The 142,107-nt window shown below is 51.4% G+C and overlaps 3 protein-coding genes and 1 long non-coding RNA gene across 6 annotated transcripts; 1 reads left to right on the forward strand and 3 right to left on the reverse strand.

Moving 5' to 3' along the window:
- Window positions 1-859: 859 nt before the first annotated feature.
- On the reverse strand, window positions 860-28,661 carry SLC6A3 (solute carrier family 6 member 3). The gene is made up of 14 exons (XM_008161812.3): window positions 28,376-28,661; window positions 26,717-26,848; window positions 22,635-22,866; window positions 18,478-18,616; window positions 17,171-17,305; window positions 15,483-15,586; window positions 13,760-13,884; window positions 11,210-11,322; window positions 9,935-10,063; window positions 8,895-8,994; window positions 7,510-7,610; window positions 5,756-5,923; window positions 5,070-5,141; window positions 860-883 (listed from the first exon to the last, which is right to left on the reverse strand). Exons 1-14 carry the CDS (start codon window positions 28,659-28,661, stop codon window positions 860-862), a joined length of 1,860 nt encoding a protein of 619 aa, XP_008160034.2.
- A 10,565-nt stretch (window positions 28,662-39,226) lies between these two features.
- Window positions 39,227-74,184, reverse strand: LPCAT1 (lysophosphatidylcholine acyltransferase 1). Its single transcript, XM_054715245.1, has 14 exons — window positions 73,947-74,184; window positions 58,316-58,458; window positions 56,114-56,328; window positions 54,045-54,157; window positions 52,794-52,854; window positions 52,192-52,250; window positions 49,853-49,887; window positions 48,706-48,760; window positions 47,023-47,105; window positions 44,754-44,879; window positions 43,982-44,135; window positions 42,215-42,313; window positions 41,802-41,943; window positions 39,227-40,393 (listed from the first exon to the last, which is right to left on the reverse strand). The coding sequence occupies exons 1-14, from the start codon at window positions 74,079-74,081 to the stop codon at window positions 40,209-40,211; spliced, it is 1,605 nt and encodes a 534-aa protein (XP_054571220.1). The 5' UTR covers window positions 74,082-74,184; the 3' UTR covers window positions 39,227-40,208.
- Window positions 74,185-74,449: 265 nt separating this feature from the next.
- LOC114230095 (uncharacterized) lies at window positions 74,450-78,772 on the forward strand. 3 transcript variants are annotated; one of them, XR_008555875.1, is made up of 5 exons: window positions 74,450-74,716; window positions 76,310-76,385; window positions 76,734-76,900; window positions 78,470-78,563; window positions 78,688-78,772. It is a non-coding gene; the product is annotated as an uncharacterized LOC114230095 (long non-coding RNA). The 3 variants fall into 3 exon arrangements; XR_003615941.2 differs by lacking the exons at window positions 76,310-76,385; window positions 76,734-76,900 and having other exon boundaries at window positions 74,454-74,716; XR_003615939.2 differs by lacking the exons at window positions 74,450-74,716; window positions 76,310-76,385 and having other exon boundaries at window positions 76,651-76,900.
- Window positions 78,773-109,074: 30,302 nt separating this feature from the next.
- LOC103305115 (peptidyl-prolyl cis-trans isomerase A-like) lies at window positions 109,075-109,783 on the reverse strand. Its single transcript, XM_054714309.1, has one exon. The coding sequence runs from the start codon at window positions 109,781-109,783 to the stop codon at window positions 109,289-109,291; it is 495 nt and encodes a 164-aa protein (XP_054570284.1). The 3' UTR covers window positions 109,075-109,288.
- Window positions 109,784-142,107: the final 32,324 nt, after the last annotated feature.

Below are 142,107 nucleotides of genomic sequence, written 5' to 3' on the forward strand. Positions count from 1 at the left end.
TTTTCAGAGACCCATCCTACATCCGAGAATTAGTTTTGATTCACAGGTAAATATGATTTTAAAAAGCTATTCCCTAATTTAAAAAGTGTTGTTATTGATGTGATGTGTGCCAGAGAGAAATAAAATCCTGGCAGGGTCCCAGGCTGCCTGCCTCCGGGGCTCTGCATGGTCGGGGCCCAGAGCTGGGGATCCACAGCAAGAGGAGCATGAGCTGACCAGGGCCCACATCAGACGGGAGTGGTGGCGGCCATACAGATTCCACAGGATTTGTTTTTCTCAGTTACAAGGACATAAATAGCCTTCCCATCATACACGGGACCCTCGCCCTCAGTGGCTCTGAACAGACCGACTGTGTAACGTGGAGATATGAGCATCCCCCTCCCCACTTGATCAACTTTTGCACTTCTCCCATTTCACCTTCTGCACAATTAGGCAAAATATGGTCTTTGTTTTTTAATATGAACAAAATAAATGACCGAGGGAGCTGCTGTGAGCACTGGGCTCTCACAGAGTGCACCTATAATTACTGTATTTCTTTTCGGCACACAGATGAGCGAGACCTGTGCTCTGGGTGGCGGCTGAGGGTGGGGAACGTGTTACATGGATAGAACACAATGTTTTCTACCTGCGGGAACGGGCACAGATCTATGGAGTTACACAGCGACACAGGACGGACGGCAGGCCCTCTCCTCGTGGCATAAGGGTGTAAACAGTCAGAAGAGAAAGCTCCCGTGTTTCCAGTGAAGCAGAAGTTAGATAGCGGAGCAGCCCTCCTTTCTGTCCAAGCTCAGCTTTTCCATCTTGGTTTGCGTCTCTCCCACAGGGACGGCTGCCCAGGGCCTCCCTTCTCCACTCCCTTCTACACCATGAGCCAGTGGCGCAGCTGTGAAGAAAACGGGTTTATTTAGAAGTGAATTGAGAAGCCTATGACTGACTGGTAGCTGTGAGGGGTCTCAGCAGAGAGGATGGTGAGGGTACAGCCGGAGACCTCATGGGGGCTGGGCCAGTTGCTGGCCAGACAAACACTGCACACCAGCAAACCTGGGGCTGGTCTCAGATGGTATCCCCACCGTCATGTGTGTCACCTGGGGTGCCCCCGGGCCCCTACAGCCACTATCCTGGGGCCTCTGGTCCGTCCCTGAAAGGCTTGCCCTGCAGTGCTATGACCCCAACAGGTGCAGGAGCAGGCCTCATTACCACTCAGGCCGGATGAGATCGACAGGACGGCTATTTAGTCTTCCTGCAAATGTCATCGCCTATTATGCAGCTGGGAGTTCAGCCTGTTTTTTTGAGCACAAGCCATTCGATCACACTAAATGGCAAGAACTACGCTTTTTAAACATTTCCAAAACAAGAGCATGCAGGGCTTCTTTCTGATGCAGCCACAGCGGAGACAGGGAGATGCTCAATCTGCCACTGGTCCGCCTGTAGGGCTCTTTCATCACCCACATGGGGTGGGGACGCCAGGGAGCCGGCAGCGACCGACAGGTGAGGCCAGTGCTGGCAGAGCCCGGATGCTCTGAGAAGGGAACTGGTGGGCAAGGGAGGCCATGCCTGGAACCCAGGGCTGAGCCACAACCCTCTGTCCTGGCCACGGCAGCAGCAGAAGGCGACCTTCTCTGGAGGAAGGTGTGCTGAGGGGGCATCTTAAAACTCCAATAGATTAAGATCAAGCCATGAGCTCATGAACAAGGAGACCAGGAACATGGCTGCAGCCCACCCTGAGTGGGGTCAGAAACTTCAGACCCCACAGACCAGAGAGGTTGCCATTGTCAGATCACGGGGCAGCTGTGTAAGACGTTTTAAAAGTGACATCTGCCCCTTACAATGACGGCGTATTTCACAAGAACGGGCGGACCAAATGCAGCTTCCAGGGATGAAGTGAAGTGTAGCTGTCAGTGAAGTGGGATACAGTCAGAGAGCCACGAGGCGGAGGGTGGGGGCCCTGTTGTGCCAGGTTTACGCAGTGAATGTCGTGCAGCAGGTGGAGGGAGTGGGCCACAGCCACACACAAGGGTAGTTCTGGTCAAGATGGAATAATAGGGACCGAATGTACTCTACTATCTGATGTTGTCCAAAATGAACAAAATATACATCATAATGGTTGTCAAGACATGGGACCCAGATGACAAGGGAAAATGATACTGAGAGAAACAAGCATGGGGGCTCTCAGACTGCCCGGCTGGAGAAATCTATAGGCTGCAGTGGGGACCCTGGTGCAGCCAGCGAACCCCCTGGTGCTGGGGACACCACGGCCGCTGGAGTTTTCAGAACAAAATAGCCTAGAGGAGACACCTGCACAGGGAGCCCTGGGTTCCGCTGAGAGACCACAGAGTCCCCCTGAGGGTTCAGCTGAAGACTCTGTGCACAGGAGGTCTGGGAAAGAGCCACCCAACAGGAGTAGAGGGAACAGCCTCTGAAATGCACCCTGGATGGGAACCGTGCCTGCTCCGCCAGCACAACTGGAAAATCCCAGGTGTGTGGGACACCGGGAACAGTACTCACGAAGGACTCGCTGCAGTAGTGGGAAATAGCCCTACACTGCTATTTCCTACACCGAATGCTGCTCTACTCCCACCTAACAAATCCTAAAAAGCAAGTCTCCCAAAGATCACACTGTCCCCAAGTAACTTGACAATGTCTCAGAACAAAGCTCAAGAACGTTTAAAGGGATGCAACAATACCCAGCACCTAGCAAGGTAAAACTCACAATATTTGGAATGGAATTAAATATCACCAGACATGCAAAGAAGCAGCAAAATTCACACCTAATGAGAAAAGTCTACCAACAGAAACTGACATAAATGTTCAAATCAGCAGAGAAGGACATTAAACCTGTGATTATAACTGCACTCTATATGCTCAAAGAGTTCAGCAGAGACGGAAAGCTGTGAAAAGACCCAAATTGAACTTCTAGAGAAGAAAACTACAATGTGTGAGATGATAAATTGCTGGATTATCAGCACATTAGATATTGCAGAGGAAACAAATAGTGAAGTAAAATACAACAGAAAGCATATGAAATAAAACAGAGTAAAAAGAAAATTAAAGTGGCCTAATACATGTAATTGGAGCCCTTGGAAGAGGTGGGGGCAGAAAAAATGCTGAAGAAATGATAGCCAAAATTTCCCAAATTTTCTGAAAACTATAAATGCAGAGTTCCAAGAGGCTCAATGAACTGTGGGTATAAGAAGCAAAAAGAGAGTTGCGGTAACTACACACATGGAAAAAAAAAAGCAAACCCCAAAGATTCAAAGCATAATGCCCAGGTGTCTCACACACCAGAGCCCCAAAGGGAAACAGAGAGGCAAGAGGCAAGATTTAAGTCTAGCTGCAAAATTCCCAGAACTGACAAAAAACATAGACCCACACATCCTGGTCACACAAGATATCCCGAGAGGGGGTCGATGGGGGAAGGAAGAGGGACATCTGTCATACTTTCAGCAATAAAGATAAATTTTCGAAAAGAGAAAGGCACACTACCAGGAAACTGCAACACCAAAAGCAAAGGAAACAGGAAAGGGTCCATAGCACATGGCAACCATGCCCTATAGGACTGCAAGTTTTTCAGTGTGACGACAGAGACAGCAAAGGAGAATTAATGTCTTCAAAATGCTGAAAGATAGTAACTGAAACAGGCAGTAATATAAAAGCAGACTTGAAGAAATCACAATATATATTAAAATAAGCTTAGAACTGAATGATGAGGAAAATACTGTTAAAGGTTGTAGAATGCAGCCAACAGGGTATTTTGAGGAAAATTCATAGCCTTGAAGGCTTATATCAGAAAACTGAAAGGTTGAAAATTAGTGATCCAAGGTCTAAATTAAGATGTTGACAAAAGTATAACAGAGTAAACCCAAAGAATAAAGAAATAATGAAGACAGGAGGGTAAATTAATGAGATAGAAAGCAAAGCAAGCATAGCAGTCTGCACCAAGTCATCTGTCCTTCAAACTGTGTAAGAGGAAGTTCTCTGTCTTAATACACCACCTCGCCCACCCCTGACTAAAATAGTGCCCCTTTGATGGTTTTTGAATCAATGTGGCATCCACGTCCTGGAAGAATTGGCCATCCAGCAGTCATAGCTGTCATTAGTGCCCTGACTCAGCCCTCACCTGATCTGGGGCCTTCTCACAAGGTAGTAGAAGCGGGAGTGCCTGCCAGGTCACCTCCCACTGACCAGCTATGTTATTGTGGGGTGTTTCTTAGTCTCTCTGTGCTTAGTCTCTCTTGGAAGAGAGAATGACAACTTACCTCATATAGGATGTGGGAGTTAAAATGTATTACGTTTTACTCTGTCTCTCAACAACGTTAGGGCCATTTCCACAGCTGCTCCATAGCATATGGTAAACATATATGGAAGCTCATGCATGCTCACATGGCTCCCAGTTGGAAGGTGAGGAGAAAGAATAAATCCTGCCACAGGCCTGATATGACCCACTACTCTCTCCCACCAGAGCCTCCCTTTGTCCCTGGAAGGGAGGCTCTGTATCCTTGCAGCCCCACCTTTGTATCCTTGCAGCCCCACCTCAATACAGCAGCTTGAGGAGCCTGTCCATGTCATCAGATCTGGGCTCCATCAGATCTTGGCGCCAGATCTTCTGGAGCCTTTCACCTCCTGCAGATGACCAGCAAGGTGGCCGGGGCTGCTTCAAGTTTTTCTCCCTCGCTAGTTCCCCTTGAGGCAGGTGGGTCCTTTGCTGATCCTACAATTTGCCATGCCCACCCCTCAGGGCCTTTCCCTGTGATGTGCCCCCCCCCCCCCCCCAAATGCAGGCCCTTCCCTTCACATAGATGTTTGCTCAGGTGCCACATCTTGGTGGACCTCAAGTCAGGTTTCACCCCTTTCTGCTTTCTCTTTCTCCCTGTGCTGTCTGCACCTGATACACTTTGTCTGCTGCCCGCCCTCCAGGTCAGGGGTTCTCAGAAGGTAGTGGCAGGGAGCATTCACTGAATGAGTAAACGAGCCTCCCAGCTTTCTGAGGGCTGTGGTTCAAGGACAGGCTTGCTCTCCAGATCTGTCTGCATCCAGCCGAGGAGACAGTGGGGACAGCAGCACTCACTCACCGTGAACTGGCGCACCTCCCCGCTGTCCACCAGCTCGCGCTCTTTCTCAGGGGTGATGGCGTGGGCCACTTTCTAGGAGAAATGGAGAGGCCGTGGGTGCCGGCACACACTCAGTAAGGCGACTAGACTCCCTGGCTGGCATGGGGTGGTCAGGTACGGGAGCTGACATCCGGGTCCCCTTAGGCCCTGGAGCAGAGTCCAGCACAAGTTAAAGAGGCAGATGCTGGAGAAGTTTTGTCTCCACATCAGCTCCCGGTGGGCTCCGAGGGGAGGTGAACAACACGCACCCCCACTGGCCCAAGTCCGGCCCCAGGGCACCTGAAGCTCACATGCCACGCAAGAGGAGCCTGCTTCCTGTCGCATTCAGCTCCAGGAAGCTGGTCTTCCTTCCACCTCCTGCCCCAGTGGCCCATGCCCCAGGGCTGGACAGAGTGGCTGTGCTCCTTGCTGGCCCTCCAGAGCCCATCTCTCAGCAGCTGCCACCTCTGACTCTCTGTGGCCAGGTTTCCTCTCCAGTGTCGCAGCCTCAGAGGACCCTCCCACAGCCTCACCTGTCTGAGGTACTGAGATTTGATGTGGTCTATGTTCAGAGTTTGGCTGGCGGGAGGTAAAAGTCCCCTTGATGTAGTTGGTGGCCTCATGATCAGGTGACCGGGATGGGTACGGGGCCCTGCTCACATACGCACCTCCCGCAGGGACCCGGGCAAGCTGCAGAACTTGTAGGCCGCGTAGATGGGCACCATGGACATGGAGGATGCTGCGATGGCCCAGCCCAGTGCGTTGGCCCACTCGGGGAAGACGTAGTCTCCATAGTGCGGGGGCCTGAAGGTCACGATGCTGACCACGACCACAAACTGAAACCAAGGGCAGAGGTCATGCGGCTGCACTCGGCCAGCAAGCGGCGGGTGCAGAGGTGGAATGGAGCCAGCGTGTCGGGGCCGGGGGTCTTCCAGCCACCACAGCTCTGGGGGCCCTGGCCCCGCAGACCAGGGAACCCAGGCAGTGGCCTGCTTCTCCCGCTGCTCCGAGTCTCTAGCTGCTGCCACAGGACGGTGTTCCTGAGGTGCATGTCCTCTCAGTTCTGAGTTTGACTAATGGGCATTCCCTCTGCTGTCCTTTGACAACTTCACGCCTTGTCCCATCGGGGGACCTGCGTGTGTAGAGCAGCACAATAACACCTCGTCTGTCTAGAGTTCACACACCCACAGCCTCCGCCCTCTGGAGTGCGGGGAGGTGGGCATATTGGAGACAGGCCTCTGGCTGCCAGGTGGGGGTGGCAAGCAGCTTCCAAAGGTTCGGGTGCGGCTCTGTGAGAAGCACCGCCGTATCCGGTGCTGCACCCTGACTCCTCCCTCTTTCTCTCACTAGCCTCTGGGCTGGCCCATGATGGGGTCAGCCTAAGCTGCCTGTCCATCCCAGGCCTGTCCGAGGTGCCCACTGGGCTGGCTGGGGTGAGGGGAGAGCCAGGGGTCAGGGGGTGCTGGTCTCTGTGCACAGTTCCCCAACTCTCCATCACCCCTGGACTTGACCTTGAACGGCCATCTGGAGTCACCTGTCCAGACCTGACGGGGTAGTTTAGGTGTCGAGAGCCACTGGGTCTCAGTCACAACCACTTAGCGCTGCTGCAGCGAGGAAACAGCCACGGGCAGCCTGTGAAACCCGGGTGGGGAACCTCTTTTCTGCCAAGGGCCATTTGGGTATTTATAACATCATTCATGGGCCATACAAAATTATCAACTTAAACATTAGCCTGCTGTATTTAATAAACTGACCCCTAATGCCTTGGCAGGGCCAGACCAAATGATTCTGCAGGACTTACATGGCCCGCAGGCTCGACGTTCTCCACCCCTGCTGTAAGTGAATGGCACAGCTATGTTTTAGTAAAACAGGCACATGCGGTTTTGGCCCAGACAATAAAAGCCAGGCAGCTGCTGGACAGTGAGTGGTGCCTGTGCCTGGGGAGGCCCCCGAGGGCAGAGCAGTGACAGAATCCACGTCACTCTGTCCTCTGGGCTGAGTACTTGTTGCCCCAGAAGGTTTAAATTCTACCTTGGTCCTCAAGGCAAAACGTCAATAACCTCACTCATCTCAGGCCTCCCCTCCAACGCAGAGGCATGGCCGAATGCAGACACACAAGGTCCTTTATGGAGGAGATCACCCTGGATCCCACGTGAGGTTTCTCAGTGGGCTTAGTGGGGGGTGGGCCATGCCTTCAGGAGGCTAGAGAGGATTTCAGGGACCAGCCAGCCCTCCTGGAGTCCTGCGTGACTGCCGACTCCACCTCAGAGACCCTGGTCTCCAGGCAGCATGGGATCCCCCTCCCCCAGCTTCAAGCATATTCACTTGCCCAGGTGAATGCTGCCTGCAGCCACCACTGACCCCTGGGGTAGACGTGAGAGCTGGGGCAGAGCAAGGACGCGCATGGCCTCCAGCCCCTTACCAGGAGGAAGCAGGGGCTGACGAACTTCCAGCACAGCCGCCAGTAGAGGCTGGGCCGCTGTCCGGTCATCTGCTTGATGTCATCGCTAAACTGCCGCACACCTGGGGAGCCGAGCAGGGAGGTCAGGACAGCACTTTCCCTGAAACCCAGGAAAAGACCTTGGTCCTTGCTGACCCCCGGGGCCGCCCCAGGGAACCTCAACCCCAGACTGCCTCCTGTAGGGACCAGCCCCACTCCAGACTGCCCGGTGGTCTTACTGACGGCGGGTCCCCACACATGTTCCCCATGGTGACACTGGGTGATGTTTGCTCCTCAGTCCTGATGAGGAAGACCGGTGGGGTCCCAGCCACTCTGCCTGACCCTCTCTACCCTCTGCTCACCTCAGGGGTCCTCCCGACGTCCCATAGCTGTCCTGCCCCCCACCCCCCAGCTGTCCTTGCCTCCCCTCTGCAATCATCATTTGTTTTTTCACTTCAAGAATTGTGGCAAGCCCTAGCTGGTTTGGCTCAACGGATAGAGCGTCCGCCTGCGGACTGAAGGGTCCTGAGTTCGATTCCTGGGTTGTGGGCTTGATCTCCAGTAGGGGGCATGCAGGAGGCAACCAATCAATGATTCTCTCTCATTGATGATGTTTCTATCTCTCTCTCCCTCTTCCTTCCTCTCTGAAATCAATAAAAATATATTTAAAAAAAAGAATTGTGGCAAAATATATATAACAAAAAATTTACCATCTTAACCATTTTTAAGTTCTGTGGCATTAAGTACGTTCATGCAGCCATCATCTCCATTGATCTCTAGGATTTCTCTATTTTCCCAAACGGAGACTCTGAACTCATTAAAGAATACCCTCCCCCCCCCCCAGTCTCTATGAGCTTGACAACACTAGGAACCTCCTAGGAGTGAACTCGCAGAGGATTTTTCCTTTTGGGACAGTTTATCTCAGCATAATGTCCTCAAGGTTCATCCATGTTGTAGCGTGTGTCAGGATTTCCTTCTTTTAAAGGATGAAAAGTATTCCATTGTATGTATATAATCACCATTTTTTAAAGGAAAGGATTTCTAGATGACCAGTATTTTCTCCAGGAGATCTTAAAAGGATTTCTCCTGCTCTGGATTTGCCCCAGGCTCTGGCACGGCCGAGGCAGGCTTGCTGAGGGTGTTGGGGTGCCACCCAGGCTGTCTTCAATGATCCAAGGGAATGATGCTGCCAAGCCTCTCATCTCTGTGATGCTGTGGTCACCACAATAAGCGTCCTAGAGCTAACGTTCTTCCCTTTTCAAGCCAGCGTCACCAGGAAGGCAGCGGCACAGCCACAAAGCAGCAGCACCGTGGCCAGGTCTCCCACCCGCCGAAGCACACCAGCCCAGGAAAGGTTTTGTCCTTACCGTAGAACCAGGCCACCCCAATGGCCTCAATGAGCACCCCAAAGAGGATGGATGTGCCGGCTGCAAAGTGGTCCAGCAGTGTGAAGACATAGATGCCACCCTGAAAGACAAGGGAGTAGCCACTAAACTCCGGTGTCCTGGTGTGGCAGGCCTTGACCACAAAAGTGCTTTTCTTTCTTTCTTTCTTTTTTAAACATATTTTTATTGATTTCAGAGAGGGAGAGAGGGAGAGAGAGAGAGATGAGAGATAGAAACATCAATGATGAGAATCATTGATTGGCTGCCTCCTGCACACCCACTATTGGGGATCAAGCCTGCAACCCAGGCATGTGCCCTAGACTGGAATGGAACCTGGGACCCTTCAGTCTCCAGGCTGACACTCTCTCTATCCACTGGGCCAAATGGGCTAGGGCGAAAGTGCTTTTCTTAAAACATAAACCTGGCCTGTGGGTTCAATTTATAGACGTATTCTGTTTTACTACTTCTTATAAAGTCTGATTTGAGCCACTAAAATTCAATCCACATGCAATTTCTTAGGGACACATGCATTACAAAAAAGAAAAAAAAAAAAAAAAGGCGAACTCTCCTTTCCTTTCTGAGGGCTCCTGGTGGCATTAGAAATGAAAGCAACCAAATGCCAAGCTTGGCAGAGCCCCTACTGGGAGAGGAGGTGACCTGGGTGCCCCATGGACTGGCCTCCCTCCAGCCCCATAAATCCACAGGTGGGTGGCTGAGCCAAGGGCACCTCCCAGGGAGCTGTCCAGGTACTGAAGTAACAGGTGCCATGGCTACTCCAAGTGTGACCACTGCTAGCCTGAATGTGCTCATGGCTACCTGTGAGTGACCACGGCTACTCCATGTGACCATGGCTACCCGAGTGTGACGACAGCTACCCAAGTATGATTATAAATCAAGGGTTGTTTCGGGGGGATGCAGCCTTAGAAGAGCTGTGGCTCTGTCTGGCCTGGCAGCACCAGCCTTTTGCTGCCCAGTGCTGAGTGCTAATGAGACATGGTCCGGTGAGCTGAGCCTGTACGTACATTGGTGACGCAGAAGAGGGAGAGGAGGAAGGTGACCAGGACGATGAAGAGGGTGAAGAGCTCCCGGTGCCTGTGCAGCAGCTGGAACTCATCAATGAGCCCGGTGATCACTGACTCCATCCCGCCCATCTGCAGCCAACACAGAGCAGGGGACACGCTGGGGGGCACTCGGGACCACACCCGGGTGCGATTTACATGTGATTCAGTGGATGTTCACCCAGAAAATGGACATGGGGTGGGAACTGCACGGTGTCCAGGGTGCAGAATGCCCTAAAGACAAGACAGCCCTCGTGAGGGCTTCTCTTGTGACATGGTTGTTGGAGAGAGAGGACTGGAGGTAGATGCTCCATTCACTGGTGGCAACTTTCCCAGCCACTGTGAAGTCCTGGGGGTGGGGTGGGGAGAAGTGCTACGTGACTAACATATGAAGCCTTCCTGACTCTGAGTGTGTGTCCTGGCTCAGTGGTGCCCAGGGGGCCCTGACTGCTTGGGGTCCCACTAGCCCCACTCTATCGAGACCACGGCCCCCAGGAAGTGCTGTCAGGACTGCATCCCCACCAGACCTGCCATCCAAGGGCATGGTTCACCCTGAGGGCTGGTGACCAGGCTAGCAGGAGAGGAGGTGGAGGGCTACGGAGTGTGACCAGCGTTCTCATGGGGAGGGACTCTGCACTTTCCAGGAAGCTCAGGGGAACAAGTCCAGTCACAAGGACCTTGAGGTCTCAGCTGTTGGTCAGGAGCAGGCAATGGGGAGGGAGGCTGAGGAAGTCCAGGAGGCCCAGGGCCACCCTGTAGTATGCCCTTGTACACACACACGAAGGGCCTCACATGAGACCCTCAATGGCAAGGCCTAGGCTGCGGCTAGAGACTCCTGTTGCCCTATCCTGCAGGTGCAGCTACCCCTCCTGTAAATGCAGCCACCCCTCCTAGGCTGAGGGGCTGGGAAAATGATTCATCATAAGGAACCTGCCTTGACTCTGTGTGGTCACGTCACCTGTTTTCCTGCACAGCCCTCTTGCTTCGTGTGCATTTAGGGCCCATGATGGCTCAGGCAGAGGGCGCAGCTGGCACCCCAAATGAAAAAAGAAGGGGTGAGTTGGTCTGAACACTGCATCCCAGGAAGGGTGTCAAGTCATCGTGGGCTCCCTCCCTGCCACCCATGTGGCGCTCTGTGTGAACACAAACTTTAGGGGACCCCAGGGAGCGTCTGTGGCTGCAGATGAGCCTGGCTGACGCGGGCGGGACCCAGGCACGGGAAACGCTGACGTCACTCACGGCGCTGTCGATCCCCAGGGTGAGCAGCATGATGAAGAAAACCACAGCCCAGGCAGAGGACAGCGGAAGCGTGGCCAGCGCCTCGGGGTAGATGATGAAAATTAGCCCTGGCCCTGAAAGCAGAACCTCAGGTTGCCACCGAGTATCACTTCACTTTTGCACCCTCTTCCCCACCCCCAAGAGGCCAACTCAGCCCCCACAAGTGCCTCCAGATTCAGTAGCACAAAATCTTTCCCATCACAGCCTCTCCTGTCCTCCCTCCTGTGAATTTCGCAGACACCTGGCTCTGGACTCTAGATAACGGAAACCCAGAAGCAGAACTAGACCGATTCACTTGTCCCATCCCCAGGGGCCACAGCTCTGCTCCAGATCTCTCCTGTCCATGGCTGTGAGGGCTCGGGGCCGGCGGGGGGGGGGGGGGGGGGGGGGGGGGGAGGGGAAGGCGGGGGGAGGGAGGACCTTTGGGGTCCTGCTTGTGTCTCTGAGCATTCAAAGGCCCTCTGGTTTGTTCTTCCTGAGCAGGTCGCTCACACACTTGCACTCACTATGGCTCATGAACAATATGTTGTAAATATTTTCTGTGCCCTGAAGTACTCTAAGGGTGATCTGTAAAACCACAGGCTGGATGCGCAGACCACATTCATGAGTGCTGTCTGGTGTGCTGCTGGGAACGGGAGTGCTCCTGGGCACACGCCAGTGCTCCTCAGATCAGCCCCTTTTACAGCTTTCTGGAACTGGTATTGCTGGGTCAGGACAGGCGCTGTGGGCAGCCACACCTGCTCCTCATCCCCAACAGGTGAGATCCAGGTGGAGGTGAAGGCCGTGAGCCTGGCCGGAGAGGGGACGGGGACAGCGGGACTCACCTAAGATGAGCTGCAGTTTGGCTTTCAGTGACCTTAAGGTAAAATATATTCCTACGGGAAAGTGGTAAATATTTCCACAGAAATTTTCATGGTCAATTAGAAGACGCTCATACTTAGCTGACGAGCACTGTCCACTGAGAGTCTGCTTTGGAGGTGCCTTATAGCTCTTCTGTTTCTCCCAGTCCTCAGCAGAACTGCTGGCACCAGCCAGAAACAGGGCGCTTATATGGGGTGTTTATATGGGGCGCTTATGGTCTTTCTAGAGGATGGGACAAAGGCCAGAGACCCCGGCCAACCCCCCAGAGGCTCGATGGCCCTGGGGTCGGGCTGGGCTCTCTGATGACTGAAATGCAAGGCCAGGGGTTAATTCTTTGAGATGCTGTAAATTCTAAATGCCATAAAGCCAGGAACCCAGAGAGATATTCATCAGCTCTGCTGAATTAATGTCAACACCCTTACCTTTCATTTCTGTATCCGAGTTAACATTTCACCCTGTTTTCCTGAGAATTAGAGCCATAAATGACATTTACTTTGCTTGTCATGCAAATGCATAGAAAACACCCAGCTTTACCTTCAAGGGTTAATAGAGGTCTTTGCAAGTTATTCCTATTTATCATAATAAAGGGCAAAAAAGACCAGTGAAAATGCATACATGCAGGTGAGTAAATTTCACTGCTCTGTACTTATTTGCGTTATGTTCCCATTCTCCCACCTTTATTAATTTTTTTTTTCCTGGAGGGAAGAAGATGGACTTGAGACCATGCGAAGGATTCATCCCAGCCCCCTGCTTTCTCTGCCATTCCAGAGGGGTCCTTTTGGGACTGGGAGCCTCTGTTTTCTACTTTCAAAGAGGGTTCTCAATGCTCAACTCTCGGGAAATAGATGGGATGATGAGGCTGCCGGCTGAGAGCTGAGGGCACAGGTGGGCTGGGTCCCTCCCTGAATGATTCCTGACCCAGGAAGATGAGTCAGGGAGCTGCAGCAATCAGAGTCCCCTCTCAGGACCCATATCTGTGCCCAGCCTCCCAGCTTCCCCTGCCTGGCCCACTCCCTGCTGGGGCCGAGCCCGCTCCTGTGTGGTCTGTGCCCGCACCCGCACCCGCACCCTCCACCCTCCAACTCCCAGGGCATGGACACCGTGTGCTGGAGAGTCCAGGTTTCCTCTGAATACTGTCCACATCCCACGTGAACACGTCATGGCCACTGGTGTTTGGAGGGAAAAGCTTTGGAACAGATTAGCTGCTCATGTCAAAAACAACCCAACTTTTTTTCGGCTGATCATGCGTGGAAGTCCAAAAGCCTTGTTGCTTGGGACAGCTCAGTGCTCCCAACCCCGCTCATCTCCCCTCAGGAAGTAAACAAAGTCGGGGGATCCAGACTGACAAGGGAACCAGACCCTCATCCTGCAGTCCAAGTGGCCTCTGTGAGGAGCATGTGGCTGAGGGGCCACTGTCACACTGTCCCGCAAAGGGTGGGAGTGGGAGGATGCGGGGACAGGGGTTGTCCTGCTTCCAGTTACTTGTCTTGGAATCGGCCCAGCACATGAACATGTATAATTCTTCAGATCAGCAACTCTTCTGGTACCAAGGCCTGTGTCTCCCCCTCATTTTGCAAGAAAACACCTTTTGAGAACTGGCCTAGAGCAGGCGGAGGTGTGGGGGCCCCAGCCTGCCCTCGGGGGACTCACCATCCTTGGCCACGTCCCCGATGGGCACACTGTGCTTCTGGGCCATGTACCCCAGGAAGGAGAAGACCACGAACCCCGAGGAGAAGCTCGTCAGGGAGTTGACCGAGGTGGTGATGATGGCGTCTCTGTGAGAACAAGACACCCAGGCCAGCGCTGGAGCAGCTGCAATTTCCAGTCATTATTCTCAATTTACTACATCTGCTTCCTGCCAAGCACGGCCAGTCCCTCCTGCAGCTGCACAGCCTGTCCTCTGGCTGCGCTGCCCGTTGGGACGGGACCTCCTAGCTGCAGGTTCTGGGATCTGGGCATGTCCTTATGGTGAGCAGCCGTCATGTTTGGCTGGGATGGCAAGGCTCCTGGGACACGTGACTCAGTGCTGAAGGTGAGATGGTCTGCACTAGCAACCTGGGGGCTCTGGGTGGACAAATCGATGGCCATGGGGGTCCCCACCCATGGTGAGGGGCTGTCAGGCATCAGGGACCTTGTTCAAATGCAGATTCGGACAGGGTGGGTTTGGTGGGCCCTAGATGTCATATTTTCCTGCTGCTTCTGGGGGAGCTGGTGCTGCTGGTCTGGAGACTCCACTCTGAGGGCTAGAGGGGAGGACGGGGGTGGGATCAGCCCTCCTGGGAGCCAAATGGAAGGACATCACGGAGTGCCCGGGCCTGTGAGCACAGGTGGGCTCAGGCAGGGCTGTGATGGAAACAGCCGTCCGGAGTTCACCCTCTGTGGGAGCCTGGCAGCAGTCTGTCTGGTCATTTTGCTATGCACACTCGCTGTCTTTGTATTTTTACCCCGTTTTATCCTCAGGATATGAAAGAATATAAACACGAGCCTGTAGTCCTAGCCAGTTTGGCTCAGTGGATAGGATAGAGCGTTGGCCTGTGGACTGAAGGGTCCCAGGTTCGATTCCGGTCAAGGGCACATGCCTGGGTTGCGTGCTCAATCCCCAGTGGGGGGCGTGCAGGAGGCAGCTAATCAATGATTCTCTCTCATCATTGATGTTTCTTTCTCTCTCTCCCTCTCCTTCCCTCTCTGAAATCAATAAGAATATATTTAAACATGAGCCTGTAAAGGTCAAAGAAAGCAGGTCCCAGGTAAATTCTGCTTCTGTTTTTAGAAGGATTTTGGGTCCAACATGTGGCAGTAGCTAAGTCAGGTCATTCTGGGCCAGGTGGCACGGCCAAGATGCCACCAGGCTGTGGGCACAGAGTGCGGCCACTTTCCTTCCTGTCCTGATGCTGCGTCATCTGGGTGCCTCTGCATAGGGTCTGGGATACCCTGCGGGACCCAGGCTCCCAGGTGCAGGCCAGGGGACTCGTTCAGTTGCTTCATGGTGGGGGTGTCTGGAGGAGGAGCCTGACCTGGGCTTTGGGAGGAGGAGGGAGGCAGGGGGAGAGGAGGAGCCAGGGGTGGAGCCTGGGGGGGGGGGCGGGGAACTGCTGCTCCTGGGATTTAGGAGGCTTCCTTGCAGGGAGGTGATGCACATCTTCATGTGTTTCAATACCTTCCTTAAAGCAACGACCAACATTTTGCCTGTAGCTTCCCCATTTCAGTTTTCACTTAAAAAGCCATTTGGCTCAGAGGTTTTGCACACAGAGCTTATTCCCCCACCCCCCGCCCTTTCTACTAGGTGTGATACCCCCACCCCCATATCAGTGATGCACATTGATTTTTGCAGACCATCTTATGAGAGGGAATGGGATGGGAGCTCAGAACCTACCTGTAGCAGTTGTTGGTGAATTTATTGTAACTGGAGAAGGCGATTAGCACCCCAAACCCAATGCCCAGTGAGAAGCATATCTGGGTGGCAGCGTCGATCCAAACCTGCAGCCAGAGGGGAATGAGCGGCTGTTAGAGATAACTGCGGAAGTGAGGGCCAGCTGCCACGAGGCAATTGTGCAAAGACCGAGGCCTCAGCTCCCTGTCCTCCCTGCAGGCGTCTCCTGCTGAGATGCCTCCAGTTCCATGGAACAGGGTGGAATTTAAACACAACGTCATTATCAAAAAGCACCTGGCATCAACAACATGATCAGAGTCAGAGGCGTCTCAGGGAATAAACCTTCCCGTGTCACTGGCCTGAAGGAGCGTGATGAAAAGGGACCACGTCTTTGTGCATTCTTTGCATTTGCCCACACGACCTCAGTTAATTTATTATGAATCAATGCTGGCATCTGTTTTGCTTCCTCGTGCATGTTGCCTGGAGCTGTGTCCGGCCCTCTGCTGCATTTCCTCTTTCTCCAGTCCTCCAGCTCCCTTTCCCTTCACCTCACCTCATCTTCCTCCCATGGCTCCTGCAGCCACTTCCCTTCCTGTGGCTTCCTGGGAGCTGAGCCACAACCACCCCACCCCCCCGCCCCGCCCATTCTTCCCATTTCTGCCTCAGGGCTGCTCCTTCAGGAGTCCCTAGTGAGCTCCACACCTGCCTCTCATTGCAACCTAGCAGCATAAGGCAGCCCCTTCCAAAGGGGCCCCTACCCTCAGCCTGGACCTTCCCCTCCTGGCCACATGCCCCTCCACACCTAGTTACTCCCCTGGTGGCTGCTGGAGTCCCACCATCTGCCCATCTAGTCCACTGAATTTGCACCCATTCCCTTTGGAAAGCTGCCGTTCCCATTACCCCTACACCCACCGGCCAGCGGTCACCGTCATTTCTGAGCTGTTTCCCTGCAATGCCTCCCCCTTCTCTCTCTTTCTCCGGAGACCCCTGTCCCATGGCCCGGCCAAGCCTCTGCTCTCCAGGAGGCTGCCTCCAGTACTTCTTTCTTTGCCGAAGAAACATGCAGCCTGACCCCAGAGTTAGTGTTTTAGATCATGCTCTTGTTCTGGGGGCACCCGGAGTGTTTCTCCATTGAGGTCTGGCTTCCCGAGGAGAAGTCCTGGCTCCTGCGATAGCTCAGCCTTGCTGGGCCCATGGACAGGGAGCTGGAGCTCAGGCTGCATTCCAGGCAAGTGGCAGAGCTCTCTGGCACAGACTGGGCAGCGCCTTATCCGGGAACCCAAGAGCGTTCCTCCAGGACATGGGATGGGACATGGGGAAGAGGTCAATAGGCAGGAGCCTTCATCCTATTGCCTTTCCCCCTAACTGCCTTCTTCTGGTCCATTGAGCTCTCCCGAATTGCCCATCTAGTCCACCTGAATTTGCACACACTGCCTTCTGTCCATCCCCCCCCCCCCCCACCCCTTCTCAACAAGACGGTGAACTCTATGGGTGGGATCAGGTTTGCACATTGCCCTGCAGAACCTCACACACAGCAGGGCAGCTAGCACCTGCTGGATTTATAGGGCGAGTGAGAAATTCCCGCCCAGATGCTGCCTTTGGGATCTCCTGCCCCAAAGCATGGGGACCCCCTGACACCGTGCCTGCCAGTCCACATGGACTGCAGGGTCGCAAGTGGTGGGCATACTCACAGACGCCTCACAGAGCCGATGGAAGTCAACGCTCAGGTATGCCCTGATGCCGTCCATGGCTCCGGGGAGAGTGATTCCTCGCAGGAGCAAGGCGAAGAGGACCACGTATGGCATGGTGGCCGTGATCCACACGACCTGGGGAGAGGACAGCGTCACCGGGTTGCACAGGCCACCTGCTGGCAGGGAGTGGGCACAACATCACCCTGATGGTTGGTGCTAGGAGAGAGGTGGCCTCTGATTGGGAAGCCCAACATCCCAAACATTCACAGGACGCCAGCTCAGCAAATGCTCACTGGGTGAGGCCATCATGCCTTCTACTCTGTGCATCTTTCCCAGGGATTAAAAGAGGACAAACCATTTGGCAAGGAAGGAGCATTCCTGCTCTGTATTTGGTCTGTCACAGCAGGAGCGGCTGGATTCCTGATGAGTGAGATGTGAGCAAATTTCACTTGATTGTGCAAATGTGCACCTGGATTACGTGTAAAGGATGGGTTCTGGGCTCCAGAGGGAGGAAAGGCACCCTCAGTATCAAAAGATTCCCATGTGTTGGCCCTTCACTACATGTATCATCACACCTGATGAACACATTCTGGTCAAAATTGCTTTGGGTGCCCGGATAACAGCCAAAATATTGTCATCAGCAAAAACCAATTTATGCTGTGCTTGTCTTAATGCCGAAAACACTCTGCTGTGCTTTTCCCTTGATGCCATTTCTCAACCACAGTCTTGCACTGACTCCTCAACTCAAACATAGACCCCCTGTCTACGCCCCAACCCACCACAGCCACCCCTCCACTTCACAACCATCTGTCCACATCCCAACCTGCCATGGCCTACCCTCCCATTATAAACCTCACGACAGCTCCCTGTCCACTCCCTCCCATGGCCTGTGTCCACTCCCCCCATGGGCATGTGTCCACTCCCCCCATGGCCTGTGTCCACTCCCCCCCCATGGCCATGTGTCCACTCCCCCCATGGCCTGTGTCCACTCCCCCATGGCCATGTGTCCACTCCCCCATGGCCTGTGTCCACTCCCCCCATGGCCATGTGTCCACTCCCCCCATGGCCATGTGTCCACTCCCCCCATGGCCATGTGTCCACTCCCCCCATGGCCTGTGTCCACTCCCCCATGGCCATGTGTCCACTCCCCCCATGGCCATGTGTCCACTCCCCCATGGCCTGTGTCCACTCCCCCATGGCCATGTGTCCACTCCCCCCATGGCCATGTGTCCACTCCCCCCATGGCCATGTGTCCACTCCCCCCATGGCCATGTGTCCACTTCCCAGTTGGCTAGGCTCAGCCTCACCTTCCCCGAAGTCTTCACTCCCTTCCACAGGCTGAAGTAGAGCAGGACGATGACCAGCACCAGGCAGGATGTGAGCTGCCAGCGGGGAGGGCCCAGGTCGCCGATGCCGCGGCTCTCATGGAGGTGCAGCACGCCGCGCCTAGAGAGGGAGAAAGGTGGGGGTCCTAGAAGAGCACTGCCTCCCCACCCAGAACTGTAACCAGACAGCTGAGCTCGCCCAGAGACTGTCCTCCCCAGCTCCACATGGCAGACAGGACCCAGCCTGGCAGGGCCAGAGACCTCCCCCGTCGCGTCCCCGCCCCCCCCCCCCCCCCCCCCGCCCCCGAGAAGGGCAAGGCCCAGCAGTCCTAGCAGAGATGTAGGCTATATCCTCCAGGTGAGGGAGAGGGTGAGAGGGTGGGTGTGGCATGCTGGGATCCCACAGAAGCCCAGCCCTGCCCCTCAGCACCCTGCGTTTGGAACTGGGGAGGGAATGGGTGCCTTGGGTCTTTGAAGAAAGAGTTCAGAAACCAGAGGGAAGGTGTCAGCAAGGTGGTGGCCGCTGCTGCACACAGAAGGTCCAGGCCCTTCGCAGGGCCGAGGCTGAGTGGACCCAAAGTAACAGGTGTCTTTGCTGCTCTCTGAGGGTGACAGTTGAGAGCTGTCCAGCTGTCGAGGAGGATTCTGCGGGTAACAGACTCAGGATGAGTCTGCGCCAGGTTAGCTCAAGAACTTCCTGGGAGAGGGATCTGCCACCATAAAGACAGAGCATAAGGCCACATGGGAAGGGGACAGAATGGCCAGTAGAGCCCTCCTTGTGGGCCAGGCAGGGGTCTGAGGCACTGTCCACACAGTATCTCATTAAATCCTGTGACAACCTGTGGGAAAGGTGCCATTGTGTCCACCGTGCACCTGCCGCCGCCCCTCCCAGGCGGGACTGTGAGTCAAAGCTCAGCCAAAGGCTGTGCTGCTGCCCAGACAGTGGAGGAGCCACACTGTGAAAAGGGCCATCTCCACCGGATTTGCGAGGTCCGAGGAGATCTTCCTGGCACCCGTGGGAGAATGCTGCAGACCGCAGCATCCCAGACCTTTCGCCAGCTGCAGGCACCTCGGGGTACGCTGGAGAAGTTCGGGTCTTCACACAGTATTGGGACAGGAGAGGCTGTGACAGGCAGGGAGAGCCCAGAGCAGCATTCCTGTTCCGTCCCAAACCCGGCATGGCCCAGGTTGGCCTGCAGTGTCCGAACTGTCATTACCATCTTTTCTTTACGGCACAAGATACACGCTGAAGTGAAAGGCATCTCCTCACACTGTCCAATAGCAGTGTGGGATCTGGGACAGGGAGCTGCTTGGTCAGGCAGAGGAGGGGGCCACTGGGACATCCTCAGCCTGCGGTGCCCTGCCTGCCCTCCTGGAACCTGCCCTCCTGGGACCTGCCTCACCTGGGACCTGCCTCACCTGGGACCTGCCATCCTGGGACCTGCCTCACCTGGGGCCTGCCCTCCTGGGACCTGCCTCACCTGGGACATGCCCTCCTGGGACCTGCCTCACCTGGGACATGCCCTCCTGGGACCTGCCTCACCTGGGACCTGCCCTCCTGGGACCTGCCTCACCTGGGACATGCCCTCCTGGAACCTGTCTCACCTGGGGCCTGCCTCACCTGGGACCCACCTCACCTGAGACCTGCCCTTCTGGGATCTGCCTCACCTGGGGCCTGCCCTCTTGGGACCTGCCCTTCCAGGGCTGGCTTTACCTGGGTCAGTAGAATTCCCCGTGTCTTTCTCTCCTCTTTCCCTCACCTCAGCCATGGCTCTGTGTCTGCTGCCCTTGCTCCTTCCTCACCTTGCCCTGGAGCCCCTGCCAGGTCTTATCACCTGGAACCTCTTTTCACCAAAGAGAGAAGTCTCCTTGGCACAAAACCAGTGAGGCCACACATTGTGTGGGGTCCAGACCAACCCCTACATACAATCCAGCTACGCCTTGCACACAGGGGCATGCGTTATGCACCTAACCTGGTGGCAGATGGCCACTTATTCTTTTGCTCGGGAAGGGAGCATGGTGGCCCACAGGGGTCACACCCTCCAAGGCCTGAGAGGGTGCGGCTGGGGAGAAAGCACGTGGCTCTCCTGATCATGAACTGCTTCTAGGACGCTGTGCACCCGGGTTTTACCTCAGATACTCCAGGCTGATTTGAGAATTAGCCCTTCGTCTGTGCTGGCCAAGTCCCTTCCCCAAGACTAAAAAGTCCTCTTGTTTCAAGTTGTGTGAAATCCCACAGCCACTCAGAGGGCAGGCCCTGCAGGTGCTGTCAGCCAGAGAGGAGCCGGCAGGCACCGCACTGCGTGGGACAGCCACGCCAGTCACGGCAGGATGCCGCCGGGCACAGGGAAGGGCACGTGCTTCCCAAGAGCAGGCGCACGGTAGGATGAGGACAGGACATCTGAATAAGATGGTTTGGGGCTGAAATGCAGACATTTCCAGAGTGTAAGTGGCCTGGAGGACCAAACAGGGATGGCCTGGGATGTCACCAGCCTCGGCAAAGATCTCCTGTGGCTTTCCTTCTCCAGGTGTGTTTATTGTTATGGTTCTTGGATCTGGATAAGGGAGCCTTTGAGGCATGCCAGGTATGCACTGGGCTGCACCTACACTGTCGCGTTGGATCCGCACTGCAGCTGTGTTGCCCCATTTAATCAAGGAACCCAGGAACCGAGAGGGTAAGAACACTATCCAACCTGGAGACAGCCAGCAGCAGAGCCAGGACCTGGACCCAGGCAGCCTAACTCTGAACCCGTGCTCTGCCTGGGGTGGGGGGTGGGGTGGGGTGGGGGAGGAATGGCTGCCATGGAAAGGAGGTGAGAGGCCTCCACTCTGGCCTGTCATCATACCAACTAGAAAGCTGGACAAAGTACACCAAATGAGTACTGCAGATGTGGGACTGGAGATGACAACGCCCCACCTGAGGCACCTCCCCCCCACCCCGCCCCCGAGCACAGCATGAGGTCTTGCTGGGTAGAGCTTAGGGAGTCTCAGGTGCTGAAAGGCTCTCCACAGGAGCCCACTGACTCAGCCACAGGGTGAGACTCTGCAGGTCTCCAAGCCCAGGCAGGGCTGAGGACCACTGATCTCCCACCAGCCACGGCAGGGGACTTGCCGATCACATGGAGAGCTCAGTAGACCCTGGAAGGGTCACTGCAGTAGAGGTGATAAACCATTCCTGAAGCAAAGGCTGCCCAGAAGCATTTCAACAACAAGTTTCAAAAGGAGAAAACTGTACCACAAGCAAATTAACTTCCTACCAGAGCAAATCCAACACTCATTACAGGAAGATTACAAAATTACTAGACAATAAGAAGCAAGAAAATGTGACCTATAGCCAGGAGAAAAATCAATCCATAGCTTCCTCATACCAAATACAAAAAGCCACTCAAATGGGTAAAAAACTAAATGTGAGAGCTGAAATTATGGAACTCTTGGAAGAAAACGCAGGCATAAATCTTCAAGACCTTAGGTTTGACAATGGACTTTTTATAAAAAAAATTCTATTTATTTAAACAAACAGAAAACCCCCAGTTCACCCATTTTTTTTCTACCCCCCACCCCTGACCTCTAGCAGCACCAATCAGCTCTCTGTACCTATGAACTTAGCTGGTTTTTGTTGAGTTTTGGCTATGAAGTTTTTGATAGGACACCAAAAGTACAAACAATAAAAGGAAAAAATAAATTACTGAATTTATCAAGATTAAAAACTTTAGTGCATCAAAGGACACTGTCAACTGCCAAAAATATCTTGTAAATCAAAGATAAATCACAAGGCAGATCAGGGAACACTTTGAACTGAATGAAAATGAAAATACAACATATGAAATGTTGCTAAAGCAGTTTCTTAGAGGCAAATTCGTAGCTTTAGATTTGTAGTTTTCTAATTTATATTAGAAATTAGGTGAAGGTCTTCCATCTGTGCCAAGGACTCATGCTACCTTTGTCCCACAAAAACCCCAAGGGAACAGAACACGGGCACATGACAAAGAAAGGGTCCTCTCACACCCCTGTGAGGAGGCAGGGGCAGGTGGCTGACCCCTGGGCTGCCATAGAGAGCTTTGCTCTACATCTTTCCCTTCCTGAGGCAGCCACAGCAAGTGAGGAGTCATCGCACCCTGAGGAGTGGACCTCCCACTTACTCAAAGTACTCGGCGGCAGGCGTGGTCCTGAAGCTGTCATTGAGGCCTGAGCCGTCACTGGTGTTGCCGAAGTAGGCGTCTGTGCAGTTGGGGCTGTTCCAGGTGTTGTTGCAGTGGGTCCAGGGCAGCTCCATGGTGAAAGAGGAGAAGAAGTAATGCAGCGCCCAGGCGATGATGACGTTGTAGAAGAAGCCAACGTAGAGCGAGATCAGGATGACTGTGAAGCCCACACCTAGGGTGGCGAGAGCACAGAGCCACCGTCAACAGAACGCCCCTTCCCACCTTCCCTTATAGGAGACACTGCCACCCTGTGCCAGCTGTTTGCCACCATTCTAATATCAGGCAACATCTTTAAATACACAAGGGAAGATAAGTGAAAGGGCAGATGCTGGACTTTATGCTGTGACCACAGTGAGGGGCTTCCCCCTTCCAAGACCATCTATGGCCATCTCTGTCCACTCAGAGACATTCAGAGTGTCTCTAAGGGACATTCAAGGTCTGAAAGGCCATCCAGGCTCAATGAAGGGTACCCAGAACCATGTAGTATGCCTAGGGACATGAAGAGTCATCCAGAAACATGTAGGATCATGTAAGGCCACCCTGGTAGAACGGGTCACACACAGACATACCGGGCAACTAAGGGCTACCCACAGCTATCCACTGCCACTCACAGCCACTCAAGATCAAACAGGATCATCCAGGTTCACTTAAGGTCATCTAGGGTGGCTCTGGGTCACCCTGAGCAATCCAAACCAGAATTATCCAGCACCACTAGGCCGTGCAAAACCATCCAAATTGTCCAATGCCACCCGTGGCCATCCATGGCCACTCAGGGTCATCTAGGGGCACCCAGAGATACAAAACACATTCAGGATCACCCAGAAACCTTCTGGGACACCCATGATAATAGGGTTATCAAAGGCCATCCAGGGGCACACAGGAATACTTAGTGATTTCCAGAACCATCCAGGGACAGCTAGAGCCACCCAGAGTTACCAGTAGTCACTAAGGGACAACTCGGTTCCTCCATGGCCATCCATAGCCACCCAGGCTCATCTAGGACCACCAAGACCATCCAGACCCACCAGGGCTCATCCAGGGCCACCCAGAGCCATCCAGGGCCATTCATGGCCACCCATAGCTATTCAAGATTACCCAGAGCAAACAAGGTCATATGGGTTCATTCATAGCTACCTAGGGCCACCCAAGGTCAACCAGGGCCATGCATGACCATTCTAAGTGCCTCTTCTCTAAACATGAAAGTCTAGTGTTCTTGGGCTGATTTGTTTATCTCCTCCATGAGCACAGCCCTGTGCTGGCTGCACAGATTCCCAGTCAATAGCTGACTTTCTGTGGTTTGCGATTCCCTCAATCCCAGGTTAGGAGACAGATGACCAGGATCCAACCGAGATTCCACCCACAGGGGCCACATGGCACATCCTCCAGTGGCCTCAGCTCAGCCCTCCACACGGATGAGTTTCCAAAACTGGACAAAAGCCAACATGAGCTGCTAGGGTGTGACAGTGAGGCTGGGACTCTGAGTGAGTTACCGAGGTGCACCATGTCTGCCGACTTCTCCGGGTTCTGATACTGCTGGGATGTGGCCAAATGCCCCCATCCGTGGTCTCAGCTTCTCTAGAATGGGGTGCTGACCGTCATACTTCCTGTATCGACCCCAATTCATTAGGGTTTAGTAGCACTTTGAAATCCTTGGAAACTATTTATTGACATTTTATAAGCTGCAATGTAACAAATCACTTCAGCAGCTTTCTTGGAGAAAACTTTTTTGTGGCAGGAAAAAGCTGGCCATCAGCTTCCACCTGCTGGCCCACTGCTCCACCCCCCACCCCCCGGGGAGCCACCATCCTTTTTCTCTTCTGCAGGCCCTCGCCCATGGGCGCTCCAGAAAGAGGCAGATTTACTTTGACTCAGTGCTAGACTCCCCGGAGGGAGATTGGGGGCACAGAGTTGTGTCCAGTAAGAAACTAAGACAGACTTCAGACCAGAAGGACATGCTTCTTGGAAACCCAGAGATATGAACTGGTCCCACCACAATCTGTGTCACAGCTGGAGGCATCCTTCCGCAGCACTTCCCCAGATGGTCACTTGAGGATAGACACGCTTAATTTCCGACTGGGCGCTTGAATGCTCTATAAATACTGACCACAGCGAAAGCTCATTGCCGTGCGTGGCCGCGTGACATGTCAGCACTGCCCAGCAGAGAACACGATTAACTCATTTGTATCTTGTCTGTTAGCTGGGGTTCATTGCCCTCGGTGGCGCCAACATTGGGCCAGTACACAGGCGTGGAAATGTCCAGGCTGACACCTGTAACTGTCAGTCATAGGTGTCCGGTGTCTTCAGGTACCTGCACATTTCTCCCCTGGGGAATCAGTGATGGTGCCGGAGGCGAGTCTCAGGCAACTCATTTGAGCTTTGACTTCTGTGTGCAAACTGCACAAGGGAACACCCAGCACCTGGCACCTGAACCCACAGGTGTCCGAATCTCGCTCTGAAGTTCCACTTTAGGGTGGGCAGGAATCATTTGGCCTCGGAAAATATTGCTAATGTTTTAAGATTCACCCAGCAGCCCATTAAGCAGGAATAACACACGGTGCCCGGAGGAGCTGTCACGCCCGGCCGGCCTCAGTATTTCCGCTGTGGGAGGGCGATTCCGCCATGGAGATGGACCGCAGCAGCTATGCCAGGTCCTCACTCCTGAGGCCGATCAGTCTCTATCTGAGCACACACCCCCTGACCCACACACACGGCATCCTGGGAGGGACAATGGGGCTTCTATTCTCTTCAAAATATCCACTTTTCAAGAAACTCTAAGAAAATCTAAAGCCTGGTCTTTTAATAGCCATTTTCCTAATGAACCCAGCTGTCTGCACCAAGCACCTTCTCCGGTCTCTTTGAGGAAACACGGCTAAATCCTGCGCCATCAGCTCCTGTTGGCCCCATGGGAAGTCAGATAGGATTCCATCCCACCCTGCCCCTGATTAGGTGACAGGGGCCAGCTACTCAAGCCCCCTAATCTCAGTGCCTACATCTCCAAGACACACAACACAGCGCGTCCCCTCCCCAGGGCTCTCATGAGGATGGAGAGAGGGAACTATGGAGGGTTAGTCACCGGGACTCAGCATGAGGTGTGTTTGCTTCATGGTGTCATGGCATCTCAGTAGCAGCCTGGAAGGCTCAGTGAATAACTAGACAGGTAGATTATGGATAAATGATAGATAATAGGTAGCTATGATAGATAGGTAGGTAGATAGTCAAGCTGCTAAATTATTAAACTCAGGTAGGTTGAGGCACGAGAAAATAATTCTGTTCTTGTTTTAAGTAGCCTGGGAACTTAAACCTTTGAACATCCAGTCCTGCATCAATGCCTGGATATACATCAAACCTCCCAAAAACCCTGATTATCCCTGAAGGACTAGGGATAGGTGTCCAGGCCGTCTGATATCCAGTATCCAGACCACCGGTCATCTAGAGGATTCCCAGCTCAGACCAACCTGGGGACTGAGAATGCAGGACTGATTCTTCTCAATTGTACTTTTTAATATAAGAACATAGGTTTTTCTTTCTTCTTTGGAATACTCTAGCTATTGCCTAGTTGTGTTTCCAATTTGTAAACCCTTGAATACATCTTTATCATTTATTTCTAGGCAGAGCCTCCTGATTTTATTTATGTTCAGATGACATTTAATAGATAGATAGATAGGTGTTATACATAGATGATAAATAGGTAGGTATGTATGTAGGTAGGTAGACGATAGATGGTTGATAGACGATAGATGGTTGAGAGATAGATGAATGATATATAAATGATACGTAGATAAATGGGCAGATAGCTAGATGATAGCTAGATAGACAGATAGATTGATGGATGGATACATAGATGATAGATATGTAGCTGACATATGGACAGATAGACAGAGGTTTGATCTTAGGACCAAAATTCAAATGGTGTGTTCACATGCGTAGACATTTAGCAAAGCACTACAGGTTTGCTTTGAAAGCTCTAGAGCCGCAGCCTGATCTGTGCCACGCCAGGTGCGAGGACGTGTCCCTACCATTACCTTTGAGTACAGGGCAGATCTTCCAGACGCCGGCAGCCCCCTCCCTGTTGAACTGCCCGAGGGCCAGCTCCATGTAGAAGAGCGGCATCCCCGCAATGACCATGAAGAGCAGGTAGGGGACCAGGAAGGCACCTGTGGGACAGGACAGCATGGTCACTGAGGGCCGCAGGGCTCAGCCATCTCCACCAACTACACCCGTCTTGGCCCTGACCACAGTCCCTGTCCCTGTTTCTCCTGAAGCTCCCTGCCTGGCCACCCTCCAAGGGAAGCCACAGACTGGGTGGGTGAGTCTCCTCCGTCCATGCCTAGCCCCACTGTCATCAGTGCTCTGAACCCCTCTAAAGCCCTCAAAGTAAGCCCACCCCTACTGAACCCCCAGTGCCCCAGGTTATGGAGTCAACCCCCGAGAGCACAGAGATGAGGCCCTGCCCACACTGTGGCTTCTTCCCCGCCTTTGGCCCCTCTTGCTCCTCTGTGGAATGTCTGACCCTCTTGAGTTGTGACTCTTCTGGGATCTGTGAGCCACCTCTGACCTTGTGTGGGTTCCAGCCCCCAGCATTTGAAACCTGCCTCGACCGGAGGCTGCAGCCCCTCCAGGGTGGCGCCTTGTTCCTCTTGGAGCTACATCCTGCCCCGAGCATAAAGTCCAGGGCCCCAGGCTCTGCTTCCTAAAGGCCTGCCTCAAACGAGAGGTGATTTTGCCGGGGCCCTCTTCCTGGGACGGGGAGGGTGGCAGGGAGACCCCGCAGCTCTGTCTGTCCTTGGGCAAGTGAATGCACTGCTGAGGCCTCGGTCTTCTCCCCTCGACCTGGGAAGAGTAATGCCAACCTACCCACGGGCATGCTGCAGGGCCCTCCTGGGACCGTCTTCCCAGGCCCTCGCTCTGTGCGTGTGGTTTGGCCAGGGGCTCAGAGAGGCCATTAGGGAAATGGAGCACCAGGAGGGTGGGCATGACCTCCAACTGTGAAGAAATTCCACAGTGACAGCCAGGAGCAAGCTGGGCCATCGGGGCCAAGAGCGGCTTCAACTTTGACTTCTGGCATTTGGACCCAGCAGTATTGCTGCAACTGTTCACGCACAGGTGCACGCACATCTGCGCGCGCGCGCGCACACACACACACACACACACACACACACACATAACTGGCTTTCTCAACTTGAATTTTTGGGGTGATCCTGCCCTGCACCTTCGTTTTCTGCCTGGAGTCCAAAGACAGTCATGGTTCTAGGCCTGGTTGAGTTCAGGGAGAAGTGGGAGCAGGGGGTGGGGGAAGGGCAGGGCATCTTCCACCCCTCCAAGCTCAAGGGCCTCACTCCGTAACACTGTGTGAAGTCACCCTTCTGTGGCCTTTTCTTTCCAAAGTGAAAACCACCCTTGGAAACAGAAGGCAGGACGACAGTGCCTCCAATGGCTAACTCCTGCTTCCTGCCCTCCTGGCCTCAGTATCCTCGACTATAAAGTCCTGACATGGAGTGAGATTGCTCTGGACTCTGTTTCTCTGTTTCTGTGACGTACACCTAGGGAGTCTGAGCCCGGCTAATGCTAAGTTACAACCCAGTGCCATGTTGCCAGAGTGCGCGGATTTCTCGAAAGCCCTGCTTCCGTTGCCTAGGACTCCAGCCCAGCAGGAGAGCACAGAGAGGATGGCGGGGACTCACCCCCGCCGTTTTTGTAACACAGGTAAGGAAACCGCCAGACGTTGGCCAGGTCCACGGCGAAGCCGATCACCGAGAGGAGGAAGTCTATCTTCTTGCTCCAGGTCTCCCGTTCCTGGGGCTCCACGGGGGTCTGTGGGGAGGTGACCAGGGTGGAGTTGGTGAGCTGCACCCCATTCTGTTCCTTGACCAGGACAAGTTCCACCGCCTTCGGGCACAGGGCGTTGGGCTCCTTAGCTGGGGCCACCACGGAAGGCATCAGTCCCACTGGGCATTTGCTTCTACTCATGGGCAGAATGATGGAATCTAGGATTCTGTGCTTCTTCCCTCTTGGTCTTCAGCCAGCAAGAAAAATAAACACACATAGGAATGCAATGAGTTAGTCGCCAGAACTACAGATGTACCCAGTGGCAAGAGCAGAGACCCAAGGCATTTATAATCATTTCTTCGGGGCAGAACAAATACATTCCAAGCAGCCAGGGGTGAGGACCACAGGAGAGGAGTTATTTCTCCTGAGGGCTGGGGCAGACAAGCTGTGGACACCTCAGGACAGACATCTGCATTGCGCCCTTCCCCTGGCTCTCCTCTCTAGTCCATGGAAGGTGCAGGGCTTGTGTAATCTCTGATTTTGCTTTTAACAATAATGTAAGTGGTTACCTCTGCCGTACTCCACATTGCAGGGAATAATTTGCAATCTTTAAATAGCATTCAACAGGAAGACTTTACAAGAGTGCACACCCATTCTTTCCACCATAGCAAAATCACCCACAGCAATGACAAGTTGAAATAATGATTGTAACAGTTTCTCCAAGGAATGCCTACATGACCCACGTACACCTGTGGCCCGGCGGCTCACCAGCCCCGCCTGGAAGAGATGGCATCCTGTCAGCATTCACCTGAGGGACCACGAGCGCCTACACTTAGCAACTTTACCAGGAGCTCATTTCCAAGCCCTGGACAATGCCATCGGGGGAACAGAAGAAATTCCACAGTGACAGCCAGGAGCAAGCTGGGCCATCGGGGCCAAGAGCGGCTTCAACTCTGACTTCTGGCATTTGGACCCAGCAGTATTGCTGCAACTGTTCACGCACAGGTGCGCGCACATCTGCTCACGCACACACACACACACACACACACGCACCGTGGTTGAAGTGGAAGCATAACGGGATGGAGCTTAATGGGAGTATTTTCCACTGTACCCAAGTTTGAACAAAAACGCACAACTTAAGTTCTTTATGCACCACTCCTCTGTGGCCCCTTCCCCTCTGGTGACAAACCCAACAGCGCATTCCTGAGACTATGAAACACGGGCCAAGGGGCTGCATCTGCTGGGAGGCAGGTGAGATTGGCCTGCCGGGCGGTGCAGGTGGGGGGTTGGAGCTGTAGAGGTGGCAAATTCCCGCCTTTTTGCTCTGACAAGGGCCCTTGCACGCCAGTCTGGCCACCTGCCAGGGAAGCCCGCACCCAGCATTTGGGGTGAGCTGACCCACTCCTGGAGCAGTGGCCTCAGAGATCAGGTCTGGGTAAGGGAAGCAAAACATGGTCTCTTAGAGCCGTGGTCGGCAAACTGCGCCTTGCGAGCCACAGGCGGCTCTTTGGCCCCTTGAGTGTGGCTCTTCCACAAAATACCACGGCCTGGGCGAGTCTATGTTGAAGAAGTGGCGTTAGAAGAAGTTTAAGTTTAAAAAATTGGGCTCTCAAAAAAGAAATGTCAATCGTTGTACTGTTGATATTTGGCTCTGTTGACTAATGAGTTTGCCGACCACTGTTTAGAGGAACACAGCTGGCTCATAGCTGTGGTTCGCTGGTCCGTCCCTGTCTGTGCCTGCAATTAGCCTGGAAGCACAGCTCCGAGCCCCTCCTCTCTCCTTCAAAATCAAAGACAAAACCCTGCACGATGGAGCACTGCCTGCGAATATCACCCTGATCGGATCCGCGGCGCTCCGCCCAGTCCAATTCGCCCCGTCTGGGTCAACAGGCAGGAGTCAGTTACAAACAGCTGGCGCCCGGGTGCCGGCGCCTCAGGGAAGCCGCCCCTTCCCGCTATCCCAGGAGCCGGCGCATCCCTGGAGCCGGGCGCGGCTGTGGAACTGGGCGCTCCACCTGCAGGGCCAGGGCCAGGGGTCACGGGGGCGCGCACCAGCCCTCATGCCCCCTCGTGCACACACCTCTCAGCCACCGATCGCCTTAAGGTCTCCAGAGGCACTGGGGCGCGCTGTGCACCCTGGCTGTGAGCCACTTTCGGAGACGCTGTCGTCTGAGGAACGCGGCGCCTCCGGACGGTGCCCGTCCCAGCCCGGTCCCCCTCGGCTGTAGCCTTCGGGGTCCAGGGAGCGAACGACGAGCCCGAGGATGCGTGGGGGCGCCTGTGTGGGAAGTCACCTCGGAGTGCCCAAGCCTTACCTGCCCTCCCGGCCTCGGCTCTGCTCTGGGGTCCTCCTGCCGCCTGGCGCCCGCGGAAGCTCTTGGCTCGGGTCTCGCTGCGCTGGGCGGTCTCAGCCTCCAGGCTTTTATCTAGTCGCCACCCCGCCCCGCCCCGCCCCGCCCCGCCCGCTGTCGGGGGCGCACGCCGGCCGGGCTCCCTTTCCCGCCGCCCCGGGTGGGCGGGGGACGAGCCCGGCCTGCCCTCAACCCGTCCCTAGACATTGGGCAGGAGCCGGTGGCCCACAGTCCGCGCCCGCAGAGCACTCTGCCCCAGATCCTGCGTGTCCCGGAGCCTCAGATGCTTGGGAGCGGGAACACCTGTGGGTCCAGGCATGGCCGGCGGGGGGCTGAGCCTGGCAAGACTGTGCTCTCCCTCCCGCCAGCCCTCCGCGGCCCAATCCCCACCTGATGCTACACTTCTCCCCAACACCCAGCTCCACAGACTCCTCTCCTGTGGCGGTTCTCTTCCGAGATCCAGCGCCCAGGGGACCTCTCCCTTTGAGGCCACGCGGGTGATGTCCTGTCTGCACCCCAGCCCCGCCTGGGCAACCTTGCCCTGACCTGTAGCTGAGCGCCCGGGTCTCCCAGCCTGGAGGTACGAGGTACCAAGCTGTGGAGACCTGGTCCTTCTGTGGCCGCACTGCCTGGGCAGGCAGCATGGGGCGAGCAGCAGGTCTTGGTGGTTTGTGCCTGCACCAAGGGGCTCGACTCCTGCTCTCCTCGAAAACTAATTTCCCACAAAGGCCTGGTGGTCAGTACTAGTTCCAGAACCGAACAGAGTCGGACTCTTCCTAGCCCAGATGCCCTCTGCAAGATTTCACATCATGACATAGCAGAGGAATGGAGACCCCAGGCCACCAAGCCAGGTCCAGATCCCCCAGGTGTGGAATGGCTCCAAGGTGAGTGGAGGCTTCTGGTATGGCAGCTGGCTGGTGACCCAAGTTCCAGGCATTAACAGCCCTGGCGTGTGTCCTTTGATTGACCCACTGTGCACTCACTGTAGGGGGACAACTACATTCTGTCTGGACTGCAAGTTGCTGCTCAGAAGTGTCATGGAAGCAGTGTCCCTTTGTCACACCCTGTCACATCCTCAGTACCATTTCCCCCACTTGCTCTCGGCTTTCACCTGAAAACCAGCATCACTGCCTTACCCACAGCCTCAAGCTGGTGACAAAAAACAGGCCTGGTACCCAGCCGCAGTGCCAGGAACTGCTCTTCCAGGCTGATTAGAATCAAGGCGTTAGAACTTGTAACTTGGTGTATCAGTCTTCTCCAGCTGCTATAACAAAAACGCCACAGATAGTGTGACTTATAAACAACAGACATTTCTTTGTCACAGTTCTGGGGGTTGGAAGTCCAAGATCAAGGCAGGGTCATACTCAGTCTCTGGAGAGGACCCACTGCCTGGCTCACAGGCATCTCCCTGCTGTAACCTGAGGGCCGGGGGCCAGGGGGCTCTCTGGGGCCTCGTTTATAAGGGCACTAGTTCCATCATGAGGACTCTACCTTCATGACCCAATCACCTCCCAAAGGCCCACCTCGTAGCACCATTGCATTGGGTGTTAGGATTCAACATATGGATTGGGGGTGGTATTCACAGTGCAGTCCATGGCACTCAGGGTTTCAGGAGATAGTGATGTGCCACCTTGTCTGTACACACCAGTGACCCTCACACAGGCTGTTTCTCCCCACACGTGCTCAACAGCACAGGTTTCCTGGGACAGGAGTAATCAGCGATAGGGCCTTCATCCACAGTGTCCAGGAAATAAATGGCCATCAAGGAAACCATTGTCCTTTAAATAGGGGACACAGGGTAGAACTCATGAGTTCAGATATGTATTAAACACACAAACACAAAGAGAGAACAAAAAACATCAGGCAGGAATGCAAGCCAGGCAGGGGTGCAACTGTGTGTCTCCAAGTGTCCCTAGACCTATTGGATCAGGGCCCACGCTGATGCCCTCATTTTAACTTGGTCACTTCTGTAAACACCTCCAAATGAGGCCACACTCTGAGGTCCTGGGCTAGGATTTCAACATATGAATTGGGGTGGGGGGGCACAATTCGTGCCACTCTAAAGAGGAACCTTAGTAGGCCTGTTCTGGAGGGAGCAGCTCAGAGCATGACATGCCCCAATACCATGCTCTGCTGGTTGGCAGCCCCTCCTCGTGAGGGAGGAAGTGAGGTGGTGCAGTGCGGAGTGGGCCCTGAGCAGGAGGGCCTCTGTGAAGCAAAGCCACCAGCAGACCAGGCACACTCCTGGTGCTCCTCTGTGAGCAAGAGGCCAGCTGCTGTCTTGCTCTTGGAGTCCAGTGCAACCCTGACTGCCACGTCCAGTGCATTTTAGGGCCTTCCCGTCGGTGGCTGGGCTCTACAACACTGCATCCCCCGCCACAGGGCAGCTGGAGGCCCGAAGCTGCATTTCCCAAATGCCCTGGCCAGCAGGGCTCAGGTCAGGTCTGCCACTAGTGGGCGCACCTGCTGCGTCTGAGGGGGAGGAGGCCCAGGCAGCCGGATTGGGTTCCCCGCAGCTCCTCAAGGCTGGGACCAACACGCCTCCCACCTTTGTCCCTCCAAACCATCTAACAATTTTAACCTAATTCTCTGCATGAAATCCACTTCTGTTTGTAACTTGTACAGTGGCTGGTGTTCCTTAGTCAGCTTGGGCTGCTATAACAGAATGCCCCAGGCTGGGCAGCTCGAACAACAGACGTTTATTTCTCTCACTCTGGAGGCTGGAAGTCCAAGAGAGTGCTGGCGTGGTGGGGTTGGTGAAGACCCTGGGGCTGTGTCCTCACGCGTGGGGATAAGGGTGAGGGTGGGGGGGAGGTGAGAAAAATGGGGGGGCAGGGGAGGAGAGGGAGTCAGCACACCTCTGATCTCTCCTTATAAGGGCACTGATCCCATGGGGGAGGGGCACTCTCTTGACCTCTAAATGGAGTCACCTCCCCAAGCTCCACCTCCTAATACATCCTCCCTCGGTGGGACCCTGGGGGGAGCACAAACACTCAATGCATAGCAGTCCCAGACCAAAATGTTTCTGCTATTCAAACTGAGCTATAGTGTCCTAGGATTTCATTCTCTTACTTGGAAATTTTTTTTTTTTGTTTTCTTTTGAGTTAATAATTGCCTGTTTTTCCATTGGTTAATTTTCCATGTTCCAATCATCCATTCATCTCCAAACTCTGAACAGAAGTGTGTGTCTCCTCTGGATGTACTGCAGCCCAGGCGGCACCCTGCTCGCTTTTATTGTTGTTATTTGAGCCTCTGCCTCTCCACTCCAATGTGAACAGCTCGCCCTCCAGTCTGGCTGCCCAGATGGTGTCCTTGTGTCTCCCATCCCCGCACCTCTGGGACTCGCTCAAACGCGTTCCTTCCTCCTTTCCGGGACCCATGTGGGCTGCGTTGTATTTTGTTGTCTTGGCAGGACCAACACCACTTCTCAGATCCCTGCACCCTGAGGGAGAGGCCGGGGTTCTGTCTCCCAGAGCCCCTTCCCTGTGTGGTCCTCCATTAGGGTTTGCCTACGACAGTCACATGGGGTTAGGAAGGTGAAGGAGGAGGGGAGCCTTTACTCTCCGGAGGTTCCCAGTCCTGTGTGTTGGTGACTGCCGGCCCTAACAACCTCCCGGTGAGCTCTTCAGAACCACTCACTCCGCCTGAGGCACTGGCTAGGCAGCCCTCAGCTCTTGGTTCAGTTGCTGGTTTTCTGGCTGGAGAAAATCAGCATGAACCCTGGTTTATGCCACGGCTGATGCAGTCAACACCCACTTCCCCACCGCCCCTGCCCAGAAGAGACGCTTTCCCTTCAACGGACAGGGACAGCAGCGCACATTCGCGGTCTTATCTCAGCACTGCGTCAACTACCCTGCTGCCATTTCTCATCCCAGAAACCTCTGTCATCCTGCCACGCCACCGCGGATCCCATCGGCCCACTGTGTGGACAGGCTGCTGCACCAAGCTGGTGGGCAAGAAGTACAAAACATCAAGATAATTGGTAAGACACGTGCTTGCTAAAGACTGAAGAAAGGGAAGATAAAAGGCCAAGGCTTGCCATTGGTGAGGCTTCGGTGGGTGCACTGGTCTGTGACCAGTAGAGATACCCGTCCACATGGAAGGCAAGTTGCTGTATCTGATGATCCCACTCCCAAGAAAGGACGTTTATCACATGCATTCGAAAAGAATGCGTGCTCTGCTGTTCTTGGGTGAACAGTTGTATATCATCAAATAGGTCAGCTTAGCTCATATTGTTTTCAGTCTTCTGTGTCTTTACAAAGCTTTCATACTTGCTCTCAGTTATTGGGAGAGAGGTGTTGGTATCTCCTGGTGTAAGAGTGTGGACTGGTCTCCTTGTGGTTTACCTTCTCTGCTTCACCCTGTTGAAGCTGTTTCCAGGGGCACATGCACTTAGGATCGCATGTCCTCCTGGGGACCTGAAGCCTTACCATGTAGTGACCTTGCTGGACCTGCTCACAACCTCTGCTCTGAAGTCAAATTTCCTGTTAAAACAGCCACTGCACGTCTCTTTTGATTAGAGTGAGCACCCATTCTTTCCCTTTGAGCCGATTTGTGTTTTCATATGTAAACTGTTTCTTATGTGCATCATATCGTTGGGTCTTGCTTTTATATCCAAGCTGACAGTTTCTACTGTTTGGGGGAGGCGGGTATTTAGACCATTTACATTTAATGTGAAAATTGATGTGGTTGTGTTTAAATCTAAATTGACTATATGTTTTCTATTTTTCCAACGTGTCTCTGTTCCCCTTTTCTCCTTTCCTGCTGTCTTTTGGATTGAGTTTTAAAAATTCTATTTCCCTCCTCCTTTGTGGGATTATTAGCCAAATCTCTGTAGTGTTATTTTAGTGGTTGCTTTTGACCCTTGACCAGCATCGAACCCAGGACCCTTCAGTCCACAGGCCGATGCTCTAGCCACTGAGCAAGACTGGCTAGGGCTCAATCTTCTTTTAAAGAGATTTAAATAATGCTTAGTTGGTATGGCTCCAGTGGTTGAGGATCAATGCATGAACCAGGCGATTACAGTTTGATTCATGGTCAAGGCACATGCCCTGGTTGTGGGCTCAATCCCCAGTAGGGGGCGTGCAGGAGGCAGCTGATCAATGATTCTCTCTCATCATGGATGTTTCCATCTCTCCCTCACCTTTCCTCTCTTGAAATCAATAATAAATAAAAAAATAAAGAGATTTAAATAATAAGAAAAAGTGCTTATATTTACCCATGTGATTACCATTTCTGGTCCTCCGCATTCCTAGTGTAGGTCCAGATTTCAAAGTGCTATGATTTTCTCTCTGCTTTAAGGACTAATTCCAACATTCCTTGTAGTGAGGGACTGCCAGTGATGAATTCTTGCAGCTTTTATATGTCCAAAGCAGGTTTCTTTCTTTTTGGAAAATACCTTTGCTGAGTAAAGAATTCTAGGTTGGCAGTTGTCTTTTTCTCTTCCTGTTTTGTAGATGTCACTCCACTGTCTGCTAGTTGGTCTCATTCCTAACGGGAGACCTACTTTTCTGAATATTTTTGTTCCTTGCATGAAATGTGTCTTTTCTCCTCTGGTTGGTTTTCTCTTTACCCTTTGTTTGAACATTGATTTGCCTGGTGTGGTTTCCATCATGGTTCCTGTGCTTGGAGTTCACTGAGCTCTTTGGATCTGTGGATTCAGTTTGCATCAAGTTTGGAAAAGTACTTCTCTAAATATTTTTTCCTATTTGCCCCTTTCCTTGGAGAAAGTTCCACAGCTCACTGATGCTCGGTTCACACTTTTGTCTTTATTTTGTTCTGAGTGGTTTGTACTGCTGTACCTTCAAGTCCACTCGCAGTCTCTTCTTGTGATGTCAAACCCACCTCTACTCTTAGCCTGTGTAACTGGCATTTCAAACATTGTAGTTTTCATGCTAGAATTCATATTGATCCCATAAAAGACCTCGCGTGTCTCTACTGAAGATATTCAGTCTTGTCTCTCGCTGGCTTTCTAATAAACAAGGTAATACAGTGACGTATAACAAACGAACCTCACCTAACTCCATCATCCGAGTCATTTCTGGGTCTTTTTCTGATTATAGATCATGGTTTCCTGCCTTTGTTGTTGTTGTTGTTGAAGCATCCAGGGATTGGATGCCCGGGATTGTGACTTCTACTTTGCAGGGTGCTGAATAATTTTGCATTCCTGTGAATATCCTGGAACTTTGAGGCTGCAAATGAGTTACTGATATACAGCCTGACCATTCTTTCTGGTCTTGCTTTGAAGCTGTGTTCAGCGGGGCCAGGACAGTGTTTTGCCGATTTCCTCACTACTGAGAAAAAAGCCCGTCAGAGTTTTCCACCAGCAGGGAGGGTGGATCCAATCTCTGTTCCTTCATTTCGATTGGAAGCAATATTTTGGATTCTTACGCTTTTATTACATGTAAGAGAATTAATCAGAACCTGACCAGCTCTTGACAATATTAAATAGCAGAGATGGGCCCTGTTGTCAGCACTGGACCAGCCCATGTGCATGGGTCCCATCACAGGCGGGCTCTGGGTAGGCATTCCCATCCACCTGCAGCCACCCTGCCCACTTTCATGCCACCCAAAGCCCACGGCTGTGGTGACCTCTTTCGTTTCGACTGCAAAGCTGTGTCCATCTCTGGATGTAAAATGTCCAGATCCTGTCTTTGCTTTATCCCTTTCCTTTACTTAAAACAAATCAATTTAACCAATTTCAAAGGCAAGACTCATTTGTTATGTTAAAAGGGCTTACAAGCACAAAGTTACAGTGGCTGCTGTGTGAATGTGGTCCCTGTGTGTCCTCCTCCTGTCACTCCTGGCGGTGGCTCCCGACTCACTTCTGTGAAGAAACCTTATCCCTGAGTGTTACCTGAGCCGAGCCAGTGGCCACACACCCTCGATGTTCTCACGCAGTGTTTGGGATTGTAATACAACAGTTCTATCTGCTTTACTTCTATTTATAAATCCTTTACTGATTTAATAGAAGGACTGCAAAGTGTGTTTAAGGTGTATATGCTCAATATAGAGAATTTACAGAACCAGGGAGACAGCTATGCAAGTCTGAGTTCTGGGAAATGCCATCACTGCCCACAGGGTATTGAACTCCTCCACAGCGCCCCTTCACTATCGAGAAGCTGCTTCTACAGAATTTCAATTACCGTGCTTCCCAAACATGCTAGAAATCTCATCTTGACTACCTCTCCTGTCACAGCCTAAGAAATGTTGTGTTGTCTTTCTAATAAAAAAAAAAAAACTACACATAACGAAGAGCACCTTCAAGTACATAGGACTACATTTTATTCATTCCATTACAAACCCAAAGTTCTTCACATGGCACCCCTTCCAGCAGGGCCCCACGTCCCGGCAGGACCCCAGGGCTGCACTTGCCCATGTGTCCTCGTCTCACACTAATGGGGTTTATTCCGACACTATGTACATTCACAGTTCCGAATGCCATTGAGTCACTACAAGAGAGAAAAGGGATCAGGAGGAGCAAACATCCATTCAAAGTCTGATTATCAGAGATTTTTTTCCTGAAAACGCACCGTGGCATTTCATTCAAAAAACCCTTCATGCACAGACCTGGAGGATGGAGGCCAAATTCAGGCCCCTTCCCTTAGAACATCTTAGTTTATTCACCTCCTTCATTGGTCATTGGTGGGTTTTTCTCTTTGAAAAATGAATATGCATTTTATGGTTATAAAATCAATCACCGTTAGCCACCAAGGCTGCATCTGAGTTTCTGTGGTGTCCAGCAGGCCGAGTGCCCCGATGGCCCTCAGCACCCGCCCCTGTGTGCGTCCTGGCTGGCAGTGAGCAGCTGGAACAGGGGGAGGGGACAGCTGAACGGAGTTAAGGGTTTTCCTGGCGTCTACCGGTAGAAATGCACGTCATGGATGCCTCGGGAAATCAGTAAACATCTTCCCTGTGCTTCTGGCCCTGGTGGTCACTTTCAGTAGAGATGCCCCAAATACAAAACTCAATTCATTTTAGAAATTAAAAAAAAAAAAAAATTCCCCCGAAAGGAACCCAGAGGCTTTGCTTCAGGACACCAACTGGAGTCTGTGGTTATGATTGTGCTTTAAGGACAGGTTCCAATTCTGTCCTGAACAAATGAACCAAGGGGGTTTCAGGAAGAACAAAGGCAATACCACCACCAGTGTCCCCCTTCTGGTGCCAGGAGACTGCTCTCCTCTGACCCAGGGCAGGACTGGAGTTGGTCCCTGACAGACTTATGTGGCCTGTCTCCCTGACAGGCGGGGCATCAGCCTGAGGCGATCACCGGCTCCGCTGCTCTCCAGTTTCCGTCCGTCTGTCTGTCCGTGCAGCTCATCTGTCTGCAGGGGCAGCTGCTTCGTCCACTCACCACAGAGCCCGAGCAGGGGAGGGATGACCACCCTCCGAGCAGGACGCGCTGTCCCAGGGCTGCTGGAGGTGCACAGCCAAACACGACCAAGGAGCCGGGACCATCCTTCCCTCCTGCCTCCCTCATGCCACCCATGTTCAATGCCTCCGTTGGAGCCGACACTACAGTGAAGTAGATGACGTCATATTAAAACAGAAATACCAAACTGGTAACCTTTATAAAAAAAGGGGGATTCTAAAGGATTAAGGATGGGAGATAGCAGTTCTGGGCTGGTACTCCTGGTGGCCCAAACAGGAGGGAAACTGACCTGGTGGAGAGGCCAGAGAGAGTGAAGTCAAAGCCACAGACAGCCTCAGAGTCTATCAAAAAAGGGCCTATAAATAAATATCCTCTGACCCTCAAAGGAAAATGAAGTAGAAAAACAACTTTCTTCTTTTAAAAAAAATGCTGAATGTTTCCTGTAGTATCTAAATGAGGTTTATAAAATACTCATGAACTCCCACAAATATAGAAATGTTTAAAAACTGCTGGCGGGCCGGCCATGCTGTGACTCCAGAAGTCAGCAAAGGGTTTGTCTGGAATCGAACACATGCCACATGCCCTGCTTTTTGAGTGTGCGTAGAGGCTGCCCGCCTGTGCGTGTGCCTCGAACTGACCAACAGGGGCCGCGTGAAGAGTGAGATGAAAATCTGAACCCAGGACACTTGAAAACAAGCCACACCTGGTGTCCACCCACCCCCGAGGACCTGCCCGCAGGGAGACCCCTGAGCCCCGCCAAGGTGGGCAGGACATGCCCCACGCAGTCTCACTGTGAGGAGTCCTGGTGCCGTGAGCATAAGGTTTCCTTCCAGATGCCCCACAGGCACCTCTCAGGCCGGTGCCCCACAGAGAAGCAAAGTGGAAACACCCCAGCCTCTGGCACTTGGGCCTGGGGACAGTGACCGAGCAGCCGACGTGGAGAGTGGAGCCCGGAGGTGGTCACAGCAGAGGGCTAGCGGGTGGCGACTGCCAGGGAGCAGTCTCGTCTGTCCAGCACCCTCAGTCCTAGTCCAGTTTCTTCCGCACAGGCTTCCTCCCAGCATCCGAGTTCTCGGGGCTGAAGTCAGCACAGAAGCCGTTGGGGGTGAGAGCGGGAAGCGTCTGTGCACAGCTCTTGAAAGGCGGCTGGTTGGGGTACAGATACTCCTCTGCAAAGTCGGGGTACGTTTCTGCAAACCTGCTGAAGTCGGCTGGAGAGAGGAGGGCACATGGTTACTGGGGCTTCGGGAGCAGACATCTAGAGTCTGGAGCTCTTCCCTGGGCCTACGTGATCCTCCCCTCCCCTCCGCCCGCCCCACTCTGGCAGGGGTGGGGGTCTATGTTCATGTTCTTGGAGGTGAGGACAAGACCCACACTCAGTTTTTCTCTGCTGCACACAAAATCACAGCAAAAGCAAAGGGACAGCCATTGCATCCTCTCAGTTACTTCTGCTTGGGGGAAATCTAAAGAAATGGCACAATTCTGGGCACTGTGGGGACTCAGTGCAAGTGAGGGAGGCGCTGCACATCACAAGAGCTGGTTCAGGGACAGGACGAGCGTCCGTGTGTCCGTGTGGTGACTGATACGCCATGAGCCAGGCACTACTGATGGATGTCTGAGCACTGGGGAGACCATGCATGCGTGCATGGAGGGTCACCCTGCAAGCTGGCCACAGGGCCTGAATGCCTCCCTGCCTGTGCATCTCCCAGTGGCGAGAGCTGGGGTTGGGTGGAGAGCACCCTCAGGCTTGCATTCAGGCATCCTGAGAGCAGGTGATGCTCAGAGGCCTTGGGTGTAGGAGCCTGCAGGCTCCAGGGTCATCCATGTCTCCTTGTAGGAAACCTGGAATGGCTTTTACTGGAAAAGTCTGCAGTTGGTTAGGCTCATTACCAACGTCATCAACGCCCAAATCCACTGGGAAGCAGGGCCTACTTTAACGCAGATGTGCGCGCACGCACACACACACACACACACACACACACAGATAACAACCACCTCCCAACCCACATCTGTGCCTGACATTTGGGTGCAATTTTAAAACATGTCCAAACAAGACGTGCACAATGACCTTTCTTGAGCAAATGTCTGCTAGTTTTTCAGCAAGAACACTTACTCGCTGTGAAATGCACACGCTGGCCAGTGCGCTGAGCAGAATGCCTTCCGAGATCCTACTGCCCAGCCCCCCAGCCAATAGGTGGGTTTCAGGTCCTGGCTTCTGAGGATCAGGCCAGCCTGCTGTGCAGCCACAAGTAATGAAGCCAAACCTTCCAGAGAGGAGCTGTCCAGCAGAGTCCTCAGGGCAGGTGACTCGCTCCTGCACTGAACCCTGATGGCAGAGGCCCTGCCCTGGCCTGGCACACGTGCCCCCAGCCCCCAGGACGACGTTCATCCTGGTCCCAGGTCTACCGGGCTTGGAATTTGGCTCTATTAATCGCCTGCAGAAATCAGATTTGAAAGCTCCCACCCTTCTGGCCAGGTTTTAGGAAGAACCTTCCTCTTGGGAAGCTCTGTGTTACGGAAGACACAGGGTGACCTGGCAAGCACAGGTGGGCGGGGGTCCCATGTGTGTCCTCACTTCCGGCACCACTGGGCCACCCTCCCTGCTCCCGGGCCTCTCACCAAACGTGATCCTCCCCTTCTCCTCCTGGTCGATTGCCCGAAAGAGGTCGGTCACGGTGAGTTCTGCCACCCCTAATGCCGTCTTGAGGATGCTGGACAGGGCATCCTCGTCTATGCTGCCATCCTCCTGAGACCCGTACATCTGCAAAGCAAGGCCGGTGTCACCCCGAGGTCCCCTCCTCAATCCTCAGGCCCCACCAGCCCCAACTGCCTGCCCAGAGTGGCCTGTTCCTCCTCCCCTTGGGGCTCCAGCAGGCCTTGATCCACTGGACAGCATGGCCAAAACCAGCGTGCCACCCTAGGGAGTGCTGAGCCACTGAGCGTGACCCGCCCTCCCACCTAAGGGTGTGCTCCACCTGTAACCCACGTCTCACTATCCCCATTAATTAAACTCATGTGAATCCTGCACTTGCCTTGAAGGCCAGCTGTATGGTGTCCAGGGTATGGGCAGGCCGGCAGACGACAGACAAGGCGACCACGTACTCCCGGAGGTCCATCTCGCCGCTCCCGCTCTGCGAAAGAGACGCTCTGTCAGGGGCAGCCCGGCCACCTCCCTGGGAGCTGGGGTTCAACACTGGCTGCTGGGTGTCAACACAAGGTTATTTTCACAGCAACTTGAGATCAGGTGTCCACATCAAGAGAGCATCTGAAGAGCGCTCCTAACCACTGGCTTCTCCACGCTTTAGGCCGTTAGAATGGATCTTCAGTGTGACTCACAGGAAGCTGCTCAGGAAGGTATGTGCAGCACGATGACTGTTGCCTGCCTTCTAGAAAAACAGACCTGCCCACAACGAGGCTCACTTCTGGGCTCGGAAACCTAGCCTGCTGGTGACCGCACAGCGAGCGTGCAAATCAAAGGGGAGCCCGAGCGGATGTGGACACCACGCCGGCCGAGCACACTGGGTCCCAGGCCTATGCCTCTGACTCTGGGAAGGTGTGTAATCTCGGGTCTGAGGCTCTCTGTGAAACGGAGAATATTCTTACCTTGTAAGACCATTGTGCCCTAGAAATTGTGAAAAATGAACAACCCACACACAGTAGCAAGAGGTCTGGTGCTCAGTGATGATAGTGCACCACCAGACGTCACCGGCTGAAACCACGCTCACTCTTGTATTTCAAAGACCCTGACCCTGTTGTCACAGCGCCCGAGTGAGATGTAGCCACAAATCCACCCCAAGCTGCTTTACGCCAGGGGTCGCCCAGATGGGCCGCCCGCTCAACTGCACACTGTGGTGCCACAAACCTGCACACTCATAGGGTCTCTAGAGCCCACATCACTCACCAGCTTCTTCGGGTTCCACCACCCTGCACCTTGTGACCACACAGAACATGAAACGTTGTCACATGGAACATGCTGTGTTGCACACACATGAAATTCTAAGTGTTCACACAGAACACACAATGTTGTCTACATGCAACATGCTACATTATTCACACAGAACATACTACGTTTTTCACAGGGAACACTCGTGGCTGAAGGAGCCCCTTCACACACACTGTGCCACGCTGACTGCTCCTACAGGACGCACCGCACAGGGGTCTGCACTGCGATACAACCGTCCAGAATGACCAGGCGTGGCTGGTTTCTGGCTACATGGCAGCCTGCCCTCCTGGTTCTCTGTCTCCCCCGCTCTCAAACATGAAGGCCACCCCCGCCTTCCCAGAGCTGCAGTGACGTGCTGACTCTGTGCAGCCAGCACATACGACTGATTATGACATGCGAGGTGGAGAGGGGAGGGTTGCTCCCCAGGGGGAGACCCCCAAGCTTTAGACAGAGGCAATGGGGAACCACTAAGCTGAGCATCCAGAAAGAGGCCATGTTTAGAAATTCTGAAGGCCTGGCTGGGCTGGTCAGTGGAGGCCTCTGAGAAGAGACATGGCAGCGGTTAGGCCAGCATTGCTGTGTGATATCACTCGGCCTTTTAGTGATCTAAGAAAACCCAAACTACAGACATGTTTATCAGCACATGTTAATTGAAATGTCAGGTTCTTTGTGCATTTAAAACCATGGGAGAAAATACTCCCGAGGACAGCGCAGGCTGGTAGGATGGGGCCACTGAGGGATGGTTTTCCCTCTCTACTTCCAAAACTGTCTACAGAATGTTTATATTATAAGGAAAACAATGTATACTTTGAGGTCGAAGGTTTTGCCACCCCACCCCCACTGGGTGATGTGCTACCTCGTCAAACAGGGAGAACATGTCGGCCAGCGGGTCGGAGACAGGCACTTCCAGGTAAGCCGCAAATTCCGAGACGTTGATCTTTGCCCCCCTCTTCACCCCAGCACTTTCCGCATATCTATCCAGATCTTTTTCAAGTTTTTCTGGTTTTAGGCTAAATAAAAAGAGAGGGAAAGTTTTTGTTTTGTTTTTTCAATAAAATCACAGAATGCCAAAAATAGGAGGCTTACTGTTTTAAGACCCAACAAATTATCAACATGATTTATAGACCAAGTTACTAATTTTCAAGAACACACTTCCAATAACCTGAAGGCACACAATGCTTTCTGCCTAAGCATCTGCATAAGCATGTACACCCCTTGGCAGGGCGGCCTATGAGCAGGACGTCCTCCGGGGGCAGCTCCGGAGAGAGTGGCACCAGCCATGAGGGGCTTTTTGGCACTTCAGTGTGGGCTGAAGTTGGCATGTGAAAAGAGGAAAGTAACCGGACTGCCAGAACAAGCACTCCAGTTCTCCTTGATGCCCTGTCTCGAGTGACATCGGGCAGCCCCAGGCGCTGCTGTGACCTCCAGCTCGGTCCCCAACACCTGCAGGGTGGAGGCCCCTGCGAGGTTCTGCCCGGAGTTTTTGGTCCGGTGCAAAGCTCTTCCTCACTGCTGCTGAACACAACGCACCTGCCCTGTCACACATCGCAGCCCCAACGCTGTCACAGCATTCGAGGGAGTGCCCTTTCTGACGAACTGATCAAGAGTAAAAAAATCCAGGCACTCACCCCAGGCCCCGCACAAGCCTGGCGAATTCCAGAAGGCAGGTGTCTGCAGGGAGCCGAAGCTGTCCTTCTGCCAGGGCCAGCTGGCAGTCCTCAAAGGTGTAGTCGGTCACGGAGACGCCCAGGGCCCTGCAGTAGAGAGGAGGCCCTGCTGTGAGCACCCTGCACGGCGGCTGCCCCAAGTCTCAGGAGCCCCTGTGGTCTCTTGAAGTCTGCTCCGATGGCAGACACCCTGGCAGAGGCAGTGCTGCATGCGTGTCCTGCACCCTGCTCTGAGCCCCTGGGGTACCCTCCTCACACAGCCATTAGTACGTGAGGGAGGACTCTGAATGCCGAGATGCACAGAAGGGCAATGTGGGAGGTTCATGTTTAGTACTAAACATAAATGCCTAATAGCTGACCCTAAATTTCAATTACTTAAAACTTGGGGCTGCCCAAGTTTGCACCCCATTAGGAAACAACCATGCATTTGGGCCTTAAAGATGACACCACCACCCCACAGGGTGTTTTATGGAGAAGCTCAATTCTTCACAAGTGTCCGGGATCGCTTTTATCAGAGCTGGCACCTCCATGAAGCTGGGGAGAGTCAGAACTCGGCCATTCTCAGAGCTGCGTCAGGGTTCATGAGAAATAACCTTTCCTAGTATAGAAAACTAAACAGCTCCCCACCCTCATAACTGACTGGGCTTCAATCATTTGATAAAAGTTCCTGTTGCCATAATAATGCAGTGTGCAATCACTTGAGAAGGAAACAGTGACTCTGACATTCTCCTTGACAAACTCAGGTATAATCCTTTGGGGACAGAAGCCAGAATTTTTCCTCAGGAAGGGGGATGAGGCGGCTGAGGAGCTGTCCACAGAGCGCCTGGGGATCCTGGCCCCTCCCAGGAGCATTTGAAGGTGAGACTAGAGATGAGGCGACAACCCACTGAAATTCTCCTGCCGCCGCTGAGGCGAGGGGGTGACCCTTGGGCTATCTGTCCTCTTCCTTTGAATTAATATGGACAGTTTCTTTAGGATATATATCTTTAAAAATGTTAACAGTTAATTTATTTCAGTGTGTATGAAGAATATTTATACCCAACCTGTTGAGCCTGCAATTCCATGGATGGACATTATTTTTTTATCAAGAATAAACAAGGGTGTCACTGAGCACCCTGACTTCCCAAAAGTTGAGGATCAAGCACATCCTGGTGGCCGGTGTGAATCAGAGAGGGAGAAGAAGAGGGAGTTGAGGAGGGGGTACCCCAGGCAAGGGGAGGAGCATTTCACTGCACTCTATCCCTAGCGCCCAATTTCCTGAGGAGCCTGTGGACAAAGACGGAACAGCTTGCTGAGTGTTAATTCATGTATGCTGAGGTGAGATGCATGATTTTGCCCAATGGAGTCTTACAGAATGCATTAAAGTGGGGTGCAATGTGCATACTGAAATGCTTTATCTTAGAAGTCTAAGCCACACAGGTCAGCAATAGCAACTGTTAAAACCCCCTCTGCAGCCGCGTGGACCCCCAACGAGTGGCACTCACTGTCAGAGCCGCTGAGCTGCTGAGCCCCCTGCAGGCACCGAGGTGGCCAAAGTCAGAGGCAGCCCCTGCTGCCCTGGAACAGGAGAGAGGAGGAGAGGGGAGAAGACGGGATGGGAGGGATGAAGGCGGTTAGAGGGGCAGGTGTAAGAGCTGACACTACCACTATCTGGAACAAGCTGGGAATGGCCAGCAATAGGAGGTGAGCATGTTCCTGGCTGTGGCATGGGTGCCGTACAAGTGGGACGAGCTACTGTACAAGATTAGGTGCACAATTATCACACTGAACTTGGTGAGATGGAGCAGGAACATTAATAAACACTGCGTGGGTAGATGGAGAGAGAAGCTTCGAGAACATTCCCGCTCACACAGACCCTGAAGTCTGCACAGGCCATCACTCTCACTGACAGCTCTGCTGCCGGTCACACTGGGCGCCTACACATGTGGCACCTGGCTGAGTGATGGTTATGGGCACACCTGACATGAGTGAAACTAAGTGATGTTTAAGGATCTTCCAAATGCTGAACAAGCAGAAATGTCATCTGACAAAAACAGGAGACATAAAGTGTATGTCCAATAGGCTAAGTCCATGCTGTTCACTAGCTTTTGCAAGAACCCATCTTCCTAATGCTATTGGCTTTCTTGTTTTTAGCAGCACCGAGGAGGAAAACAGCAGGTAAACAAGAGTGCTGGGTAATACTTAGGGAAAGGAAATCCGGAGGCCAGGAGGAGACAGAGGGCGCACTCACTCGGCCATGACGCGTCGCACATTGCTGGCATACAGGGCGGGGTCCTTCTTTTCCTCCTCTGAAGGGTTGTACACCGGAAGGAACTGAGCACACAGAGAAGGCTGCGTCACTTGCACAGCATCACAAGACACCCCCCTTACCAATGCCACTGTGAGTGACAATTGTGAGTCTGAAAAAATTAAGATTTGTCAAAGCACTTCCCACTAGTATCATCTTTGAAGTGGTCACACATGCACATGTACATGTGCACATACCCACGTGCACATATATGCACAGGTGTGTATGAAAATTCACAACTCGCCATTCCTCACTAGGAGTAGCCACTCCCCCGACGCTGCAGCTGTAGCCAGTACACTTAACATGTGTGTTTTCATTTCTAAAGGTCTCAGTTTTGTGTTGAGGATAACACAACAAATTATTTCTACGTAAAAGACAATTACTAGCTTTTGGACATCTACACAATGTTTTAAGTAAGTCCTACCATGCAGAAAAGGCAAACAATCACCACTGAGCCCTTTTTCTTTAACACTAATATTTAAGAATACAGGAATATCCCGAAATACTATCAATTCTCATAACTGAACCTTTTGCTTAACAGCTACATTGAAAAGAACCACACAAATTGCAACAGTTCCTCCCATTAGCACCAGCGTCTCAGAGGAGTAACACCAGGAATTATGTTTAGAGGGATTTCACAAGCCACGAAGTCTCTTTTCAATGCTTACAATAAGAAGCCAGATCTGAAATAGAGCTGTTTCTACCAGGAGGCCCAGAGCAGGCCCAACTTGTCTTTCTCAGAGCCTGGCTCCATTGTGCTCTGAGCCACCAGCAGGCGAGCCACATAAGATGTCCTAAGCTGTGGGCCTGCTACCCTTGGCTCAGCCCTGAGTATTAAGTGGCTTATATTCTACTGAAATAAAAACCTGGTGGAAAGCTGGCTCATCTGTAGTCAGTATTACTCTGTAAAATTGATTGGAAGGTAGTAAAGTGTTACATGAAATACTTAAGTTGCATATGATTCATCTTTGATTTTCAGGTGCAGGAGTAGCCTGGTAATTCCCTTTTTAAGAAAATAAACTCTTTTCTTCATCCACTCAGATCAAATTTACAAGTTGAACAAATATAGCTATATTTAATTTAGATGAGAGGATGGGTGTTGTGACTTTGTCTGATACATCCAGTGGGATGCAAAATGAAAGGTAGACTACTTAATCTGACCAAGTATCAAAGAGAGGAAGATAGTATGACAAATTTAGCAGTATGAATTCAGCAGTATTAGTATCAAGTAAAAAAAAAAAAAAAAAAAGCTAAAAAATTTATTCATTGCATATGTGTATGATGGGGTTAGCTTCCTTGTTGATTTAAAAAATTGTATCTGAATAGATTAAAAATCATCCAAGAAATACAAAGTGACTGATGCAAAACTACTGGGAAGCACCTCTAAGGAGACATGAGAAATGGCAAGGGTTCCAAGAGACAGATGACATAACATTGTGTCTATAGAGATATCAATGTAACATTGTATCTATATAAAACCCAAGATACCACTAACACTGTATCTACATAGACACCTATATAACATTGTATCTATAAAGACAACATAACATTGTATCTATAAAAGACCTTGATATAATGTATTTATAACCCCAATGTAACATTGTGTAACACTATATTTATACAAACCTCAATTTCAATTTGATTGTGAAACTGACACAGGGTGAGCCACAGGATTTCTAACCTTAAAAACAAATAGATTTATAGCACTGGTTAGAAGACTCTGTTTAGCAAAATCTTCAAACCCATTGCCCTGCAGAGGGCAGTACTAGGCAGTTAATTCTCCTTCAGAAGACAGATGCTGAGCCTTCTTCAGCCTAAATCTAAACCTTAAAATACAACAGTGAGAGAAAAGGCTACTTTTATTACATAGCGGTCTTTACTGTTCTTATTAAATTCGTCCATATCTGAAACCTTGCCCACCAGTCCTCACCCAGTCATCTCATGGCAGCACAGACTGGACAGGCCCTCGCTTATGCCACCCCCATGCCTGGCTCCCAGAGTTCCTGACTTCAGAACCAGCATTTAAAAATTTTTATTTGCAGAAGCTGGAAATGGGGAGCCATCCAGAATACCATCCCTGGGCCTTCGCTTACTAACCCCTTGATATACAGTCCCCCTCGTAACACTCTTATACACCCCACTTCTGCCTCATAGACAGCGTCAAGCCCAGGCCACCAGGAGCCTCTTCCAGCCCTTCTCCCAGCTTCTCACCACCTACCCCCACACTCCAGCCTCAGAAACGTGAGGACCACCACTCGGACATGCCGCTCCTCATGGCACCTCCCAAGCATTCTGTTCTAAACACCATGACAAGGCCTGGGGGCCATGGGAGGGCTCTTGCTTGGCCTCAGCACCCACACTTCCATTTCCAAAACCAGCTCAAACGGCAGCACCCTGGAGGCCCAATGTGTCTGGATCCCCTGTTCCACCCTCCCCTCCGCCCCCCAATAGCTGAGCAAGAGGAGGGCGGCCCCTGGAGGTCTGCTGTCTTTTCCAGGGACAGGATGGTAATCACTGAGCTGACAGACGCAGGGCGGGAAGAGAAAGGTTCTCACAATTATCTTCCAAGTGGGGCTGAAGATAATGAACTTAAGTCCCGGAACCCAGGGTGTGAGGACAGACCAGATTTTCACATTCAGGTTTCCACAACAGGCTGAACCTAACTGCTGTCAAATAGCAGTGGGTCATGTGTTCAGGTTTCACATTTGTTAAATTAACGGGAGCACTTTCCCAGGAGGACAGGACAAATGAGACAGCACAATGTCTGACTTACGCTCCGGGGCCTTGCCACGTCCATGTGATGGTGTCCTGGGGGCAAGAAATGAATGGATGAAACATGACTGGGAGTCAGGCATCAGAAATTCCTGGGAATGCCACATGAGCCCCTCCCTCCCTACCCTTATCCTAGCTTCTTCTGCTGCCCTCCTCCTCCTCCCTGCCCTTATTCTAACCTTCCTCTGACCCCATATGCTGAGCTCCTCATCCTCCCAAGTCTACTCTAGGGCAGAGAAGAAGGTGGGTGCTCACCACCTAAGACCCCTCCCAGCTCCTTTTCCTGCCCTTCCCCCCCAGGCAACCTCAATTTACAACAAGGAGCCTCTTTGTCCATCTGCTCCCTCAGACGTGCTCATGAGGGCCTGCGACATCCAGCCAAATTCCAACACCACACCCACCTGCACCCCCAAATCCAGCGAGTTGCCCCAGGTTTGGGAAGGGGTAGAACAAGCCACTGCAGAACCATGACTCCCGCACTCCCGTGCCAGGCCAGGGCCACACAGGGCATTTCTGACCCCTCCATTCTCAGCCTTAGCAGGCAAAGCAGCTACCTAGGTGGGACATTGGAGGACGGGTGCCTGTTTCTACCCTGACAAAGGTCCCCTATGGAAGCTTTTTCCTTCTGCAGTCCTGACACCCATGCACTCCTCTCATAGGCTCCAAAAACCCATGGCACGGGGTTCCCTGCCACCCATGTGGCCCCCTCTGTGCAGGTCTGTGCTCAAACCTGCCATCAGTGGGCTATGCCTGTGGCTACGCAGCTGAACACAGGACATGGGCCACAAACAGGCAAAGCAGGTGCTTCTGACACCCGAGCTGCATGCTCTGGAACCTATAAGAAACCTTGCTTACAATACGTTCATGGGACAAACTTAAATAATGGAAAATCTAGAATTCTACACACCAATGACAGATTCTCTTATTTGCAGAGACTGACAAACAAACACACCTCTTCAGTTTCAGCTGTGCTGCGAGAACAATTTTATCTGTCAGTCTGCGTGGAGACCAGTTCTGACTGACATTTATTTAGTGGCCACTCAGAGAGCCTCCACTGCGCCTGTCCACACCCGTAGGCCCCGTGTGCAAATCTCAGACCAGGCGTCCTCAAACTACGGCCCGCGGGCCACATGCGGGTGTTTTTGCCATTTTGTTTTTTTTTACTTCAAAATAAGATACGTGCAGTGTGCATAGGAATTTGTTCATAGTTTTTTTTTAAACTATAGTCCGGCCCTCCAACGGTCTGAGGGACAGTGAACTGGCCCCCTGTTTAAAAAGTTTGAGGACCCCTGTCTCAGACCCTATAGGCCTGGCCCAGATGTCACATGTAATTCTGCATCGTCTATACCAGGGACTCCAGAGCCCACCGTGTCCTGGCCGGTGGGTTTCTTCCTTTGCCGTCATAAAGACACTGCAACGGAGAGAAAGCTCCGTGTTACGAGCAGATCTGCCTCAGGTGCCTCTGTGGAGAACCACTCCCGTGTGTCCAGGGCCCAGGCAGGGCGGGGACACGTGTGTGTGTGTGTGTGGACCTCTCTCGGCTGCAAGTGCCCTCAGCCCATCAAGGTGAGAGGACACCCACGGACGGGGTTACAAAAGTGAGACGCAGCCGGCATGGAGGCCAGCAGGGCCCTGGCCGGAACCTGCTCTGAGGCCTTGTCCCAGCTCTGCCTCTGAGCTGGGGATCCATCAAGATTGTCTGGGAGCTCTGAGCCCCAAACACCCCTTCTTTTATTTTGTTCTCTTAGAACAGTGATGGGCAACCTTTTGAGCTTGGTGTGCCAAACTTCGCCAAAAAACTGAGCATAACTCGGGTAGTGTGTCACTTTGAGGAAAAAACATTATTTCGCAAATGTTTCATCCTCGGCACGCGGCCACCTCAGCGGCCGCGTGTCATCAGAAATGGCTACGCGTGTCAGTGCTGACACGCGTGTCATAGGTTCGCCATCACTGTCTTAGAACAAACAAAACCTCTGCACACACCAGAGGCAAGATAAAGGCACATGAACCACAAAGTCACCTAATTCCTTTCTCTCCTGCTGCCTCCAGCTCTTTAGAACTTGAATATTCTTAATTTAAAAATTTCCTAGAGTGTGAACTAGGCAGTGACAGCTGCTGAGGACACTGGGCAGAGAGGGGGGATGTTCAGCTGAAAATGTCCAGATCGATCACATGAGAGGAGGACCACTCCCTGACCTACGAAAGCAGGATTCTGTGCGTGAATATTTGGGAATATTAGGAATAGCAGGGTTGACTGGAAAACCAGGGTGTTCAAACACCTCGCAGTTCTCACTCCCAGGCCCTCCGCCTGAACACAGATCCGCAGGAGAACACACTCACCAGCTTGTTTGGGTACCGCAGAACCACCGGCTGGACGGGAACTCCCGGGATGAAGGCACCTGCAGAGAAAAGGGACACAGGAACCGTCTTATTGCCAGGGCGGCAGGTCCTGTGCCTGCGGGGGCCATGCTGGCCTCAGAATAAAACGGGATTTCCTGCAAGGCTTTCCTGGTCAGCAGCCATCCCATGCCTGGACGGCCCTCCCCATCTGTGCTGGTGGAAAACACAGAGAATGCCAGGGTCACAGCCCTGCTGGCAGGAGGCAGACGCGAGTGTCTCCAGGCTGAGCTGCACTTTGATAGGACAACTGGGAGCACTGGTGGGAGTGAGGGTCTCCTCCCCTTTTTCAAGGAGAAAAAAATAATTAAGAAAACTATAGCCTGGCTGTGTGGCTCTGTGATTGAGTGCCGACCCATGAACCAGGAGGTCACAGTTCGATTCCTGATCAGGGCACGTACCCAGGTTGTGGGCTCGATCCTCAGTGGGGGGTGTGCAGGAGGCAGCCGATCAATGATTCTCATCATTGATGCTTCTATCCCTCCCTCCTGCTCCCTTCCTCTCTCTGGAATCAATAAAAACATTTAAAAAAAAAAGCTACATACCAGGTTTGAAGGTAATTAGGCAGGTCCTGTTGGTACAAGTTCCCTCTGGAAAAATCATTATCTTGAAATAAAAAAAAGAAAAGAAAAAGGAGTTTAGCAATAAAGGGACATAATTCAGAATTCACAGGTGCCAATTTTGACAATCTATTTCCCTACTGCTGACATAATTTAGATACTTTAATCAATTTCAGTTGAACAAGGTGAAATGAATTATGGAAGATTATGTTGATTTCTTCTCTAACTATGGGATTTATTAAAATCTGGAAGCAACACAAGTAGACAATAGCATGTGCCTTCTTAGACCAGGGAGTTGCATATGCTAATTGTGGTCCCTGCCTCCTGGTTGCCCCGAGGACCAGACACACCTGCACAGAGCGGGCTGCCAGGAGGAGCAGGCGTCCGAGGCAGAGCAGGACAGGGGCACGCAGATGAGAGCGTGTGGCAAAAGGACTTGGGACTTGGAATGGCCCTGGGGAAGGGGGTGTTGGCCAGCAAGTGGAAACCCCAACGGAATCCACAGTAAAGCAACACCTTCCCCATGGCTGAAAAATACAACCTGTGTGGGTCCTTTCAATTCTGGTCCCTGAAGGGAAGACCATCCCCAGGTGACAATGAGCCACACCAGTGGTCCAACCCTGGCATGCCCAAGGGTCAGGCAGGTAAGCTGAAGGAGGGGCAGGAATGGCCTGCACTTGTAGGGGTGGCTGCCAGGGAACCACAGAGTCTGGTGGGATTTCCAGCTTCTGAATGTTGGATCAGTTTAAAAGAAGAAAAATACAGCTTGGGTCAAACACTTCGACGGCTAATAGCAGCCGAGGCCTGCACCCAATGGCCCGAGTCAGGAACCAGGTGCACTCAGGAAGCTCAGCCCATGACCCCGAAGCAGTGGGCACCTTATAGACGAATGCTCTGCTCAGAAACAAGGTGCTGCTGACCCCGCGGACCGGGCAGCAGGTCTTTCTGACTCAAAACTTATACAAAGATTTGTTGTCAATAAAGACGATTGTGGGAACTTGAGATGCAGGTCTGAATGATTTCTTCTCATTTCTTTTAATTTTAAAATTTCAGAATCAAAAGTACCTGATATTTAGCAGATTCTTGGATTTACACACTCATCAGAAATAAAAGGAAACTAAACACAGCCAGCCCCCATGGAAGGCAGGTTCTGGCCCTTTTGTTTCTTCTTCCTTCAGTCTTTAAGCTCACACCTTCTGAAATAAATCCACTCAAACACAAGCAAGGCCGGGTTACCTGTGGCCACTTGCCATTCGACTGTGCCCGTCTCTTGATTTCCTCCACGGTCCTCCTGCGAGAATCCTGGTCTGACCGGGACACGAAGACGGGCCGTATGTACCTGATCAGAGCTGAAAGGGAAGGGGAGGTGTCATGTGGGGATACACCACTTCCGCTGAGCAGGACTGGGTGAGAGGTGAGACCCCCTAGAGGTCCCAGGGGATGTACCATGGGGTGGGTGGGAGTCCATGCCTGGGCGCAAGGGAACTGGGGAACCACCAAAGCTTCCGGTAAACTTAGAGGACAGCATGAAGCCTTAGTAACAACACTGAGTGTCCACAGGAGGTTAATCAGGGAAAGAGCAGAGCAAGGCTGACCATCAGGAAGCAGAGAGCCCGTCACTGTAAATAAAGAAGGGTGTGAAGGCCATGGACTCAAGAGTCACAGGACCCAGGACACATGGCTCCTGTTGTGGGGTGAACTGTGTCCCTCAAAAAGATAGGCTGATGTCCTAGCCTATGACAGTGATCTTATTTGGAAAGAAGATATATTTTTTAAAAATATGTATTGATTTCAGAGAAAAGGGAGAGGGTGAGAGGGATAGAAACATTAATGATGAGAGAGAATCATTGATCAGCTGCTTCCTGCATGCCCCCTACTGGGTGGGGATCGGGCATATGCGCTGACTGGGAATCAAAGTGACTGAGACTTCCTGGTCCATGGGGTCACGCTCAACCACTAAGCCATAGCGGCCAGGCAGAAAGAAGATATTTGCAGATGTACTCAAGGTACAGGGAGGTAGTCTGGATTGAAGTGGGCCCTAATCAGTGACTGGGTTTTTTTTTTATAAGAAGGGATAACAGACACAGAGGGAGAGAACACCATCGCCTGCCTCTGCCTAGACAAGCCCTGCTCCAGAATCCACATGAAGTTTAAAAGGCAGAAGAGGGTAGCCTGAAGGGCTTAGTTGGTTAGAGTTTGTCCTGTGCACTGAAAGGTCACGAGTTCAATTCCCAGTCAGGGCACATACTCAGTTTGTGGGTTCCATCCACCAGTAAGAGTGGGTACAAGAGGCAGCCAATCGATGTTTCTCTCTCATATGGATGTTTCTCTCTCTCTTCCTCACTCTTGAAAAAAATCAATAAAAATATATCTTTGGTGAGGATTTGAAAAAAAAAAAAAAAAGAGGCAGAGGCTGGTTGGCAAGGAGGAGAGTAGAGGCAGGGCCCAGGCAGAGCAGCTGGAGGAACCATGGGGATGGAAACCTGGCACAGGCTGGCCAACCCTCCAGGGGCACCATGGGCAGTGCTCCAGGAGGGCTGGACCAGGCTTGACATGTGGGGTGCTTTCATCTGTGAAGTGAGGGGACCATGTAGAGTACCTAAGGGACCATCTAGAGTGCCCAGGATTCCTTACAGCACCCACAATAATGGTGAGTGTGCTCCGTGGTAACCCCAAAAAGATGTGTCTATGTCCTAACCCCCAGAATCTGCGAATGTGACATTTAAAACAAGGGTCTTTGCACATGTACCTAGGTAAGGATCTTGAGGTGAACTCACCCTGGATTGTAAGACACACGGAGATACAGACACAGGGAGAGGCCCTGGGACGATGGAGAAAGAGGTGGAGTGACTGTACCGCAGGCCCAGGGACTCCTGAGCATCAGGAGCTGGGGAGGCAGGAAGGCCGCCCCCCCATGCCCACCAGAGTCCCATCGGGGGCTCAGTCCTGAGATAACGTGATGAGGGCCTTCTGGCTCCAGAATGAGAGAGCACATAGTTCTGTTGTTTAAGCCACAGTGACCTACCATGCAGTCTAAGGACCCTCCTGTGCCTGGGTTTCGAGAATAGTAACTAGTGCGCTGGGACGGAGCCCTGCGCTGTGCCCAGACTTCTAGGATCCTCGGTGCTAGAACTTGAAGAAGTACTTCAACAAATTATATTTAAGGGCACTAATGAAAACTAAAACCCACAATGACTAATACAGAGGAAATCACAACAAAGGAAAGATAACAGGGACGCAAGCCCAGGGCCTTTTTCACGAGGGAGTGACCTGCACCGAGGGCGGGTGGGGAGGGCCTCACTCACTTCCCCATATTGGGATGTCTCTGCTCTCGGCCTTCATCACGATGGAGGACATGGTCATGGTGACGGGGATGGCATCGAAGTAGGAGGAGTGTGGTGCCAGGGTGAAGATGGCTGCCTCAGTGGGCAGGGCCTGCCGCCCCTTCACGGCCACCCGGTGGAAGCCGCCGATGAACCACATGGTCCGCATGATGGCCTTGAGCAGGAAGTCCACGACCCTACGAGAGAGGATGCAAGTCAAACAGGAGTCTCCTTCCTCCTGTGGACAGTTGTGGACATCCTTGAACTAGACAAGCTCACCAGGAGAGCACAGGGACACACTGCAGCCGAGGTTGGGGAGAGGTAGACACAGCCAGCAAAACAAGAAGGGGCACATGGCGGGTAAAGGGTCACAGAGGTGGGGGGATAACTGGACACTGAGGAGACAGTGTGTCCAGGTGGACGGAGCATCCTGACACTGAACCCTGGGTGTTGGTCTCTGAACATGCAAGCATGTGAAGAGTGGGACAAGAGCTCAGTCCACCTAGGTCTTTGAGATCCATGTGGTCCTGGAGACCGCTGATCTGCATGTTTCAAATGGTTTTGCTACAAAAGGGAGCAAGCACTCAAGACAAGGGGAGAGGTGAGAGCTGGCCTGTATGTTAATGGGACACTCTGCCTACTATTCCCCCTCCCCTCCCCTCACCATGAAGCAATGACAGCTGACGATGCACAGGAGAGGCCTGAGGCCATATCCTGGGGCTGTGAGGACAGGAAGGGCCTGGGCCAAGTCCTGGAGCTGCAAGGAGCTTCGAGCTCAATGCAGGGCCAGGCTGGCCAGGAGCAGGGCCAGTCCCTGGGCAGCAGGTCTAGAGGCAGTGCTGGGCTGCAGACTGGAGGGCAGGTGGGGGCCACTGGGTTTCTCCAGGGCAATCCCAAGCTAAGACCCTGGGGTGGGGGAGGCTTTCAGGGGAGCAGAGAAAAGCTGAAAGTAAGTTCAAGTCCATGCTCCGGTCTTTAGGGCACACATGGCACCAGGTTGTCATGAAGATGGACTTCTCAGATCTGAGAGCAGAGTCCCCCCATGGAGCACTTGGGACTGAACCATGTCCCCCAAACTCCTATGTTGAAGCCCTAATCCCCAATATTTTGAAATAAGGTGAAATGAGACCATAGGGTAGGGCTTGCATCTGATAGGATCAGTGTCTTTATAAGAAGAGGAAGAGGACACAGGGGGAAGGTGGCATCTGCAGCCAGGAAGAGACCCTCCCCAGGAAGTCAGCCATGCCGGCACTCTGGCCTCCAACTTCCGACTTAAGGCACGAATGTCTGTTGTTTAGTCCTGGCTGGTGGTACTTGGTTAAGGAAGCCTGAGAGGACTAAGACACCCTCTTTCTACCACGAGTCAGGGGGGCGGGGAGTGTCAGCACCAAGACGACCATTACCACGGCCTGCCTGGCCTGGCTCAGGTGTCGGCCCGCTGGTCAGGTGTTGCAAGAAGATACTAGTTTTTACAACACTGTGTGTTTTGAAAGTAACTTAGAGTAAGTGCCTTTTGTGAAAGGGCACACTTCCTTTCATTAACAAAACCTAAGATTTTTATTTTAGGAACTTATGAATAACACTAACATACATTCAGCAAAAAGGCTCCCTAACCTAACATCAGTCTACTCAGAGCAGCACAGCTGTGCACAGCAGGGAGGACCCACCTCCCCGCCCACTGCTTGAGCGTGCTCCCCGTTGTGCACGGGGCCGAAGGGCATATGCTCTGAGCCCTGTTATTTCAAAACCTGCTTCCTCTTGCCTCCCTGGGTCCCACACTTGGGCCCAAGTCATTGTGTGTTCCCCTCAGGAGTTCATTGTGCAGTTTGTTCTCCCGTATTTATTTATTTATTTATTTATTTATGTGTGTGTGTGTGTATTTTTATTGATTTCAGAGGGAGAGATACAATCATCGATGATGAGAGGATCATTTATTGGCTGCCACCCTGGGGTTTGAGGGCTGGGGGACATGGAAATAGCAGCCATGTGGCTGGAAGGACCCTGTTAGAAGCTGGAGACCATGGCAGGGGTGTGGCAGGAGCTGCAGTGTCCCAGCCCGGAGAGCGCAGCCCTGGCACACACTGCCCCGGGAAGGGGAGGATAAACACTGGGTGGACAGAAGCTGTGAGAACAAAGAAATGACCCCGTGACTCCCCACATCAGAGCACCACTGACAGGACTTACTTCCGCCACAAGGCCAGGGGCTGCTCCGGTTCCCTCTCAGCGGGTCCCAGGGAAGCGACGAGTGCGAAGGGCCAGGCGAGCAGCATCATGAAGGCGGCAAGCAGCAGCCGGATGGGAAAAAGCGTCAGCGTCATGACCGCGATCTGGGGAGACAGACTGAGGTCGTTCCAGAAGCACTGTCATCAGGGAACCTCTCCTCTGGAATCCTCGCGTGGAAGCTGCCAGGCACCAGTGCTAGACCTGCCCTGGCCAGGGTACTTTCATCTCAGGAACAGCCAGGTGGCTGGAGCAGCAGTGACACCCTACCCAGGTTACAGGGGACCTGCTACCCCTTTCGCACTCGGTCCTAAAGTCACCCCTGCAGGAGGCCGAGGACCAGGGTTGGGGGGCTCTCTCGAGGAGTCAACAGCGCTCCATCCCGACTCCCACACCTGCAGGCAGTCGGAACCTGAGCCTTACATGATGCGAGGACACTTGCATAGCACTAAGATGTCATCTGTGAAATAGCCAGATGGCAGGGGTGGGGCTGGCAAGACTAGGCCCCAGGAAGACCAGGGAATTCGGGGGACTTTCCAGCCCAAGGAAGATATAGGGCGCAAGCCCAGCAGAGAATGTGCCACCGTGGGTCTAGCTGGGAGGACGCCGGGAAGATGGGTTGGGGCTCTGTGGGCAGGGGCAGGCCCTGCAGGTGAGGGGATAGTGCAAACACGGGGTGGGAGTGGGAATGATGGACACGTGGGTTCAGCAGAGTGGTCGAGTCCAAGAGAGTCCAGGTGGATGGACAGCTGTCACTAAAACACTTTCATGCACAACTCGACGCTCTGGCTTTGCACCAGCTGATACTCAGGCGGTCAGTCAGAAGTGGACCGGGAAGGATGACAACTGAAACTTACAAAGACGTTATGACCCATTACCTGCAATAATACACACTTCAAATATGCAGGTTTGGTGCAGAGAAGACAGAAAAGACAGGAGGTCTGTGGTGAGGTCTCATGCTCTCGGTTGGCCAAGCCTGAACAGCCCCACCCGCCTCACCTTGCTGGGCCTCTGTCACCTGCAACTCGAGTGCATGTGGGCTGTTCCCTTAGCCTCTGCAGATTCCCTTGGGCTCCTGTCAAGACCAGCACAGCCCAACATGATACAATGCCAGCCATTTGTGTAATTATTAATTTCCCAGTGGCCACACTTTAAAAAATACAAAGCTGATGAAACTTAGTTTATTTAATCCAATATACCTGCAATATCACTTCAGCGTGTACTCAATATAAAAAATTATGAGGCAGTCCATGCTTTTTTCATGTCTTGGAAATCCAGTGCGCGTTTTATGCTTATGGGGCATCCCAATTTACACTCACCTCGTTTTAAGTGCTCAATAGCCACCTGTGGCCTCGGCTGACTGTTGGACAGTGCGGATTTGATAACCATGTTTTGCAAATGATAGCAATGTTTAATGGCCCTTCTCTCCTCCTCTTGCAGGAGCGGGGTGGGGAGAGCCCAGCGGGAAGCTCCTGTTTCAGTAGGAGGCTGCACCTAAGCAGCCATCCCAGACCTGCTGTCCTGCTGGCTCAGTGGCCATGCTTCCCACTAAGTGGTGCTGGCTCGAGGCTGTCAGGAAATGCCTTTTACTGGTGAGAACGCACCTTTGCATCCTGGCTTTCTGAGAACCTGGCTTTGCTTTACATGGTGACTGGGTGCTGAACTTTATCACAGATCTGTGTCCAGTGGGTGAACCTGCGCCTGTCCTCACTTACCACAAGTGATGTGTTCACAGCTTGTCTCACATTGAAACCTTAGCGACAGTGCTGCGAAGTGACACGTACAGTTTCTTTTCTTAAAGCAGGGGTAGGGAACCTTTTTTTTTTTTTTTTTTTTGCCAAGGGCCATTTGGATATTTATAACAATATCTGCGGGCCATACAAAATTATCAACTTAAAAAATTATGTTGCTATGAAAAAAGCTCCTAGATTTATTGAATTTCAAATTCCAACTAAGGTTGTCTTGGCAGGGCCAGATGTCCCCATCCCCATCTTAAAGGAATTGCTGGGGGAAAATAAATAAATGAATAAATAAATAAATCGCTGGGTCTGCCTGTGAAAACGCCTCTGAGACCGAGTCATCGGGATCCTCGGTGACCCTGACTCCTGAGTCTCGTGTGCTGCCTCCTCTGGATGAATCCTCTGGGAACAATATTAGGATTTCAGCCAGCTGCCTCTCTAGAGAAATTTCTACAGAGATTTCTGACTGCTGTTTCCATGTTCCTAAGACTACTGTTTATCAAGCTTTCTCTTTTCTCTTGGTTTCATTTCAGTACTTTTGTCAATGAGGAAATCTCCAAAGTTCTCAGACTTTTCCTCCCCGACTACACTTCCCGGCACGAGTGATTTCAGGATAACTGAAGCTGCCCATGACATTCATCGTGACTTTTAGATCAGTCCTGATCTACAATCTCATTGTTTATATATTATTTGTGCCTTCTAAAACTTTTCAGCCTATATTGACAGATATTCTTCTATTTTATTAATCTGCTTATAGAACCAGTTTGATACTGATTCTGGCTCTTAACTAGAGTGTCTCCCACTATGAGTCTATGCTAACAGTCTAATTTACATCTTGCAGTAAAAGCCAGGAGCATTAATTTCAGAAATTCCTTATTTCCCATAATTCACACTGAGAACACACAACTTTCTCTTAAGAACCTCTTTAATTTAATCCCATAAGTTTATTGTCTTTCCTTTATTTTTAACATTAGTTTACAATATTATGGCCTTTTTCTATCCTTTGTGATTATTTTAGAATTCTGTTGCAGAGGGAAAAGAGATCGCAGTCTGTAGGTTACACTTCCCTCCTGTTCCTGAGATGTAACTCCCCACCCCCTCACCCTTCTCCCCAGCCCGTGGGCTACTCTCACTGTTGGGGTGCCCTCACTGTTGGGCTGCTGGCTGGGAGCTAGCTCAGCAATCCTGCTCTGCCATTAAAATTGACAGCTGACCCTCTCTTTTCAATTTGCAAAGATAGCAACTTACAGGAGAGTTTACTATTTGTTCCCATAAATTGCCCTTTGTCTGGTGCCTGTGCTGCAGGCGTGTGAACAGGCACAGTACCTGAAAATCCCAGAAAGTCTGTACTTGGGTGGTGTGGCATTTACACCCCACCCTGGTCTGCAGGCATTTTTTTTTTTTAAGTATGTTTTTATTGACGTTAGAGAGAGGAAGGGAGAAGGGGAGAGAGATAGAAACATCAATGATGAGAGAGAATCATTGATCAGTAGTAGCCTCCTGCACACCCCCTACTGGGGATAGAACCCAAACCCAGGCATGTGCCCTGATTGAGAATCGAACCAGTGACCTCCTGGTTCATAGGTCGACGCTCAACCACTGAGGCACACCATCCAGGCTGCAGGCATTTTCTGTTTCCAGGATAGTTCCTACTATAAATCATGGTATAAAACAACTGTATCTCATGGGGTTCAAGAAAGAGCATGTGGTTTCCAGCACCCCTCCCCATGCGTCTGGGACCTGCAGACTGGGATGGAGGCAGTGCCTCATTCCATCTGGACCAACAGGGAGAAGCTGTCGAGACCTGGTCTAGGGACCAGAGCCTGCCCAGCACCCTGACTCAGGGCCAGAGTGCTGCTGTCCAAGTTATTTGGTTAATTAGCAATACATGTTCCTGTAGCCAGCAGCCACGGGGTCCACTCGGCCATTCCACATGGGACACAATATGTGAACCTCAGGGAATGCATTAGTGCTCCTGCTCCTGCTCTCGGGGCATCAGGAAGGACACAGTCCTGGTTTCTGAGTTTCGCAGCAAGCAGGGGAAGGACAGGCTCTGACCCTCTGCAAACAGACAAGCCTCCAATGACAAGAGGAGTGGGCGGGTGGGACATAAGGTAGACCCAGGGTGAACCACCTGGCTCCACTTAAAGGATGAGGAGGAAGCGGTTCTATTGGTATGTATGTATGTATGTAATGTGTATGTATGTATGTACTAAGTATATATATATGTATATGTGTGTGTGTGTATGTGTATATATGTATGTACTAAATATGTACAGTGTTGTGTAAATTGCACCCCCACAGGGTACAGGGGGTTCCTAGCATCCCCAGCTAAGAGCCCACATGTTTTCCGGTGCTCCACCAGGTCCCCATGGCTCGGCCTTCACCTCGCCCAAGCACGTGGCCTGTGTGTTCTCTGCCAGGTGAGAACTAAGGTAGGACCTGTGTGAGTGCACCTGCCAGCTGGCAGCCCAGGCCCGCTCCCCAGGAGCGGGGTGTGGGCACTCGGAGAGGCTGCTGATCCCAGTGTTGCTGGGAACAGAGCTGGATGCACCAGGGACAGGTGAGCTGAAGACCTCCTGTGCGTGACAGACCCAGGGGCAGCCAGAGGGAGGAGCTATGAATTCTGAGGCACTAAGGACAGGTCTCGAGGTGGCAATTCATTTCTTTTCAAAGAGGATAGGCTTAGGTGAGCACAGAGGACGTGGACAAATCACTAATGGGTGTGGGACCTGGGTGGGGGTGGAGCCTGGATTAATGGGGTTGCTACAGCAAACATAAGGATGGGACCCTAGGGCCACCGAGGAGAAGTACCACAGCCAGGGCCCCACCCTGCTCCCAGACCACAGGGTCCCCACATGCAGGCAGGAACTAAAGGGGACTGCTCACCAGCTCTAGGAGTGCCTTTCAGAACAAAGGGAACAATACAACAGACAAATCAACTACCCCAATCAGTTAACACCCCCCCCCCAAAAAAAAAAAAAACCAACCACAACAACACAAACAAACCAACAATGGCGCATGTGCACCAAGGGCAGGGCATGCTGAGTGAGATGCAGACAGGCAGGGCCACCGCTGCAGGGGGAGGCAGGGAGAGTCCTGCCAGGGAATGCAGGGTGTGGTCCATGTCCCAGAGAGAAGGTACCCACAGTGGATGGGCAGGACAAGGAGGCAGGAAGCTTCCCAAGGTCAGTCAGCTGGTCATAGCAAAAGCCCAGGTTCAAGGAATAGACAAGGTGCCCTGAGGGGGAAGCCCCAGGCCCAGGACTCAGTCCTTCCTCCATGCACCTGGAGCTCGTGGACACTGGCCTGACAAGGGGACAATGGCTCTGATGTTGACACGTCACCAGATCTGCTGCCCAGGGCTCCAGACATGTGTTGTCAACAGCAGAACTGAGAACCCACAGCCATAGGCAACCACCACCCAAAGTGAGCCCTGCTGGCCTGCTCCTCTCTGGCCTTCCCCTCAAACAGGGTGACACATCCCTCAGGTGCCGCTTGGGCAGCAGACACACACTTCACAGTCATATCTGCCACCTCTCTTTCTTACCAATTCCTAATGGTTCCACCTCTAAAACAAATCCTGGCTCTCCACACATGGCCAACCCCACCCCTTGGTGCTCAGAGTTCTGCACTGCTGCCAAGTCACCCTTTGACCCTAGCCCCCTCCTACCCCCCAAACTGGCCTCTGCTGGATACACTGGCCTCCCTCGTTCTTCCATCACACTGGGCACCCCAGCACCCCTGCAGGGCAGGTCCTTCCCCAAATCACGGGAGGGCTGGCCGCAGAACCTCACTCACATACTGGCCATAGAGGATGGCCCATGTTGGACCTCCAGAGAAGGAATTGAGCCAGACAGGTACACCAAGCCTTTCCCTGGGAGGGGGACTCCTGGGATAGGAGCTATGAATGAGGGCAGATCAGCTGGAGACTGGGGGTGGGAGGACAAGGGCTCATCTTTGGAATGAAGCATGCACTAGGGTTCAGAAGTTGTTGGAGCAGCGGTTCTTGGGGCTGGGTCTTGTGCACTCCACTCCACAAACACACCCTGGAAAGCTGGCCTTGGTTATCTCCAAGCTTGTGCCACGAGGAACAGGTTGGAGATGCAATGCATTCATCTTGCAGGAAGCTCTACAGGGCAATGTGAGATAAACAGGAAAGCCTTGCCCGGGGAATTAATGTTTTTTACTGTTACTTATAAAAAACAAACAAACAAAAAAACAAGCTGTTTTTGCTAATCCTGATTTAGAATAGACAAAATATTCTAAAACTGGGAAGCTGACGCCTGAAGTCCTAGAAGATGGTGGTCCCCACACCTCAGCCTGTCCAGGCAAGATGTGGTCCGCAGAGCCACGTAGAAACAGTCAAATCTAACTGGGGCCACTTTCTTCTGATGCAGTGAGACGTCTCATTTTATTTTTATTTTTAAAGAAAAAACAACTTAGAAAAAGCACAGTAATCCTCACAGGAGTCCCACCAGCTGGCACAATCCAGCACTTTCCTTAGAAAACTCCAGCAGCCACAGAAGCCTGGAGCCGAGCCTGGAGGAGCTTCCGAGGTCAGCCCTGGCCCGACGTGGCAGATGCTAACCCAGCAAACCCACCGAGGTGCTTCCCCATCAGCACCACATCCCTGTTAGATATAAAACACTGCTGGGCCCAACTCTATGCCTTCAGTATGGAATAAACAGTAGCTTTCACACTTACACTAAGAGACAGAAAACGTGAATGCAAAAGGGAAACAAAAAGCTGATGTCTCAACAGTCGGGGTGGGTTTTACCTCGTCACACACAGGACTGCTCTTATGAAAAAGCTTCCTCTTTACAGAAAGACAAGCATGAAGGTGGCTAGTGAGCCAAGGTGTCAACGTGGGGAGTTGGGGTGGGAATGACTGCTGGGGGGGCCAGGGAGTGCAGGTCACATCCGAGGGCAGCTTCAGAGGGGACAATAAATTGTGTGTGCTGGGTACCTGAACTTTTGTGACTTGCCCAAATTCACATGGACTCATTTGCCTTTTTCTTACTAACATGTGAATGCTGACTGTCTTCCTGACCCGAGGTGTCAACTGTATCCCACTCTGAGGCTCCCTGTCCACGGACCTGTGTGACCGTTAGGATAACCTGTCCCTCCAATGAAGAAAACTTCCATCGCCCATGCTTACTGCTACATACGTGCTATTTCTTCTTCGCTATCCCACACAAATCTAAAATTAAATGCAGCTTTTCTAAAAGAGCTATTTTTGTCTTTCAAACTCTCAGCCAACCCCAACATCCCTGCCATCCCTATCATCGCTATTCAAGAGCTCTCAACTCAAATCTAAGCACTCACTGCCCAATCTGGAGGCGTCCGCAAAGTGTCTCAGTCATTCCCTCGGAGTTACACCTCTGCCCTGCAGTCGGTGGCCAAGCAGTTTTCCGGATGGCCACACTGACCACTCTCAGGGCCTGCAGTGATGGTGGGTCTCCTGAGGCAGCAATGGGCATCCATGCCGCTCCTCAGAGGTCAGCACCTCTGGTCTATGGCAACCCTCAACATGACACCCTATAACAGGGACCCCCCCACCCCAGGAATCCCACCACCACCACCAGACAGTCCTTGCTTGCCCGCCCTTTAGCCAGTGCCCGAAGGGTCCAGCCAGAAGGCCAGCTCAGGCCTGAGTCTGGCTCCATCAGCACTGATGGTTTCACAGGCCCAGGGTGTGCAGGCCCCTGGCACCGGGACCTGGGGGAGAGTTTGAGGCAGTGGGGCCCACAGTCCAGCTGGTGAAGGAAGAATGAAATAAACCCCTCAGTCAGCAGTCGACACAGTGGGCAGCCCAGGTCTCCCAGGTGAAGGGAGCAGGAGCGCAAGGCACTGCTGGGTAGGTGGGCCCTCAGTGCTGGGGTGCTCAGCAGAGCACTGGGCCCAAGGACACGCAGCAGCAGGTGAGCAAAAGAGCCTCCACATGAGCCAGGGAAGCAGACCCTCAGGGACATCAGCAGCCACCTGCCACATGGACTCAGGTCTCCAGGGAAAACTACCATCCAGACGCCAACAGAGGCTCACTGGTTAGAGGATGGGCCCCAAGACAGAGGAGGGACAACACAAATGAGCAGACAATAGGTGTCCAGGTGTGGTGGGCACACCTGGAGTGGGGTCGGGGGTAGAGGATTATCTCTTCTCCAAGGGAATTGAGGAAGGTCTTTATAATGTCCGGTGGGATTCAAGCAAAGACCGAGAAAGTGTAGGGGGGGCTTGGGAGGGGTCCCACAGGGGGAAGGCTAGTGCAAAGGCTCTGGGGCTAGAGGCCAGGCCTGTGGGAGGGGCAGGTGGGGCCAGGAGGCTAGGCAGGCAGGATGGGCAAGGGTAAGGCGCACAGGCAGGGAATGCCACATGGGACACTAATGCTCCACTGCTTCAGAATGATGGCATCCTCGGGGTCCCCTGCCTCTTCCTCTGCCCCCCCGCACCCCCCCCCGCCCCCGCATCAATGCTCTCCCTGTCTTCACTCCTCCTACTCCTCAGTTTCTACAAAATCTCATCTTCCTGGGTTTTCAGGGCCTCTTGGCTGGAGCCCAGAGTCTGTCCCTGTAGCCCTCGGATGTGAAATTCCCCAGGAAAACAAAAGGCAGGTGGGGGGCAGAAAGGCTGGGAAGTGTAGCTTCCTGGGCTGGACATTCCACTCTGGGACGAGGCTCAGCTCCAGAGGCAGGAGCTGGCTCCACATCCCGTCTCAAAGGCTGCAGGAACCCAGCAACACCTGACCTACTCCCACGGCACCTCACTGTGGGCAGGACACCCTGTAATTACATGAAGAACACCGAGTTCCACTTGCAGAAATGGACCCAGAAGGCTGTGAGCCCCACAGATGGATGTAGAAGCCCAGGACAAGTGAGGCTGGATGGCAGCCCCCAAGGGGTGGGGCAGGCCCCCACACAAGTAGCCTGGTGAAGGGCCAGGATGCAAGAGCCACTCTAAAAGGTGCTGGCTTATCCTTGAGAATGTCCCTGAGGGATAAAAACTCAGGAGGGAGGGGAGTGCACAGGCCAGGCACAAAGAAGACCTTGTCCTGGTCCACTGAAAGTGATGTTCAGAAATGACAGGGTCAGAACACCAGTGGTCCCAGTGTGGCACCGGAGGGGCCGGCAGAACTAGGTGCTGCAGTAAGCACCAGAGGCAGACAGGTCTGCTCATCCGACAGGTGGGTCCCTATAGGCCCCTGGCTGTGTCCCAGACAGAGCAGGTCCCTGTCCTCGAGGCTCACAGGCCAGAAAGTGAGGCAAGGCCCCAGACCCTGCTCCTAAGTGCACAGCCCCCACAATCTAACTGTCTGAAGTCGGGCGTGTCCTCCCACAGGCAGCAGGGCCAGGGTCAGTGGGCAGCTTCATGTGCCATGTGCTCCCGGGGGAGCATCTGGCTCAGGGGGATGGCGAGCAGGGGCAGGAAAGGTAGGGGGTGCAGACCACAACACGCCGGAGGCAGGGACAAGGATGTTGCGAGCACCCCAGCAATAAGGGCCCACCTACATAGCAGGCCCGAGGGATCCTCACTGTTCCCCGCTCAGCTCAGCTCAGCTCGAGTTGTAGCTCAAGGAAATCCCTTATCTCCAGGGGCCTTCATGTCCGAATAAAAGAATCTTGAAATTCAAGAATCTTGAAATCCAGCATTTCCAGCCTCTTCCATTTGTTTAGCAAATACCTGCACAGCCAGCAGGGCCCAGGTGACAGGGTGTCCTAAATTTCCCATGGTGGGGCCCTCCCCAGGAGTCCTGGGCTCCCAGCCATAGGGAGAATGCCTCCAACTGCAGGCAGCCCCCCACCTGGGCACCTACTCATGACTATACCCACCCTCAAATACAGACAGTGCCCCAGAATATCAGGGCTCTGCTCCCCAGCTTCGAGGAGCCTCCAGCCCACCAATAACATTGGTCAGGTGAGGTTGGGCCTGGCACTGGGTCCTTGGTGCGAGTCAGCAGAGAAGTGGAGAGGACCCCGGACAGTCTGTCCCCTGGCTATAGCACAGTGGGGAAAGACAGGGGTGATCGGAAGACACAGGGTCAACTAGGGTGGATGGAGGGTGTGGGGGCAGGGTAGCCAGCTGGTGGTGGTGAATTCTGCTGTTTGCTCTGTATATGAGACAGTCACCCATGCCCCCTCCAGAAGAGCCTGGGAGAGTAAATAAGCTAAGATAGAAGACCCCCATCCCAGGGTGGGCATCCAGGGCCTGATCCACATGGAGCCCTTTGCCAGTCAGCATACCTGGCTGCCTTGGGCACCAAGGTCACCTGTGAGCAGCTCAGGCTCTGGGGCAGGCCATGGAGCACCAGGCCTCACTGGGTGTTAAATGCTGGTCTTCACCCCCCAGATCTTAGGGAACCTGCATGAGACATAGCATGGAGAGGCCCAGCTCTGTGTCATCAGCCTAGGGCAGGTGTCCTCAAACTACGGCCCACGGGCCATATGTGGGTGTTTTTGCCGTTTTGTTTTTTTACTTCAAAATAAGATGTGCAGTGTGCATAGGAATTTGTTCATAGTTATTTTTTAAACTATAGTCCAGCCCTCCAACAGTCTGAGGGACAGTGAACTGGCCCCCTGTTTAAAAAGTTTGAGGACCCCTGGCCTAGGGGGTTGAAATATTAAAATTATGAAATGTTTTTTAAAAGAAGGTTTTATGTGGCAAATAATTTTTTTTTAGGAAATGTCACTCCTCTGGCTCTGAGATGGAAACCTGACTTTTAAGAGGAAAAGGGCTGTGGTCCCATGGACACCTGCACGTGTGGTAACACAGGGCGAGGCCAGGGCTCCGACCATGATGGCCCGTAGTAGCTGGTGGACTGTCACCAAATGCAACAGAGCCCAGGAAATGTGCCCAAAGTAAGACAGGAAGCCAACTGCCAGTGGCCCTGTCTGAACAGCATTTCAGCACTTAAAACACGTAAGCTCATAAGGCTGCCACATGGTTAAAATGCCAAGGGACAAAGAACTAGTTTTTGTTTTTTAATTTGTATTGAATTTATTGGGGTAACATTGGTTAATAAAATTATATAGGGTCCCAGTGTACAATTCTATAATACATTATCTATCTATCTATATTATATTGTGTGTTCACCACCCAAAGTCAAGTCTCCTTCTGCAACCATTTATACCCCCTTAACCCTCTTCCACTTTCCCCATCCCCCTTTCCCTCTGATAATCACCACACAGGTCTGTGTCTATGAATTTTTTACTTAATCCCTTCACCTTTTTCACCCAGCCCCCAAACCCCTCCCCTCTGACAGCTGTCAGTCAGTTCTCTGTATCTATAAGTGGATAAAAAAAGCTGTGGTATATTTACGCAATGAAATACTCGGCCATAAAAAAGAAGTCAGTCTTACTTTTGTGACAGCATGGATGGACCTGGAGAATATATGCTAAGTGAAATAAGCCAGTCAGAGAAAGACAAGTACAATATTTCACTTATATGTGGAATCTAATGAACAAAACAAACAAACAGAACAGAAACAAGGCACTGGTTTTAGTCCTGCAAAACATGGCCCGGGGCCTGCACGGTGACTTGGGCTCTAGAAGGACAAACACTATGACCACGTCCTCAAACATGTTATTTCCAAGCACATGCTTTCTTCTGGGCTCATTTTCAAAATACTGTACTTCACAGCTAGGCCATGGCTAGGCTCATGAAACACTAGGAATGTTAGAAACTTAACTCAGGCCAGGTCAGGTCGCCCTAACCCAGCCCCCAAAACCCACAGGAACTTGGGGGATCGATGGGGGCTCTGCCTGCTCTGGGGATGGTGGCACTTTGTCCTGCACTTTGAAGGCCCTGGAGGCAGGAGTTCAGGGGGCAGGGCTGCCAGCAAGGCTCCAGGTCTCCGGGCAGGCGGGCAGGGCAGGGCAGGGCTCCGTGGAACATGGTGTGTGGAAGCCTTGCTCAGGGTCGCCTGGAAAGGAAAGTTCAGGGCTCTCCTCTGATCATCGGGGGTGTGCCCTCCCAGGGCCCTGACACTTGTGGGCCTGGCAGGGTGGGTAAGGTGCCCAGCTCCTGCAGCATGGCTTTTGTGTGTATGTGAGTATATACTTCTGTGAATATGTATGCATGTAATGTGTGAATATGCTTCTGTGTATATGTGTGTGTGTTTATATACACACACACATATAAAACATATACACGTGTTAAAAATTCACATTTCAGGACAGAGGAGTATAAAAACTAAAAGACAAGCCTTTTGAATCTCCCTTCCCACCCTCAGCGTTAGCAACAATTCAGTGCCATGTGTGGACCCTTCCATAAATTAGAATTGGACGGGGCTCCCTGGGAGGTCAGGTCAGATGTCTGCATGAAGCAGCCATCACTGCCCTGGACTTGGGGACAGCACTGTACTTGGGCCTGTCTCCTCACCTGGGATGTGGGTATATAGCACCTGACCCTCCAATGACCCCCTCCTCCCATGGCTGCACTGAGTGACCAGTGCAAGGACACTGGGAATTCCCTGGGACCCCACTGGGCTACACATGTGCCAACAGAGGCATCACCATCAGAACTCCCAGGAGGTCAGAGGTGGCCAGAGACCCAGGGGCTGGTGTCCACTTGGAGCCTCAGCCTCCCGGGCCTTCTGGGCATCTCATTATGTCCGAGCTGCTCATTATGTCTCAGGCATAGAGCACCCAGATACAAGGGGCGGCAGGGTGAGTGTGATGGGAAGAGCTGGGCAGGGCCCAGGAGTCTGGCAGGTCAGTGGAGCAGGAGGGAAATGCCAGGCCTGGTCTGTGTGCATGGGGATGGGGGCACTGAGGCCAGGGGCCAGGGTACCAAGACCACGAGTGGCCCAGAATGAACAGAGTGTGGGCTTCCCTGCTCTAGAATGGCCACACCTAACCTGGGATCCAGGCTGGGACCAACCAAGGCCCTTGCTGCTGCTTTTTTTATAAAAACTGAGGACTTGTAGAAAAAGACCACCCACTTTTGGGTGAATTCCACAAAGGGCTGCTACCAGCAGGTCTAGTGGGTCTGAGTCTCCCTGGACTCCACCCTCCTGGTAATCCTCTCTAAGGATTAGGCAGGGGGAGGGGTGTGCTTCTCAGCTTCCTCCCTCCCAGGACTCAGTTCCAAGGTACACAGGAAGCCAGTCAGCTTTCCAGGAAGTAAGTGCTCACTGACACTGGTATAGGGAATTCAGAAATGGGGAAACTTCAGAGCTGGAGGTTCGATACACTCACACTTGTGGGCTCCAGCGGAAAGTACCCTAAATCCCAAGTGATATAAAACCACTTCATGATTTCAGAAGCAAGGAATCACCATGACTAGCCCATATTATTCTATTCCCAGTTTTCAAATCTTACTGTGCTGTTTTCTGTCCAAAGAATTGCTTAAGCTCCTTGCTAAATCTGCAGTTAAATGACAGATGGACTGGTCATTAATCCACATACAATGTTCTTCTCTGGCAGCAAATTCAAGCAGATAAATGCAGGTCCCCTTAATGGTTTATCTTAACCAGAATTTAGGTGAATTTCTGAGCTCCCACGGTGTTCCGTCATTGCTGAATCCATTTACTTATTGATTTGGGAGGCAGGCTTTCTTTGCTTGGATAGTCCAATTCACTCTGTGGAAATGTTACCCTAAAATACAGTAGATAAAGGTAAAAGGCTTGGCAGACAGAGCACTGCTTGATGAAAAGCAAAATATGTCTGCTGAGCAGGACTTGGAACTTGAGAGCACTGAGGAGCTACACACCCTCATCCACACACTGCTGACATCTGAGCAGTAGCGATGACTTTGTTACAAATACACGTGATTACGTGATTATTCTGACTACGGTTTCTGAAACATTGTGACAAGGTGTACACAAGGTACCCCGCCCTTCCTTGGAGGCTAAAACATCCCACCCACCTGTTCTTTTTTCTGAATGTCATCCAGATGCTGCCTGCCAACATCTAAAACCAGGATATGAAAGCGGTCTCAGGGAAGATCAGCCACAGGCACTGCTCCAAACCTCCAATTTACAACCTTGTGATTCCTGGGGAGGGGAGCTGGGGATTTCTGACATCCTCCCCTTTCACTTGTTTATTCATCCAACTAGCTGAGTCTCTGCAGTGGACCTCACCCACCTCAGCAGTGAGCATACAGTTTGGGACAGGACAAAAGGGGGGGCGGGGGGCGGGAGGGATTGCAAATGTGGGATATGGAGGTGGCCCTCTGGGAACCTCCAGGGAAGACAGCTTCTGCCTGGAGGTGATATTTCACCCAAGAGGGAGGAGCAGAGAGGCAGGGACAGAAGGCCCTGTGGCAGCTGGAACCAAAGGTATGGGGAGGGCCCAGAAGGGGCTTTGGAAACCACCTGAAGGGCTCAGGGCTGGCTTGGTCCCCAGGGCACCTCGGGGGATTCTAAGCAGCAGAGCAGTGGGAGGAGGAAGGCCTCTTAAACCAGCGGTCGCCAACCTTTCGGACCTCAGGGACCACCAGTGGTCTGCGGACCACCGGTTGGTGACCGCTGTCCTAAACCACAAGAGTCAGGGGGGCACCTGGGAAGGGGGGCATTCAGGAGCACAGAGGAAGTGACTTGTGTCCTAACACCCTAGTACGCTGGGCACAGCACCTAGTAGGTGGTGAGTATGAAACTACAAGTGAAAGAGGAAGATACCAGTGTCTGGCTCTGGACACACACAGGGGCAGGGACCAGGAGCCAACTGGGGACAACCTTGCCCTTTCCTATCATCAGGAGGGACCCCACCCTCTCCATTCTCTTCTCCATCTCTGCCCGGTTTCCTCTGCCACCCATGCCAACTGAACCCACTGAGAAAGTGCTTCAAGAAAAGGCAGGAGTCCCAGAAATGACAGCTTTACACTGACTTCAGGAACTTTCACCTGAACATTATTTCAGATGAGTTACATTACACATTAACAAATTCTCAATGTCACGCCCAAAAGTTTTGTCACAGTTGGAAATATACTCCCCACCAACTGGACAGCCAATGAAGTCCAAAATCTGCGCCTGCTTCGGTGTATAGTTTTGGAGTCAGAAGAAAGGCTGACCTGTGTGCGATCTCACAGAAATCCAAACACCACTACCAGAGCACGGAGACCCGACAGTCAGGGAGTCATTCCACCAGGTCAGAACCCACGCGACAAAAGGGACAAGTGTGGAGGCCCCCTTGCTTCCTGCAGCCGCCCATCCCTCAGCCAGGACCAGAGGGCCTCACAAATAAAACCGGATGGAAGCAAAGCGCACACTGTTCCCTCCCAGGCTGGAACCGAAGTTGTATACAACTGTTTCCGGTTATGGACGAACCCCCAGGGGAGCGTCCCTTGCACACTCCCCAGAAAATAACTTGCAAACAGAGAAGCGCAAATTCTCCTGCTGTTCATCTTCAGGGGACACCACACAGCCCGCACCCCAATATCTCTGGCACTGACTCAAATGATCAACTAGGTCCTCACACACGACGAAACTCATCAAGTGACAAAGTCACATCCAGGGGGGTCCTCTCCAGCCCCGCGCGAGTCCTGCAGGAGTGGACAACCGGACCAGGGACCGAGCTGCGTGGACCGAGCTAGGGGGAGGCGTGCGGGAATCAGGGGAAGGGGTTCGGAGATCATGAAAAGGGGTGCAGGGATCAAAGAAAGAGGGTATAAGGCCGGGTTCGAGGTGCGGGGGGCTGGGGAAAGGGGAGGAGCCAGGTTTGGGGCAAGGGCGGCGGGAAAGTAAGAAGGAGACCTGAAATGGGGCGAGGGCGTCGGGGATGCGGGCCGCAGGGCAGCGTGGAGGGCGCGGGCGGCGGGGGCCTGAGCGGCGGCAGCCGGGCTGGGCCGCGCCGAGTACCCCTCCCCGAGTTCCTCCTCGGCGCGGCCCAGGCCAAGGTGCGAGGGGCGCGGGCGGCACCCACCTGGGCCTTCTGCAGGGCGCTGAAGCGCAGCTCGTGCACGAAGGGGTTCCGCCCCGGGGGCGCCAGCCGCCGCGCGTCGCCGGCCCCCGCGCTGGAGGCGGGGGCATCCCGGGGACCGCGTCCCCGCATCCTCATGGCCGCGCCGCCCTCCGCGAGGGGAGCCGAGGAGCCGGGCGGGCCGGGAGCGAGCGGGACGCGGAGTGGAGCTGAGCACAGAGCGAGCGCGGGGCGAGGATGCGCGGCGCCAGGAGCGGGCCGGTGTGCGGCCGCGCAGGCGCGGGAGGGGCGGCGGCGTGACGTGGGCGGGGGGCGCCGGAGGGGGCGTGTCCGGGGCGGGGCTTCGCCACAGACTCCGCCCACCTCCGTCCCCGAGAGGCAGCCCGACCCCGCCCCCTCCCAGCGTCCGGAGGCTTTGTGGGGCTGTGGGCTGCGGGGCTGCAGGGCGGGGCTGCGCGGGTCGGAGGAGCGCTGGCCGGACCTCCGGGACGTGCGGGCCTCCGGGACGTGCCTGGTCCCGAGAGAAGAGGAGGACGGTCCGGCCCCACGTGAGGCGAGGCCCGCCACATCGCGCCTTCCGCCGCTCAACGCATGGCCGGGGGCGCGGCCGTGGTTCCTGAACTGACCCACGCGGGGTCAGGGTCGGGGGCCCGCACCCGCCCAGCACGCATGCTCACTCTCCCCCCCCCGCCCCGGTCTGGGTGAGAGGCCGCCCCACCTGCTCAAATCCTGAGACCCCAGAGGAGCAGGGCCTGGCCTGGCCGCAACCACGTGTGAGAGGCCACAGTATACTGTCCCATTAGGGCTCCCAGACCCCGTTTCCCCTGCTTTTCTTCCCTCTCAGACGGGGTTACTGGGAGGCGGTTTTGGGGAAGGAGGTTCTCCCTGGCTTATTCGGTCTGTGCCAATCCTGGCTGTTAGGGCAGGCCTCATCCAGGCACGCGGGGGGCGGGGAGGGGGGAGGCATTCAGTCCAGGGGCCCACCCAAGACGGTGGGGCCAGGCCGGAAGGGGTCAGCGGATGCATTTGCTGCCTGGGACTCAGTGTTTTGAATCAAATGATTCTCATTTCCTAATTACTCTGGTTCATGGAATTACCCGGTGAAGGGGACACATTTGGGGATCCCTAATTTATGGCACAGTATTAACTAGGACAACAATGAAATAGCTCCATGTTCAAAATTTATAAATTTCAAAAGCTCACCTCAAACCTTTTGTAGTGAGAACAGCTAACTTTCTCGGCGTGCCTCTCCGTGTGGCCCAGTCAGTCAGGAGATGGAGGAGCAGGCAGCAGGTGGTGGGTGAGGGAGGACGCTGGGACACAGTCCAGCCCCTTGGTTCACACATGGGCGTCTGACATTAGGGGCAGGAGCCCAGCTTGCCTGCATTGCTCTAGGACTGCAGGAAGGTCAGACCTCCCTGGGGCTTTGTGATCTGAGAGGGTCCCCAGCCTCATCCCTTCCTGGGCAGGGGGGCAGGGAGTAACTTGACCCTCTGAATAGCCAACTGAAACCCTCGCCTCTAAGCCTCTAACACGGTGAAGTATCACCATGCTGGGCCCTTTCTGTGTTTTGATGGAGGGAGAGAATTGGAACCAAAAAAGAGGCCAGTGGTTCTGGCATCCTACACAGCAGCGCTAGTAAGAAAGGGAAGACCCGGGCTGGGTCCAGCACAGCTTCAGAGCCATTACGCTTGACCCGGGCAAGTGAGCGCTCCTCGAACCTTGGTTGGCACATCTGTGAAAGGCACTCTGTGCTGTGAAGACGTGAAGGCCTGGGGAATGTGGTGGGTGTTATTTGCTGGTGGACACTGGCAGGCACCAGCCTCTGTGGCCATCAGCACTCTGCTGATCTTTGGGAATTTGGTTGGTAATTGCTCTGACCTCAGACATGAGAGCCCAGCTGGGAAGGCTGATGGGGGCAGTTTGAGAGGCTGGGCATAGTGAGGAGGAAGAGGGAGAGGAGAGAGGGGGGTCGAGGGGGGGTGGGGGTGCTCCACTCTTTTACAACCAACAGAGCGATGGTGGACCCTGGGAGGCCAACCAGAGCCAAAGGTCACCAGAGAGCAGGGTGGAGGAGTGAGGGCTCAGAAGGGTGGGTTCAGGAGTTGCCCACTCAGGAAGACTGGCCAGAATAGAATTTAGAGGTTGTCCAATTGTAGTAGATGGCAGTGGAGACCACCCTACAGTGAGCCATGTGGTGGACAGGGAGTGGGAATTCCGGGAGTCTCTTTCTGGAAAGCTGCCTGGTGAAGGAGGGAGGGAAAAAGGGAGGAGTGCAGATGGAAATGCAGGGTGAGGAGCAGTGGGGGAGGGGGGCAGACCCAGGGCCTTTCCTTTAGGGAGGGTACTCTCAGGCCTATTTCTAGGTGACGGCAAAGAGCTGGCCATGCAGGAGCAGCTGAAGAGCCCTGGATGGCCCCATCTCAGTCCAGAGGACCCAGGGTAGGACCCCTTCCTGCTGCAGCTGGAAAGGAGAGACAGCTAACAAGGGGGGTTTACCCACTGTGGACAAAGGTTCCTCGTGTGTGAGGAAGTCAGTTATCTCTTGGAGGCTGAGTGACAGGGTGGGGGCTGGCAGGTGGGGTTGTGGGGAGAATGGTGCAGGCTGGGAGGTTGGCTGGCTGGCACTGGTTGTTCACTGTTAGGCTTCAATTTTAATACTGTGATGGAATGTTCTAGAAGTCCCAGAGGGTTCTGAAAGCTTGATTAGGAGAAGTTGGTCTTCGATCTGGGGTTATACTGTAAGCGGTTTCTTTCAGAAGAGGGTAATAGACTTCCATTCATCTCTAGGACTTCGTTTCTCAGTTTTGGAAAAAGTACCAGACAGGCCCTTTAACTACTAAGGCAAGTCCCACATGGTTCCCCAGGAACCTTCTGGAATGCAGATGCTGGGAGCACAGGAGCTGCTGGCCTTGCTCGGTCCCTTTGGCTCCCTGCTCTTTTTCTCGTTTAAGCAGGTAATAGAGAGAAAACTCTCCCACGGTCTAGATGAACTGAGGATGCAGGTGCCTGCTGGCAGCTGTGGGGCTGGGGATTTGTGGTGTGTTTAATTGTTGAATTTTAGCCTTATTTACCGAAAAGGAAGATGTTCTTCTTCATTTCTTTCTAATATTTATTTTTAGTTCTGCTTTTCATGGTTATTTTTATTCTAAGATCTTTTTTCTTTACATGGCGACCCAATATTCTCACAACCATTTATCAGTCTCTCTTCCGTGTGTGGCTCCACTTGGTACATGAGCAGAAGTATTTATAAAGCTATTTCTGGGTGCTCTATTTTATTCTATCGGTTTATTCATTCCTGTGCTGGCCCCACACTGCGGTTACTTCTATCTTAGAAATAATCTGCCTTAGTAACCATAGGGTGCGTTTCTGTTGGCACTTCTTTTCAAGAGTTGCCTCAGCAATTCATAGGACTTGTTATCCATCCAAATGATAGAATCAGTTTGTCCAGTCACTAAAGGTTTTTACTGGAAGTTTTGTGTTTCAAGTTGCATTAAATGTGTAGATTGCTTTTGTAAGAATGTGTTGCTGGGTACCTGGAGTTTGGTGAAATCAGCTGTGGAAAGACACACAGACAGGGGGGTGACTATCATCAAGGGAGAACTTTTACTCACAGCTCCCTACACACAAGAGGCACATAGGGACATGGGGCCAGATGGGGAAGAACCAGAAGAGGTCAGGGGGCAGAGATATCGAGGGAAAACCATGGGCAAAATCCTTTACTTGTGACTAGAGGCCCAGTGCACGAATTTTGTGCACTGGTAGGGTCCATAGTGGCTGCCGGCTGCCAGCTGGGGCCTCCCTCCCTTCCCCCAGCTGGTCCCACCCACTGGTCGAACTCCTGGACGAACTCCCTGTCCAGGGGACAATTTACATACTATGCTTTTATTATATAGGATTTCCACAAGAGGGAACAGGCCAGGAAGGATAAACAGGCTTAGGTTTGGCTAGTTTGAATAATTTCAGTGAGGGGCTCAGGATGTAGGTAGTGGCTGCCCCTGATTGTCTGGTATCTGCTCTGAGGTGATTAGGGCAGAGACATTGGTGTGGAGTTTGAGTGCCTGATGGAGGAGAGGGTTGGTTTGCATTTGAAAGGTGTGCTCCAGGCAGGTAGCCCTGGGAGATGCAATCAGTCAGCAAGGCTCCCAGATGTGAAAGCATTAGAAATTCTGAAAATCATGTTCCATACAGAATATATGATACTTTGCAATTTTAAGCATTGTTTTTTCACCAACATGGTTTTTTTTTTCCATTTATTTAAGTCTTCTTAAGTTCTTTAAGAGCATTTAAAATTTTTCTACATAAGTGTTCCATATTTATTAGATTAATTCCTGGATATATTATACATTTAAAGTGGTAAAATAAAGGAATCTTACTATTTGTTCATAACTCATATGGAGGAATACTACTGGTTGTGTTGATATTGTTGAGGTTGTGTAAGGACAGACTGTGGGGGACCAGAGGCCATGGTGGCTGTCCCTGTCCCAGGTGGCTGTCCCTGGCCCACACTGCTGTCTCTGCTGCAGGTGGATGCAGCCCCAGGTGGATGCAGCTGAATGAGGGGCCCCAGCACCTGCAATGGACCAACCTCCCAGGGAAGCCACAGAATAATGAGAAACAGTAAGTCCTGTGCTTTTAAGTAGCTAAGTGTTGGCATGTTTTGTTAAGCATCAACAGTATCTTCCAAAGGGCAGGTGTTTTAAATTTTGATGAAGTCCAATTTATCAATATCTTTCTTTTATAGGTCATGCTTCTGATATCCTGTTTTAGAAGGACTTACCTACACCAAGGCCATTAAGATACTTTTAATAAATAAAAAACAATTTTAAACTTTTAAAAAAGATTTTCTTATTTCAGAAGTCTTATGGTTTTAGCTTTAACATTTAGGTCTATATTCCATTTTGAGTTAATGTTTGTGTATGGCATGAATTGCTGGTAGAGGCAGAGATTTACATTTTTTTCTGTCTGGATATCCAATTGCTCCAGTTGTATTTGTTGAAGAAAATACCTTGCCCCATACAATTACCTTTGTCAACTTTGTCAAAAATCAAGTGATCATGTCTATGTGGGTCTGTTTCTGGATTTTGTATTGTGTTCCATTTACCTGCATATCGACCTATGCCCATATCACACCGTCTCTATCACTAAAGCTTTATATTAGGTCTTGAAATTAGATAATGTAACTCCTCCAACTTTGTTCCTCTTCATCAAAATTGTTTTGACTCTTAGATCCTTACATTTCCTATACAATTTTATAATCAATTTGTTAATATCCCCCAAAAAACATCTGCTAGGATGTTTAATAAGATTGTGTTGAATCTGTTGATCAATTGGGAAAATAAATAGCTTCCCATTATTGAATAATCTATGTTTGGTTATTTAGGTTTTCTTTAAATTTTCTCAGCAATGTTTTATAATTTTCACTTATACCAGGTAATTTATAGGTCTTATCTATGTCTCTCTAATTATGTCCCTAAGTATTTTATGTTTTTGTGCTGTAAATTGTAATTTTTAATTTCAACTTCCAGAAGTTAGTTGCTAGCACATACAGGCACAACCGAATGCTGTGTGTTTACTATATATTCTGCAATCTTGCTAAATTCACTCATCAGTTTGTAGATTACTTAGAATTTTCTGTTTGCAATCATGCTACCTGTGCATATAATTTATTTTTCCAAGCTTTTGCCTTTTATTGGCTTTCTCCTCTTTCATTTCACTGACACCCTCTATAGACTTGAGCAGAAGCGGTGAGAGGGCACCCCTAATCATTGACAACCTTGGGGAAAGTGTGAAGTCATTATGCTGGCTGTAGGTTTTCCATAGGTTTTTTCAATAAGGCCGGGGCATTCCCTTCCATTCCTTGTTTGTTGAGCATTCTTGTCATTTTATTTAAAAAAATATATCCTATAGTTTTTCTCCTTAATCCTGTTAATATGTTGAATGAAATTGGTGGATATTCTAATCTTAAACCAGCCCCATTTTTCTGGATAAGTGCCCACATGCCTAATATTAATTTACAGAGCATGATATTTATTTTAGTTCTGCCTTTCATGGTTGTTTTTTAATCTATCATTTTTTAAATGAGTTGTATTTTCAGTGTTATATCTTAAAAGGCCTTGCTTAAATCAAGGTCACAAATATTTTCTCCTGTTTTTTTTTTTCAAGAAGTTTTATAATTCTAGATTTTGCATTCAGGTCTATAAGCTTAGTGAGCTAATTTTTATATGGAGTAAGGTATAGCTACAAGGCTGTTGTTGTTTTTTTATCATTTGGATATACAGTTGTTCCTCCATTTGTTGTAAAGACTATTTTGTTCTCCGTTGAATTGCCTTTGCACCTTTGTCAAAACTCAACTGACCACATACACGTGCTTCTACTTCTGGAATGTCTATTCTGTCTTGTTGATCTGTTCATCAATTTTGATGTCAGTTGTACACCACCTTGTTTGCTGTCACTTTGTAATGTATCTTGAAATCAGGGAGTATTGCTTTAGTTTTCCAAACTAAACTCAGTTTTCCTTTTTGAAAGGTGTTCCAGCTATTCCGGATCCTTCTCATTTTCCACTGGAATCTTAGAATTAGTTTGTGATTTTCCACAAAAAAAGTCTCTGCAATTTTGATTGGGATTATGTTGACTCCATGCATCAATTTTGAGAGAAATAACATCGTAACAATATTGAATCTTTTGATTAACATTGCATGTCTCTCAATTTATTTAGGTTTTCTTTAATTCTCTCAGCAATGTTTTATAGCTTTCAGTTTACAAATCTTATACATCTTCTGTCAGATTTATCACTATTTAATTTTTCAGTGCTACTGTACGTGTACTTTTTAAAAAAGTTCATTTTTCATTGTTCATGGGTAGTATTAGAAATATGATTAATTATATATGTATTTTGTATCCTGAAACCTTAGTAGATTCACTTGTAAGTTCTAGCAGCTTTCTCAGAGGTTCTATGTTTTCTAGGTAGAAACTCATGCTGTCTGCAAATAAAGACAGTTTTAGGTTTTCCTTTCTGATCTGATGCCTTTTATTTCTTTTTCTTGACTGATTTTATTGGTGAGAATCTTGAGGAAGTTTTTGAACAGAAGTTGTGAGTGGGCATCCCATCTTCCTGCCTGGGTGTGATAGTATTACCCTGTTACATTGCTGTATTCTGTCCGCAAACATTTTAAAGGATATTTGCATCTATATTCATAAGGGATAGTGCTTGACTGGTTTGGGTATCAGAGCAAGGTCAGCCCTCTAGAATGACCTGGGGGTTATTCTCTCATCCTGACGTTTCTGGAAGAGCTTTTGCACAACTGGCATTATTTCTTCTTTAAACATTGGTAGAATTTCCCATGAAGCCATCTGGGTGTGCAGCAGTAGTCTTATTTCTGGGCGGAGTTTTTAACTTAAATTCAATTTCTGTGATAGATTTAGGGTGGTGTCTGTGGGTCTCCAGCCTCTCTCTCCCTTCTCTTATAAGGACATCAGCCATGGGCTGTAAAGCTCTCATCTCCAGGTCTTAACCTAATCACCTCTGCAAATAAGGTCACCCTCACAGGAACCGGGGTCAGGACTTGGGCCTTGATTCAGTGGTGGCCTTGTGGGAAGCTCAGCTGCTCAGGTCCCTGGCTGCCCACCATCTTCGGAGGCTCCGAGGAGGGGTGTCCGGGCGCAGTGTTCCCAGTGAGCCATGGGAACAGGGACTGCCCTGTCTGTGACTCCCCCAAGTCCCTCTGCACTTCAGGGAACAATTGCCAGTGTGGGCAACAGGACATCATGTGGGTGATGCATTTCTAAGGAAAAACAAAATTGAGGTGCTGTGCATATACCCCCCTCCACATTCTTATGCAACTCAACGCTGATGCAATTTGGAGAAAAGAAAGAAAATATTACCAAAATAGGGACTTAAACACGTCAAAATACCATGTTGATAAATGTCAGCCAGTTGAAAATTATTACGTAGGAGTGACAGTTGGCAGGTTTTATGTAGCACACAGCAAAGAAAGTGATTTTCTGTGTACTCAGCTTAGTTTTAAGGTGAAACTCAAATAAAGAAACACAAAGAAAATACTGTTTTTATACTCTGAGGAATTTACATTACATGGTTCCTTAAAAGAAAGAAAATGTGGGTATCTCGGTATTTCGCCAGTTGTCCCAACTGGAGCTCATATTACCTGTCTGAGGGCACAGGCTGTGCAGGGCGCCTATGAGGTCAGCCTCTTTGTCAGGGTCCCTGCCTGGGTTGCGGGGCACCCGGGCCGCCCCAGAGAGACCAGGTTGCTCTTAGGACCTTTCCTCCTTCCCACACCTGGTGGAGTGAGGACTCCACCCATGTAGTCCCCATTACAGGGTTCTATGTAGCGTCCTGACACTTCACAGCGATGCCCTCTGTAGACAGGCTGTACAGCCTCATCCTTTGCCCAGTTAGGTGACCCACCAGTACAGGCTGTGGCGGATCCAGAGCATCTAACTGCAGTGCTGTAGTCCCGGGCCCAGAAAAGACGCCTGCCAGCACCTGAAAAGCGCAGAGGCCATCTTGCCTGGAGAACTCGCCTTGCTCTGCTCCTCCCAGGGCTCCAACGCCTCTCTCCGCAGCCTCCCAGATGCCACAGGAACCTCGCTTCCCTCCTGCTCACTCTCCTCCGTCTTGGCCAGTGGTTCCTCCACACCTTGTTCGCCCCTGAACACACCTTCTCCAGGGCTTCCGTGGCCCTCCTCCGCTCCCCTCCCCGTCCACCCTCCCCTTTTCCTCCTCCCTCACTGTTTTTGCTAGGGCCATTTTATAGACAGGAAAATTGAGGCACAAGAGACTGTGCCAAGATTGCAGCTAGGGCCAGTGAAGGCTGTAGCCTCATTTCTTTTTGCTCAGGTTTTGGATTCCCCGGGGCCACTGGCCGTGGTCATTATTTCTGCATGTGTCCTTCCAGAGAGAGGCCCTAGTTTTACAACCCTTGGATTCCCAGATAAAATCATTTTCTTCAAATACACAATATTTGACATCAAATAAGAATCTAAATACTTGACATTATTTTATATTTTATTTGTGAATTTCAACTCTTACTCAACATGCAGGTCAGCATTTAAAACATGAGGTAGTGACGTCAACAGCACAGCCAGCAATCTGAAGCTGCCATGAAAACACAGGGTTAAAGGGCCGCACGTGATTTAAAAATGCATCATCCACACAGGGTCTCCCTCAGCTGTGTCATCTGTTTTATTTTCCTTGACATAAAAAAAATGATCTTTTTCCTGTGGGCCTTTATGCAAACTTAAAATATTTTTGAAATTCAGAGGCATGGAAACAATTTTTTGGTGTTTTGAGTACAACTTTCTTCACACGTTGGGTTTGCAGAACAAATGTTTGCATGTAATTTTGCTTCCTAAAATGTCAAAAAAGCACAAATATGAAAACGATTATTCTCAAAGGAGTGATCTTTTATGAAAAAAAAATGCGTATAGTAATTCTTTCCAGTTGGTTTTGAGAAGTAAAGGGGAATTATATTTGCAAAGTTGCAAAGACAGAGATCTCATTTTGTGGCAGGAAGGAAAATTCTTGGAGGTACGATTCACTGTGAGGAAGGGGCACTGGCCTGGCCAACAGTGATTATATTCTGGCCTCAACTGGTCATGTGATTACATTCTGACAGCTAGCTGTGGTCAAGTGATTATATCCTGGCAGCAAATGGAACATAAGCACAAGACGGAATTAATGGGAAGTGCTCTTAAGGGGAGGGTCCCTGCCTGATGGCTGGAAGGTGAATGTAATGGCTGGAGCTAAAGCATTCATTTTGGGCTATGAGATAACCTTGGGAATGTAAGTCATGCCAACAGAACAACCAGAGAGTAGGAGCCTGAGTCTGGGCCCATGGAGGATGCTCCCAGCCCTGGATGACTACCTTTGACCTTCATGAACGTGAAGAAGTAAACATCTTGTTTAAGTTGTTATCATATTGGATTTTTCTGTTCCTACTTGCAAGTGAACTTAATCCTAATGAATATACATACCACTGGTATGCTTGGACTGAAAAAGCAAAGCTGAGGTAATGTGGTATTGATTTTTGCATATTGAAATTGATTTAGAAAGCCCTTTTAAATTCCTGTGAGTATGCCTATTTGCTGCTTCCTCTTCAAACCCAGGTTGTTTCTCATCCCAATTTCTACAGGATCTTTCGGCCTGGCTCCCTTTACCCCTTCCCACACCACGTCACTCCCCCAAACCCACCCTGTGCTCCCTTCAGGAGGGTCTCCCATGCCCTCGGTGGTCTGACACCTCCAGAGCCTCCTTGTTCATCTCCTCAGTGGGCCTGGAGCCCAGCAGAGCTCTGGAACATGGTAGGAGATCAGGATCAAGGTGCCACCTTTGCTATAAAGTCCTGAGACATTTTGGTTGTATAGTCATTGTCTATAAAGAGAAAGAGAATCAACACATTTGGAGAACCAAAAAGTTTATTCTAGAAGGATGTAGTGACATCAATCTTGATATTCATGATCTAACCCTTAGTATGTCCTAAGCTCTGGCTGGGATGGGAGGACTTAGGGTGACAGGTGGGCTCTGCTCCCAGCTGGAGGTTAACGCTGACATTGACACAGTTGGGCCTCTCGGAGTGTGTGGGAAAGGAGGTACTGGGAAGGTGGAGGAGCTCTTAGGAAGAGAGAACTAACTCCTACTGGGAAGATCAGGAAGGTCCCCGGAGGAGGCGGCATTTGAGAAGTTCTGGGAAGAGGCCCAGGAGAAAACTAGTGAGTGAGGAGGTAGACACATACATCATCAGCGTCATTTATAAGAAGTTTGTCTTGTAAAGTCCCAGAGCTGGAATCTTACCATGTTAAGTCCCAGAGCTAGAATCTTACCAGGTATGTGAGCCTGCTCCCTCCCCCTCCTTTCTCTCTGGGGACATGACTGCTGTTGACTGGCTCCTTGGCAAGGCCTCTCACTCATTCCCAGAGGTGAATGGGTGCAGCAGGTGTGGATGGGATTGGCAGGAGAGTCATGAGCACCCTGAGGGCCACACCTGTATGCCCACCTGTACCTGAATGCCCAATGCACCTGCACACACACCTGCTCCTGTATATACACCTGCACCTGAACCCACACATGCAAATACATACCTGTGCACACACTGCTCCTCCATACACTCCTGCACATACAGCCTCACCTGCATGACTACCTTCCCCTGCACACACACCTGCCCTCTTCACCTCACATGTGCACTGACGCCCCACCCGCACAGCCAGTTGAGGTTGCTTTGTACCAGTTCTGGCTTTAGCAAACAGAAAGTCACCCTAAGTGGGAAGCACTTGGTCTCTGTTAACAGATGCCGAGAATCCCCTGACCTGCCCCTCCACTTCAGGATGTTTGTCATAGAGGTCCTTGTACATATTTTCAGTACTTGAATTGATGAGGCCAGGAACTCTTACTGGATTGGAGGCCTTTTATAAGCCACTTGAGTTTAAAGGTTCAATAAAGAGGGCGTGTCTCATAAAACAAGGAACAGGTAAGTAGCATTGGTGTTCTGGAAGGACTTTTTGAACGTAACTGGGGGTGCAGTCCTGGACTCTTGGAAGTGTGTTTAGCATGTGTTTCACTTCATCATGTTTTCCTTTTTAATATTTTTATTGATTTCAGAGAGGAAGGAAGAGGGAGGGAGAGCTAGAAGCATCGATGAGAGAGTATCATTGATCAACTGCCTCCTGCATGCCCTCTACTGGGGATCGAGCCCACAACCCAAACATGTGCCCTTGACCAGAATCAAACCCGGGACCTTCCAGTCTACAGTCCAATGTTCTATCCACTGAGCCAAACCAGATCGGGCTTCATCATGTTTTTAGAATGATCCCCATTTAGGACACGCACTGGTAACCCAAATGAACCTAATGTCTTTGGCAGTGGTATTCTTCCTGAGTGGAAGCACTTGGTCTCCGCTAACAGATGCTGAGAACCCCCTGATCTGCCCTCCCCGCCCTCCCCCCCCCCACCACTTTAGGATGTTTGTCATAAAGGTCCGACATAAATATTTACAAACCATTCCATTGTGCCAACCCCTTCCTATATGGCAAATACTCTCATTTCTGCCTGACTGAGTAAAACTTTATGCAGACAATGCTGTTTTCTGCCATTCTCCTTTCCTCTGTGCTTGGAATTAAAGGATTCTCCTAGAAATCCATTTGTAACAACAATGATCCGATCGCTGGGGTGAGCTGACACCAGTCACAGGCCTTTTTTAATCACTAGAGTTATATTTCATGACATGGAGAGGCGAAGGAGAAGGGTTAGAGCACGGGCCCTGTGTGACCTTGGGGTGACAGCTTGTCTCTGCCTCAAGCTCTGTCCTCACCTGTGATATGGATGAGGTAGAAGCTGCCCGAGGTTTTTGTGAGGTTCAGAGTGCGTGCAGAGAAGCGGGGAGCAGAGCGCAGCCTGCAGCCAGTGCTCGCTGAGCCCCTGTCTGTCAGAGGCCTGGCCATCGCCCTCCAGGACAGCAGTCCTTTCACGAACACAGGGGATTGGGTGGACAAGAGCACAGCCCGAGTTCTCAGTTCGGCGGAGTTGACGTGGCCGGGTAAACGCGAGGATGGACTCTTTTATGAAGATCAGGGAACAAGCCGGCTCTCCTGGAGAGGTGGATCCCCGATTGCAGGTGGGGTTTTGTAGAAAGCTGGGTGTGATTTCAGCCACTGACTGTATCACTGGGGGAAAGCAAATCCCAGTAAAACTCCGAGTTTGAGTGTTTCCAGTCCCCAGAGGAAAAGTTGGAATATTCTGTGCTGGGCAATTCACCACCTTCTCTTTGAACAAATGGCTTCTTACACCCTCAAGATGGGTACGTGGGCTCAGCTGTGCCGAGGTGTCCTCCATTCGTCATTGTAAGTGTGAGCTTGTTACCACATCCCATACACGTGTTTCTCTGGGTCTGCGTCCCTAGCCCATGTGCACAGGGACGTAATTTAAAAGTGTAATATGCCCGGCCGGTGTGGCTCAGTGGTTGAGTGTCAACCCATGCACCAAGAGGTTGCCCATTTGATTCCTGGTCAGGGCAGGAGGCAGCCGATTGATGTTTCTCTCTCATCATAGATGTTTCTATCTCTCCCTCTCCCTTCCTCTCTCTCTTAAAAAAAAAAAATCAATAAAATATATTTAAAATAAAATAAAATGTCTCCCCTTTAAAAAAAGTGTACATATCACACAGAAAAGGACCAGAGAACCAAGGCTGTCCCCGTGGCCCCTCCCCAGGGCTGCCTGAGGTTGGCGGGGGAGGGAGGGGGGAGGGGGGAAAGGCATGAGGACTTGGCACCATCATTTACCACGAGGGGAACGTTGAACAAGTTCTTTCCACTTCAGAGTCTGGGTTATCTCATCTACAAAGAGGGGTTTATGATACAACCCATCTCTAAGGTTTGCAAATAGCATTTGCTGTCGAACCTTAGCATAAGCTTGGCCCATAGGAAGCTCTTAAACGTAGCTGTCAGTGTCAACATGAAAAGCATGAGCCACTATCTCTCACCTAAATATTAAATCCTGGTATTGCTCACTCACTGCGCCAGCTGAATGAACAGACTTCTCCGCCTTCTTCCATTAGGTGTAAAATCGTGGCCTTTTATTTTTTTTTTTCGGTTTGGGGGTCTGCTGGGGGTTCATGACGCGTGGGTCCACGTCCTCGCCTTACCTCTCAGGAACCACGTGGGCTGATGTCCTGTGGTCTTTTAAAAATTGTTATTATTATTCTAAGCCAGAGTGTGTTTTCACAGTTGGTTTCATGTCTTAAAGGTGCTGTTTAATTTTATGAGAAAACATGAACTCACACCTTTGACGGTCACAGCCACGCTGTGCTCCGTGGAAAGTTAAAGGCGCCCAGGCGCTGCAGGAAATCCAGTTCAAAACCTGAATCCTAATCCTGCTCCTTACGCACCAGAGTCCTGTGGGAGCGGCTGCCTCCAGATCTTGTTTCTCCTTTGATCACGGTCCAAGAGAGGTATGGAGAAAATAACCCAGTAAACGGTCCAGCCCCTGGGCTTGGCCTGAGCCCGAGGAAGTCAGCCGGGCTGGACGGCAGGTGAGCCTCTGCTACAGACCAGAGTGACCCGGCTCGCCTATAAAGGGCCAACGGACACGAACTCAAACGCCAAGAGGCAATAGATCTAAGGAAACTGTCTTTTCATTGTTATAAAAAACAAACACCTGGGAAAATGCTGCACACAATGAAACAATATACTTTGAGGGGAACTCATAAAGTCTTTACGACTTGCATTTTGTGCTATAGGGTTCCTGTGATTTATGAAGTGTCTTCAATAAACTGATGTGAGGGCCATTTCCTCCTTCCAGGCGCCCAGCACAGCCTTCCCCTGGGGCCCACGGTGGTCGCTCCGAAGCACTGTGGGCAGAGGACCCCCTCCCACCCCCTGAGAGTCACAGAGGGTTCCTGCAGGGCCCCAACAGGAGGGGCAGAGACCAGAGCCTGGTTCTCTGAGTCAGCACGGCCAAGCACACAGGAGCCCCGTGAGCCCCGAGTGTGCTCCCCACAGCTATTTCTGCAGCCATGGTTGTACCTAACGGGCAGGGGCTGTGAAACTGGGGTTCCCTGTATAGAAACCCACACTGGGAAATGGGTGGATTCCCCCAGAAGGTGTCGAGTACCTTTACATTTCCATGATGTAAAGCAGGTATTTGCTTGTTCTACTATCTGGTCAATTACATTTTCAGGGTTAGGGCCCAGGAAATGCAAACACCACCTTGAGGAGATGCCGCCCCCCCGCCTCCCCAGCCCTGAGCTGGCAGCATGAGAGGGTCGGCCAGGCCACCTGTCAGGAGACCGCAGTGATGCTCAGAGGAGATGAGAGAGCCCCTGGGGAGGCAGGGCACAAATATCCAATAAACAACACACACATGCCTTGTGATCTAGGAATTACACTCCTTGGAGCCTGTCCCAGAGGAGTCTCACGCATGAGAAGAATCTTGATTTGGAACTGAGAGACTGGCAATGCCCTCCAGGAGGGAAGCGACAAGTCCAGTCTGCAAGGTCCTGGGTAGAGCACTGAGCAGGGTCAAGTCACCAGGCACTGCAAGCGGCCACCAGGATCTGTCGTCTCCCGGCACAGCCTCAGCGCCGCGGCGGAACGGGGTTTTCAAGAAGCACTGGGGTAATCACGAGACCAGAGACGAGAGGCACAGAGGGCGAAGGGCATTCTGAAGCAGCACTGTGAACCGTCACTCGGATCTCTCCACAAGACAGAGTAGGTTTCCACAAGTGAGATGGCAGGTGCTGAAACCCCATTTGGAACACCGAAGCAGCGTGGCTGAGAGTGGGCACAAAGTCGGCCGCAGAAGGGGCAGTGTGAGGGGACGATGTCCAGCGGGGCCAGGGTGGCTGAGGGTCTGCTTAGGAAAGCAGCCTGGGGTGGGAGCCAGAAGGAGGAGTGGGCGTGAGGCTAAGGAACATGTCAGCTGTTTCTTCAATTATGAGTGTAAATTTAACTTAACTTGATAATGAAGCTATGGTGTTTATATTTTTTTACTTTAACCTCAGTTTTTCTGTTTTACTCTATGTTTGAGAGTAGCACTGCTGTCTGAATAGTAAGTTCTCTTACTGCTAGCAGCTTTCACAGGACTCTGCTCTGGCCTGCGGCTCAGCAGCCAGGCCCTTTCGCTTTCAGATGGAGTGAGAGAGGGCCGCGCCTCGTTTGCCCGGCTGTGTGCCTGGTGGCGTCAGCACTTGCTAGACCGCCTTTCATGGGCTTCTGCTGTCAGCAGAACAATTGTTTCTGGCCGACGCTTGGCACAGGCGGTTCTCAGCCAAGTGTGTTTTTGGAGGGCAGGGTTTGATCTCCATTCATTCGGCTTTGTTGAAGGAGAGTGAGAAAAAGGAATTTACCCTAGCTTCTGATTCTGCCGTTTTTATTTTCAATCCAAATGCCGTAACCACGGCTGGCATGGAGTTTTCAGCACAACCCGGCATCTTGGCTACGTTGGAAAAAGCACGCCTCACTCACACCAGTCAGAGTTTTATGAACGGCTGCCCCACTTTCCCGCCGCGGCTGTGCTGTGCTGTGCTGTTGACCCAACACGACACACAGGTCCCTCTGTGTCCCACTGGACCCTGGCCAGGCCTCCTCGGTCTACGGAGCGAGATCACTCAGCCCTGGAAATCTCAGGGCAACAAAAAGCCTCTGTTCATTCACGACTTTGAATAGAAAGGGTCTGGCCGGCCACACTGCGGGGGCCGGAATCCCAGATGGGCGCCCGGACAGCTCTTCCGTCTGCCAGCCCATCAGGTGGGAGAGGCCGTGGCGCCCATCCTGGCTCAGTGGGTGAACCCAGAGGAAACCCGACCCGTGAATTTCTCAGGCAACGTCAGACGGTCACTGGACACTCAGCACACGGAGCCCATTTTTAGTTTTTAGTTTTTGGGGAGTGGGCATTGGCTCAAGTCAGCACTGCCTGTGTCGGTGAGAGGGCACCACACGGCCAGAACCGGGAAGGAGACAGGCACTGGTGAGGCTGCTGTGGTCAGTCCCCATCCACGGGCTTTGAAACCTGAGTCGTTTGGCTCCCTGGAAGGAAGGGGGGCTGATCCCCCTGACATCTGGTGCCCGAGGGGAAAGCCTGTCCAGGGAGCTCTGGTGGGCCCGGGAGTTGGGCCAACATAGCCAGAGAGGCTGCGCTGCCCACGATGTCAAGGAGGCACTCGGTATTCGAGGTGTAAATGCAGGGGTCTTGCCAGCTATGGTGCGACTTTTTAAAGTTGGCTTGTTGTTCAGCCCGGCTGGCATGGCTCAGTGGCTTAGCATCTGCCTCTGAACCAGGAGGTCACAGTTCCATTCCCGGTCAGGGCACATGCCCAGGTTGTGGGCTCAATCTCCAGTGGGGGGCGTGCAGGAGGCAGCCGATCAATGATTCTCTCTTGTCATTGATGTTTCTACCTCTTTCTCCCTCTCCCTCCCTCTCTGAAATCAGTAAAATACAAAAAAAAAACAAAACCCAACAACCCATGTATATATATATATATATATATAAAGCTGGCTTGTTGTTCAAACAAATGCACCCCCATTCTTGTTAAGTGGTAGTGCTAACTCCCAGTGTCGGGAAGCTGTGGGCCATTCTCAGAAACCAGGCAGCAGAAAGAGGGAAGAGGGCACAGTGCCCAGCTTCACACTTCCCTGCACAGCCCTCAAAGCCACGCCTGGCCCAGACCCAGAGCGGGAGAAACGGGGCTGACATACCAGCTGGAAGTCAGCCCCGGAGCAGGAGCGGAGAGCTCTGTCCCTCTGGGCATCCGCTCAGCCGGCCTGCGGGAACAGGAAGCGCCCCATGGTGCTCCACCCCAACAGACCCCCATTCCTCTCCTCAGGGTGTTGCTTTAGACTCTCATGCCTCTGGCCCAGAGAGCTTGTCCCCAGGGACACGGCGTGCGGAGGGCTGTGGTAATGACTCCCCCACATCTCTACGTATCGCCGCCTTTGCTCCCGTCCCTGACTCCTGATGAGACGGCTCCTGGACATGTAGAGAGGGCAGTGCTGAAAAAAACGGTGTGTGGGTGGCTGGGCTCTGAGTGCCACGGCAGGGAGAGAGGGCACCATCCCAGAGGACACCCCCTCCCACGTGGGCTGAGGGCTCACTGTGCCACAGGAGGGGGCATGCCCTGAACCCCAAATGCCTAAGGTGTTGCTCAGGTTGGCTTTCAGGCATGTTTACATTCACACACACTTCAGTGGATGTCCAGGAAGCAGGTGGGGTTGTGTTTTGAACTTATCAATAAGAGTCAGGTAAAGGGCGAGAGATTTTGGAGGCAGGTGACCAGGGTCTGTGTGCCCAACAGAGATTCTGCAGACCCAGCCACGCATGCTGTGGGTGTGGGGCAAGTGGGGTCAGGAGGCCGGCCTGGGTCTGGTCACTGCGTGCCCTGGATCAAGACTGGGCGCTCAGCCCCTCAGCTTCCTCCTCTGTGTCGTGATGAGTTGGGTTCCCCCACCCCAATGCTGTGATGAATTTTAACCATGTTTCCCAAGGCGACTGGTAACACAGGTTTGTCCACTGCTCACGCTGAAGGCAGCACCCTGAGTCCCGTGTAACTTAGCCCTGGCATGCACTGGGGAGGTGGTGTGGTTGATGATAAACTCAGTCCCCACCGGCCCATGCTGAGCCTGCTGCAGGTGCACGTCACTCCAGGACACCTCAGTATAGAAAGATTCTCAATTGTGAGACATTAATTTGGAAGCTGACTTTCCTATTAAAACAAGGGTTATCCAACCTCGTAGTAATGATTCCTTAGTTTTAACGTTTCTTTTTTTTCATTGAAGGCTGCTCTTTACGTATCTAACCATGTCTGGATGGCAGGCGTCCTCTGTGGTGCATGGAAAGCAGGCTTGCCCAGTATTTGCCTTTCTGAACAATTTCTAGTGGTTTTGATGACACATGGTGGGGGCGGGGCAGTGCCTTGGGTTCTTGGCAGGCCTGACATCACAGAGAGAGCAGGACTCGGTGCCTGCAGTGTAGACAGTGGTCCTGTCCTCTGCTGGGCCAGGCAGGGAGGGAAGGCTGGTGTTGTCCCCATGGGCGGTGCCCTGGAGCAGAGAGGGTGTGAGCGATGCTGGGGAGTGTCCCTGTGGCAGGTGCCTCTCCCAACCGGGGCAGGCTGACGTTGGCAGGACCTGTCCACATCAGGCCTCCTTGTCCATCTCCGAGTCCAGCTGTGCTAACATTTACTAAGCCATCGAGTCCCGGCTTCCTTCCTGAAAACGTCTCTGAGGGGCTCACCTCTTGAGAGGAGGTCAACATCACCCTCACCTTCTATGTCCTTGATCTGTAAACACCACCAAGCTTCCCATAAACCCTTGAGTTTTCCACAAAATAACACCTGTGCTAGATACAACCCTCCTGCCCTTACTGCCATTCTTCTCACAGTTGCCCAATTTGCGACTCTGCGTGTGGAGAATACTGGGCAGACCTAGGCCTGTCAGGGGTAGGAGGAGGCTAGCCCAGAGCCCAAAGATGAACCTGGCAGCATCTACACTGTCCCACGACAGCTGTTATGGGAAAGTGTGGTGTCAGTCAGTCAGCCGATGGTTTACACTGAACTACGCAAACCAGCGACCCTGGCTGTGTTTTCTTAATGGAACGAAACACATTCATTGAGGGTCACACCACTGCAAGGAGGCAGGCAGGGTCGTGGTGACTTAGGGCCCTTGAGGAACTCATGTAGCAGAAGATGTCTGGACTGCAGGCCATCCAGCTGGACAGATCATTTCAGTTCCAAGTTGTAACCCAGGTGTGGCCCCAGTCGAGCAAGCTGCCACCTGCCATGTGGTCCAGGGAACAGGTGTCCGAGGAGGCATCCCTCACCAGCTGCTGGTTGGAGGAGGAGTTGAGGGGGAGTGAGAGCACCCTATTAATATCCTGGATGGATGTGTTGTAAATGCACACCCTCGTGGAGTCATTGTTTTCCCGCAAAACAATGACAGTGCCCACTGTTTCCAATGTTCAGGAGGAGCTAAGCATCTCCAGAAACCTTCCGGACGCTGTCTCAGGAGTGACCACGGCCAGTGGGCATTGATGGATGCCCAGCACCTCTGCAGCAGCCACCTGGACAACCCTGACCATCACTCATGCAAGTTCCATGCCATCCAGCGATCTCCCAGAATGGTTATTTTCAGTGATGGTTCAACATGGGATATTTCAAGGATAATAGAGGGAAAATGGGGAGGCTGCCTGAGGATTGGAGGGACCAGTATCTACAATTTAAAAATTAATTCAAAGTAGCTAAACAAATGTACACTTCTACCCACCCATAACGAGGGAGAGTCCATAGCAGGAAGAATTTGCTTCAGTTGCAGTGGACAGAAACCCAAAGAGCAGGGCCTTCCTTTAAAAACAAAATCCAGGTTGTTGGTCCTGGCATGGCTGCTGTGGTGGCTTGTAGTCAGGCAGAAACTGACCCCTACATTTGTGGCTCTGCCATCCTCAACCAGGGGGTTCACTCTGCATGCAAGGCCCAGAGACACCAAGAGGAAAGGCCATGCATTTTAAGAAATCATAATAAAATAAATGCAAACACTAAAAATATATGATGTAGAGACTACAGATGAGAACTCATTTTGGAAGACTAGCTATTTCTGTCCATGGTTTTCTTTTGTCTCTGGGGTGGCCTGGGGCAGAACCTCAGCATTTGCAGGGGGCACATTTGTCACTTTGGCTTTCTTTTTTTTTTTTAAATTTCTTTATTGATTAAGGTGTCACATATTTGTCCTCATCCCCCCATTCCCATCCCACACCCCTCCCCACGGATGCCCCCACCCCCCTATTGTCCTTAACCGCTGGTTAGGCTTGTATGCATGCACAGAAGTCCTTTGGTTGATCTCTCCCCCCTCCCCCCACCCTCCCCTCCCCTACCTCTGAGGCCCGACAGTCCGATCGATGCCTCCTTGTTTCTGGGTCTGTTCTTGTTCATCAGTCTATGTTGTTCATCATTTCCCCTAGATGAGTGAGATCATGTGTTACTAGAAATATACTTATAAGAACCGAATGTGAGACGAGCAATAATAGTTATGCTGACAGGCAAATGAATCAGTCTGTAGTGAGTTTCTTTCTGGACCAACAGTTCTTTTGAGACCCAATTTCAATGTCCACCAGTTCCTTATGTGTACATGTCAGCACTGACTTTTCTGTTCTGGATGGTGGACAAATGGTGGTAATGCAGGTCCGACTCCCTCTGGTTTGGTCTTGCCCGGACCCAGGGGCGCGGCCTCACCCAGACTCAGGGGAGCGCGGCCTCACCCAGACCCAGGTGTGCGCGGCCTCACCCGGACCCGGGGGCGCGCGGCCTCCCCCGGTCCCAGGGGCGCGTGGCCTCACCTGGACCCAGGGGCGTGCGGCCTCACCTGGGCCACTTTGGCTTTCTTGCCTCTCACCCCCTTCCTGCCTTCACGGCACCAGGGCAGCAGATGCACTTCCTGGCAGAGTTCCTGGACCCACCTGTCCAGATCCCATTGTTTAGATTCCTGTGGGTCAGCGATCAGCAGAATGGAGACCCTTCTCCATCACTAGCTGCTCTCCAGCTTCATGGCTTGGGTCCCACAGGTTGGTGGTGGTGGTGGGGGGACGTCCCTCAAGTCTTCATGTCCTGGGGCTTTCACTTCTTATAACCGAGGGATGCTGCATCACCCATGACTTGCCCCTGACCTGTGCTCTGCCCTGTTCCCTGAGAACTGGGTTCCACATATTTTGGGGCCAGGAAACCCGACCTGGAGGCTCCCATCATGAAGGGTCCTGCATGGCTGGGGCTGCAAGGCTTCAGGTCCCTCTCCCACCACCAGGTGCATGGCAGAGTCCATTCCACAGAGAGTGACCGGGTCACTGGGGATCCCGTGGCCGAGGCAGGACCCTACGCAATCTGCTCTAGGGTCTGGACCTTGGCTGGTTTCTGGCCTCCTGCCTTGGTGCCACATTCTGAACCTGCCTCTCCAGTGCCCCTGAGAAACTGGACACCCCCAATGTCCTTCCAGTGGTTCCTGTGCTGCAGATCTGGGAAGAATGGTCTCTGCTGGTCAGACCCGGGAACGGACTGGCACAGCGGTTCTGTAACCGACACCTCTCCTGTGGTGGGTGCCGTTTCCATGTCCTGATCCCTGGAGCCTGTGAATGTGACCTTTCTCCAAATAGGAGAAATGTGATTCAGCAGATGTGAATTAGTTAAAGATCTGAGATGATCCTGGATTAACTGCTTGGCCCTGAATGCATCACCAATGTCCCTACAAGAGAGAGACAGGAGATTAGATGTGCCACAGAGAGAAGCCACGTGAAGATGGAGCAGAGACTGGAGACGCGGCCACCAGCCCAGGAGCCTTTGAGCACCAGCAGCCGGAGTGGGCAGGCCCGTGGGAGCTGCTGAGAGCAGGATCTGCATGTCAAACTCCGGCCTCCAGGATGGGAGAGAACCCATTTTTGCTGCTGTGTGTGGCGATTTGTTCCAGGGGCCTCATGACACACAGACACTCACCCCATGGGGAGCCTGCCCAGCCCTCAGGAGGGTATTCACTCCAGGCCACTCCCTCCAGGCCAGGCAGGCCCCGGGTCCTGCTCACTAGCCAGCAGGGCAGTTCTTCAATGCCAGTTACACAAGGACAAGTGGGAAGGACATGCTGGGGTCCGCAGACCTACAAAGTGAAATTTGGGTGTTGGGTGTTGGCCCAGGCCTCGGACCCCTCTGTTTCAGACCGAGAGCCCCGTCCCCCCTCCCCCCCAGCCCCGTGCTCCCTGCTCCTCGCAGCGACTGGTTGCATCCTCACTCGCACCCCGGGACCCCGTCCTCTGTGTGAGCTCAGAGCCCAGCCTGCTGTCTGCCCCTCAGAGTCCTGACACACACCCAAGACCAGGGCTGCTCTTAGGGCACATTGACTCTGGGGTGGAAACGGTGAAGGAGGCATGGGGAAGCAGGTGGAAGCCGCTGGCTCCCTCTCCTGTAATCAAGGTTTATCGCTGCAGACGCCTCCGTTTGTTCCTCGGGGCCTCTCATTTCTCAGACGAGAATGTTATCTGTGATGACAGCAGTTCCGATGTTGCAACCGACTTTCTGACGGGCGCAGACACGCTCAGCTCATCCTGAGCACTCACAGGTGTCCCAGCGCATTTAAACTGGTCTCAGAGCGGTCAAACGGTTTTTCTCACAGCAAAAGCGCCGTGAACATACCTGGGGCCCGGGTGTCTGGTAGAGGGGCCTCAGAGGACGGGGGTCCAGCTTCAGGGAACTTCCCAAACCTGGTGGCTTTTCACAGCCATGTCACCGCACTCCTGATGGGTGTGGGTCTGGAATTCTGGAAGGTCCTGGTGGGTCTCTCTCAGGGTCTCGGTGGTTGGGATTAGGTGTCGGCTGAGCTGGAAGCCTGGGGCTGGGCACGTGGAGCAGCTGGGGGCTGGCTGGCCTCTCTCCCTGTAGGTCCTCTCAGGCCTTCCCAGGTGGTCTCCGTGAGTGCCATCCGCCAGGAGGGTCACTGAGCTCATAGCCTGGGGTCTAGTCTCTGCACAGACTCGGACAAACCTTCCTTGCTCTCCCCATGGCCGAAGCCTTGCCTTCCTCCCAGGCTGCCTGACTCAGGGCCTCTGCTCCTCCAGGCGGGCTGTCCACGGGGCCCTTCACGTAGCCTTGTCACAATGTCACAGTGTTTACCACACTGTGCGCTTTAATTTTTGTCTTAATCAAAGTGTAATTGACTTACAGGCAGTCAAGGCACAGGTCGTAAGCATTCGACTAATTTTCACCCGTGTGTGGATGTGCACAATCTCCACCCAGTCAAGACACAGAGCGAATATCCCACCCTGTGGCGAGCCGGCACGGCCATGGCACACTCAGCCCCAGGGCGCCTTATATGCCGCGCCAGCTCAGCCAGGTTCGGGGAGCCTGAGAGGGGGCGGTGAAGGATTGAGAAAAGACAGACAAGAGAATGAAAGCTGGGTTCTCGGTGGGACGCTGTCCTCTCTGATGGAGAGCTAGCGACAGCGCCACGGACTATAAGCCGTGTCTTTATTTTATAGCCAGATTCCACGAGGCAAAGTAAGGGCACGGTCAAGATGTTTACAACATTCTCGTGGGTTTCGATCTTACTCAATTACATGCACCTGAACTCTATCAAGCCCACGTCACTCAGGCACGTGGGACCACCTGTTCAAGCTTACAACTATAGCTGTTGGCTATAATTGTGCTGGGAGGGCTCTGCCCTCCAAGCTGGGACTTGCATGTGGCAATGAGAGGACTGTGCCCTCTCATTAGTCCGAGGCTTGAGCCTGGCCAAACACTGTAACCTCTCTCCACACCCCCTCTCCCCCCAGCACCCCTCTCCCCTCAGCAAACACCACCCTCAAGAGTAGGGGCCACTGTTGGGAACTCTATCCCACGGGTGAGTTTTGCCTGATCTTGAGCTCCAAAACTTGGAAACGCGTAGTATGTACTTGTGGCCGGTCTCCATGGTGGACACCAATGACCCCACCTCCTGGTCATCTTAAAATGACAGCCCTTGAAGTCCCTCCCACAGGAGAGGGCTGCCCTCGTAGCCAGTTTCAAAATGAATGAAGAGCCCCAGGGAGAAGTTTCCATGAAGAATACCTCGCAGCCAGTCCTCGGGCTCATCCGGACTTCAGGTATCTGGCCAACATCTGGCCTGCAGCCTCCTGAGGGACATGGAACTGGAGCCAACACGTTAGGCCCGTTTGGAATTCCTGTCCCACAGAAACTGTGAGATAACTGTGTGGTGTTGCTTTAAGCCACTAAGTTTTGGGGTTACGCGTTATGCAGCAATCGGCAACTAACAGTGTTTAACACAACCCCCATGCGGTGCAGCTATGCGGCGTGTATCCGCTGTCCTTCTCCCGTCGGGTGGATGAGCTCCAACCTGTTCCTCTGTCCTCCTGTTGATGGACACTTGGGCGACGGGAAGGCCAGGGATGAAGTGCCGGGCCCCCTGCTCCACAGCCCTGTGTGGACAGGCTGTCCCCCTCCCCGGTGCACTGTGGGGGCAGCACTGACAGGTCGCAGGGCAGCTGTGCCTTTGTTTTGTGAGAAGCTACCGGATCATTTCCCGAAGGGGAGACACCACCTTACATTCCCACCACTGATGTGTGAGAGCCCCAGCCGCAGCCCCAACTCATGGACACTCGGTGTCGTTAGTCTTCTGCGTGGCTGGCAGCCCCTGGGAGGAGGCCGGGGTGAGCTGGCTGGAGATGCGTGGCTGGCAGCCCCTGGGAGGAGGCCGGGGCGAGCTGGCTGGAGATGCTTGGCTGGCTCCGAAAAAGGGCCCTGCTTGGGCCTCCAATGCCCTACGGGGTGCCAGGTTGGTGCCTCCGGGAGGACGCGGGATAGTAAAACAGGAGTGGGGGCAGTGGACCGGGGTCAGGATGGGGTTGGAGAATCACCTAGTGGGTGACCCCAGGTGAGAGAGCTGGAAAGACAGTTGTGGGTGGGAAGGATGAAGGCACCTTCTGTCCCAGGTGCTCAGTGGAGCCACGTGGCAGGACGTGGAACATGCCTGTGGCCTGGGATCTCTTCGGGTGCTGAGCAGAGCGGGGTATGGGGCAGAGTGGGACTCGGTCCTCAGAACCTCTCAGGGGACAGTGAGAAAGCACTCCTACCAACATCGCCCCTCCTCTGTGCAGCTGTTTGTGGGCGCAGCATGGAGGCAGGGGCCCATACAGAACAGAACCTCGGCCTGGGCTTCCCTAACTCCTGGCAGCAGCTGAGAGCACTTCCCAGCATGATAATTAGCACCGAAGGGCCGATGAAAGAGAATTGCCTCAGAAGAAGGGAGGAGAAGAAACATGGCCTTTTAGTGAGAGTTAATATAATCGCAAATACATTATTTTCTAAATTATCCGGCCATTTCCTTGATTAATCACCTAATCATTACCATACATACAAAACAAAAAGTTCTACATCATATTTTTATGAAGCATTTAAGATATTTATGAAGTTGAATAAGTGCTAAATATAGTCACATAATATTTCACACTCTGCATTTTATTACAATGTTGCAGCCGGGCACTAGACTATGTACAAGTTTTCTTTATTATGATCAATTGTGAAATGAACCTCTTTCTATATAAACATAGTGAGCACTTCTGATGATTTCTAAAATAAATCAGAAGAAGCAATAATGAATTAGGCATATAAGCATTTGGGGCTTTTAAACAGAGGCAATTTTTATAAATTACAGACTGTGTTTAACAAAGGGAGAAACCATTGTGTCTCAGAAGACTCCTGGTAGTGAAGTTTGTGCTGACAGTGCTTCTAGTTGCTCTCAGCCCAGTCCCAGGTGCGAGGGGCTGCCCAGGGGCTGGTGCAGGGACAGTTCTCTGACGCGTGGACAGCAGGAGCCTCACCTCTGCAGATGCCACGTGGGTTCGCCAGGGGTGCTCTCAGGAGCCAAAGAACAGGTGTCTGCGCGGGGGAGTGTGGACACCACGGCTTGAAATCGTTACCTTTCCTCCTCTCACCCATCGGAAGCCTCAGAGAATGGTCAGTTTAAAATATAGATGGAGGACGTGGCGAGTCGGACCACCTGTCCATTTTTGGCTCCAGCCATTCAGGCTGTCAGAACCTCTTAAGGCTTTCTAACGCAAACTCTAACATTGCAGGCATTCCTCTGCAAGACCGGAATGCCTGACCCCGTGCCTCTGACCCCGTGCCTCCGGCGCTCTGACCCCGTGCCTCCCTCCTCCTCCCCACCGCCGGCTTGCTCTTCACATACGTCTGCTTTTTTCTAAGTTATTTAACTGCTTAGAGCAGTTTGGGGCCTTATGGTAGCTTTCTGAGGTGTTTGTCAGCAGACCTGACCCAGTGTACTGTGATGTCCTCCGACAGACTAATTCCTAAAGGAGAGAGAAGCATGGTGAGAATTCTCTTCTGAGATGAACAACACAGTGGTCATGACTCAGAAGGCAGGTAAGCGATGACAGAGAGCAGAGGGCCAGGATGTGGGCGTTGCAGCCGCCTGGTGCCCCGGGAGGCGAGGCCTGAGCCAGGAGCCCAAAGACAAGCCCGTGGTCCCACATGTTCTTCAGAGATAAGGCGTGGCCCTTTCTGCAGTGGCTATCTTGGTTTTAGTGGCTATCTTGGTGCCATAGGCTACGGTGGAAATTCGTGATAAATGCCATTCCTCAGTCCTGTCAGTTAGAGTCGGCTCAGCTGGTGCTGACCCTCTGGCCGTGCTGACGCAGGTCCGCCGGACCTCCAGCAAGCAAGGGCCAGCAGAGAGGCGGACGCCAACGTGAAGCTGTCGGGTGGTGGCCGCGGGTGGGAACTGAGGGACGCCTGTTGAAGCCTAACTTTTGTTAGTTCTTCTGCTCCCGGGGACAGAGGCCCTGACGTGCTCTCAGTTCTTGCGTACACACACCATTTCGGTTTAAATGTGTTCATCAACATTTTCCAAATACGGTACTGAAATCCAATCCGTTTTGTTGCCTAAACTCTTTAGAATTGAGGTGCACGTTCCAAGATGAGGAGTTCCCCCTTTCATGCTCATCCCCGTGCCTCTGACTTTCGCTCCCTGCACGTCCTTTGACCTTTTCCTACTGGACGTCAGCAGAACTTGGCCTGGACGTGACCTGCTGCTCCAATCACTCGAACTGCCTGCGCTACCAGATCCCCACGTTGACTCTGTCAAGATACGTGGCAGTGCGTTACCGAGGGCACAGTGTGCGGCCAGGGGGGCCTGAGTCGGGATTGCTCCGGGGTGACTGCCTTCTGGGTGGTAATTTAGGGATGGTGCCCATCTGGCCTGGCAGGTAAGCCACTCCACTGACCCTGGCAAAAGCAGCGAGCACCATACACCTGCTTCGCCCTGCCTGCCATCAGGAGGGCAGAGTAGCTGGAATTCTGTTGATCTGGACACTTTTCATTACATGAACCTAGCATAGAACCAGAGCATAAATAAAGAGGGAGGGAAGGCCATTCCAGGGTGTGGTGAGCCCTGCCAGGTTGCCCTCAATCGCCTGCTCGCCACCTGCTCTCCCTCTTGGTCTCGGAGGAGCTCACAACCACGTGTTGGGGCTTCATTTGGCCTGAAGTATGCGACCTCAGGGTGACACTTCGCCTGCCTGTCTCACTGTAAAGTTGTGACAATAGTAAGCTCCCCTCTGGCTCCTGTGATCTCAGGAAGTTCAGGCTCCAGGTTGTCCTGACTCTGGCCCCTGCCTCTCCTCTTAGTCTGTTCTGCTCCAGGAGGGCCCGGAACCCAGACCTGGCCCCACATCCTCTCACACTCAGGAGTTCACACACATGCAGCTCTGTGAGGGTCGGGGACCCCAATGGAGGTGGGGGCCCGTTAACACAGCAGATGAGCGAGAGACCACAGTTGCCTGGAGGACACCCCTGTTCTTGCCTACCCGACCTGCTGACTCGGGTCTGGGCTGTTACAAAGAGGCAGCCTCTACCCCAAGGGCCCTCAATCTGTATTTCCTGAAAAATTCAGACAACCAAATCCAGCTGTTAGGAGTTCTGCTCCCTCAAGCTCTTGGAGAAAAGCCCTAGGCCGTGGCCACCTCCTGCACCATCCAGGAGCCTGGGGCGCGGATGGGGGCTCGGAGGGGCTCAGAGAGGCCGAGAGAGGCCTTGGGGACAGGCAATCACCCAGGTGCACACACAGGCATTTGAGTTTTCTCGGTGGAGCTGAGGCACGCGCTCACCTGCGAGACGGGGAGCATGCCTGTCCCTGGGGCCTGTGTCTCTGGAGATGGTCACTTCACGGGCAGACTGTGGTTTCTTGTTGCTGAAGCATTTTCTTTTCTTCTTCTTCTTCTTCTTCTTCTTCTTCTTCTTCTTCTTCTTCTTCTTCTTCTTCTCCTTCTCCTTCTCCTTCTCCTTCTCCTTCTCCTTCTCCTTCTCCTTCTCCTTCTCCTTCTCCTTCTCCTTCTCCTTCTCCTTCTCCTTCTCCTTCTCCTTCTTCTTCTCCTTCTCCTTCTCCTTCTCCTTCTCCTTCTCCTTCTTCTTCTTCTTCTTCTTCTTCTTCTTCTTCTTCTTCTTCTTCTTCTTCTTCTTCTCCTCCTCCTCCTCCTCCTCCTCCTCCTCCTCCTTCTCCTTCTCCTTCTTCTTCTTCTTCTTCTTCTTCTTCTTCTTCTTCTTTTTTTATTTTTTATTCTGTCAACTTTTATTTGCTCTTCGGCCCGGCCCCGCCCCTGGACCGGGCCCCACCCCGCTCCCTCAATCGCCAGTCCCTTGTCTTCAATCTCTCATCTCAACAGACAACTGGTCAACCCGATGACTCTGACCCACGGCCAGAGACAAAATCCAGGCCGGGTCTTTTCTTCTTTTTAAAAAAATATATTTTAATTTATTTCAGAGAGGAAGAGAGAGATAGAAACATCAATGATGAGAGAGAATCATTGATCGGCTGCCTCCTGCATGCTCCACCCTGGGGATCCAGCCTGCAACCTGGGCATGTGCCCTGAACAGAGAATCGGGCCAGTGACCTCCTGGTTCATAGGTTGATGCTCAATCACTGAGCCACACCAGCCTGGCTGAAGTCAAGCATTTTCACGTGCTTGTTGCCCATGAGCATTTCCTTTCTCTGGATCGTGTATTCATCGTGTCCACTGAGTTCTTGTCTTTTATTTGCAGTTTTGCAAAAGCTGATTTACTGTCTGTTACTTCTCCTGACACTGTAAATATTTCCCCTGTCTCTGCACTGGCTTTAGTTCGGCTTTTCTTTCTCTCTGTGGTGCCAAAATGTTTCATTACTCAGATGTAGTTGAACTTAGTCATCGTTTATGGACTTTCACATATTCTTTTCATAGCACTGGGGTAGAAAACAGTTCTGCTTTCTGCCTGGGAGACTCCTGACCTTAGAAAACCATCTGGTGAGACCAGCAAGGAGGCCACAGGACACAAACCAGGAAGTTCACATCAAGGCCAGAGCCTCGTGCTGGTGATGGACAGACCGGTGCCCTGGGAGAGCTTTGTGAGTCACCACACCTGCCCTGGAGGCACTGCCTTAAGCTGCCAGAGGAGCATCTGCCTCCAGGCAGCCCCCACTGGGGCTGGGTTAGCAGCCTATGGTGTGAGCTCCTCATAAAGGGAGGGTCCTAGCAGTGACCACAGGGCAGAGGCGCCTGAGGGTTGCCGGCACCCTGGAAGCCCGTGTGTGACTGCGGCCCACTCTGCTCCCAGAACCCCAGCCTTCCCATAGATCCTCCGAACACACCCCACCTGGATCCCGGGTGCCTAGCGATGCCCCACTACCACCTGCAGGCTCCCTCAAGTCTACCATATGCCTCCCCCGAGGGTGCAGAGGAAGTGTGGCAGCCCAGAGGCAACCCCGTGACTTTTGCTGCCCCTGAGGTGCTGGGGACCCGGCCAGCCTGGGGCCCGGGAGTAGGTACCCCAACACCCATGTGCATCCATCAGCTCAATAGGGAGGAGATGGGGTGCTGCCTGGGAGCAGCCCTGTACAGGGGCCCACATGCTACAACCGAAGGGGAGGCGCAGGTTGCCTGGGAGATGCCACCTGCGAGCACCCGGGCAGACAGTCTCCTCAGGTGTGAGCACATGCCTGCCCCCGCCTCGTTGGCTTTTAGGAAACAGCTTCTGCTGGAAGTGAGCCTAAGGCGTGGAGCCCAGGGCCAGGGGAGGATGACCGACTGCAGCCTGAGGAGTCCAGCAAACACAGGGCCAGACCTGCTCGGTTACTGTCTCCACATCGTCAGGACACCTCTGCCCCAGCCCAGGTCCCACTGTTGGGAACAGAGCACCTGGGATCTCACAGGAGGCAGGCGCGGCTGTGCCTGGGTCTCCTGTCCACACGGGGTGGGCAGGGTGGGGGTTGGGGAATAGGGCTATTGGAGGGGCTCACTGGCCCCAGCTTCGATTCAGCCTCTGACACTCTCTCCCCAGCACCTGCACTTTCTGCCCACCTGCCTGTTTCTGCACATTTTGACCATTTTTGTCACCTGGCCTTTCCTCCCCCAGAGCTTCAGGGCAGGAGATCAATGGCTCACGCCCTGGCCACCTCGCCTCACCCTGTCAGGCCTCTGGGCTCCTTGGCTGTGCTTCAAGCACTTGCCCTTCCCTGGGTGAAAGAGGAAGTGACCGAGTCCTTGAAGGGGCCACGTGGTGGTGAGAGCCTTGCTCAGGTGCTCAGCGGTGCCTGGAAGTCGGGAGGTCCCCGTGCGGGGGGCCGGTGCGCTTTGCCCTTTGGTCAAAGGCTCTCCCAGAGAGGGCAGGGCAGCGAGGGTGGTGTCTGGGCGTGGGCGGCAGGCTCTCTGTGACTGGGGAAGGAAGCTGGTGGTGACGGGAGCTCAGTCATCCTGGCCGAGGACGGCACTCTGGGGGGATGCCTGTGCTGTGAGTGAGTCACTGGAACCGCAGACCAGCCCGCTGTGCCAGGGCCTGGGGCAGCCCTTCCCTGTGCCCACGAGAGCTGACCTGAAGGCACGTGTCCTGGGCCCCTGGCCTTGGTGGGGTCCCTGAGGTCTGGCTGGAATGACAGGTTCCAGTACATGGGGCACAGGGCACGGGAGACGAGCTCAAGGTCAGCCACTCAGCAGCTTGCGGTGAAGTGGGCCTGCACCTTCACTGCTCTGTCCACGGCCGAGGCTCACCCACCTGCACCCCACAGTCACGTTCCCCAGGCCCTGCCAGGAACCCGTCTCCCCAGCCCTCCACTCAGGCTGGTCACGTTCCCTCCAAGGGCACATGAAGGGCCCTCAGAGAAGCAAACCAACAGGAAGAGTTCTCCACGCCCCTCCTTGTGTCCCCAGCAGCCCCTGAGGCCTGGGACCGGATTCTTCTGAGAAATGTGGGCAGGTACTTCCCTGTCCCTGGTAGACAGGTCAAGAAAGGGGGAGCCAAGTCATCCTGGTCCCTGGCTGGGTCTTGCCTGGTGGCAGCTGTGAGTTCACACCTCTCTCAGGTACTTAGGGGAGCAGGTGACTGTGTGGGGAGAGAGATCCCTGTTCATGGAACTCCTCAGCACCATCTCCCGAGCTCCCAGGGACCTCCGTGGAGTGCTCCCGCCCAGGGAGGGCTCCGTCCCAGTGTCTGTGTGACCCTGAGTCAGCAGAAGTCACGTTGGCATGTGGGTTCTGACTCAACAGTTGTGGGGTGGCTCACGTCTGCATTTCTCCAGGCTCTGGGGGCAAAGGTGACTTGCTCGCAGATTAGGAACTGGGCATGTGAACCTCTGGGTGACAGGGTGCGGGGGTCTGAGCAACCCAGGCAAACCAGCCAGCCTCGTGGAGATGGAACCCACTGCCTCCAGTAAGAACCCTGGGATGGGGACTCCTGGGGTTCCCAAGCCCCAACCCCCAAAGGGTCACTTGGGTCACTCCGCCCTGGCAAGGGACTGCTTCTCAGAGGGTGTCGTGATTCAGAGGATAGTGGTTTTGTTAAAATTACTCATTGTAAAAAGACCCTGGAGAATATTTATATGCAAAGTTTAGAAAATAAATTCACTCAGATTCCCACACCCAGAGAACACTACAGATACCAATTTTACTATTTTAAAAAATGTTTTTAAATAAAATCTTTAAACTAACTTACAATATCCCTGACGTTTTAGAGAGTTTTTCTGAGCCATGAAACACATTTCACACGTGGTTTTTATTGGCGATGTTACAATGAGATGCTGGAAATAAAGTTCAAGGTTTAAAACAGAGCTTAAACCATGATGACTAGTTCTCAGTCTTCAGTTTTTTCTTTTTTCTTCGGTTCTAATGTGTGCTGGTTTCCACTTGAAATCACATGGGAGAAAGGAACTTTGGGGAAAACTCGGCTCGCAGCGCCCCCGTGTGGTGTGTGAAGTTAGGACGGGAAGGAGCTTGGCTCTGGGACAGCCCGCCAGGGGCAGCCCTGCAGTTCTCCCGCCTTGTACTATGGGGACTTGCTTTTCAGTATTCTGGTTGCCTACAGCCTGTTCTTCTGGGCAAGTCCGGGGTGCCCGCCAATCTCGGTGCCCCTGGAGGAGGAACAGCAAGGCCAGGGCTGGCCGGAGTGAGTGGGTGGGAAACTCCCAGGTGGGTGCTTGCGAAGCACGTGGTAGGAGCGGAACCTACCACTTTTCAGGGAGGGCCGATGGCCAGAAGAAAACCCACGGAAGAGGAAGATGCGATGATAAACAAAACTGCTCGCCACCACAGTTAGGAGCACAGAGAGGGAAACAGAAGTGACCCACTGGACAGGCAGCATTTCCAGTGGATGCCAGCCCAGTGTTGGGGGGTGGGGGGGGGCGTGCGTGTGTGGATCAAGGAGGGCCACCTACACCTGGGTTATTTCAGTTTCCCCATCTCATGTTTGGGTGAGGTAGATTTGATAAGAAATCATGTTGTAAAAAAAAAATCACCTTATAACCTCACATATAAAGAGTTTTGACTGTTAGTGGTTGTTTGAGATTTGAATCAGTATTTTCCTCTCGCTCCCTCAGCCAGAAGAACCCTTGCACTTCTGTGAATCTATCGCACCTCCGCCCTGCTCTTCACGGGATGTCCAGACTCCCGTGTCCCAGCCCGGTCTCCTGCTGGTCCACCCCATCCCAGCCATTCTCACTCCTCTGGCCTGGGGGTCACCAGGATTAGGATGGCAGGGTGACTGACTGGGCCTGCACCCCAAGACACCCCAGGCTTCCAGGCGGAGCCCAAAGGGAGTGTGTAGATATGTGTAGGTGAATGTGTCAGTGTGTGTCTGTGAGGATGTGTATGTGTGTTATTTGTGTATGTGTGTTATTTGTGTACCTGTGTGTATGCTTATGTATGTGTGTGAGTGTGTCTGTGTGTATATACACTGAGTGGCCAGATTATTATGATCTCGGAATGCATAATAATCTGGCCACTCAGTGTATATCTTATATAATAAAAGGCTAATATGCAAATTGTCCCCTCGACCAGGAGTTCGACCAGCAGGCAGGCTGGCCAACTGCCCATGTCCCCTCCCCCTGGCCAGGCTGGCCGGAACCCACCCATGCACGAATTCATGCACACACATACATACTGAGTGGCCAGATTATTATGCATTCAGAGATCATAATAATCTGGCCACTCAGTGTATGTGTGTATTTATGCATGTGAGTGTAAGGGCTAAATGCAGAAAATGCAGTCATAACAAATGGACAAACATGCTTGAGATGAGGAAGTTTTTGTTTTTTATTTGCTTTTTACTGTGGAACCCTCTTCCTCGCAGAACAGATAAAAGTTTTGTTCTCTCTGGAGCATCAGTGGGGGGCCCTTTTAGTGCTTATCTGGAAGTTCTGAGGTGCAGCTTTGAAAACCACTCCTTGAATCATAAAATTAAAAGCTTTGACAATTCAAAAAACGATAAAGCAAAACAAAAGCCAACAAAGACTTGTGAGGCTTATGTCAGAGGACCAGTGTCCACCATGAGAAGGAAGACTTGCACGGAACCATAAGTTAAAATGTGCAATCGGACTCACAATCACCTAAAAGGATACAAGATACAATGTGGCTTTTGCCTTTGAAAATAGCAACCCGTTTAAAAATAATACTGGTTGATATTGGCAAATATTCAGAGGAATACATTTCAGGTACTTCTGGTGAAAGCACAGATCAATGTAATTTTCCTGGAGAGGAATTTGGAAAACATATCAAAAGCTTTAAAACCGGCTCTAGCCAGTTTGGCTTAGAGCATTGGCCCTCGGACTGAAGGGTCCCAGGTTTGATTCCGGTTAAGGGCATGTACCTCCGTTGTAGGCTCGATCCCTGGCCCTGGCGGGAGGCAACCTATCATTGTGTGTCTCTCACATTGATGTTTCTCTCTCTCTGTCTCTCACCCTCCCTTCTACTCTGTCTAAAATTCAACGGAAAAAAAATCCTTGGGTGAGGATTAAAAAAAAAAAAAAAGAAAAAGCTTTAAAATTGCATACCTTCTGGCCTAGAAAAATTCCACTGTTAGGACTCTGCTGTGTGGGTGATGTTGGGTGGGGGATGGAACACACTATTGCCAAGTGGTCCACAGGCAGCCTGTGGCCTGTGTGTGTGTGGCCCAGGGCCTAAGAATGCATTTACACTTCCCCAGGGTTGTAAAAACAGTCAAGTAAAGGCTACCATGTGGCAGAGACCCTGAGCTCCAGAGCCATAGCAAACACCTCAGTCTCTGTTCCCCTGGCCCCGAAGGGCCCGCCGGGCTCCAGGTCTGCAAAGTAAACTGGCCACAGACAGATTCCCAGGAGAAAAAACATACGTGCTTATTTAATGTCAGTTTTATGTGGTTTTGTGTGTGTGGGGGGGGAGGGGTGGTTACACAAAGAAGAGAAACCCTTCAGCCGGGTGTGAAGGATTTTATACCATTTGGACAGAGGAGAATGACTTTTAAGAGAAGTGACAAGACAAAGGAGAGGGATGGGAAATTGTGGGAAGGCAAACACCCGGACACTAATAGGATCGAGGGCAGTGGCTGGGGGTGTCTGGGACCCTCCTCATCTGTGTGATAGGGCTGGTCTCCCCTGTCTGGTCCCGTCCCAGGAGTGCAGACCTTCACAAGAGAACTGATGATCTGGGATCAGGCAGAGAGGGGACAGCAGGGAGACCCTGTGAGTCTGCTCTTCCCTGAATGCTGTCAGCTCAAAACAACCATATGTCAGAGCAGCAGCTGTGATCCGCAGTGATCTGCAGCCGGCCCTGGATGCATGTGCTTTACCTGCTTCTTCTTCTTCTTTTTTTTTTTTTGACAGACAACTGTTTAGTTTTTATTTCATAATCATAAACTTAACTCTGCAATCCAGCTAGACTGGGAAGGGGTAAGGAAATCATGGAACCCAATAAACTGGCAAGAGCACAAAGATTATAGAACATTCCAAGCAAATAGGGGTGAAGCGGTGCTCTCCTGAGCTACAGAAGGCATGGTCTGGTGGTAAAGATAAAACACAAGTCAAATTTATTAGAGTTGTCCACAGTCAGCAATGGTGATCTTCTTGCTGGTCTTGCCATTCCTGGACCCAAAGCGCTCCATGGCTGTCACCATATCCATGCCTCCTGTCACCTGGCCGAAGACCACGTGCCTGCCATCCCACCACTCAGCCTTGGCGGTGCAGATGAGAAACTGGGAGCCGTTTGTGTTGGGCCCAGCATTTGCCATGGACAGGATGCCAGGACCTGTGTGTTTCAGGATGAAGTTCTCATCCTCAAATTTCTCCCCATAGATGGACTTGCCGCCTGTGCCATTATGGCTTGTGAAGTCACCACCCTGACACATAAATCCCGGAATAATTCTGTGAAAGCAGGAACCTCTATAACAAAATCCTCTCTCCCCAGGGCTCAGAGCACGGAAGTTTTCTGCTGTCTTTGGAACTTTGTCTGCAAACAGCTCGAAGGAGACGCGGCCCAAGGGCTCGCCATCGACGGCGATGTCGAAGAACACGGTGGGGTTCACCATGGCTGGTCACGGGCGGCTTCGGGGTGGCGGCGTCTGCACAGCCTTTACCTGCTTGTTCTTGTGGGCTTGTCAGGCCCTTGGGGGTGATGGCAGGGCACCCAGCCTTTCCTGCAGGAGGAGAGGAGAGCCCCCGGCCCTCCACAGTCCCTCACAGTGCACGGTCTGGCCAGGAGGGGACCAGGGCAGGAGTGGGGAACAGCATGCCCGGGATGCTGGCCAAGGGACTCTTTCCTCTCCCCTCAACTGGGGACTGTGCGGTTGGAGGTCAGACTACCTGTCCTCTGGACCAGGAGCCCTGCGGGTGGGTTGTGGAGGGGAGTGGGCATCAGGACAGGGGAGGGAGCCCCTGTACCAGGCTGGCCTCTGACCCTTACCCAGGCTTCCCGGGATCAATGCAGGGTTCCAGGCCTGTCCCTAAGCATCCCATTTGGTCAGCAGGGGCCCAGGAAGCGGGGTTTTAACAAGGACCACCCTTTGAATAACTGAATTAGAAGGTGTGGGTGCAGGACCTGGTTCACCAGGGAGGGTCAGTGTGGACTGGAGGCTCCCAGCCTTTCCAAGCACAATGGCAGGTGTCCTGCCGCAAAAGGCAGGTTCTGTTTCTCTCTGTTTCTGTACTTAGAACCCACCTGGGGCCTGGCCTTGGACCCAGGCGCCAGCATCACAGCCAACACCTCCCTCTAGTGGACAGTATCTGCACTCCAGGTCCAGGCTCTCTCAGGAGGGAGGTGAGGCAGGAATGGGGGAGCATTAGGTGTGGGGGCACCCCAGCAGCATGCATGCACGGTGATCCCCGGGCTGGACCCGGCTTAGAGGAGTGTAGGTCTCTTTTGTCTTCCTCGCTTGGTCCAGGAAAAGGCTGCCCCAAAGCAGATGCCAAGGGGAGAAGGGGTGGCAAGGTGTGGGGAGCTGCCTGTTCCGGCTTTTCTGACTCAGCCTCTATCCCTCCCACCAGAGCCCCATCCTCCTGATATGTGTGTGTGTGAGCATGGGCAAGAATGTGAGGAAGTGTTCCTGTGCCTGTGTGTGCACGTGCAAGTGCCATGTGTGACCGCATGCATCAAAGTGTCTGCGTGTGCCCATGTTCAAACACGTGTGTGTGTCTGGTCATGTGTGGCTGTCTGCATGCATCTGAGTGTGCACATGCCTATGTGTACACATGTGCAAGCATGTGAACACATCTCTGGCCATGTGTGGCCATGTCCTTACATGCATACATGTGTTCGCAGGTGTGTGTGTCTGCAGGAGTGTGTTGGAGGAAGTATAGAGGAGAGGGTGATGAGGAAATGGGTGCCTGCCCTCCCCTACCTTTCTGGGCAGGACAAGGGAGCCAGCTCTGAGGTAGGAGAGGGGACGGGGACAGGGTGTGAACAAATGGGACCTTGTCTGTATGGGGCAGGTGACAGGAGCAGGCCCTGTGTTCAGCTGAGGATCTTGCTGAACCCCGGGGTGGGGTTGGGTGTCTTTAAAGTGAGTCTCCAGAAAGTGAGCAGTGTTGGTATAGTCTAGAGGCCGCCTCAAAATCACGGGCCACCGTGGGCCTGGAGTTCTGATGGCCCCTTAGCTGAGACTGCAGGTCTCTGTCAGTGCAGCTGTGACCGAGCCCACAGCGCCCCCTGGTGCCACATCACTTTGGCGCACAGGCAGCGGGGAAGAGCTGATTTGTGCCTCCCTTTGGAGAGGCGGAGTGGAGGCCAGGGGCTGCTTACCCAGTGCGTGTGCCTGGACAGGTCCACAGAAAGACAAGAATAATGGATGCAGCAATAGGCAGACCCATAGCTGGATTTTTAGCAGATTAGTTCCTTTGGGGTCTAAGAGGCTGAGGCTGGGTTTTTCTCAGCTTTAGCCACAACGGGCCTGTGGAGTAGCAGAGTGCTCACCTGGGCGGACTGGCTGGAGGCTGCCCAGGACCAGTAAGTCCCAAGGAGCTGAGGGTCAGGACAGGCTGCCCAGCCCTGACTGCCCACCCACTAGAGCTTCCTCGGTTGAACCGCCAGGACGTGCAAACCCCGGGCACTGCCCCTCAGTCCCCTCCTCCCTCTGAGGCTCCCCTGATGGAGGCGGGCAGGATGGACCGGGAGGAAGGCTGACACATGGGTGTGCGTGCAGGCGCTCTGACAGACAACCATCCCATAATGGGACCCTAAAAAAGAACAAACCCTTTCACAGGATTCCCAATGCATTTTGACTGGAATAATCTGTAACCTCTGGCCTGGCCTGCAGGCCTGGGGTGCTCAGACACCTGCCCCCTCTCAAAACTCCTCTCTCTGTACACCCCTGAGCCCACCGCGGGGGGTTGCCTCTCCTTTTCCTAAGCGGCCCACAAAAGGAATGTACTCTCAGTGCTGGAGCCAGAAATCCAGAATCAAGTGTCACTGGGCCATGCTCCCTCTGAAGGCTGCAAGGGAGGGGCCTTCCTGCCTGTCCAGCTCCTCGGCCTTCCCTGGCTTGTAGGTGCATCGGTCTCATCTCTCCTTTGGCATCACCTGGGGCTCTCCTTTGTTGTATCTTAATATATATATATACTGAGTGGCCAGATTATTATGATATCTGAATGCATAATAATCTGGCCACTCAGTGTGTGTGTGTGTGTGTGTGTGTGTGTGTGTGTGTATTAGAGGCCCGGTGCATGAAAATCATGCACTGAGGGTGGGTAGGGGGTCCCTCAGCTTGGCCTGCAACCTCTCCAATCCAGGACATTCCTCTCACAATCTGGGACTGCTGGCTCCTAACTGCTCACCTGCCTGCCCGCCTGATTGCCCCTAATCACTCTGCCTGCCTGCCTGCCTGATCGCCCCTAACTGTCCTCCCCTGCCAGCCTGATTGCCCCTAACTGCTCCCCTGCTGGTCTGATCACCCCTAACTGCCCTTCCCTGCCGGCCTGATCCCCCTAACCACCTATGCCTCGGCCTCTGCCACCATGGCTTTGTCGGAAGGAGGACCAGACGATGTCTGGTCGACCCGGTCTAATTAGCATATTATCCTTTTATTAGTATAGCTACTTTAGAGAGGAAGTGAGAGGGAGAGAGAGATAGAAACATCCATGAGAAAGAACCATTGATCAGCTGCCTCCTGCATGCTCCCTACTTGGGATCGAGCTCACAACCCAAATCAATCCATGACCCCTGGTTCATAGGTCAATGCTCAACCACTGAGCCACGTGGGCTGGGCTCCTCTGCTGCAGCTTCACATGGCCTTCCTCTAAGGACATTGGTCACCCTGGGTTAGGGCCCACCCTACTCCAGTGTGACCCCATCTTAGCCTGATTACACCTGCAGGACCTCATTTCCAGATGAGATCACATTCGCAGGCTCCCAGGACACATGAATTTGGGGGACACATTGAGCCACTGCAGCCTACCTAGCTCCTCTTCCCTGAACCCTGGGTTGGGTTTGTGTGTCCTTCAAAGCAAGGACCAGTGTATCTAACCATCTGAACACATCCTATATAATAAAACCCTAATATGCAAATAGACCAAATGGTGGAACGATGGGTCACTATGATGCACACTGACTACCAGAGGGCAGACGCTCAATGCAGGCTCACAGCTGGCGAGCACAGTGGTGGTGGTGGGAGCCTCTCCCACCTCCGGGGCAGCGCTAAGGACCCCTCAGGGGATGTCTGAAGCTGGCAGCTGGACATCCCCTGAGGGCTTCTGGACTGCGAGAGGGTGCCTGGCTGAGGGGACCCTCCACCCCCCTGCATGAATGTCGTGCACCGAGCCTCTAGTTAGAACATAAAGGAATATCAAGTAGTGAAATTATAAGTCCCTGTGCAGCCCCTGTTACTGCTGGGGGCCTAGCAGAGGGTCACCCTGTCCAAGTGCCCTCAGAACTCCATGGGGAACAGGATGTCCACTGTCTCTGTGCCAAGAGAGCTGCTTCCCATTGCTTAGCATGGAGGCCAGCATAGTCGGGGCCTCAAGCCATTGTTGTTTGACAAAGAAGTGGAGCTGGACCCCCCAGCAACCCGCCCCCCCCCCGCCTGTGGCAGAGCCCCCAGGAGAGGCCTCCTGTAGAGTTTGCTGGCTTGGAGTGCTCAGCCACCTCTGCTTTGGGGTTACAATGAGTCTGCTCCTATTTTTAAAGCATCAAATTGAAATTGTCCTTTCACCTCATAGTTATCCATCCCATGGACTTCACTGTCCCATGGTGTTTTGGATGCAAGCATGTCTGTTAATCCATGTCCTCATGTACACGTACAAAGGCTTAAACGGTTAAACATCTGAAACAAATACACTCGGCGAGTGGAAATCAAACCTCATTTTCTTTTAATTTCAGAGTTGTCTGTGGAAAGCTGACTTGAAAGACACCGAAATTGGATAGGTAATTAATTCACACGCACCTACAAGAAAGGAAAAAAATGCACAAATTATTGGTAACATTTTGTAAGCACTGAAATTAATGTAGTGTGAATTTGTCATTTCTACCCAAAGTTACAGATTTTCTATATTATAATTTAATCTTTTTAATGTAAAAAGAATAGGAATTTTGCCCTTTCTGGCCTCTCGGGAAGCAAGAACCAGTGTATCTAATTATCTGAACACATAAGAACATAAAGGAATAGCAAGTAGTGAAATTATAAGTCGGCCGGAACAACTCCGTGTTCTCTGATTAAACTCTCTTTCTGGAGCCCTTAGCAATCATGTTGGCCTTGTGTTCATCGTAATTGCATGTGTCAAAGCCGAGGCTTTGTGTAAATGGGACCGAACGAGTTACAATTTTAATTTAGAAGGAGATAACGTCCGTGGCTCCTGCGGGCGGCCAGCCTGGGGAGTGTGGCAGGAGCTGAGAGGGCAAAGGCCCCGGGCGGCGGGTTAATGGCGCGAGGGGGCCTCATCAGGCCACATCGCGACGGTGGAATTTCTAAAACAGAGAAATGCAATTTAGCAACCCGGAGCCAACCACCTGCTCTCTCCCTGATCACTCATGTAAAGGAGGCTGTCTAATTTTTTCATAGCTCCAGGCAATGAATTTCAACAACGGATACTGTGTTGATCATCAGGATGGTGACATACTTAAATGAGATATTTTTGTCACACTTGAATCTCAGAAACAAAACAAAATTCTGTTTTTAAAATGTTCCCCAAAGCCAGGGGAGTAGCCACTTCTCTCTCTCTTTTTCCCCCTCAAAGAACCTCAGCGTTCTTTCTCCCTCCCCACCACCCCCAAGCACATCAGTGACTTTTGTCTTTGAAATGTCATTTTGCTGAAGGTCCTGCTTGATTACTCCCAAGCAGGATGTGCTGACTTAGTCGTCAGAAAGAAAAGTCCCACAAGAAACCTTTTTGCTTTGGAAACCCCTCTCTGAGGGCAGAAGGGATTCGTAGTCAGGCTCCTACCAGAAATTGCCAGGCTTCCCATAGACAGACCTGGGGACACCTTAGCTGGCTCCCATCACCTGCCCTGCACAGAGCTCCACAGAGCCATGTCCCAGTCCGTGGGCTTTGAGAGGGCCCTCGTGACCCGGTGCCCCATGCTGACTGCTCAGTGCTGAGCCCCCTCTGTCCCTCTTCCAGTCCGGGTTTTCTTGCTGGCCTCTTGTTTTGGGCATGAACAAGGACAGCAGTTGAAGAAATCCCCCTGTTCAGACAAAGGAGGCAGAGCATGGGGCAGAATTTGCAGGGTTTTAGACTTGACTTCTGCCTCCGTTGGCCCAGGCTGCCAACACAAAACACCACAGATACGGCAGCTCAAGCCACAAACATTTATTTCTCACAGTTCTCGAGGCTGGAAGCCCGAGGTCAGGGTGACTGCGTGGTCAGTTCCTAGTGAGGACTCTCCTGGCCTCCAGTCAGCTGCCTGCCCGAAGCCTAGGCCCTAGGGCAGTGGTCGGCAAACTTCGGCTCGCGAGCCACATGCGGCTCTCTGGCCCCTTGAGTGTGGCTCTTCCACAAAATACCACGTGCGGGTGCGCTCGTACAGTGCGATTGAAACTTCGTGGCCCATGCACAGAAGTCGGTTTTCGGCTCTCAAAAGAAATTTCAATCGTTGTACTGTTGATATTTGGCTCTGTTGACTAATGAGTTTGCCGACCACTGCCCTAGGGGATGGGTCCCTGCCCACGCCACCCTATGACTGCATCCCCGGAGGCTCTGAGAACTCCTCCTCCTCACTCATCCCCAGATCCCACCTCTCCCTGTTCCTGCATCGCGGGGCTTTCCCGGGAAGGACATCTTCTCGGTCCAATTGTCTGGGGTCTCTCCACCTTGGCACATCCCAAGTTTCAACTATTCCATGCGTGTTGATGAAAGAAATAGCATGCCCAGGGCCTCTGCTAGGGACTGGCACCACAGTGAAGTAGACTGATGTGGCTCAGCCCTGCCGTGCCTGGGGTCCTGATGGCAGGGGCGGATTGTGGGGCGGGGGAGAGATAAATAAAAATGGAAGAGACTGATAGAGGCTTGTGGGGCGAGAAGGAATTCTACCCAAGTTCAGACTCATTGGCCTTTCCCAATCCAGCCACTGTTTAATCTCAGCTGATCCCCTAGTCCTTTCCAAAGAGCCCACAGTGCTCGGGAAGGACTCCAGGTAGGTGGATGTGGGTCACCTTCCCTCACAGGAAATGCAATTTCAGGGTCTAGGACCCACAGTCTGATGTTGCTCAGGTCACTGGACTCTCATCTCTGCCGGTAGAAACACTCAGGTTTCCAGGCCAGACAGAGGCCATTGCCACTGTCAATCGGAGAAAGGTCATGAGACAGTTTACTTCCCTTTCTCCCCCACTCCTAAGTGTCTCCCTCTGACCTGAGTAAGCAGAGCAGGCTCAGGCCGAGGCCGAGAGCTCTGCAGGCTTGGCCAGTACAGTGCGCACTGCCCTGAGTGGTGAGGGAGACGGCCTGGAGAAATCTCCAGACAGTTTCTATTGATCTCAAAATAAAGATGGCCTTTCACTTGGGACACACAGTCACATGGAAAGCTCACAAGGTAAGAGGGTAAGTGCCCACCTTGAAATTGTACTATCTCAAGAGATATCTAACAGCAAGAAAGAAGGCTTACAGCAGGTTCTGAGCATAAAAGGAGAGCGAGGCTTGTTAAAGAGAGCAAGAGAGCTGGAGTGATGGCACACCGCAATCAGTTTTTAATGCCTTTACTAAAAGGAAAGATACGCAGACAATAAATAATGCCAAACGCAGGGGGTCACGTAAGCGCGTGGCTCCCACACCAAAGTGCTCGCCCCATCGCTGACCAGCCTGACATCCAGTGTGGCCAGCCCACCACTGAAGGCTTATTTGTAAGAGGAAGAGGTCCTGGCCACGAGGTGATGAAGCCTTGACTACAGGGCAGTTGAAATGTTCGTGACATACTTTTCCATATTTCCAAGTTCATTGTTGCCAGTTGCATAATTAAATTTGCTTATGTGTCAAAGAAGCATCCTGTGTGGCGAGCCTTGATGTGCACTTCTGAGGGGCTCTCTTCTAAACATCACCTCTATCTCCCAAATACTGGAGCACAAAGCGCTGTCATTTCCAATTTGGAAGCAGATAGGACTTACTACAACCCAAATGTGCTCTCCCGCCCTGGGACTAGGGGAATGACCCAGGTAGTAACAACCATAAGGGTTTTCTGGGGTAAATAGACCTCTCTGATCTCTGAGGGCAGGTGGGAATAGGGGTGGGTACGTGGGCACACGTGGGGTGGATAATGGGTTCTTCTGCAACCCTGGAGCTGCCCCCCTTGGGCACGATTTGGCTCCACATCAGCCCTGCAATGGGGCCAAGAGAGAGTTCTGTGTTTGGTGTGGAGATAGAGGCAAAGGCATTTCGTCACCATTATTCAATGAATTGCTCAAGCGTGGACTGTGTGGCTAGAAAAGATAGAGAAGCTCTGAATTTTCCTCTAATGCTGACCAATAGTGCCATGGACCTGAACTAAAGACGTTCCCGGTTTCATGCTTGAAGTGCAGGGGCAGCCTTTGGCACCAGCACCCAAAGCACCCGCTGCTGACCAAACAGCTCAAATGCCTTGTAGGTTAAATGGAAGGCAATTTCTGTTTTCAGGAGCCAAGAATACACTGGAAAAATTTAGGATAGCCAATAGAGTTCATTTTTTGAGCTTCTTTTAAAGTGACTTGATGTTGGGCACCCACCTTTCTTGTTCCAAGGGTGTAGTTTCAAGGGTCTCAGGTTAGTGGCTTGGGTGACCCTGTTAGAAAAGTATCAATCCCAACATTAAAGCATTAAAAAGTGCCTAGAATAAGGGTATATTATTGCCATTACAAAAAAACGTTATAACTCAATTTTACTTTACAGTAGTTTTATTTTTATCCAAGTTTCATGTATCAGTGAAATATTTGTTAAATATTTTCCCTCTGGTTGTTTTTATTTTATTTTAATTTATTTTACCTTATTTAAGTTTAATGCATGAAGAAGATCATGTGAATTCTCACCATATATTTTTTAGTTTATTCCAGTAGTGTGCAAGTTACTATTCAGCAACTGGATTTCTGGGGTAAACAACCCTGATTGGCAGTTCTTGCTGCTTGCTATGGTGTAAATACTCTCACCATTGCTAATTTCAGGATGTCAGCAATGTGTCACTGAGCGAGTGTTTGAGAAGAGAGTGTGTGTTGCTCTCAGAAGTCAGAGCAGCTGGCTCCACCACTCTACCCCCACCATGGAGAGCAGCTTAGACTCTAAGCTAAGTGAGAATTTGCCCATAATTCAGGCGCTGAGGGACATGCTACCTTTATTTTTCATGGTTACATATTGGCTTTGTTTTTGCAAGAGGGGGCTGATCCTAGAAAATATGGCTGGGTCAGCACAAGTCAACCTCATCCTGGGGACTGGGAGGAGGACCCATAGTGGTGAGTGAGGAGTCCTGTGCCAAGAAATATCATAATTTTTCTTAGTTCATTCACCATCACTGAAATGACAGGATGGGTTGTAAGGAGTCTGCTATTAGGAGTATACTCACCAGGATTAAAATCCTAGCTCTACCTGACCTGAGAACATTACATAAAGTAAGTCTCCAGCCTAAAAAAGCCTACCTTTGATTGTGTTGTGTGGAGAACGGCTACAGTGTTCGGACAGGATCAAGCTTCAGACTGACTTGTGGCAAAGCCACATGCAAGTCCCAGCTTGGAGGGCAAAGCCCTCCCCGCACAATTATAGCCAAAAGGTAGTCCTAGGGTAGCTAAGGGATGTGGGCTGCGGAGGGTGCAGCAAATGCTGCCTAAACAAAGCTTGATAGAGTTCAGAAAATGGCAACAACAGGAAAGAAGCAGATTTGAAATTCACAAGAACATTGTAAACATCTTGCCCTTGTTTTGCTTTGTGTGATCTGACTGTAAAATAAAGCTTCGGCTTACAGGCTGGGTCACTGTTTCCTCATCCAGGCACAGTGATCCACCTAGCCCCAACTGTATTCTCTTGTCTGTCTTCTTTAATCCTTCACCGCCCCTCCTCAGGTTCACCTCTGGCCGTGCTGGACACGGTTCAGTGCTGTGAAGATTAAATAAGGTCGTGCATGCACAGCAACCCACCCAGGCCTGATCCACACTCCACACCCAATGAGCTAGTTTGTGTCTATAACCTGCTTTCTCCACAGGAGAATTGATACAGTGTGTGTCCTCTGAGTCTCTGGTGGATGAAATCAGTCAGAGAATCTAAGAAGGAATGTGACTTCACCCTCCAGCTGCTGATATTTCAGCAGGGACCTGATGGTTATCAGGGTGTCCAGGAGAGCACCCCGTGTCACAGGCTGGGTGGCTCAATCAGGTGGTCGCAGAGCTTGTGGCCTCTCAGAGGGGCAGTGACTGCCCAGGGCAACCGGGGTCATACCTCTGAGAAGGTAATGTGAGCAGCAAGTCATGACGAAGGGGTGACATTTGTCAGATGGTCAGGGGGCACTGTGCCATGATAAAGAGTTTAACGTTCATTTTTTCAGAGAAATGTTTGGGATTTGGGGTATAGCTTGTAAATGTCCACACAAAAATCTGTTTGTCTCCATTTCTTTGACATTTTAGTAAGCCATAAGAAAAAGTATCGGTATGAATTCTTCAAATTCCAAACAAAAAGATATTGAGATGAAAAAATGGTATTTTATTTTTCTATTAAGGTCTATTTTTTATCATTATGATGTGAGGTCAATGACAGGTAGTCGTCCAGTCCAGGGACTTAGAGCCAGTAAAGGAAGCAGTGGCCCCACAGGTTCCCTATTCTGTCACTCCTTCCCCAGGGACACCTCAAATCCTCTCGGCCTTTGCTGAGCCTTGCTCTTCCATGTTGCCTCTCTGTAGGGAATCATGGGCTCAGGCATTCCCACCCATTCATTTTCATTTCTCATCTATAGCCTGGCCCACGACTGATACATTTTAAGGCTGTGGTTTCGTGTCTCTGTCAGTCTTCTCAGCGTCACTCAGCTCAGCATTTGTAGTCAGATCAGCTGGTGTGAGTTCTGGCTTTATCACTTTCTGCTGCCGGGTCCAGAGGCTATTTGGAAGAAAAAAGAAAAACGTATGAGTGCATTCTCCAGCAGTTTTTATTGTTATTTATAATTTTTAAAATAAATTTTTTATTGATTTCAGAGAGGAAGGGAGAAGGAGAGAGAGAGAGGGAAACATCAATGATGAGAGAGAACCATTGATCGACCACCTCCTGCATGCCTCACACTGGGGATTGAGCCTACAATCTGGGCATATGCCCTGACCGGGAATTCAACCATGACCTCCTGGTTCATAGGTCGACACTCAACTACTGAGCCACACTGGCCTGGCAATTGTTATCTATAATTTTTAAAAATATATTTTTTATTGACTTCAGAGAGGAAGGGAGAGAGAGATAGAAACATCAATGATGAGAGAGAATCACCAATTGGCTGCCTCCTGCACGCCCCACACTGGGGACTGAGCCTGCAACCCAGGCATGTGCCCCTGACCGTAATTGAACCCAGGACCTTTCAGTCCGAAGGCCAATGCTCTATACACTGAGCCAAACCGGCCAGGGCATTATCTATAATTTTTAATCATCTCCTATTTTTCATTATTGGAATTATAATCTTGGTTATGCTTCTTTCTGCATATGCTTAACATCAGAGCCAACCCGTCTTCTTTCAGATTTTCTCATTGGCTGAATCTTGGCTTAAATTAAGCCCAGATTTTGTTAGATCTATAGTGGTCCCCAGTGGAAATTTGTTCACTCTAACAGTGTCAGATTGAGACCCTTCCATTCAAATGAAACAAAAATGTTGTCCTGTCAATTAACTTTCAGTGGCATCCAGGAAAGCTATACAGAACCAGTGTACACCCTCTCAGTCTGGCCTTTCCCTTGAGGACCTCTTGGCTTAGATGAACAATTAGGAAAATTATAGAATGCCCAAGACTCTCCAGATCCATTTATCACAACTCTCAGAACCCTTCAAAGACCAAGGGGCAAAGCAGGTGCATCGGGTGAGCATCCTTGGTTGACGATGTGAAAGTGAAAAGATAAAGCTCCCCTCTGCCTGTTGGAACCCAGGTGCAAATGTGACAGCCCTCCTCCCGTGCAGCTTGCTGAGAGCATTCCTTTTGGTGCAGGGCCTCACGAAATTTACAGGTAAGAGCCTTGGGACATACCCATTCTGTCCTAATGGCTTGCTTCACTATTTGCTTTTTTTCTTTGCCATTTGCAAAGGTGTTTTCAGTTGGTTTTATGAATCTCTGAAGAACAGAGGGAAACTGTATGCTGCAGCCTCCTGGTGGGCAGTGACCTTGCACAGCTTTTCTTGGGGGGATACCCCAGGCATCCATGGGAAGGTTGACCTGTCAGACTGAATCAGCAAACTTTTCTTGGGGGGATACCCTGGGCATCCGTGGGGAGGCGGACCTGTCAGACTGAATCAGCAGTGCCTCGTGTAACCTCTGAGTGCTTCCAGGCCTCCCAGGACAAGCTTTGCTGTGACACTCCACATCCCGATCATTGTTCCCTTACACACTGCATACGAATGATGAAGATTAAGAGAATATCACACAGGAAGAAATGTGGGCTGTCGTAAAGAGAATATTGTAGCAAATACATGGACCTGCCCTCTGAGCGCTGTGTGCACACGTGTGTTGTGAGCACGTGTGCATGCATGAGAGTGTGGGATATGCATATGTGTAAGTTTAAAGGCACAACTGAAACCAAGCAAATTCAATTAAGTTACTTTCTCCATCAGAAAAAGTTGTGTGTTGAGAGACACAGGACACCATCGGATGCCACAATGGTTACACTGTGTCACCCCCATATCTGTGCAGCCTCTCCAGTGCCACCCCTGAGCATGCCCAACTTCCAGGGATCACCTGTGTTTGCCTATGACCTGCACAGCTAAGCCCCTTCAGTTGTCTCTTAGCTGAGGTGGCAGCAGGTGATGGCATGGACTGGAGAGGTTGGGGACAGCACCGTCACTGATCAGGAAAGCTCACCTGAGCAGGAGTGAGCAGACAGAGCAGCCAGGCACTGGGGTAGCCCCCTGAGTGATGGACAGGCCTGGGGCAGCTGCTCCTGACTCCAGAGACCAAGGAGATGTGTGATAGAGTTGAGAGGCTCAGCCTCCCTGAGGGAGCAGGGTCTGGAGGAAGAGACTTATGTGACGTCCCCACGCTGGCAGCAGGAATGTGGAGTGTGGCCATTGTGCATGCAGTCGCTGAGGGCATAGAGGCTGTTTTCACTGCACTCGGGGTGGGAGGGGCAAGGGTGCCCTGCACGTGAGCCGACTTTTTGAAGAGCTTCCAGGTGACATGGGCTGTGAGACCCCAAGACCCCATGGGCTGTGAGACCCCAGGATGCTCTGGCTGGGAAATGGGTACAGACTGTTCTGCTGGGACAGGGTAGGGGGTGCTGCAGGGCTCGTGGATCCCAGAGAGCGGTGCCAGGGTGGGGGGCACCTGTGAGGGTCCTGGGTTGGAGCCACACTGGCCCTGACTCCTGGGTCTCTGCTCTGACCCCACACTCCATATTCAGGGTGGAAACCACCGCCCTGCTGGCTTTTCTTCCTCCCTTGGACCCGAGGCACTCTAACCGGTCAATGTGTGCAGAGGGGAGGGGAGCTTGCCTGAGTCTGAGAGGCTGGCACGCTGGCTCTCCGGGGAGCCCAGCTCCGAGATGGCTTTCTCTGAGACAGTCTTGAGGTGACGCTGGCTTTTATAAATAATCCACCAACCGTCTCTTCTGCTCCATCACTCCAGCCACAGTCAGAGAGCTGAGGTCTCTGATAGGACAGGAGTTAATCAGCTTAGAGCGGTCTAGACCCCAGGGCTACCCCTGAGCCAGGAGGGGGCCTGGAGGGGCTAGAGGACCTGAATTTCTTCAGGATTCTCCAGGTGACGCAGCCAGGGGGCCCCTAAGTCACAACACTTCGTTGAGCTACACAAGGATGTTTCCTCTGCCCACTTCCAGTGGGGTTTACTTCACCGTCCATTATCACACTTCAGGGGATCAAGGGCAGCCCTTGAATGTGATTAACCCCCCAGGGGGCCCTCACCCCTGTGGTGCTGTGCCCACTGCTCACTGCTTTGAGAAGAAGATCTGAAAGTTTATGAAGATTTACCAGAGAAAGCAAAACATGGCTCTGGGAAGGTTTGGGATCGTAACACCAAGTGTCATTCATTTGTTCTGATTACACAAGGGCCTTGGAAAGGAGCCTGGGTCCCCATGGCCCACCTGGGACTGAATGAAGGAAGGTGTGGGACTTCTAGGGCTCCGTGAGGAGGGCCTTCAGCTCCTAGTTGCCTCTGGCTGAGTTTATGAGTGCCCTGTGCCTTTCTGCCCTGACTTCCTGGAAACTGTCTCAGAACAAAGCCGACAGCGATTTTGCTCTGAGGGTGAACCTGCCACCTGGCGTGGAAATCCATCCAGTTTGGGGTGTGGATGTGCTCCCCCCAACATCTCACACTAGCCGTGTCAACATCACAGAACCTAAAGGCCACGGTGACGGAGGGTTCCACAGGCCGTCACTCCTAGAGGTCGGCCATTCCAGAGACTTTGTGAGTCATGGGCAAGGCTGGCCCTGGAGTTCTTTTCCCCTATTGATCCCCTTCCCCATCCCCCATCTACACACACACACACACACACACACACACACACACACACACACATGGGCCCACCAGCCACACACTTTACAGGAGCCGCCCCTCAAGGATGCCCTGAGTCCTGGTCACTCCCTTTCTTTCTTCCAAGGAGAAGCACTGCAGGACTCAGGGAATTGAGCTGGCCCCTCCCATAGTGCCAAAGGTGTTCATCTTTCTTTCATATTTTCCTCTTCCTGTTGACTTTTACAAATAATAATAATAATAATAATAATAATAATAATAATAATAATAATGGGGCAGTTATACAACTTGTGTAGTACTATGAGAATTAAGTGAATGAGTAGACATGTTGGTCCCAGTGCGTCAGGTTTCCCTAAAGATGTGGGAACCCTGTGTATGTATTTCCTGAGGACTTCACAAAGAATGCAGATGTCCCCAGGTTGGAATATTACGTTATTGGACTATTGCTTTTCATGGTGGAGGCAGTGACATCAGCTTTTCTCTCACTCTATCCCCCATGTGGATTGGGCAAGACCTTTTGTCACGGAGTGTTGTGTGAGTATGTATGCGTCTGTGTGTGCATGTCGGCCAGGAAGGGAGGGGGAGAGAACTGCCTTGCTCTGATGAGTTTTATAAGTTTTATGAATCCCCATAGGACCAATTTTTAAAAGTTAAGAAAATTTTCAATTATAGTTGACATACAATATTACATTAGTTTCAGGTGTACAACAGAGCGATTAGACATTAATATACCTTATGAAATGATCACTCCAATAAGTCTAGTACTCATCTGACACCATAAATCTTTATTACAATATGTTTAGGACCAATTTTTTATTTTTGTTTTTCTCCTCTTTCATATCTGTTTTCTGTATCATTAATTTGTAGTACTCATTTTATTATTTGCTTTCTTCTATTATTTTCTTAGTGTTTATTTGCTGGTGTTTTTTAGTTTTATTATGGAGAAGCTGAGGTAACTGATTCTTATTCTTTCTTATTCTTTAATATAGGCATTTGAAAATATAAATATACCTTATATGTAGTATGTCAGCTGTATCTCACAGTATGGATATGTCTTATTTCAATTAACCTTCAATTGATAATTTTCATTGTGCTTTCTTTTTTGACCCATGCATTTCTGTTATTGATTCCTGGTTTACTTATGCTGGAGAAGAGAAATACTCTGTATGAATTCAATTCTTAGAAATACCCTGAGGCTTCTTTATGGCCAGAATGTGGCCAGATTGAGCAATTGTTCCAATTGCACTTAAAAAATATGTTATTCTGCAGTCATACACTGGAATGCTCAATGTATGTCCACTCCCTTGTTGGCTAGTTTTGTGGTTATAATCTGTACTTTTACTAATTTTTGGTCTTTTTCTAATTAATTATTAAGGGTGGTGTCTTAAAATCTCCACCTATGATTGTACATTGATCTATTACATTATTTATATATTTTTATCTTTTATAGTTTAAGCTATGCATACAAATTAAAGTTTTTAAATATCTTCCTATTATATGCCTCATTTATCATTATGAAATGTCTCTCTTTACCCCATAACAATAACTTTTACCTCAAATTATATATATATGTTAATATATTTATTTTAATATATATATTAATATATATATGTTAATATATTTTTCCATTGATTTTTAGAGAGAGTGGAAGGGAGGGGGAGAGACACACAGAGAGAAACATCAATGTGAGAGAGACACATCAATTGGTTGCCTCCCACACATGCCCTGACCAGGGCTGGGGATCAAGCCTGCACCAAGGTACTTTCCCTTGACCAGAATCAAACTTGGGACCCTCCAGTCCACTGGCCGATGCTCTATCCACTGAGCCAAACTGTCTAGGGCATCAAATTATATTTTGTTTTATGTTACTATAGCCTTAGTGCCTTTCTTTTAGCTAGTATTTGCTTGTTCTCCATATTTTTACTTCAACCTATCTATGCATTCTATTTAAAGTTCATCTATTATAAGGAACACATTGGAATCATTTTATTTTTATTTAAAATAAAAAGTCTGACAAGCTTTATCATAATTAATGTTTTCAGTCCATCAACATTTAATTTAATTACAGTAATAGTTGGGTGGTTAATCTGATAGCTTGTGATTTGTTTTCTGTTTGTTCTAAATGTCTTTTATTTCTTTTCTCCTTCTTTTGTAATAACCAAGTATTTTTATTACTTTATCCCCCTTTCCTTTACTGGTATCATAGTTATATATCTTTAATTTCTATGTAATTTTATGCATACTTGACTTATAAAAATATACCTTAAGTTAGTACTTTTACCAGGTTCTGAGCAAATGATAACTGTCATACAATTTTTTATCTTGTATCCACTCTTGCTTTTCATGCCCTTGGTACTATACTTTATTTTTACCTTTGTTAGAAACACTGCAAAATGTCTTTATTGTTATTGTTTTAAAGAATCAATATATATCCTGAAATTTATCCTTTCTGGTTCTCTTTATTGCTTCATGTACACTTCCTTTTCTTCCTTCAGCCAAAATTTTACTTTATTATGCCTTGTAATGCAAATCCATCAGAGATTAATCTTCTAAACTTTATTTTGTATCTACACTAATAAAAGAGAAACATGCAAATTGACTGTCACTTCATGACACCCACCAGCCAATCAGGAGTGGGTATGCACATTAACCTGACAAAGATGGCAGTGGCCCCGCCCCCCCAGCCGCTCCGGGCCTCTGGGCAGCATGCATGCAGGTGCGGAGTCGGGGATGCCTGCTATGAGAGGGAGGGTGGGAACTACAGGAGTGGCACTTCGTCTGGAGCAAAGACTGAAAGCTCCAGCCAGAGCGAAGACAGAAGGCGGTGGCCAGAGCGAAGGCCTGGGTCCCGGGTGCTGGAGGAAAACCGGTGCTGACAGCCAGGGGAAGGAAGGCCTATTGCATGAATCTTTGTGCAATGGGCCTCTAGTGAACATATAATTTAAAAACATTTTGTTGGGTATGGAATTCTAGGCTGGTAGTTTTTTGCTTTTCTTTCTGTAAAAATAGCATTCTATTGTCCTATGACTTCCATAGTTTTGGGGAAAAAGTCATTCATTAGTCTTATTTTTCTCCTTTGAAAGTACCATGTCATTTTCCTGTAGTTAGTTTTTAGATTTTTTAAATTTGTATTTGGTTTTTAATAGTTTGATTATAATGTATCCAGGTGTGGCTTTCTTTGTATTTATTAGATTTGTGTTAATGAAGTTTCTTCAATTTATATATTTCATTTTGAAAAATAATTTCTGCCATTATATCTTCAAATATAGTTCCATCTACCCCTTTCTCTGCATGGGATGGGATTTCTTAATAAATCACCTTCCAGATGTCTTTTATACTATTTTGTTCTTTTTATTCTTTTCTTCTTGTTGGGTGTCAGTTAGGGTACTTTTTTATTGATCTGTCTTTCAGTTAATTAATCCTGTTTTCAACAATATCCAGTCTCTTATTGAACACTCCTGACCCAATTTTAAATACAAATACTGTATTTTTATTTGTAGAATGTCAACTAGATTCTTTTGTGTAGATGTCTATTCTCTATTGAAATTTCTTATTTTTAATCCATTTTTTGGTTGTTTTCTTTATTATATTTATGAGTTATTTTAAAATTTTTGCTTGATAACTCTCAAATCTGAAGTATCTATAAATCTTTTTCTATTTTCTGTTATCTTTTTATTAACTACTTAACTTTTTTTTTGCTGCTTTACATTTCTCACAAAACTTGAAACAATTAAAAAGCTGGATAATATGATTAAAAGAACTACTATGTCTAATGATGTCATTTTCCTCTGGAGGCAGTCTGTTTGCTCTTCTATTGGGCAGACAGGGTAAGGGATGATCACATCACCCCAAATGGGAAATAAACTGAACTGAGGTTGGGTTGTCATTATAGATTCAACTCACCTTGCATTGCCCATATTCCTTGGATTTTAAAATCTGGCAAACACCTTGATAGCAAGAGCTGGCAGACTCCTCACGTTGCTGGAATTATGTCTCATAACTACTGAGAGAAAACAGGAAATTTCACTTAGTTTTTCTAGACCAACGTTGCTTTCACTGCTCTATAAAGTCTTTAAAATGATGACTTTTGTAATATATTCCAGTTTTTCCCCCTAGATTTTACAGTTAAATACCCTGCTGATATCTGTTACATCTTACTTAGAAGGAGAAGTTCCAATAACTTTTTAAAACTTACTATATATATATGACTTTTGGAAGTCAATATATATTGACTTCCATTGATGAAGAAAGTTACTTGAAGCCAACTAGTGGAAACATTTGATAAGTAAAACCCTGATGTTCACGGAGAGACACTGCAATTTGATGGAGGCTGCATAGGAAAGTCTGATGTGGGAGAGATAGAAAACGTCCTGATGGGGTTCTACTGTGCCTTCCTTCAAGCCACTTTGACATGTCCCAATTGTGACTGTGCTTTTGGCTCTCTGCCTTTATGTTCAACTGTGGGCGGGAGAAAGTCTTGGAAGGTGGATGGAGGTGAGTGCTAAATGAGGAAAGATAGGAAAATTCATAAGGGGGAAAGAAGGAAAGATGATGGAAGAGCTGTTCTGGAGTGTTTCACTCCTAAAACTAGATTCAGAATTAAAGTTTTCAGAGAGAATCCAGAATGGCCCTCTGTCATCTCCCCGTCTGAGGTCATGAGCCACCCCGCTTCAGCAGCGGCTTTGGTCACCCTCCTTGTTCCGCAGCCCTGCATGCCGCTCCTGTACTCAGGGGCTCACCCTGAAAAGGGAGTCAACTACTCACCTACACACATCTGCCTCAGGTGCTCAGGGAGATGGAAAGGCAGGATTCTGGCACACACCGTGTGTGTCTACTTGCTAAGCTGGGCAGAGTGGGAGGTCCTCGCCTGGCACTTGTTAACTGACTGCGCCTGAGGAAGACAAAGGGAAAGCTCAGCGCAGAGGCATCTGTTTGCCTGTGAACTGTGACAGAGACACGGGGAAGCATTTCCCTGCAATCATCAGCCCTGGGAGGGCCATCCATCTCCCGGTGCACGTGGCGTCTCTGTTTAACAGCTGATAGAGCCTCTCCAAAGGGCTTTCTTTGCTCTTTGTTTAAAATGACATATGATGGGCCTGGACTTATCAGTGTCCCTGAATGCATTTTCTGTGCTCTGTCCCCGCCAAGGGACTCGGTCCTTTCTAATGGATATGCGCAGGATTGATTTTGAGCTTGGTATAATTTAATCCATCAATTTAACATTAAATGAATATGCAAAGGGAGTGTCCTTGTGGATGAAAAACAGAAGGGGGGCACTTTTATTAATTTGAAGTGGACTTGAGAAATGAAAATAGTCTGCTGCTATTAGTATCTGCCACAGGGTCCCACGTTTGGGCCATTCGGGAGGCTGCATGGCTCCTGAGCAGCTAAAATGAGCCCACAGGCATTAGGAGATTCCCGTGAGTAGGCAGGTGCAAATCCCTCAGGGATAGAGGGGTGCGGCCATTGGCCCTGCTGTGGTGAGAGCTCGCCTGGGGATGCAAGCTGGCATTGTGGGAAAGCCCGAACCCAGGGTGCGGTTGCATCATTTAAAATCAGATCAAATGCCCAGGATTGGACAACGGGGTTCATTGATTTCAGATTCTTTGATCCCAAAGGTATTTTGGAGAGTGGAACACTGGACACCCTGGGTGAAACAACACGGCATCTGGGGAGAAGCAGAGCCCCCAGCTGCACACCGATGCCTGGAGGCCAGGGGATGCCAGAGTGCTGAGGTGGGACTGTGTCTGAGGTGTGGCACCCACAAAGTGCTTAGAGAGCTGGCTCCCTGCCTCTGCAGGGGGGCTAAAGACAAAGCGGTCATCTGAGCAGCCCTGCTGGGTCATCTCAGGTGTGTTGAGCATGTTGTAATCCCCTACTCCCCTCAGCAAGGGCAGCAGGTCTTCCCTTTTCTACAGTTTTTTATTTTTTCACTTGCCAAACTCCTTAAATGTTTTCCACCCTCTTGCTGTGAGTTCACGAAACAAACAGTGATGGTTTTGTCCACTGGAAACTGGCAAATGTTTCCGCCTGAGTTATTTTCCAACCAGATCTTGGTTCGTTTCTTCACGTGCTCACGGGCCTGGCTGGGGTTCTTCCAGCAGCATGTGGTTTTGCCATAAAAACCAAGCCCCCTCCAGGGGCCTTAATTAGCATCATCCATGACAACACTGTGCATAGACTGGTCCTGAACTTGCAACAGTAACAGAAGGCAGTCCATCACGATGGTTATAGGAATCTCTGTTGCACAAACTTATGTAAACTTTAAATAAACTTACGTCTCCCCAGAGCTGCAAGTTCATACAGAGCGGGCGGTCCATCACTTGGTGTAAAATACCATCCACTACAAACAAATCCGATCACTGTTTTGACAACTTCCTGCTTGGTTCCAACTATTGTAGATGTCACATTAGGCATCCACTGTACTTCAAAGTATAATATGAGATGACCCTGTGAGGAAAAGCGGATTTCAGGCAAAGGTATGCCTTTTACAGCTGGAGTCTCAGTCTAAACATGGAAGGAGCATTTTGGGGCAGGTAACCTCCTCAGAGACTGAAGATTCATATTCCAATGACACTTACACACTACCTATAAGAGGATTGGGAAAGTGCCATAAACGTGTCCACGTTCATAATTGCTCCCTCCCCAAAGTTACTGCTAAGTGACCTTGATGAATATTATTACTTCTGTCAGAAAGTCTCACTTTCCATGGTCACTGATAGAACTGATGCAAACCCACTTCTTTGAAACCACATTGTCACTGTCCCCAATCTCTCTTCTTCCATTCTGTCTTGTCATGTCTGTGACCAAAGTCTCTCTAATCCTCATGGCACAATGTCCTGCAGGCTGTGGAAGCGACGTGGGGCAGTGACAGGACCCACGTGCATGCCTCCCTCTGGTCAGGGTCTGCAGGGCCCCAGACGCTCAGGTCTCTGAGTTCAGAGGTGCCCTCTCCTAATTCAATCAGGTGGTAACTCAGGTTTGCCACACTTTGAGAGGCAAAGGACCCGAGTGTGGCTGACTCCATGTCAGATGGGCTGGACACATGCTGCCTGAGGATCTTATCTGGACATGTGAACAGCAGCAGGCAGTGCAGATGGTCAGGGGGAATCCTCATCCAAGCCATTGCGTCGGGCCAGGCTGCCACAGTGCCTGAGACCTTCAAGCTCAGTCTGCACAGAAGTTATGACACTAATGGGCACAAGCACCTGCAATAGCAGTGAACTCTGACCTCTGTGAGCACTGGACAGTGCTAGGCCGGAGTCTGACAGCAGGGGATAGCATGATCCCGGTCTGCCACCCCACTCAATTCAGCACCTGGGACAGCTCCCTGCATGCCAATCCCCTCAATCCATCTGAATCAAATCTTTGGAAAACTGGGCCGTCGCTTCCTACAAAATGAGTGAACTAGAGCTGTTACCAGTGGACCCAACATGGACACTTAGAAGAAACAACAACAGTTACTATTTTTATCGTTAGAGAGTACACTTGTCTTATCTGTGGTAGTGCAGCTGGAAGAGAAGAAATGGCCTCTTATTTCTGTGGATCCCCCTTACCCAGCTGCCACCAGGGTGGAAACAGGCAGGAGAGCCCCTCAAGCCTCATTTACTCTGAGGAAATGTACACCTGAGTGTCCCCTCTTTCTAGGTCCAGGGGCAGCAGGATGCAAGGGGAGCCTGCTGATCTTCTTAGATCCTCTTTCCCCAATAGCTGCACCACTGTCTGGATTCTGGATCCTGGGCAGACCTGGTCCGAACTCCACTCAGATCCAACACTCCCCACCAGTCCCCACAGAGTAAGAGGCCAAGTATGTGCCTAGGGACAACATTTAGCCTGCACAGGCGCCGTCTCTGGGCAGAACTGCATTTTGAGAGGGACTCCATGAAGAAATGGGAGGGAAGGAGAGTCCTCTGTTGATGTTCTCCCACTGTCACCTTCCCATTTGCTCCTGGGAAGAGGGCAGGCTTCTGGCCAGCACAGCCTTCCCAACACTTTTTCCCATGGCTGGGCCACACCCCGCCCTTCTCTCATATCTCCAGGCTTGGGCATAAATGACGTGAAGGAGTGGGCTTCAGGAAATGTGTTGGTTCCGCACCTGTTGCCCCCTGCCTTGGTCTCCAAGAGTCCCCTCAACTCCTGGGCTGTGGCTGGTCATAGCCCTGGCTTGCAGGCTTCTTGTGGGCACTATCGTTCCCCAGAACACACTGCCTCCCTCCACTGTGGTCAGTTCCCTGGGCAGACAGACCCCGATGGTCAGCTGCCCTTCTCTGGGCTTCTCCTTAGGCAGCATCACCCTGGCCACGCACAGCTGGATGCCTGCTCGCTACTCAGTGCTTCAACATTCAATGATTTATTTTTCAGAGATACATGCACAGATGGTTAGATTGCAGATGAAAGATTGCCCAAGGTAATGCTGATTTTCTATTTTGTTTTAGCTTAGGTAGTGGGTACTGGTGTGCTTGCTTGACATGTAAACTTCACAGAGAATTGTGCTGAAGACACCTGCACAGCAGAAAACCCAAAGGACCCGCTCCCCCAAATCTGCAGAAATGAAGTGAACCAGTAAAAGCTCCCCGCCCTCCAATGGCCAGGGAAGCTAGGACAAGTTGCTGAAAGAAGCCAGCTGGCTCTAGAAGGCCAGAAAATTCAGCCATAGGGCAGCCGGATTCCTCCTGGTACCCCTCCCTCGGCACCTGTGGATGGGCACCCCTCCCCTGCAGGTGTGATGGGTGCCTCTCTCCCAACATGTGTGATGGTGCCCCGCCGATGGCTCCAGCATTGCCATCACCTCACGGTTTGACTTGGTTTACCTTGATAAGATGGCCGATAAGAAAGTTTCCTATAGATCTTTCCACGGTTTCCCAGGGAAGTGACATTTATCTGTGGTCAGTAAGTTTACTCAGTGGTTTGGGATACAGATACTATTCCCTCATACCCGCCTCGTCCCAAGAACAGTTCAGCAGGTTTTCATGACACATTCCTGATTGCTGATGTAACACAATGCGCAGTCGTCCCATTGGCCTCCCCGTAATGCTCAGTGCAGAGCTAATGGTTTTCACAGTCTTAGTATTATGGTTAGTGTTACCTAATCCTTGTCAGGAAGACCACCTGGAGGATGGGGGCAGGAAACACGTCCACTGGTCACGGACTCTGATACTGAACTGTCCAGGGAATTGCTCACTTTCGCCCTCGAAGCCATGTGTTTGCAGAACTAAATGTCACTCTGTTGTGGGCATCTAATTGAAGACATTGGCAAAGCAAGAATGTGAGTGTTGGGAACACTTACTGCAGGGCCTTTGGGACAGGAGGATGCAATGAGAGCTCCCTGGGTCCCGGCCGAGGCTGGGCCAATGTGTGCAAGAAGCCAGTGGGGCCTCAGCCAGGGTGAGCCATGGAGGAGGGGAAGCCTGGGCCTCAGCCCTCTGTAAATCAGTGTTAGGAGAGGGGAAGCCAAGGAGACGTTTTCCACAGAGGGACCCACTTATAAGCTCCCAGAAGCCCCCTCCCATGCCTGTTTTGCAGTTACCTGGTGTCCCTATGGCCCCACCAGCCTCTTACCTGAGCCCACCTGGACTGCCCGTGCTGCATTTTTGCAGGTTTAGTTGTGTAAGGACTAAAGAGACATTTGCAAAATCTTTGATTTACTGCTGGCGTTGTGCAAATGCCTCTCCCACTCCACGCTATGCCCAAGCAATCATGGAAGGCATTCCTTGTTCGCCCAGCCTGGAGAGTTTTCAGAGTTGCAAATGGAGACCTGCCCTTTAATTAGCTCAGCCACTCTGTGAAGTGGGACTATCACCAGCAGAGGATGTGGGAGGGAAGCTGCTGGGCAGGTGTGAGGACCCCGAGAAGTGTGACGAGTGACCTGTTATGGAGTGAGAAGCGGGGCCTTTCCAGAGGCAGAGTGTCCAGTGGGAGGGACCCAGGAAGGAACCTCCCAGTCTGACACGCTGGCTCCTGGTCTGGGTGCACCGGGTGCAGAGCGGGATGTGTCCTGTGGGCACAGGGGCCTGGTATCCACATGGGCGGAGGTGCAGGACACCCTTGCTGCTCTCAGCACCCCTTCTCCTGCCTCGGGAGGAACACCTAGCCCCTTGTAAAGTTATTTTCTCTTCTTTACCAAGAAAAATATGTTTCCATTGAGAGGACTCATGGCAAACACTTTTGGAAAACAAATATATTTGAGGGCTACTGTTTGTAGCTAAGTTTCTCAGACACAAAGTGCACTCATTTTATTATCATCTTTCCATATTCTGCTTATACATGGTCGTGTGTGTGTGTCTGTGTGATGTGTGTGTGGTATGTCCATGTGTGTCTGTGTGGTTTGCCACTGTGTATATTGGGTGCGTGCACGGGGAGTTGAGCGGGGACGGAAGGAGCCAAACTAATCTGGCGCCCTCAATCATAGAATGACAACCGGAATTTGCAGCCACATAGAGAAGATGAGCGTGTTAACGCCTGGTTGGGTTTTGCTGGGTCTCACCCACCTGGAGTGCGGAACCGCGGCGTGCTGATTGATGAAATGGCTGAGTGTGGTTTCTGCTGAGTGCTTCAGGCATGAAATTCAAACTCAGCAAAGACTCGCCCCTTTGTAAGTTCCCCTCCTGTTGTTCCAACCTAATCACTTGTACCGGTTCTCCACGGAAGATGTTAGTACGCACTTGGGCAGGTGATCTGAGCAGGCTGATTTTCATCTGGAAGAAGCAAAAGGCTGAGTCGAGTGGAACTGTTGTCATCCACCGCGCACATCACATCCAGTCCTCCTTTGCTGAGCCCCGTCCAGGTGGCTTGTCTTTGCCCAGGTGGGCAGGGGGACCAGGGTGCTCGAGGTGACCACACGACTGGGGACGTTGGGGATCACTGTGCATCTTGCTGGAATCACCTCTGCCAAAAGCCAGACAAGGACCTGCCCTTGGCAGCCCCCCTGTCCTCGGCAGTAAGTGCTGATGGTACCCATGGATGAGATGAGGGAAGGGACTTCTGCCACAATGCCCCTCACACTCAGGTCTGGCAGGTCTTCACCTGGGGTCCCCACTTACAGAAAATGCCTCTCACTGTATTGTTCTCCATTACCTGTAAGACCCTCATGTGTCACAATTTCTCTCCCTCAAGGACATGACCAAAGCAGAGCTTTTGTCCTCCATGATTTACATTTGGGGCCCCAACTGGGAGAATTTTCTGACCCTTGGCGAGGTCATGAGAACCCAAGGAAGTCTGCAGCATGGAAGTCATCTGTCTTGGGAAGACAAGCCCCGCACATGCTCCCTCCCCACTTCACCCCCGGAACTAATACAACTGGTTGACCCCAGTCCCCTACCACTTTCATGAAGCAGTTCATTTACCAGAGGTAACGTATCATCCTTTCTTCATTTCACAACCTGGCCACACTGCTCTGTCTCTGTCATTACCAGACAAACTGGAAACAGAATTTCTTCTCACTGATCTCCAGGTAAGATGATAGGGGACCAGGCACAGCCCTGCAGGCGAGTGTGGGAGGCAGAACTGTCCTGCCCCCCCGCCCCGGCTCCCCCATTCATGAGTTAAAGCCCTGTGGCTTCTCTTCTTGATTATAAGACTTCCCTTCAGCTAGTGTTCAGTTGGTCACTCAGGGTGATTATTGTGAAATTTAGTCCTGGTTCCAGTTTGGACCTTGGAGGAGATGAGTGTGGCCTCTACCTACTCCACCACCATCTTGAATTCTCAGAGTTTTTCTTTATTAATTACTTTGGTGGATTTTAAAAGTTAAACCAATCGCACAATATTGGCATGTGTTATCTTTCTTTTTTTATATATATAAATTGTTGGATTTAAGTTGTTTACATTATTTTTAAAATTTGCATTTATATTAATGAAAGTTTTTTTCTGTAGTTTTCTTTTCTTGTAAGACATTGCATGGTTTTGGCATCAGAGTAATGCTGATCTTATAAAATGCACTGGGGGAGAAAATTCTTTCTTCCTCAATTTTATGGAACAGTTTGTGTAGAAATTACTTTCTATCTCTGTCTCCTCTCCTTCCTTTCTTCCAGGTTCAGAGAGAGAATCAAAACATGTGAGCCTGATGTCTCCTTTCCTCTGGGCATTGCTACTCCTCATCTCCTGTGTTTCTCACCTCTCTCAATACAGAAGTCCCGTTTCTCCCTCTGCTGGGAGACTTTCCTGCTCCTGTCTTCCAGGGCAAGCCCTGCACATCTGTCAAGACCACATCTGAGGTCCACGTATCTTTTCAGGCTTTGGAAACATCTCTCCACCTGGTGGAGTCGTATTTCCACTGAGGACCCACTGCCCCTCACAGACCCGGGTCCTGGCCTATATGGTGTGCCTGTTTTCACTGGCCCATCTCCCTTCATTCAACTGAGGCTCCTTTATATAAGAACCCTGTGCCCTCCGTGCCTCATATAACATCTGGCATTGATCTCTTACGAACTACATGCCTGGAAGTGTGGGGATATGTTAATGAGCAGTCCCCTCTCTGTTACATCTAAACTTTGTGGACTGATGTGTGATGAAGCACCTGGAACAGGTGTGGCAGGATATGGAAGGAGCAGGAGGACATGACACTTGGGTTGCTTTGGCTGAAGCAAGTTTGACGTGGCAGCCAGCCCTGCTCAGATGCTCAGCCCCTGTGGCGGGGGCATCTATGCAGTCACTCGGCAGGAGTCTTGCGGGAGCTGTTAGCCTGTGTGGTGTTGGATTAGGTGACTTCCACGGTCTCCATCCAATATGAGAGTAAAGGAATCGTCCTAAAATGCTTCCATTTCACTCCATTGCTCACAAACCTCCAAAAAGCCTGCTTTGCCTTTTTGATCAAGCCCTGGTTTTGTAAGTGCCCTTGATTGGGTCCACTATATTGCCACTTTTTATACATAAGCACGTCCTTCCATGGGCTCCTCTTACCTCGTGTCCACATGCCCTGGCCATTCGGATTGTGCCCAGGACGTGCACCTATCACGCCTCTTCTCTTGGAAGTCACCCAAACATCTCCAGGTGGAAGTGTCCAAACTGAAGATGTGATTTTCAGGCTGTTTAGCTGGGAGAAGATTTCAATTTGTGTCCACAAATGAAAGGAGATATTTCACAAAGTGGCAACGTCTCCACCACCGGACGTGTCCAAGTAGAGAATAGACAGCCATTTTCCAAAAGTGCTCGAGAGAGGGTTAAATTTCACCTCTTGAAAACCCCTCCTTGACAACCTCAATTCCTGTCAGCCTCAGCAGCTGCTGGCTTAGATTAATTAATCAGGTCCCCATCTCCTCTGTGTGTCCTTGAATGTTCTTGCTTCTTCTCAGCTGCGGAAAGACTACCCCACATGCGGCATCGCTGCCCCTTCCCCATTGTCTGACCACCTGGCCCTCCAATAGACCCTGTGTGGTGTGAGGGAACAACGGCATCTTATTTATCTTAGCATGTCCACTGCCCACCTCAGAGCAATGCGTGGCATCGACCCTTTTACAATGGTGAGGGCAGATGGGAGGTGAGGAGAGGTGGTGGGGGAGAAAGAAGGAAGGAAGCCCCGGAGTCCAACACAGCTAGGAAGTCGTCGCTGCTTCTGGCACATCCTTTGCCATCACTTCTTGGAGGAATGGGCTTTTGGGGACAATTATATGAAACCTTACTTCCTGCTGTATTACTCTCCTGCCATTCCTAATAAGCTATATTTTAATTTAAAACAGCAGTTTGCAGTGCAATTCATTTACAAGAACACAATCCATTGTGATCACAATGCCATAAATTTATGTTTTAAGTAATTTTTAATGCTTGTAGCAGCTGGGTCTCTGAAGTGTGGAAATAGCTAACATTTTTCACCTTGTGCAGCCAAGGGAAAAAGTCTCTGCTCTTTAATTATATAACTACCAAAGACAGCGTGCAGCGAGCAGAGCAGGCATAATTGCAAAATAAGAAGTGATGGGCCTGAGCACGTAGCCAAGACGGGAAAAGTAAACATGGAACAGCCAGGATGCAGCAGGTGAAGCCGGAGCAGACACACGCATCCTCCAAACTCACAAGCAGCTGCAATTTTAAGTCACATTGATTAAAAAAGGAAGCATTGTTAGGAAGGTGGATTATAGAAGGGGTGGAACTAGAGGCTCATAACCAAAAAGACTGCATCGAAGGGCGGGTGGGGGTTGATCTGCTTGTGAATGAGGACGTGCTCACACCTCCTGTGCTCAGCCTCACATGAGTGTCCGGGATGCAGTGTCAGGGAGGGTCATCTGTGCTCTTCACCCGTCCCCAGTCCTGAGTCCAGTGAGAGAGAGGGTCGCTTGTGCCCCCCACCTGCCTGAAGGCCTCTTACAGAAATATGCTAAGATACATGCACAGAAACCTGCATGTCACCCCTCCTGGCTGGCACATTCCTCCAGAGGCATCAGAATTCAAGGAAGGAACTAAGGATTCTGGCTAAGCCCCACGATGACGCTGGTCAGCTTTGCTCAACCTCTCAGTCTCTGTCTCATTTCTCTCTCCCTTCCTCCCTCTCAGTTGGGCCACGTTTTGCAGCTGGCCTCGTTTGTCCACTGAGTCCCAGGCTGGGTTCCCGGCAGTGGTGCCCACAGGGTGGCTGGGTCCAGTTCTCCTCACCGAGCGGAAGACATCCCTCCTTCCTGAGATGTATAGATCCTGCAGTCCAGCAGCAACGTAACACCAGCCACAGTGCTATTTTAGCGAGAAGAAGCAGGTGTGATTTAGTATAGTCAAAGTAAGATAATTCAACCTGTCCTCAATAGCTATTTTACATCTTATTGTTTTCTGCACAAGGTCTTTGGGACCCGGCACCTCGCGGCTGAGGCCAGGTGCATGGGGCTTGTGCCACGGTCTTGGGCGCAGTTCTAGATGCTGGAGCACAGGTGCTTCAGATTAAAGCAAACCCTCCCCGGATTAACAAATGTGCACTCACGTAGTCCTCCGCAGCTCTTCCCCAGTAACGCAGACCCCGACGTTCAGTGAGAGCTCCTCACCTGTCCTGGGTCTCCACAACCAGCAGTCACTCCATGTCAGGGAACTCCACAGAGCCAGGAGATAACTATGGGAGAGTAAAAAACTACCAATAAAGGAAATGGAAATTATTCTTAAATGTGCATTGTAAACTCCACCATGTGCAAAACAATTGAACACTTTGGTCCTCGGGAATTTATTTGGGCGATTTACATACAACCTGAGTGCCTGTCAATTGCCAAAGGGACCAATCACTCCCCATGGCTGAGTTCCCAACAGCCCACAGCCTCAATGAGAAAATGAGAGCCTAAATTAGGCTCCATACCAGGGTTAGGAATCCCCGTGCCACCACTGCTCACCCACAGCCGTCTCCACCTGTCCTTCTCCGGGCTTGGACTGAGGCCACTGCTCTGACTGGTTAAGTTTGGCCACCCCAAACCTCCACACTCGGGGGCCACGTGGGCAGGGGCTCTGATCACATCCCACCTTTCATGCCTGCAAACACGTTTCTTGTAGCAGTCTCAGTGTGAGGCTATGCTAACAGTTTGCTTTCACCTTTAATATCTGTATGAAGGAAGGAAAAGGAAAGGGCTAGGACCGCTCCGTCCCCACCGACTTGAGTGTGAGCTGCCTCTGGTGGTTTGAGCTGGTGAAGGACTGACAGCTCTGGCCTGGATTATCCGGAATAGGAGCCTCCAGCCTGGGACATCAGTATACAAACATCCAACTTGGACCATCCGGAATATGGACCTCAGGCCTGGACCATTCAGAATAGAACCTCAGACCCGGACCACCTGGAATACATTCTGTCTGGTAAATATCCCAGCAACCACGTTACCTCGACTTTTGTCTCCATCCAGCAATTTAGGCAACTGTTGAGGGACCGGAGGAGGGGAGAAATAAAATAAACCCAGCATTATGTTTTCTACTGCCCTTCTCAGGCATCTATAATAATAAAAAGGTAATATGCTAATTAGACCGGACATCTTCTGGATGTTATTCTGGACATCCTTCCTGATGAAGATGGGGCCGGAGGTAGGTCAACCAGTTCCGGGTGTCTGCATGCAGCCCCGGGGGAAGCCAGCCCGGGTCCCAGGTGCCTGCCAGTGGTCGGAGGAAGGAAGCCCGTGTCCTGGGTGAGGGAGGGAAGCCGGTCCCAGCAGCCGGGGGAAGGAAGGCCTACTCTTGCACGAATTTTCGTGCATCGGGCCTCTACTATTCAATAAAGGGCGAGTCTGCTTTCTACTTTTGGTTCATCCTGTCTGTGCTCGGGAGCAGGGTCCTCTCCAACTTGTCTGGGCTGAAATCCCTACTGTGGCGCCCGGAAGTGGGGTGACCACAGGGGAAATGCTGCCCTGGGACAGGCACTGTGGGTAGGTGTTGTTTATCCTGTCTCCTGCCTGGTGTGGGTTGTGCAAATCCTTCCCGGAGCACGGAATCTCCAAAGGTGAGCACACACCACAAAGTAATGTGCTTTTGTGTGTAGTAACACAGAGCAGACCACGCTTGGAGGTTTCTCTAGAATGACCTTCATTCTATTGGAAATGGAATAATAAATGCTTTTTGAAGCACTCATTCTTTCTTCTAATGAAGAACACTGTCTGGATCCTGCACTGGGAAGGAAGACCCAGAGCCCTGCTCTGTGCTATTACTGGCCGTTCGGCTCTTCCGCTTGTCATTGATCTATGTGGCATGGAAATCAGGAACGCATGCATAACATAAAGGCGCGTAAATAACATTAGGGAGAGGGGGCGGGCGGGCTGCGGTGCCCCCTTATCTGCATTTGCAGGTCCCGATCCATCAACGCAGGCGCAGCCCGGCGCAGGGATCCATCCGCCGGAGGCCGCGGGTGGACAGACGCCACGCATTGTGTGTCTAATGCAGAGGGCTCCATTTAGAAATTCCTATTGTGGGCAGGGGCAAAGTATCTGTAATAATTTTAAGGACATTTCCCAAATGTTTATTTAGATAAAAGATGGATAACAGTAAAACTCCCGAACCTGCAGCCTGATAACTAGGTTTTATTAATGACCTGCCATACGCTGGGGCTGGATAATTAAAGTTTTTCCCCCCAAAGGAAGAGAGTGGACAAATTTATTTGATGGTTTGATAACCAGGGACACTGGTTGAAAACTATTGATATAATCGGAGCTCATTCGATTTGCTCAAGACAGCCACTCCTATCAGCTGACTTCACCTGTGAATAGTTAATTATTCTCTGAATGCATATGGGTGAGCCATTAATAAAATTTGACTATGTCATAGTTTCTTTGTCACCCACATGTGCCCTTTATCTCCTGCATCTCCTTCTTAGTCTTTCCTTCCTTTTTTAAAAAATTCCTTTCCATTCTCTCTTAAAAAAAAAAAAAAAAGCCAGGGAAGAAAGATGTGGGCTTTGTGGTGTGCAGGCTGCGTTACAGACGGGGCATGGCGGGCAGGCCTGAGCCAGCAGGAGCCCAACAAGGCCTGGGTGGGGGTGGGGGCGTTGAAGCTTCTCCATCCAGCCTGGGAGGAGGCAGCCTCTGTCTGGACCCAGCCTCCATGTATCTGGACTGGCAGGGGGCTGACACCAGGCCCACGGGCCTCCACACTGGATTCCTGAATGTCTGGGCCCACGGGGTGAGTCGGCACAGTGCACGCTGGTGGGGCTGGAGTGGCCTTCTCACTGCCCAGCTTCTGTGCAGGCTGGTTCCTGCAACCCGGAGCTGCAGGGATGCCCCGGGACATGGCCACCCTGGATGTACTACAACATGTTGGGACTTAGTTATGTCTTCATTGTGCATGAAGTCCTGGGCCAGGACCTCAAGCACGTCAACTAATTTCTCTTATTTCCCATTTTCTCAGATGTAAGCTGGGCTGTTACCATCCTCCAGTGACTATATGGGCTTTGACAACAATAGGATGGCAGCCCATCAGCTGCTGCTCCCTCAGGTGCTCACCATGGGGGGGTGAGTCATGGCCCCACAGGGAAAGGGGCTTGAGGACCAGAACTGCTCATAAGCAGTTATTTTCTCCCCGTTCTTCAGTCTTCCAGATCCTCTTCCAGACCCCAAGTTCAAATAAGGTCACAGGGTGGACTGGATTCCGTAAGACTAACCCAGCAGTGTGGAAGTCAGGGCAGAGGTTCGGTGAGTCTCCAGTCCTGAGCCCTCCAGACCAGGAGATGGGGAGGCGCAGAGCAGAGCCTCTGCCTGCAACCGGAATAAGCCCCAGTCGTTGGCAGGGCAGTCAGGCACCTGCTATCTAGCCGAGGTGCAAGGTGTCCAGGACTCGGATCCAGTCACTAGGCTGGTTCCTCATCCCTTGTTCGTGCATAGGAGCTGAGAAGAGGCTGGTAGCCTGGAGCCCTCGCTCAGAGTTGGAGAGGTTGGAAGATTAGGGCCTGG

This window comes from Eptesicus fuscus, chromosome 4 (assembly GCF_027574615.1).
Source record: "Eptesicus fuscus isolate TK198812 chromosome 4, DD_ASM_mEF_20220401, whole genome shotgun sequence".
In the NCBI taxonomy this organism is placed as follows: Eukaryota; Metazoa; Chordata; class Mammalia; order Chiroptera; family Vespertilionidae; genus Eptesicus; species Eptesicus fuscus.

Coding starts and splice junctions, on each gene's coding strand:
- SLC6A3 (XM_008161812.3), bottom strand. CDS start 28,661: ATGAGTAGAAGCAAATGCCCAGTGGGACTGATGCCTTCCGTGGTGGCC. Junction 15,587..17,170: donor ATCGGCTCTGTGAGGCGTCT/GTGAGTATGCCC, acceptor CTCTGGCTGCAG/GTTTGGATCGACGCTGCCAC. Junction 7,611..8,894: donor TGGGGTGGCCTGGTTCTACG/GTAAGGACAAAA, acceptor TCGGCTCCCCAG/GTGTGCGGCAGTTTAGCGAT.
- LPCAT1 (XM_054715245.1), bottom strand. CDS start 74,081: ATGAGGATGCGGGGACGCGGTCCCCGGGATGCCCCCGCCTCCAGCGCG. Junction 54,158..56,113: donor AGACATCCCAATATGGGGAA/GTGAGTGAGGCC, acceptor CTTCCCTTTCAG/CTCTGATCAGGTACATACGG. Junction 44,136..44,753: donor AGGCTTGTGCGGGGCCTGGG/GTGAGTGCCTGG, acceptor CTTTTTATTTAG/CCTAAAACCAGAAAAACTTG.
- LOC103305115 (XM_054714309.1), bottom strand. CDS start 109,783: ATGGTGAACCCCACCGTGTTCTTCGACATCGCCGTCGATGGCGAGCCC.